This window comes from Ruditapes philippinarum, unplaced genomic scaffold (assembly GCF_026571515.1).
Source record: "Ruditapes philippinarum isolate M1 unplaced genomic scaffold, ASM2657151v2 ctg2939_1_1_1_1, whole genome shotgun sequence".
In the NCBI taxonomy this organism is placed as follows: domain Eukaryota; kingdom Metazoa; phylum Mollusca; class Bivalvia; order Venerida; family Veneridae; genus Ruditapes; species Ruditapes philippinarum.
The window spans coordinates 37,110-166,475 of record NW_026854246.1 but is presented as its reverse complement, the minus strand read 5'-3'; the positions used below and the strand labels follow the sequence as shown (position 1 = coordinate 166,475).

The 129,366-nt window shown below is 31.6% G+C and overlaps 2 protein-coding genes across 2 annotated transcripts; both read left to right on the top strand.

Moving 5' to 3' along the window:
• Positions 1-22,720: 22,720 nt before the first annotated feature.
• On the top strand, positions 22,721-44,665 carry LOC132739525 (peroxidase-like). The gene is made up of 18 exons (XM_060727238.1): positions 22,721-22,768; positions 26,902-27,114; positions 27,690-27,816; positions 28,088-28,181; positions 28,979-29,105; positions 29,509-29,688; positions 30,586-30,634; positions 31,307-31,413; positions 32,391-32,492; positions 38,582-38,689; positions 39,702-39,862; positions 40,035-40,189; positions 40,442-40,621; positions 42,421-42,560; positions 42,953-43,037; positions 43,570-43,739; positions 44,004-44,103; positions 44,433-44,665. The coding sequence occupies exons 1-18, from the start codon at positions 22,738-22,740 to the stop codon at positions 44,608-44,610; spliced, it is 2,307 nt and encodes a 768-aa protein (XP_060583221.1). The 5' UTR covers positions 22,721-22,737; the 3' UTR covers positions 44,611-44,665.
• A 9,160-nt stretch (positions 44,666-53,825) lies between these two features.
• LOC132739524 (eosinophil peroxidase-like) lies at positions 53,826-85,294 on the top strand. Its single transcript, XM_060727237.1, has 17 exons — positions 53,826-53,929; positions 59,288-59,511; positions 61,037-61,163; positions 61,849-61,942; positions 65,444-65,570; positions 66,029-66,217; positions 67,066-67,114; positions 67,766-67,872; positions 68,764-68,865; positions 75,417-75,524; positions 76,391-76,551; positions 77,809-77,963; positions 78,476-78,655; positions 83,193-83,332; positions 83,816-83,900; positions 84,694-84,863; positions 85,191-85,294. Exons 2-17 carry the CDS (start codon positions 59,289-59,291, stop codon positions 85,292-85,294), a joined length of 2,121 nt encoding a protein of 706 aa, XP_060583220.1. The 5' UTR covers positions 53,826-53,929; position 59,288.
• Positions 85,295-129,366: the final 44,072 nt, after the last annotated feature.

Genomic DNA, 129,366 nt, shown 5'->3' with positions numbered 1-129,366 from the left:
AAGTTCTCTAATCAACCTCAAATTCAACTCTCCCATTCTGCAATAAAACTCTGGTATATATACGCATAGACAAATCCATTTAGAAAGGGTCAACAGGTTATCCCATTATTTATACTCATTCCCTTAAAAGCGTCTCGATCATATAAAAACGTTTTCCTTACGTTATTATTCAAATAATGAGCGTCTAATAAATTCTTTTATAAAATCTATAATAAATGTTAATACCTATCGACGGATGACAACATGTTTAAATTATTCACAATCTGATATTAAATAAAACTAGATCTGTAAGTATCAAACACATTTACCTGATAAAATATAAAGCAAACTGTCGTTTGATAAATAAATTGCAGTATCAATGGCGATTATTCAACAAAGGGGAGTAACTATGTATAATCATTACAATTGAAACAAAGTGCAATGCCAAATAGTATTAAAAGTCCCTTTTGAAAAATTTTTGAGTTGTTTTTCTTTCAAAATTATTTAGTCTAATTTTATATCCGGGGCATACAATAAGTCAAAGAAATGGAAATAACAATGTGAAACCTCATTTATGAATATATCTGAGTAAAGGGCAGTATAGTGCATTAGAGCTATAACTCGCAAAAAAAATATTTTTAAATTAGAAAACTTTGCAATTTCTTTTCAAAATATTCTTTCTTGGTTCGTAGATTTAATTTGAAGTTGACACTTTAAAGTTCAACTCAACATGATACACAAAACATCTCTACCTTAACTCCTGAAAGTATAAATATTAAACATTCAATCGATTCTATCAACAGATAAGTCTATATGGATATCTCATTAATTATATCTTTCCTAAATAAATCATGTACACATTAAATACATAATTTAAATGTATTAACATCGTATTGAACCACCATATAATCATTTACTCATAAAACAATATACAATATATGCTTAATTTAAAAATATACATGTAGCTCCAAAAATATATAACAATGACATATTCACATAATATACCGGTTAAGGATCAGATAAATTATATCTCTGTCACCTACACTGTGATACAAACTGTATGCACTGCAATAACTGCAAATTACAAACATCAGTGCATAACAATGACAGACAGTGATTTCAAGAAATAACTGTAAGATAGGAGAGTATGCTGCCATCTTGAATTCAAACGCTCAAGAACAAATTTATCTTAATAACATTTAATATTAAGAGGATATTTTTTCGTTTGAGTGAAATATAAAATATATTTTCACGAAACATGATAAAATGCCACATATTTTCACGAGCCGGCACGGCGAGTGAAAATATGTGGCATTTTATCATGTTGAGTGAAAATATATACCATATTTCACGAAAAACGAAAAAATAGCCTTTTTATTTAATTTCATTATCAAAGAAAATGGTAACGAAACCCCTTGCTTGCTACCAACTGTAATTGTACAGCGCGCAGTAATTTATGCGTAAGCACGCGCTGTTTGGCGCTACATTGTGACGTCATGTAAACAACTCTTTAAACGTCTGTACAGCGTTAATTACTGCATAAAAGATGTTGGTGTTCGAATTAATTTTTTTAGTTAGACCATTTTCTTTCATTCTAGATAGTTTTCAAAACAAAATTCAAGAAAAAGTTGTTTTGTATGTATCAGATTTTTCAAACAAAATGGCGAAAAAAGTCCCTTGAAATAAATATGAGTTTTGACTCCGCCCACTTTCATATTTAAATCTCATATTTATTTTTTAAAAATATGAAATATATTTGACTGATATAGCACCATATTTCATGGCTAAAATTAAATAAATATATATATTACTTTTTATATAACCACAACTGTTTAAATTGAAAATAAGGCTTAATTTAGTTGACATTGAAACTTATAAAAACAAATATAACTACCATTTCCTCAATCCCTATCCTTATTAATCATCATATTCTTAATTAGTAAAATACATCAGTCTACAACATATCATAAATGACTGAAACATCTCATTTCACAAAGAATGGCCTCAGATGACCCTAACTTTTATGGATAAACTGATAGCTAGCTGGTCAAAGGAACATGATTATACAAATTTTGAGAATCAAACACGGTCGACAGAGTAGTCTTTCTTTATAAATAACAATACACCTTGAAACATCTCTTGGTAACAAACATATATTGTACAAATAGTCATTCCATATGTAAAAATACGTCTTTTTATGGACCTTACGTCGCATCAACACAGTAGAGATCATATGTCGAAGAAGTTTCGCTATACTCAACGAAACTTATAAGTTGGCCTAATTACTTTTGAATATGGATTTATTGCAATTATCCATTATTTATGAAATATGTTTACTACCTTATCAATTAAAATCTAGCTTCTGCGTTAGATCTCACAAACAAGACTAACAGTATAATGTAAAATTGGGTATTCTGCGTTCACATTCATTACTAGATGGAACAGTGTGAAAAATGTACTAAAATTGCAATGTTGAAAACAACTTGTCTAATATAATTTGTATTCACACTCCTCATGCAATACTTATTCCTACACTATCCATCTGTAAAAATGTGGCAAAAATATTTTTACAAAAATAAAGTTATTTCGAATGTTCGATGAGAAAAACTATATTTATGCTAACGTTTATTCTTCAGTGAGTTCAAATACCTTGTTTTGTTTAATTAAACAATAATTTTTAATAAACGTATCTTTTTTGAATCTATCTGTGTTGAATATTTTATGAAAATAACCGAACTGGATTATCAGATGCTAAATGCCTTTTGTCAAGTACACCCAAATGTATTGTTATCCCGCCTTTAATGGTTATAGACAGCGTGTTGCGAAATAATCGCATGGGCGTAATATCACCATGGTTTATACATCGTTTTTTTTTTTAAAAAACTTGCCTGTAACCTTGTTTATAAACAAAGCGCTTGGACGATCTGTATAAATCTTAAGCAAAGAACAATTATTCCTCTGCATGTATTTGTATATTTCCGACAGTATTTATTTTTTTTTCAGAATATATGTGTCAAACTGAGCAAAATCGCCAAATTTTGTATCTTTCGTAGGGCGTTTTGAAAAAAAACAACAAAAACTGCAAGGTTCTAAAGTATCAAATTCATGAAAATGAATGTCTTCGAACCTTGCTTTGAGTATTAAACTTTGTTTCTAGTCAATTGTTTAATTTCTAAATGGCTAGAACTGATATTCATATGTAGTTGAAAATGAACAATATCTCCGAAAACTAGGTCAAATAACCCGACAAATTTTCCCGAAAATGTATTGCAAATGTAAATCTTGCTATTCAAACCCATACACATCTATTTATTAAAAATAAAACTCTAATAACTTGTCCGATATTCTAATTTCACAAGTCAGTTATTTGTTGTACTCAACCTTCGCTATGAATGTGAATAACACGATTTAAAGCGGCTCGTACACTTCGGCCAGATAAATCCTGTTGGAGTGTGATCTAGGCAGTTCTTATTTAAGAGATTACTTACGTATGCGTCAATATATAACATTAACTCTTTTATATTAAAATGTCTCAACTCAAAACAATCATTTAAACAAAAAAGAAATTTCAAATTAACAATAGTTTTCTAAAGCATTACTGCATGACAGGTCTACGTTTCAGTGAATAGTCCAACTAATTTACTTTGCATAAGTATTGTGTTGAAAGGAGTGGCATTATCAGAAACAATGTTTGTTTGGTATGAAGCCCTTTTTCCTTTGTTATTTTTTTGCATTGGACCCTTCAACCATGACACAATGAAATAAAAGTAAAAATGAGTGTCTGGGTGCATACAATTTTTTTTTATGCGACGATAAAATATTGTTTTCCATTTTGCGTTCCTCTTTCTGCATGTCGCCCCTAGGGTACGACAAAATGAAGTGAGGAAATGGCAGAAATAGGCCATCATACTAAACCCGATTTTAGATTTATTGGTTAAATAAAACACTTTTCTTTTTAGTAAATTCATAATTTCTTTGGAAAACTAGTAAAATACCAACAACACACAAAACATTGAATTATAACCACATGTTGCAATTTTACATTAAACTCCATCTATTGTAAAATCCTGGATCCACATATGCAAACAATATCATTCCTTTAATTTAACAGTTATTTCTATATACAGGAACATATGGTGCTCTCTTTGTCTCTTAAACGGTATATCTTACACAAGTAAATCAATTTTGTATTATAAATGCTATGCAACATCTTTATAAAATGTATAATGCATATAAAACTTAAACGTTTTTAGTCTAATTTGATTAAATATCTAATAATCACAAGTCTTTTGAAATCACGGTAGGGAATCACGTGACTTTTACGGTAACGCATACAGACAATATAACATACGAACACCTCGCTTCACATATGTTTTTCAGGTAATTCTTTATTATATCCATTTTACTTACATACGAGACCTGTTGCAGCCTACACGGAATAAATTATTGTTGTCGCCAATACCTTATTTTCCATCCCTGTGCTTATAGATTTTACAAGCACTCAAAAATTCAACAAGAATTTTCAATGTGGACAATTTATAATAAAGAATTACATGAAAAACACATTTGAAGAGAGGTGTTTAGGCCGCCATATTGTCTGTACGCGTTACCGTAAAAGTCACGTGATTCCCTACCGTGTGTAATATCAATTGGTAATTTTGTAACAGGTCGACACATGTGTGCAGCCTAACCGAGACTTGAACATGGCACCCTCAGACGACTGTACCGCAGCTCTACCTACTAAGCTTCACATCTACTCTTCTAAATAGTTTAAATAGTTAACAGTTCTAAACTATGACAATTTTTGATCCCTGCTATATCAAAATTCATCCTCGAATTTCTCAGGGTTATATTTACAGAGCAATGTGAATTAAATACTGAGCTGTATGCAGTAACAGCCCCGTATTGGGTGACAAAGAGACTAAGATCGCAAACTATATACAAAGGTATGGCCCTCAAGTTTCAAAAGTGACAATTTTAAAGAATGGGCGATATGAATCGCTATACGTGCAAATATTGAAGACGATAAAAATGCAAATAATTTGTAAAAAAAAACACACACACGCACACGCACGCACGCACACACGCACGCACGCACGCACACACACACACACACACACACACAAAAACAACATTTTGGCCACGTGGAATAACGTGTAGACCATGGCTTTTTATGGAATGTACCGTGACCGTATCGGGAAAAAAGAATTAAATGTTGACATAGTAAACAGGAAATCAAGTAACCATATCACAGATAATTGGTTCAAAGACAGGTTTCGTAGTGATATTAGATTCGAAGAATTAGATGTAGACTTCCGATCATTTCAAATGTGCTCTAACAAAGAATACTCAAAATTTGTCACGTGGAATGCGCCAGGTATTATATCAAGTTCAAGTTATCTTAGTGATTTCCTTGAGAGAATTTTTATACATATAATCATGTGGATTATCTAAACATATGCTGTACTCATATGACCGGCAATTTTTAAACCATATAAACACTAACTTCCAAAGTGTAAAAGCAGACCCATACCCTTAGTATCATTGGAAATAGAAGAGTCGGAAAAGGTGGGGTTGCCATATTAATAAGACATCAAATGATAGGAAATCACATAATAATATTCAATCTAGATATGTTATATGTATAGAAGTTTTCCTGTCCCCGGTGAATATCTGTATATTTTTCAAATGTATCTCCCGTTTAAAAATCATTCTGTGGAGGAGTTTTAAAACAGTTTAGATGATGTAGAAAATGTTATATGCAGATTTATTGATGAAGGTACAATTTTAGTCATGGATGACTACAACACTGAACTCCCTACAAGACAAGTTCGATAAACGAGTAAACATGCTAGTTGATCTTATGATCCGAAGTCAGCTAATTGCCATTGAAGGATCGGAATTGAGCCCTGGACAATGTACAGTTTTGTATAATAGGGACTGATCACAGGGGCAGTCACAAGTTGAATTATAATGAATCATGATATATTTCCGACACCTCCCCCTTATTATAACAATCACTAATCTCTAGTCTATACAACAGTTATCGCCATGGCAACCTCACTATAGCCAGATGATATGGAAAAAGTTAGAAGCTATGGCCCTGTAGTCAAAAAAGCTTGACTCTATTGAAACAAAAATGTCTGCACTGTCACATAAACTGATTTTAATGGACACAGGTGTCTCATCTCTTGAGCATAAATCGTTTGATCTAAATATACAGGTCAAAAGCACTGAAACTACCAAACTTGAAATGAAATTAATTCTAAACAGGCTGCAATAGATAAAAATAAACTCTGATTATCAAAAGCTACAAAATGTCACCAAGGATTATCAACGTATTTCGGAGGAGCTGTTAGATTTACAGACGAGATCCATGAAGGATAACCTACTTTTTTATAACTTTAAAGAATGCAATACATTTGAGGAGAGTAAATGTGAGAATTGTTCATATAAAGTTTTCGAATATTGTGAGAATGACTTAAATATTGAGGGGGCTGCGTCATCAATCAAGATCAACAGAGGGCATCGTATCGGAAATTTGAGAGCAACAAAACCCGCCCGATAGTGGTAAACTTCAGTCACACTCTAGATAAATTGAATTGAAACATTAAGTTTTCTCAAGCAGTGAAACGACAGGAATAAAGGTATCTGATTAGTATCCTAAAGTAATCCAAGAACGTAGAACGAAACTTATTCCAGAACTTATAAAAGCAAAAAAATCAAAGTAAATATGGGGTTTTAGTATATGACAAGCTTTATATTGATGGAAAACGTTTTTTCGCTACAACCGACTAGGAACCTACCGAGTACTATTATGGAATATTCAAGGGCTAAAGAATAAGCTAGATAACCCAGATTTTTGAATTTTTTGAACTTTGTAAACTCCTATGACTCACTTCTTTTTACAGAAACACGGAACACAAAAATTGCTTATTTTAATTCAGAAGGGAAGGTTATGTCCCCGTCCAAAAACTAACAAAAGAGCAAAACGCTTAACTGGTGGCATCGTTATATATTATAAACATGAAAACGGGAACAAATAAAACTTGTTGATTTAAATCATAAAGGTATAATTTGGTTTAAATAAAATGCAGAATGATTTGACTCATTAAATGATATATATTTTTGTAATTGTTACATTCCTTCTGAAGAGTCGATAGTTTACAGAAATGTTTACCGTGTCTATTTGAATTCGATTTCTTTGAACAATTAAACTTTGATATACGTAAATATAGCTCTTTAGGTGATGTGTTCGTTACAGGTGACCTAAATGCAAGGACAGGTCAACTTGATGATTTTGTCAGGTGTATTAATCTTGACCGTTATGTAGATTTACCGTGCAGTAGTCATTTTTGTCTAGAGATACCTGGACGTAAATCTCGTGATAATCGTGTTAATTCTTTCGGTAAAAAATTGTTTTTTTTTTTTTTTTTTTTTTTTTTTTTTTTTTGAGGCCCCCAAACTGGTAACCCCGTTTATTTACCCCGTAATAGGTATGAGAGGGTCGGGGTCATCCCTCTGATACCTTAAATGATATCTACATAATATTTAAATCATCATCTATAACAATATTTTTATATAATTATAATTATACATTATATTCAAACATTCAATCAATTTCATATAATATGTATAACAATTATGTATGATAATGTATTATGCAACAGCTTCAAAACAAACAAAGAATATTGGTTTGGGGTAAATTGATTTAGTGTAGCCCTATTAGTTTATTAAAGTTCTTACAATTGCCATCCTTCATTTACATGTTTGGTCAAATTTTTGTATTTTTGTAAATATTCCACGCCAATTTAAGACTATTTTTAAAACCAGGTATTGTAGGTAACACGATTTTTCTCTTTGACAAATAAATATATCTTTTCAATTCTAAAAACAAAATATCATATTTAAAATCATTAACTTCAGAACCTAAAATAAATGATTTACAATTAAAATTATCATCCAAATTATCTATCTTGTCTTTCAGATATTGAAATAACAAAATTTACTTTCAATCCTGAAATTTCTGAAAACGTGTTTAATAACTTTAAAACAGTATTAAGGGAATTTTCTGATCCATCTAGCAAAAGTGAAGTATCATCAGCAAATTGTGTAATTTTATATTCCTCCCTATCTATAGTTATACCTTTAACATCTTTACATTGTCTTATTTTTATTGCTAAAATCTCTGCACATAAAATGAAGATATAAGGTGAAATAGGATCGCCTTGTCTACAACCTCGTTTAACTTTGAAAAACTTTGATAAAAATCCATTTAAAAATAACACAAGTTTCAGTATTATATAAAAATAAAGATATCCATTTTTTTAAACATAGGACCAAAATTGAAAAAGTTCTAGACATTTCTCTATAAATGTAAATGATAACGTATCAAATGCTTTTTCAAAATCTATCATCATTACTAAACCTGGTATATCATTATCCTCAGTTATATTTCATAATATCATTACAATAATCGAGTGTTTCTCACCAATATATCTATTTTTAAAAAATACAAGTCCTGTCTGATCCTTTGAAACTAAAATATCTAAAACAAGTTTAAGTCTATTTGCTATTGAACCTGAAGCTAATTTATAAACTACATTTAATAAAGTTATTGGTCTCCCCAATTTTTAAAAATTGTTTTGGTTTTTTTTTTTTTGGAATGCATGTTATTGTTCCTAGCTTTTTGATTTCTAGAAAAAGATATTAACAGTATAAGCAAAGTTTATAGCTTTTACAACAAAATGTCCAATTCTATTCCAAAATATTTTAAAAAAAATTTGCTGTAAATCCGTCACAACCTGGGCTTTTATCATTTTTCATGTTTTTTTAATGTAAAAGAAACTTCATCATATGAAAGTAGACCTTCAAGATTCAAATGCTTCATTTTGAGACAACTTGGTAAACATTACAATTTCTAATTCCATATCAATCTTAGATTTCTTCAGTTATATCAACATTTTTATATAAATTTTTCATAATAAACTACATGTCTTTGGTAAGAATATCTTTTTTTGATCATATATAAAGGATCCATCATCAAGTTCTAGAAAAGGAATAAATTTTATCTGAACAATGTGTTTTTTCTAAGTTTAAAAAATAACTAGAAGGCTTTTCTCCAGATTCAATCCATTGTGACCTTGACCTTATCATAGCACCTCTTATTTTCTATTTCTTAATTCAGTCAATTCATTCTGTTAGTGTAAAAGTTTGTCTTTATTTTCAATTGTCAGGTTTTGCTCTTTAAGATTAATTTCTTCAATTAACTTTTTTTCATAAGTGTTTCTTTCTTTGACCTTATAAGAGCTGTAAGATATAGTTTTACCTCTTATTTCCATCAAAAGAGTTTCTAAAAAAAGTTCATCATTTATAACAAAAATTTACATCTTTGTTTTTTGGATCTAAAACATAGTCTATATTGTATACTGGTAAAAAAATATTGTAATTTTACTTATCTATTTTTTTGTTTATTAATTATCAAGGAATTTCAATGTCATATAACAGAGCATTATTAAATTTCCATAAACCTTTTCCATGACTTACAGAACTAAAACAAAAAATCTAAATATATTATTGAATGATCAGATTTATAACTAATGTCAATATCACATTTTTCGTACATACTGATATTAAACTATTTGAATTAAGAAAAAAAATCTAGTCTACCTTGTTGTAAGGTAGGGTTGGTTCGTCTCCATGTATATTTTTTCATATTACCATGCAGTTCTCTAAAGGGATCAAATGAGGTCTTTTCTTCAATAATACTTATTAAAAAATTTCTTGCTTACATTATTGTTTTTTGATTTATAATTATAATAATCTAAGTCAGGATTTTGAACAAGGTTGTAATCTCCACAAAATAATTAGAGTCATTATCATGAAAAGAATCTAAAGTATCAAAAATGTTTTTAAAGAAACTAGGACTGTCTATGTTTGGTGCATAAAATATTAACTAATGTGAAATTTATAGAATCAAGCATTATTTGTAAAATTATGAAATTTCCTGAATCATCAGTTTTTTAACAGAATTAATTTTTATATCTAAACCTTTTCTGCATAAAATAGCCACACCTTTGGCATTAGACCTACCATGGCTGTAAAAAACGTAAACCATTCCATTCAAGAATAATTTTCTTTTCAATTTCTTTATAAAATGTGTTTCCTGTAGGCAGAGAATATCAGCTTTTTTTGACTGAAATAAATCTAAAACATCTTTCTCTTTATACTATCGTGTAAACCTCGACAATTGTAAGAGAAATATTAAGACTACTCATAACTAATATTTACAATAATACATTCAACACTATATTCTACAATATTACATAGCTACTTAAGTAAAGTAAATACAATATGTACATGGACCCCAGAGAAAACACTTCTAAATAACATATTGACCTCAAAAAATAATAAAAAAAATTGCTTGTATATAAAGAATGAAAATACACATTTTGCCAATAAACAAGTAAAAATTTACTTATTGAAGAAAAATTTTTTTGTAGAAGATGCATAATATGTTTATGTTTCATCTAATTATATCAAAAAATTGAAACATTCTTTTTTCATTGTTATTTTCTAAATGAATAACGTTTTCAATGAATGAAAATTATAAATTAGAGGATATCAAAGATTTTCTCATAAACGTGTGATTCATTCTCTTAGAGGAGTATAAAACAAACAATTTTCACTTGTTGTGGTTATTCACACAAGTAAACAAATGAAAAAACAGAAACAAAATATTTTATTCATAAACAATTTAACAAACTGAATTTTCTGTAAATTATATAAGAACAGAAAATATGTTTTATTTAGACTTTGTTATGCAAATAGATAAATAAAACAATTATAACATCATGTGATCATGGTAACATAAAGTGTAATATGAAAACTTAGAGTAAATAATAGACAAAAAATAATGTTATAAGCATAAGTCAATATTTCTCTATCATAGCAGTAATAGAATTACTACTGGCAACCTCACAGGATATTGTATACCATATTTTACCCAGTGAGTCTAACCATCCCACTGAAAGTAAAACTCCCTCCCGATAAAGGCGAAGGATAGATGTTAACCAGCAGCAAAACTAAATACTTACTGGACAGGTTTTTTTGTAGATAGAGAAATTGGAATTCTTTACAGTATTATTAAAAGTGATACATGAATACACACAAATATCATATGATTATGAATCAAATAAGATTTCTATTTTGAAAAGATGAAAATAAAAGTAAGTGTTTATTTCATCCATATTTCACTCACAAGTTTTATAAAAAATTGTTATCTTTATTTTAGGAAAATGATGTTATTATTGTAAACGGCCGACTTGAGAATGGAGATTTCACCTGTTACAATGCTATTAGAAATCAAAATGCTGCAAGTGTTGTTGATTATATTATAACAAATATTAGTAATGTTCCACTTATTACCCAGATGGTAATCAACAGTCTTACTGAATTCTCAGATCATTGTCCTATTGCGTTTTCACGAAATGTTGAAAATGATCTTTTCCATAAAACGATAACTTATCATATGATGAAATTATATGGGATAATACAGACAAAGAGGAGTAAGCAATGTTGTTGGGTAACCATAAATATGCATTTGATGATTTAATAAGTAAATTGAGCTCTGATGCTATTGGTATTGAAACCTATGTTAATCATTTTTCAAAAACTGTGTATGACATTTCATGTCATATAAGATGGTAGAACTTTTAGAGCTAACAAACCTAAACGAATAATAAAAAAGCGCCTTGGTTTAATTAAAATTGCAGGCGGGCAAAACAAGAAACGAGTATTTGATTTAAAAAATGATGATAATAATAAAAGTAACATTCTTCATAGTAGGAAAGAATATGCAAAAGTGAAAAGGAATGCTAAAAAAGAAAGGTCTAAACTCTGTAATATGAGTAAAATCAGTCCACGTAAGTTTTGGAAACATATAAATAAGTTCAATAAATATAATAAAGTAAATTCTAATACATTTGTAATGTGAGTCCTATGGACGTTAAAGAACATTTTATGAATATTTTAAATAAAGCTCATTGTGTGTTTATGCCTGAAAATATAAATTCTGATCAAAGTAACAACATAAATATTAAATTGTTAGACAGCCCATTTACAGCTGAGGAAATATCAAAAACTATTTCTTCACTGCATAGGTATAAAAGTTGTGATATAAATAATAATTATCTCAAAATCAGAAGCAAACTCCAGGAAATAATGTACCAAAATAAATTTATTGATTTATGTATGACACTTAAGTAAATTAAACTCAATATTACTTAATAATGGATTAATGTAAGAACTAACATTATAGAACATAATCCATGATAATCTATAAATGTCCAAAGTCAATATAACAAAAGGGCTTACATTAATCAGATTCCGCTATAATTTCAACAGCACATATAAACAAAATTGCCCTTGAATAACATAATACACAAACAACAAAAAACTGACCAACAGGTATATACAATGTACCTAAACAAAAAACATAAAATTAAGGGCGGGCGGGAGTGGCAAAATTAAACAATCCCTGAAAAACGTGTCATACAAATTGTACCAAAAACTAGTTGAGCAGCTTATTTATAATAACCGCGGATGAATACAAAAAAATCATTCAAACAAATCAAAACAAGTCACTTATTCTAAAAGGGAGATCATCAATCTTATCATCAAAATAGACTGTTCCAAAATATATAAGCCAGGTAACAGACGTAATAATAAAAAGCCCCTCTCGATATCGATAAATAAATATTTTATGTTTAACAAAAAATACTTCAAATAATCTCAAAATCAGAAGCAAACTCCAGGGAATGATGTACCAAAATATATTTTTTGATTTATGTATGACACTAAAGTAAATAAGACTCAATATTACTTAATAATGGATTAATGTAATAACTAGCATTATAGAACATAATTCATGATAATCTATAAATGTCCAAAGTCAATATAACAAAAGGGCTTACATTAATCAGATTCCGCCAAAACCCGTCAAATAAAACATAAAGCAAAAATACAAATCACTGACAAAATACATATCAATCAATGTTACAAATTAAACAAATCTAATAGTCATAGAAGAATGCAGCAAAATCATAACTATATCAATCTCAACAAGACTAGAGTAACTTCAAGAAAACCATTACCACAAGTCTTCTAACCTCAAAGAAGTGAGAATACCTCCTCCAAAAGGAAAAAAAACGTGTAAGACATAAAGATACTGTCAAACCACTAAAGGAATAAGAACAACTCCCTTTAAAGACTATGTATCAGAATCAAAATACTAGTAAAGCACCATGAACATTTTTGACAAAACTGCATTCATCGAATTAACAAACTTATATACAGACATAAACTAACATATAAACATGAATATTTACATATATAACATTCAGTGCTGAGCAAACAACATCTTACAGAACCACTTTACCTTTAATCAAATGCGATACAGTATTAATGAAAAACGACGTAATAAACGCGTGCCTTCTTAATTCAAATGAAGACCTTTGTCCTTAACAGCAAATAGTGAACCAACTGGTTTACCAAACTTGAAAAAAGGCCTAAATGTATTGACAATTCCTTTCTTTACATTGTCCTTCTAACAACTTATTGACTTGTTTAACTTTCGCACTTGTATCCAAATAATCACACGTGCGAGGCAAAATGGAAGAAAATACCATATGAGTGTGAGGATTAATACTCCTAATCAAAGTAATAAGATTATTGAAAAAGCTTATAATGTCATCAACTGAATAATTCTCCCTAGAATTAATGTCATTAGTGCCAACATGAATAATTGTGAAAGGTTTTGGCATTCTGTATCCTAGCTGAGAGACAAGCTATATTAATCCCAGGGAATGCAAACACCTTGGTATGCCAAATGCCGCTAACATCCTTGGCAATGGAATCAGAAATAATATGAACCATCAGGCCTGGAATGACAAGAAAAACAGATAACCAAATATGTAGGTTAAAACACTCACAATCAGGTATCCTAAATAAAAATTAAAACTAGAATCATTCTGTTTCTAATACAAACATCCTAGATAAAATATCAATTTTGTCATTTGAAAAGCCTTGAAAGCATCTGATTTCCAATTACCTTGTAGATGAATAAGCTCATGGGGGATATTTGACCTGTGTGCAAGAGTTGCAAAACCCCGTCTAAAAGAATGACTGGAAAATTTCTCACAATCCAAACCGATCATTTGAATACATTCCCTTAACCTTTTCTGAAACAACTAATATGTAACCACTGAACCATTTTGAACCAAATTTGATTTTCTTGCACTAAGAAAAAATGCAAAAGGAAATAAACACCAATAAACAACATTGTCTTTCACAGAAAAATATTTAAGTTTTTTGACGTCCATTTTGTTATAATGTGACATTGAATTATTCGCTTTGATTGGCTATTTAAAGGCAGGCGGTGTACAGGCAGAACTGTTTAAGTCTTGTCAAATGCACATATCGCCGTCCAGGAACGGCGATAATAACGGAGCTGCGCCAATGACCTGGATGACCCAGGCTTATAACCCAATTGTTTTAAAACGAAATGAGTAAAAAAGTGTTGTCTCGATAAACCATCCTCAAAACAATACTACTTTTCAAATTTCACAGTATTGTAGCTATTATAGCTTTTATAAATGTTTGTCGTCACTTTTCTTTCGAATTCGCTGTCACAAAACAATAAACAATTTACTACAGTCGATGCTAATTTTTCGTTTAAGTAAAGCTGTATTTAAAGCGGAGCATGCGCATAACAATGTTTGTAGACTGGTTATAATGTTTTTTGAGGCTGTAAATGAGATACATTAAACTTAATTTGATGAATGCCGCAAAAATGAATGCCGCCAGCAATCAACCTCAACACTGTCAGACTGTGGAGAGGTCTGATAATGACCTCTCCAATAAGTAATGTTTATTACAGTCTAATAAATATAGGTCATAGATCTCTTAAATCACGTATATCATTCGCAGTTGCTGTTGACCTTGACAACTAACTATTATACATTTATACAGTTCATTTTACTTTAATCGAATAAAGCGTGATGTTTTCTTAAGTAAATTCGGTAGTATCGGTCCGCTTTGTAACCAAAGTGGTAATGTTAGTCATCATATTAGGGGCATTAATATTATATTCCTGCAAGGTATTTCTTATTTGTATAAAGAAGGAAAAATTACATTAACATAATCATTTTGTTAATCGCAAAGCTTTATTTTTTAGTAAATAAAAATAATACAAATCTATAGTTTTAAACTGATCCAAACTAGAATTTATCACTTCATGTTTGCGCTCTTTATGTCAATGAAATATTGAACTTTTTTTTAAACAATTTGAATAAAGCCAGGTTTGTCTCAGAACCCTAGTTTTACTCGTCTTTAAGAACCAATACATTTATACAGTCCTCTTTATCTTTCATTGAAATTTCAATATTTGCACACGGATGTGTTGGTTCTGTTTCTTTTCCTGAAGTTAAATTTAGAGTAGGATGAAAGAATACGCTGTTCCTCCATAGAAATGTTTCGGTCCGATTTATCATCCTCTGTACTAGAATAAAATTTGTGATGTAATTTACCTTCAAAGCACATATCTTTGCAATATAAACTATCAAGTGTACACTCAACTTTACAAAATGTACTACATAACATCTAATAAGGAATTTCACATTTATACGCACTGAAAACTGAACCAAAATGATCTCGTAACTGAAATCACACATTTTTTATTATGCCTGACAAGAAGGTTTAGTCTAAAGTTCACTAGTGATTTTATCAGTATATTAGAGATATTCCTCTAGACATGTATTATATTGTCAAATGAAGGTTTAATAACCTATGAAATGCTATCAAAAATCAGGGAGCGTTTACATAATGGTCCAGATGTCCGCCTTTCAACCAAGGTTTAGTGGGCTTGAGCCCGTCAATGTTGAATGTTTATACAGATTCTTTGTGAATAATTTAATAATAAGTTGATTACCCTAAAATGAGTTCTATATTTGACAATTTTTCAATCACCTTTGCATTGTGGCACGTGGAACCATTTCATAGCATAATCAAAGCAGTGTGCAATGCAGGGACGTACACAAGTCATTGCAAAGAATTCGAAAGTACAAATTATTAGACTAAATTATAAAATAATCCTTTTGAATTTACTTACGATTGTTTTCCGAAAAACTTACCTCACAAAATGGCGGGCGTACACGTGTGTACATTCGGAATACTTCGTAATTGATCCATACATAGACGATTTGGACTGTCGATAAGCAGTTAGCAGTAGGCAGTGAGCAGCAGGCTGCCCAGTTAGCAGTAGGCAATGGGATGTAGACTGTCGTTTAAAGAATTCCATAGTTATATAAGTAGCTGTATCCGATTATATTTTTATGGATAACCATTATTTAATGTTTTAGACTACCTTCAAACGCTTCGATTTGTATAGATAATTTTAGTACAATTTAAGAAGAAATGGCACATCAATGATTGTCTACAATAACATCAATGACAAGACAAAACATAATAATAATGATAACATAATTAATTGAAAAATTAGGAAATATAAAGCTTTAATTTTTTTTATCAAAACAGAATTATAATTATTCTTAACGAAGGTTGTTATATTAAAAATAGCTGCAATACATGTTTTTCAAAACACTCCCATATGTTTAAATATGAAAGAATTCCACACAAAAGTTATACCATTAGGTGCGGAATTCATTTTAAAATAAAATGGTGTAAAGGTAAACTAATTTGGCGTAAATGTAAGACCTGTCGTGTGATTCTAACGGCACTACCCCCTTACTGTGTGATTTTTACGCCGCCGCCACACGCGTTGTAGTATTACCACGCATGTATATATAATATTATATATATTATTTCGCAACACGGGTCTGCTTTGCCGGTGAGGTAATAAACAAGCAAATAATGACTATGCGTATTAAAGTGAATTAAGACATTTTCTTTATTTAGATTCTAATCTGTCTATGTAAATGAGAAAAATAGTCAATCAATTATTTGGTCATATAAAGGATTTTGGAACCACAAGACTCGCCTGGACGGAACCTTTCACCCTTGGGTATGTATTTCCCATACCACTATCAAAAACCAATAATACACATATATTCCACTACGAAACATAAGGTACGGTATTCAACATTTTTATATCACGCTCAATGCTTTGCTCAAGGAAAGTATTTATATAACATGCAAACCTATGAAAGAAATCCTAAACGCGAACATCAACGACACAATTGCAAGTCACTCCTTAACTTGTTTATTTACTTTATGTGTGACGTTACTTAAATAGCTTTTATTTTTTGAAGAATCTTTTACCAATTGTATCTGAAGTGAACACATATTTCTTGCATACGATTCTTTGAATCTATCCTTGAGGAACAATTTAAACAATCAGCAATATGCTTGTTAAAACAAGTGTGCTCAAACCTGTTATTTTGTTGGATACAATAATTGTTTTGTAAGTGTATGAAGTTATATATCTCCTTGTAAATTATGACTTCTGAAACGGAATACTTCTAAATACATGTGTGAAATAAATATGTTTGTATATTGTATTTAAAAGCCATTAGCGCATAAACAAAATCATTGCTAAACGGCTAACTAAAAATTACACCTTCAAATAGCAACACAACAGTTTGTTTCCTTTTTTCATACAATATACCTAAGTGATATCTTATGCTGCCTAATAATATTACCGAGACAGCATAATTTTATTGCTTATAAATTCAATTAAAATATCGCATGAGCTATGGATTAATACCCTTTATTTCCCTAATATTCAGAGTGCTGACCGTTTTCGTATTGCATTCGTTGAATATCAAACCTGTCTAATCACTGGACACAATAAGCACCTTATGATGGAAATAATCATACTGATGCTATCTAAATTAACATATCCGCCTGAAATGACTAATTTTTTTTAAAAAGTAATTTTCAAAAACATCTCCAAAAGTTTTTTCAGACACAAAAATGAATAAGCAAAAAGTACGCGTGTGCATTTTGGGCGAACAATGTTTTTTGCTTTTTTGGGATTGCCATTTGTTTAGAACCTGTCTGCTTACATTGCATTTAACATTTTAACTTTCAAATGTAATTAAAGATAAATCAATATTTTATGACATAAAAGACATTCAGGAATTGAAATACATTCTCTTAAAACGTTGGTAGAAAATATTTGAATAGAATGGCTCACCCATTAAACACAAGCACAAATGTGACATGGAAAAACAGTTTTTACAATTACAAAATACAACGGATTACATGTACGAGGATTGATCAAAACGTTATTGGCCCGATGTACTTCTGGTAATCATAGAACCCAACTAATGGTCTTAACTTTTCACTATAATCGCTCTCTTCATCAAAGTTCTTTCCCAAATTGTGCTCCAACTTTAATAACCCTTCAAAATAGATCTCTCTATTTTATTCCTGAAAGAACTCATTGCCCGCCTCCATGACACCTTCATTGCTTCCAAAACATCTACCACGAAGCCTGGTTGTCATCTCAGAAACAGGTAGAAGTCAGAGGGGGCCAAGTCAGAACAATATGGGGAATGGGGAAGAATATCAAAGCCGCAGTCATTTGCAGCGGCCATCGTAACGTGGGATGTGTGAGCTGTGTCGTGCAGGAGCAGAACGCTTTGAGTCATTTTGCCCCTCCTTTAACTCGCGATTTCTTGACGCAGACGTCTCAATTCGTCTGCATAGTATGTACCGTTTATGGTACGACCTTGCTCAAGATAGTCGATCATGATTATCCCCTGTCTTTTCCAAAAAATTGAAGCCACCATCTTCTCTGCTGATGGCACCCTCTTGGATTTCTTTGGAGGGGATGAGCCTGGATCGAAGTGATGGACCCATGTTTCATCCTGAGTTACGATTCGGTAGATTATATCAGGTTAATTCTCGTAGCGAGACAAAGGATATCTTGAAATGTCAAGCCTGGTCCGTTTCTGGTCGTTAGTCAACTGTCTGGTGACCCATCTAAAACCTTCGAAAAGTCAGAATTTCTGAACTGAACAAAAGCTTATACCCACTTCCTTAGCAATGCTTCGCAGGTCTCGCCTTCTGTCGCACATGACCAGATCGTGCACAACTTCGGCAGTTTCATCGTTGTGGCCTTTTTTTACCGCCCAGGCCGCTCACTATCTCCCATGCTATCCCCGTCCCCTCTTAAATTCAGCGAAGCCCCCGGAAGCTCCTTGGTTTTCACCATTTAGAAATGTTAAATTTATGCATTTCCGTGCCCATTTGAGGTCTATAAAATTACAAATTTAAGTCAGAAGGAAAAAAATATTATCATTAATAACTTTCGATGTAATGATATGACTTCTGTTAATATGCAACGTTATATAAGGAAATACATTGTATAAACAGACTATATTGAGACATAAAAATAAAAGAATTCTGGGGCATACTGGGACTTTGAGGTAATACTTTAGGAGCGTCACTGAAAAAAAGAAAACAACAACAACAAACACAAGAAAAACGTTTTTACTGTTATATATGTACGTATTTTTCTTCTTGTGAATTTTGGCCAGTTAAAGGGATTTAGTATTTTGTATGGAAGCAAAATACTACCTTGTTTACATTTTGCTACATTTATGACAAATAATTTCACATAAAGCGCTACTTTCTTCATAAGTTACCAAAAGAATGCAATTTACACATTATTAATGCGACTTACAACCTATAACTATAAAGAGGTCAAAATATGCAAAAATAGCCTTTACTGCGTTAGTAGCATAGTAGAAATATAGTTGTTCATACTGAAAAATTCGGTCATTAATAGCACATAACATATATTTATAATTTTTACTAGAATTTTGAATCTTTTTAACTTTCCTAAAATCTTAATATTCTTTTCTCAGGTTTGATTTTATCGAAATATTTTTGGCTCATATGTAGCATGCAGCTTCAAAACTTGATCTCGATCATGTTTCTCCTTTTTAAAGGAGTATTAATATATTCATTTCTGAGGCATAATGTACCATTTTTCTCGACAGAAAAAAGCGTGGTTATAACTAGCGACGTCGTGCGATTTACCTATGATGATATTATATTATTTTTGTATGGATATGTTTATAATGACGTTGACAATGTTCAACACATATTTATTAAAGGTATTTAAATGTGTTTAACGTGAAGTGATATACAAATGCAAACGTTTAAACTAACACATAAATAAACAATGAAACTCTATAAAGTTTACCTGTTCCTGAGAACATTAGCTATTTGCTCCATGGGCGCCTCATCAGTGGCCAGCCAAAGAATTGGGCGGCGTCGCAGGTCTCCACAATTGTTTTTTTGTTAATCTCGCCACATACAGAAATTAATTCGTTCTGTATGTCGTGCGAAGAGTATATTTCGAGCGAGCATTACCGTGATCGAGGTGGCCCCGTAAAAAACGTATTATGCTTCAAATAGTTCTTTATTGATTAATACTCTTTACGTTATATTATTATTCGAACTTATTAGATCTACCTACATACTTCGAAGATCTATATTTATATTAGAATCAATGGGATAATTAGAGCTGGATTTATATAAATTTTGGAACCATGTCTTAAAACACTTCAAAACCAACCAAGCTTATACCCTTCAGTTTTCTCACCGTTTTTAGTATATTCAAATTTTCGTTTTCCTGGATCAATGTAACGCACGCACGTGCGTAGGTGCGTAACGCTAGCTACGCCCCTGGTATCGACGTAGCGTATGTAAATGTCAGTGTAGTGGCTAGAAGAGTACGGGCCGGAACTTTTTGATCATACCTCGTACATGTCATATGGCAAAATTATTGAAATTTCTTTAGATGACTTTAAAGCAACCAACATGACACACGGCAACATATCATTGCATTTGCAACGGGTGCCTTTAACACAACCAACATTTTGCATGACATCAAGTCTTTTCAACTTTATCAAAACAAAAATGTCAAAAATGTTATTGTAATTACTATTTTAGTATTAAAATAACCAAAATATTACATGACAACATATCATTACATGTGATACATGTGATGTCTTTAACACAACAAATGTGATATGCCATGTGACAACAAGTCGAAACAATACATGTCAACACATCACTGCAATTAGCATTATGTTACATGGTAACAAAATATACGACGCTTTCAATTTTTGGTCATTTTGCACAATGGATATATGATTATTTCGGACAAACGAGGTATGAGAAATATCTGAAAATTTGCATACATATCATAGGTCGCGACCTTCATTACATGGTACACAAATCTCTGAAAAAAGTATTTACAATCCATTCATACATATCGGAAAACTTCAGTGGAGTCCCTTTACCCAACCAATCTGTCACATGACTTTACATATAAGTGGCGGTATGGCAGAGTGGTTAACGCGTCGGACATGTAATCTAATGATCGCTAGCCGTATGGGTTCAAACCCCGTCAGGGGCAAGTCTTTGTTTCCTGGAGCAAGAAAATTTACTTTAATTGCTCAGTACTGGTTGGTTCCAGGAACGGATTCGAAAGTGTGTCTATAAGCTTATAGCTTCCTACACAATCGAACTAAAATAAATTCTGTATAAACCATGACTTTACATTATAACAAATACTATTGTAGCCTTTAACACAAGCAAATTGACCAATTGCAAAACACATTTTTTAGATAACTGAGGTCTTTACACATCTAAATTTTGAAATGGAAACAAATCATTTATCAAACCGGATTAATTTACATTAATTTTCAACATTTACATTTCAATTGTTATCGTTTTGTCTCTAAATTATGATTTTTACACTTTAAACTATACATTTAACACTTTGTTTGTAAAATATTTACTCAAATCTTTAAAATTTACTATAAATTATAACTAAAATTAAACTGAATTCAACTATAGAATTATTTCTTTAACAGTAAAATTTATACTATTTCTGCGAAGTGTGAAATTGTTCGCTTTAAAGTGTAAAAGTTACAGTTTAACATGTAAATTGCTTTGCATATTAAATCGATGACTTGTTATTGCCATCAGTAAAGCAAATAAGTTTCATATACATTATCTATTGTGTTATTCAGCTTATATTATTTTTCTGTAACAGTCGCAATGATGAAAAATTATAGTACTTTCAAAAACACTTAAAAGTTCCCTTAGTTACATAAACATACCAGCTAAATTGATTAAAATGATATTTTTTACTTACATATTTTCACTAGATTTAGCGCGATTCCTGGGTCATAACCATTCTACATGTTCAAGTATTACCTCAAACGAAGTAACGCTGTAAACCTCAAATGAAGTAATGCTATAACACTGACATAACACATACCAGTTAAATAACATTTTTTAAAATTATTTTCTTGTTATCATTTTTATGTTATTTTAAGTGTTATTTATTGTTGGTAAGTGACAATTTTACTGGCTATTGAAATTTAAAATTGTCATATTTTATGACAGTTTTTAAATCATGATAATTATGATAAATTCAAGAAAGTTTAAATTTCAAATCAGCTTTATACAAATACTGCACTTCCAAAAACAAACACCATACTATAAGTGAGCACACATTTATTACTATTCATAAGAATAAAAATCAATAAAAAGGGATAAACAATATGCAGGATATAATTTTTGGTTTGACCTCATCTATTTATTAAAACAAGAACTGTAAAATAAAGCATGTCTTCGCACATTGTGATCAACCCTCTTTAATATTATATATATAATAACCGATTTTCTCTGCGCACCAAGTTGTAACTACCAATGAAACGATTGGATAGTGAATTGTTGGAATGTAAGTTTGTTTCTTTTGATTTTTAGATCTCTTTTGTCTTAAAATTATGTCTTAATATGAGATACAATTGTTTGAAAATAAATTTAAAAAATGCAACTAAAAGTTTAATATATTTTAAAAAGACTTCCCTGTGATCGAAAGCAAAACACTTTTAGTATAAATCGCGTTATATTTCAAAGGCAAATTTAACAACAGATATAAAGAAAATTAAGGCAAATATTTTTTCTCTATATTCTTAATCAAAATTGTATTTGTCTCATACTTTATTTTCATCAGTTAAACTTGAAAAAACGTGACTAATGTTATATATTGTTCAAATTATATATGAGTTTTTTAAGGGATACTCGCGCAAATTAATGACAAAATTATTAAAATGATCTATTGTAATAAAATCTTGCTAAAATGACATTTTTAAAGTCCCAACATGAATGTGTGTATATAATCTATATATATTTTGGGTTTGAAGCGTAAATATATCTATATATGTTGAACGAAATTAAGACGCCGACAGAATCACCGAGTAGTTTTAAAACAAGGTGTTACATGAACAAACCCTGGATGTTACAATAACATAAATTGTGGATATTGTATGATTAAAACAAGTTAAATTCATTCATTTGACATGTTCCTTAACGTTTCCAGACTTCACTGTGACAATTATTGTCAAATCTTTACACTCTAACCTGAGCCAGGTGAACCATCATTTCATTCTTTTTAAGGAGAAAAGTGTTGTTCCTTCGAATTCCTAATGTTTTTATTTTGAGGACATTAACTGAATAATGAATGAAAAATTCAAAACAAAGAAGTTAATATATATTTTGCCTGTGTCTCCCTTTTATATCAATAAACTTTCGATGATGTTTTCAGATTATACTAGCGAATAAATTCTGATCTGACGAATATGAAATCATAACTCAAATGTAAACGATAATTCAGCTAAATAATAATAATAATAATAATAATAATATAAATAATAATAATAACAACTGAAATTATGATTATTATAATGATAATAAAAATAATAATTATCAAGAAGTAAATTTAATAGGATTTCGGAGGCTTAATGGCTTAATTAGCGCTTAAACATATGTTAGAGACAGGAATATTTAACTCGAGTTGTTTCCATCAATGCTGATGCAACATATGGCGATTGTTATTTGCGAGGATTGTTCTTTGCGTTACGCGAGTAAAACTCTCAAGTAACAGCTTTCTTAAGTAAGGCCTATGACAACTCTTCTAAATGATTGTCTCGCCCTTTTTTTGTTGTAAATGTGTAAATTTTCCTATACGCTGAAACCATGATATGCTAGAGAATTTTACTCGTAAAGGAGCCCTGTCATGTCTATGAAATGAACTCTCAGCGTTTGCATCACGTGATGTGCTTTTAGAAAAGAAAACCTTATCAAAGTTAATCTTATCATATAAGCTTCGTGTTTATTTCCAGTGTCCAAAACATCCAATACTTATTGTGCCACATATAGCCCCTTTTTAATTTTCGGGATCCCAGAAAACCTATTTCAAATGCACTCCATGTTGCATTGTTTTCATTTTCAAACTAAAAAAAACAAATCCATATCAAATGCAAATCGTTCTCCATAAAGCTTTGTTTTCATTTTCAGAGTCCGAAATATTCATATTGCACTTACAGTAACTTCAGAAGGTATATTGTTATCAAAGTACATTGATTCTGTTTTTTCATTATATATTTTTACAGCTGCTAGTAATGTACAAGTAAGAGCCTACTTTTTTAAAGATGCCAGCAGCAATAAATATACTGGTCAAATTTAGTCACTCACAACTTAACCTGTCTTTATACATGCAATGAGGAAAGTCAATAACATAGTTACAATTTTGCAAACGTTTCTGTTTTTAACATTCTATTTATAAATTCATACAAAGGTACTGTTTAATTAATTGAGTATGTCATTTTTGCTTTTCAAAATTGACAGTATATGTTGCGTAAATTGATTTAAAAGTTAAAAAAAACAACAACACACACGCAGACATTGTGTTTCTTTATTGACAGTATCTTTTTTGGTTAATCTCTTTAATTTCTATGTAAAGAACACACACAAACACGCACGCACGCAAACACGCGCGAGCACGCAATAATCTGATAGTAATATTTGATAGATGATCACGAAAAAGTACGGAAATGCAAATATTCTTTACAAACATACAAGAAATAAAAGTGTGATTGCTGAAATGCCAAAGTCTACAATATTGAATTTTAAGCAAATTCTTTCTTTTCTGCCTTGGTAACTTATCATATGATTCATTTTAGCCAATGCATTATGATAAAAAAAGGTCAAATTGCCCAAAGGAATCGTTGTACTGTAATATTTTCGTCTGAAACACAAAGTAAAAAAAGAAAATGATAAGAAAATTTTTAATTTAGAAAACAACTATCGACTTTGTAAAGCAGTTGACCCCTAGCCTGCTGGCTAGAGCCTGTAACACCAGTATACGGTCTCCTCAGACTGCACAGGTGTACCGTAGCAGTTCAATTGTTGTACATTTAAAATTTTGAAATTAAGATTCTTACTTTTTAAATTGACTCGGTGGAAATCCAATACACACATTCAGCAGGCTAAAGGTTAATCATCTAGATAATTGACAGGTATAAACAAGTAAATATGTTGTGTAGGAAGGAAGAGTATAATATAAATATAATCCCTAATTATCAACACCAGCTTAAAAACCTTGTAAAGAATACAGCAGCTGGTGTTGAATTCCTGGCTAGTCACCATATTGTTTGAATGGGAGTCGGAATTGTGGTTATTTTTTCAGTAATGCTTATAAAATACAATCGGAAAAATGAGTTCATTATCGCGTTCTGTCTATTATGTTAACGTGTAATTAAAAAATGAATATTTCCACACTAAGATAGTCTATATGGCTCCAACTCGACCGTTAAGTTAAACAATAATTTACCGCAATATGTAAGATATTAGCAATATTGTAATAGTCTTGGTGTTAAAACGAGTACCAATTAGGCTATGCACATGTTTGTTACAATAACATACATGTGACGTTTGTCAAAATTTGCATTTTATTTTAGACTTTGAGAGAATTCACTCAATTATCGCAAACATATATTGTGCACACTCTATATTGATTGAACAAGCATACACAAATTCATGAATATTGATAATAAGCATAAAAATATCTAATAACTACTTTTACGAAAGCTAAAATCTTATATGTTAACTGTCAATTTATTGTATTTGAGAACAGTTTGACTTCATGTAATATATACCGGGAAGAACTGAATATATATATAGGATTTCCATTTGTCATCTTAAAATTACAAACTGAAATCAGGGGAGAATCTCATTAACCATTCTAAAATTAGTAAAATAATCATTAACATAATATTTGAACATATACACGTCTTACTCAAGACATTTTGAAAACAAAGTTTCTAGTTAAACTTCTCGGATATTTGAGACCGACCTGTGAACCTTGCTTTCGCCCATTAGACAGTTTACAAGAGTTAACAATCTTTTAGAAATTCATTAATTCTCTAGTAAAAAGCTTATTTAACATAAGAATTAACTCTGATATAAATTGTACTTTATAAGTTCTGTCTCAAATAACAAGACCACCATAACACTCACGGTATTTGAAACTCATGTGCATGAAAATATCGACATACACCATGTAAAAGATCGCCGACATGTTCAATGTTCGTAATATTATATGATTATTGATATGTGCAATTGATTTAAATATCATGTTTCTCATACATACATATTTGCATATTAATTATTCACACATTAATGTGTACATGTGTACGTCAAGGTAAGGTACAAAACAGTTTTATTTAGACACATATCTTACAGTTTGTCCGAAATTGAACCATGTCCATTAAATGCTATGTCAATAGCAGTAAAAGTGTTTTTTCAGCAACGAATTTTGGACACATCACTGTTTGTATCAAATAACATGAGCTTTCATTTCTACTCCGAAATCAGCAAAGTATGAAATTAAAGCAAGTTTCATGAAATTTAATAAAAAGGTAATATGTTTTTGATTTATGTAGTAAAATATTTATAGAATCTAACGTTTCTCTTGTACTGCTAATATTTATTCATTTTATTCATATATTTTGTTTCTTCCGCATTTAAGAGTGCATTTAAGGATGAACATCAACATACTTATCTTGGTTTGCTTTGGATACATATTTGTTGTTGCCAACTGCGACGATGGAATAGAAGGAAACACTATAGACAACTTAAGTGATGAAGAAAAATATATAAACGATCTAGTACAAAAGGCCTTGGAGTTTGGTGTAATGGAATTTAAGAACGAAAATGCCTTAAACAGATTGAAAACGAAGGAAGGTGGGTTGTTATCAAATCATTGTATCAAATTAAAACGATTATTGTTTAGGATTTGGAAAGTTGTAAAAAAAGAAGAAAATAAAAGCGACACAGCCAAATTGCATAAAGAAATGCTATGAAAGTTTAGATCCTACACGAGTTCAAGACATCGGTGGTTCAACGCCGCTTGTATATACAATATGAATTATGTATGCCTGTGCCAATACTTGTCTCTTTGACAAGCTCCATCGACTAAGCCATACCATTGCGTATTGTCATTAAATAAAAACATAACAATATTAGAAGTGATTACAAAATGCCAACTTACATAGCGAGTATGTCAGCATTTTGTTTATTTGTTGATAATAAGTAACAAGGCGTAAAGACGAATAATCACACAGAATATAAGCATCATAAATGTACTATCATTGTGCAACTATTGCAATCTTAATTTCAAAGTAATATTAGTGAATGCATCATTTACCGTTTGGAACCAGCAACGCATATCCATTTAGAACCATCGTATGTTAGTATTTGTTTGATTGGGATAACCATAGTTTAATATTTTCCAACTTTGACAATCTTTCTGTATTTAGGAGTGGATACAAAAGCTGACTCTGCTGAAAATCAACTTTCCAAGTTTGGAGACCTTAATGAAGACAGCACGCAACTTGTCGATAACGCTAAAATTCAATTAGCAGCATTAAAGAAGCTGTTCATCACGTAATGTCTCTTTGTTAAGTGAGATCTACCATATACAAAAATCCATTATATATCAAATTATAATATATATTCCGTAAATTTTGTACCTGTTTATTTTTCTTGCTCCACGTCATCATTTCAGTTATAAACTTCCTATTCATTAAAACAGATTAATCTCTCTTACTTAAAGACTTATCCCTTCAATTAAAAACGAAACTAATCATTCTATTAAATAATAATCATTTTTTTGGTAAGACAGGATACTTCAACATAATGTGTTTATTTTATTCAGGGGACACATTAAACCGAACCAAATAAAGGCAAAAGGATTATACCTACAAATATGGAAGAAATGGTTGCAACATTATTGCCAAGAAAATAATACTGTATGTATAATAATAACAGACACACTAAACTAGTATAATATGCATGTGCGTTAATAGCATTTTATGATTAAATTCACCTATGCGTAAAATGTAAGAAATTCATCTTTTAAACAACAACAACAACAACAACAACCAGATCACCACCACCACCAACAACAACAACAACACGTTTTCATTTTAACGGTATTTAATTATGATGGCAGTTCATGCATATTTGCCTGATGTATTAAACAATCACATCACAAATGTACTAGTAAAATAATTATATATTTAATATATACAACTACATCGTAGATATAGACTATGCTCATCTTTGAATAAATTTTTTTTTTCGCGAAAATATATTTTAATCTAGCAATTGTTTTACTGGATATGTTAACATTTGAATAAGAGACTGCAAAATAAATATGTTGGGAATGCGCATTCCCTATAACTGGTTATTTAAAGTAAAGTCCTTTTTTTAGTAAGTTAGTTGTACATAAATGACACTTTGTATTTGTATTCTGTATACCTATAGAGTGTAGAAATCAACACTTGAAGTATCTTGTCCATGTACGTAAAATATGTTTATTTTACATTTAAGAAAGACCGTATGGCAATTACCAGAAATTTCAAATATCAAATAAGGCAAAATATAAATATATCTATAAGACAGTTTTGAAAGTAAGATCTTAACGAATACTGGATGTCAGTAATTTGAATATCAGGAGTTTAATATTACAAATTATTTGACACGAATCCTTCCTGTTATCAAAACTATATTGCATGCGATGCTTACACGTTTTTCTTTATTTAAGAAACAAATCTGCGATCCAAACGCATATTATAGGACTATAGATGGGACTTGTAACAATCTAGAGGAACCGACCTGGGGAGCTGTAATGTGCCCTCAGTCAAGGGAAATACCGCCTATGTATTCTGATGGTTTGCTGAGATTTTTATCTATCTTTCTTAACAGAAATTTACATATTATTAAACTCGTGAACTCGTGTGTGTGTTTAATTATAATTCAATCAAACAATAATCGTTTTACACGGTCAGAGAACATTTGGACTTTAGAATTAGAAAACAATATTAAAATCAGTATGAAACATTAATGTAAAGAAGTGTTCAATCCATAATTTTATCATATACTTGAAATTCAAGATCTAATAATATTAAAAACCGAATCAAAATATCTTTTTTTATAAACGAGATGAACTGGCAAAACGATAATTTATAATTTATATTACTTTTAATGTATCAGGATCTAAAGAATGATTTGGTTTGGGGGCTAATATTCTGAAATATTGTATTTAGCGGTTAGTTAAATGTTTGGTTTTTGTAGGTATTGACGCCCCAAGACGTTTTGGAGTATCAGGCGAAGAGCTGCCAAGTGCACGTGTCATCAGTAACGAACTACATAAAGCAGACGGACAATCGCCAAGAAATGATAAACTGACCATGATGGTAATGCAGTGGGGTCAGTTCATCGACCATGACATTGTTTCAACACCAGTAATGAAAGGTATACTTAAAAAAGCCACAATATTCGAGAAGTGAATCATTTCAAAGTTTTAATTAATTAAACTAAGCATGTCATTTATAGACAGGTTTTGATAAAACAAAAATCAAACAGGGCGCCCTTGTACATGTACTTAGCAAGCGATAAATAAATAACTTATCACTGTGAACGTGTATTTTGGTTGCTTATATAGGCTTTTACGCAATAGGGATTGTACATTTTTTTGTTAAGAAATAGAAATTATATACATAAACTCTGATAATTCAAAATAACATTTAACGCCTGTCATTACTTACGATTGTCTTGTGTTCTATATTTTACACGTTGCTGCATATATTGTTTCATTATATCTAACATGTCATTATCCTAAAGTTTAAACAAGTATCATTTTTTTCAGGATGACGTGAACAATAATAAAAAAAGATAATAATCATTATAATGACTGTCCTTGCGGGCTTTATTGTCATTGTATTTCATTGAACAGCTTCATTTATTGCTTTAGCCGCTGATTAGTTGCATTCACCAAACCTATAAAATTATGCGAAAATAGATGACTCTGACAGTTTAAGTAAATTGTACTGGCACACGTATTGTTCCTTTACAAATCTTATATTGAAATACAGACCGATATTTAAAAAAATACATCCGATTTTAATTATCTAATTATCGTACAAATAGCATAACAGTGACATCCTAGTCAGTCACAAACATTGAACAGACAAGACATAAGTCTTTGTCTTAGTTCCATAACAACAGCACACTGATCAGCCAAACATATACATAAAGACCATCTATGACGTGTTCACGTCGTATTTATTAGATTGATAGCGTAGGCAAAAACTTAATTCTATTTGTAAACATATATAATTAGTAACATATTGTTAAACATTTTTAAAACAGGCGCAATGGGAGCTAATATTGAATGTTGTGGTGAAGGAAACGAAAATAGGTTAGTTCCCCTTAGTTTTACTTGTCCATGGTCCGTTATTCTTTAGAAATGCCATTATTTCAATTTCTAAAAAGACTTTATTTTTTGGTACCCTGTTATGAATTTCAAAAAATGCATATTGGCCAATGACCTGAACCATCTTTTGCTTAGGTTGCTTTTTTGGCAATTAGTACAGATGTATTGATTAAGTATTTTATATAGAAGTCAAAATACTACTTTATTTTCATTTTGATCCATTTATGACAAATACATTTACTTTTACTTTCAACTTCATATTTTCATGCATGTGATAAGCATCTAACTAATTCTAAACCCATTATTTAGACGTTTTATGCCCTTTCTAAGGAAGGAAAAATATTAGACTCTCAGGCATAATGTGCCTTTAATGTATTTTTAATATACATGTATATCTTGCAACGATTAATACAGGTTTATTGTAAAAAATGCATACATATGCAATTAATTTAACATTATTGAGTATATGATTGGTAATGTAATTTATGCCAAAATATGATGGTGTCATTTTAAATAATGCTTCCAAGGGCGAAGACGTTTAGAACGAACATTTGACGTTCATTATATATTTTAACTGTAATAGCAGGAAATGAACGCTATTTTACATACATAGCATCAAACATGAACTATCGCAGTATTTCCATGTATTTAAAACAGGACAGAGTGCTTTTCCATCCGTATACCGGCTGACGATCCATTCTTTAGTAGGACTTGCATGGGTTTGGTGCGATCAGCTCCAGCGCCAGAACATAATTGTGAACCTGGTATGTAATATTGAAAAAAAAACAACAATGATGCTTATATCTTCAAGACATTTAGCACAAATTTAAAAATGCATGATTTGACATTGCTCCAAAAGATTTGAACTCCTATGTGAAATATTTAGCTGAAAATAAATGAATTTTTCTTGAAACAGAGAGTAACGATACATTATAATATTTATCATAGGAGTAAATAGATAATGTTGGATTTCATTTGAGACGGGTTGGGGAAGAAAATGACTCATGCAGACTAGGGCAAATAGGGAAATTTAATAATTGTATTTAAAGTTACTTTTCAACGATTAACATAATATGTGTTATACTTACGCTTAGGCAATATAAATTATAAGACTATAATAGTTTTTCCATATACAAGTGTTTTACCCCACTTATTGGTATGATAACTTATAGTATTAAGAAAGATTTGAATCATTGTTTCGGCGCCCTAAACCTGGTTATCAAGTTACATAGCATCAGGGACTCCACTTATGTTTATAGACATGATGAGGCTGGTGATAATTTTGCAAGATTAATATTCCATTTAATATAGTTCTAGACTAAGAAATTGTGTCTAAAGTTTCAAATCATAAGCTCGCTCCGTAATTTCAAGTCAGAATAATTATTATAATTATGAAAACTGGCCCAAAATTGAAAAACTTTTCACTTAAATCGGGCTAAGAATAGCACAAAAATACTACATGTATTTTCAATTTATTTCTTTGTATATTTCCTAATTGTCTTTGCATATGTTTTAAATGTCCCAGTTGATCTATTTGAGAATTTCAAATTTAATATCTTTAGACTTTTAGAGACCTCAGTCCAGTTCCTTTAAACGGTACATAAAAAAAAATTAGATAATGAGCCTTCTTCTATGTTTTTATTCCATATTGACAGAGGCAAGAGTAAACAGCTTAATGAAATATAATTCTCCACAATAAAATTCTTGTTCTGCCGCTTTTATTTACTTTTTCCTTTTTAAGGATCACGGGAACAAATGAACCAAGTGACGTCATATATAGATGCATCGGCGATTTATGGTTCAACTGAAAACCAAACAATTTCATTGCGAGCATTCAAAGGAGGTAAGCATGTACTTTAAACTTAGAAGTTTATTACTAGAAGTTATAAATAGTGAAAGAAAATAAGAACAACAACAATCCTAAATAATAATAGAAATAATAATAATAATAATAATAAAAATAAAATAAAAAATAATAATAATAATAATAATAATAATAATAATATAATATGATAATAATGATGATGATGATGATAATAATAATAATAATAATAATAATAATAATAATAATAATAATAATAATAATAATAATAATAATTATAATAATGATAATGATAATGATATAATAATGATGATAAATATGATGATGATGATGATAATGATAATAATGATAATAATGATAATGTTAATGATAATAATAATAATAATAATAATAATAATAATAATAATAATAATAATAATAATAATAATAATAATAATAATAATAATATAATAATAATAATAATAATAATAATGATAATGATAATAATAATAATAATAATAATAATAATAATAATAATAATAATAATAATAATAACAACAAAAACAGTGACCGTAACAAAAGAAATACTCCTTGCTCACGTCTGGCAATTTGCCCATGTCCAGAGTTTGTTCTAGTACATGTACTAAATTATATTAAGTTCGGTAAATAACTATCCAGTATATATAAGGAGAGCCCGGGGCTCTACTTGAGCGGATGCTCATACATTTAAGGATGAAAAGCTTTAACCGGCGAAATGTACTACAAATTATACAAATAAATAGTGACATGTAGGTATAAATAGATAATGTTGTTTGTGCAAAACTTTCTCCGCTTCTTGAAATACAGTATAGTCTGATTTTGGTTTATACAGAATTTATTTTAGTTCGATTGTGTAGGAGGCTATAAGCTTATAGACACACTTTCGAATCCGTTCCTTGAACCAACCAACCAATACTGAGCAATAGGTGTAAAGTTTCTAGCTCAAGAAAACAACGACTTGCCCCTGACGGGGTTTGAACCCATGCGGCTAGCGATCATTAGATTACTAGTCCGACGCGTTAACCACTCGGCCATGCCGCCACTGAGTCTGATTTTATTGACCTCTCAATTATGAATACATTATAGCACCCATATAAATATTCGATCCCACTTCGGTTCAGTCCGTGTAGTTTACGAGAAATAATATGGTGTACATGTATCACTAAGGTTTAGAATGTAACACCCCGCATAAAATAAAGTTGCAGTTACATCGCAAGAGCACAATTGGTTAAGTGACTGCCTGATATGTGAGAGGTCTGTGGTTCGATCCCTATTGTTGCCATTGTTTTAGACCTACTCTTTCTTTATTTTTGCAGCATACTAATATGGAAATTGCCGAGTGTACACGGATATAATGCAGCAAAGAAAAAACTGTTTTGTCTCTATTTGTATTGTGTTTAACGGCATTGAAATGACATCTATTGATTTTAATCCGAATAAATTGATAAGCCATGTATTTGAATAGAGTAAAGACTTTATACTAAAATAAGAGCCGAACATATTTAAACAAAACGAACAACATAAAAAACAATAATTTATTATTATAAATAAGAAAAAAATGGACCTACGCAGTCTACATCAGGGCACTAACATTATAAAACCCGTAGTTTACTCTATTGTGCTATAAAACTCTGTAAAATTACATTGTTCTTGACAAACACAAACTAAATTAAATCATATATTACAACGAACATCTCACCGAACTTAACGAAAAACTATCGAAGATTAATATATTGTGTACATTGACCGTATAATCAGTTAGCATTTGACAGGTTAATAAACTCAAACAATAATGCTACACAAAATTTCTTCCGTACAAAAAATTAAAATTAAAAGAAAGTTTTCATAAAAATTAATGTAATTTCTTTGTTTGTGTTGAAATAGATAGTCTTTAAGATAATATTCGAAAGTATTTTTTCACACAGATACCAAAAACTGTCGTTTTTAATCTTTTTTATATTTGAACTGCGTTTATCGAAATATCTGAATACAATTACTGTAGTCTAGTGTTAAAATATTATTTGTTTAAATCATTCCACCACTGTCGCTCCGCTACCCTTCGCTAGCTCTTCAAAGCGAAGAGTTACGGATTTGATTTTAATGAGATTGCGTTTAAACATAAACAATTATCAAACAAATCATACGAGATAAAATTGTTAGTATTGGTTCAATGATTGTCAATGAATTCCTGTGTTGTTATGATTGCTAGCGTAATTGATACAACATAAATCAAGTTTTGATAATGGTATCGTCCAACAATATTGACCTGGCACTTCATTTAACTTTCGTACAAGTCATTGGATAATCAGTGGTATCTAACGAATATATCTTTAAACTTCACATGTCAGCGAGGTGTGGTGTATTTATTGGTATAGATAACGGACTAGTGATCCATACCTAACCAACACCAAGTCATCAAAATACGAGTTTTTTTAATTTTATTTTGGAATTTATTTTACAAGAATTAATTTGAACTCGTTTTACTACATCTGGTTGAAGAATACCTTTAATTTGTGGGTTTTTTTGTACAGTTAGATGTTTTATTTCATTAAAAATCTTTAATAAAAAGTACAGCGCGTTAATAATACACATTAGAAATACTACACAGATTAAATACACACACAAAAATCAAAACAGTTTGCTCTATATTTCAAAGAGATTGCAATTTTAACGTTACAAAAAGTAAATAAATAAAAAAAAATAGATAAAAAATGAAAGTGGCTGAACCAGGATTCGAACCTACCTGTTTACGTCTTTATTCTTGATGCGCAATACATTAAGTTTACAGACAACGCTGATGGGGATTCTTAACAAACTGGTTATATACATTCATACCGATTTACATTTTAGTAGATGGTACGTTTACGGAATTTAACGGCTGTAGGATCAAATGAAAGAGTGTCAGGAATGGTTTATCGTAACTAAACCGAACACCCCCCCTCCCCCTGTTTTATTCACTTTGTGAGAGATATGTCTGCAAATTTAGAACATTTTTGCAAGTAAACATAGATTTTAAGTACCGTAAATGGTATCAGGTACTCACATAATGACATTTTTTTCACTCGGTAACATTTTAGCTGTATAAATACGGTCTAAATTTTCAGGACGAGCTGTGTTATAATCTTGTAAATTTTACTTTATCATGCCCCCGAAGGATGGCATATTAACATCGAACCGCCAGTCTGTCTGTCTGTCTGTCTGTCACTCAGTCTGACAGTCTGTCCGTCCGGCTTTATACATCTAGACAGTGGTGGTCTTTTCCGCTCTGAAACTTCAGTATGCATAAAAGGATTTTAATTGTTCTTCATATATGAAATAACCATAGATGTATAGTGTGTCGCGAACAAAATTCGGGTTCCTACGACTAAGGTAAAGGTCACTGTGGAGGTTGAAACTTTGTCATTTTTTATGTTATATAAATATAGAAGGTGGTGGTCGTGTCCGCTCTGAAACTTCAGTATGCATGAAAGGATTTTAATTTTTCTTCATATATGAAATAACCATAGATGTATAGTGTGTCGCGAACAAGACTCGGGGGTTCCAACGACTAAGGTCAATGTAACTGGGGGGTTCAAACTCTGTCATTTTTTTATGTTTTTAAAATATAGAAGGTGTTGGTTGTGTCCGCTCTGAAACTTCGGTATTCATGAAAGGATTTTAATTTTTCTTTCACATATGAAATAACCATAGATGTATGGAGTGTCGCGAACAAGACTCTGGTTCCTACGACTAAGGCCAAGGTCACTGTGGGGTTGAAACTTTGTCATTTTTATGTTATATAAATATAGAAGGTGGTGGTCGTGTCCGCTCTGAAACTTCAGTATGCATGGGAGGATTGTAATTTTTCTTTCACATATGAAATAACCATAGATGTATGGTGTGTCGCGAACAAACTTCGGGTTTCTACCACTAAGGTCAAGGTCACTGTGATGGTACAAACTTTGTCAATTTGGATGTTAATATACATATAGGCAGAGATGGTCGTGCCTGCTCTGAAACTAATATGCATGAAAGGATTATATTTTTTTATTTCACATATGAAATTATCATAAATGTATGATGTGTTGCCCTTAAGACCCGTGTTCCTTCGCCTTAGTTCAAGGTCACTGCTGGGGTTTAAACTTTTTAATATTTATGTTATATACATATAAATGGTGGTTGTTGTGTCCGCTCTGTCACTTCCATATACATGAAAGTTTAAATTTCTATTTAAAAATATAATGTCACCATAGGTGGACTATGTGTTGTGAACAAGACCCACGTTTCTTTGTCTAGCTTAAAGATCACTGCTGGGGTTCGAACTTTGTCAATTTTTACCACACGCTTAACATGTAATAGGTGTTTATAACTAGAATCCTTCGGGGGCATTTGTCACGTTCTGTGACAGCTCTTGTTTTTGATTATAACAACTATTGCGCATATGATATCAAATTAAACGTAATATAATAATGCATATTCTTATTTCGGTTTTCTTATTTATTTCCCTGTACACCTGAATATTTTTATCAAACTATTGTTATCATTATTTACATCAACGTGTCAAACATAAATTGTTACTTAGATTTAATTTAATTTACAGTTGCTTTAAGGTTAATATAAAAGCACGGGTAATGATAAAGTTGATAATTTTAACAATATCAAGGAATATAAGAGTCCTTAGGAAATAAGTATATGCATCAGATCTTTTGTAACAGACGCAAAACAAACAAGATGGCGACAATGATAAGATGGGTTCTGCACATTGCCCAGTTGGGGTGAACATTTGAGTCAAGTTCGAAGAAAATCCATCCATTAGTATAGAATTTATAGAGCTGTCACGACATACTGTCTAGTATTGATTGTATGTAAATTTAAAGACTTAAAAAGGGGCATTACTTTGTCAAAATGCAATACAGAGTTATGAAACTTGACCTGCATATCTTACTTGCGACACTTTGTATATATTTGATGTTTCAAATGATTATCTGTTCTAGTTTTAGAAATATTCAAGTACATGTTAAAATTTCAGAACATTTTCTAAGACAATTTTTGACCTTCAAGTCTGACCTTGACCTTAGGCCGGCACAAACGTAACATAGATTCTGCTCATAACATGGTTGAGGTGAACATTTGAGTAAAGTTTGAAGAAAATTCTTCCATTAGTATAGGATTTATAGAGCGGACACAACATATTGTCTAAAATTTGACTGTATGTAAATTTGAAGACTTAAAAAGGAGCATGACTTTGTCAAAATGCAATACCGGGTTATGAAACTTGACCTGCATATCTTAATTGTGACACTTCATATATATTTTAAGTTTAAAGCAAATACCTTTTCTAGTTTCAGAATTATTTAAATACCTGTTTAAATATAAGAATATTTTCTAAGTCAATGTTTGACCTTCAAGTGTGACCTTAAGCCGGCAAAAGGGTAACATTGGTTCTGCACATAACCTTGTGAAGGTGAACATTTGAGCCAAGATATTGCGACCTGGACCTGGACCTTGAGCTGACACATGGGCAACATTGTTGAGGTGAACATTTGAGCCAAGTTTGAAGAAAATCCTTCAATTGGTATATGATATATAGAAGCGGACACAATAATGGAGACGGACGGATGGACCGACGGACCGACCGACTGACCGACCGACCGACGCGACAAAGCGAATCCATTATAGCCCCCTCCCACATTTTGTGGTGGGGTTATAATAATAGACATTAAATATGTTTATATTTTAGTCGTGCTGTTAGTGAATAATGAAAATTAATATGTACTTGCTAAAATTTAGTACTATATGATCCAGACTTACCCGGAATTTGTTTATAATTCTGATAAATTTCATGTTTTCTTCATTTATTTCATACTTGAAGTTCATGATGTTTCATCTATATAATTTCAAAATAGTATTGATTTAATGGTATGTGTAACAGTTGAGAAAAATGTGCAGGTCTCAGGCCGCCTAACATAACCAATAGAAAGGCCACTGATGAGCAGCTTAAAGAACGTGATCTGCGTTGAAATTTGAAATCTATAGTGATAAAGTAATGGATTTTGTCACTAAGTTTATTCCGGGTATTTCTGGATCACCCTCATGTATTTAAATCTGAATAGGATTACTGAAGTTTTACGAAGATAATGAAAAGCGAAGTGAACAACTACCACCAGCTCCTAGTGATAAGTGTACTATCGAGGCTCCAGAGGATCACTGTACTATGGCAGGTAATGTGATTCGATATATACGTAAATGACTATCCATGTATATAGGAGAATGAATCTTAGTTTTCTGGAAATGAAAGCCTATAGAGGGTATGAGATGAAAAATATACACTATATCTACGAGATTAATCCTGATTTGATCATTTTCATAGTAATAGCAAAACTAACTGTCTTATATTTGTCGATTCTTTTCATAAAACAATTTGTTCTTTAAATCGGTTAATTTTTAAGCTTACGCTTAAACTTGGTATTTTAAAACGTAAAATACATACACTCTTCATGCAAAACTTAAAGAAACATTTCTATAGTTCACTGGGTGAACATGAATGATTGTGATGATATCGTTATAGAATAATGCAAAAAAATCCGGAATGTCTCTCACAAATATAAATAAATTTATTTTAAAGATGAAAGTAAGTTGTTGAGTAAGAAAACATGACTTATGTAATGAACGATAGATTCAATATTGAGTTGATAATAAAAGCTAATATCACAATATAATGTTGATGCGCTAAAACTGTCCGTGTTGATTATGAAAGAAATTAGTAGCCATTTTTGTTAATCTTTGTCTGTATCAACAAAAATATTTATATTGTTATATATTGAAACTTTACTTAATATAAATCGTATTCAAACAAAAACAAATGCGGACAATTATCTATATAATATTCTCCTAGCACCAAAAGTTCACATGTGTTTGATTTTATTACATTTTAAGTTAACGTATGGCATTTCGAGAACGTAATCCATTGCATCTGTGCGGTTTCTGTAATCGTGCTGTTGAACTTAGGCATTGCAATGTCATGTTCTCGCTCGACTCTTATCAACGAACAGGGCAATACAATTGAAGACATTTGGTTATTCTGCTCTTTTTCCGGCATTTTAACAGATGTTCTTATCAAGTTAACTTAATATCATAGTCGTTTATTATATTATAAATATATTCGCGTATGATGTAAAGAGTGAATCTTTATATATATTTGCCGTTTTGTATTTTCATGGCTGTTTCTTGTAGGAGATAAACGTGTGAACGTAGTACCAAGTCTTGGCTGGAGTCACACATGCTTTATGAGAGAACATAACCGAATTGCACAAGAACTTGGTCGTATAAACCCTGACTGGGATGACGAGACGATATTCCAACAAACCAGGCGCATAATGGCGGCAATAATACAGGTATATTTTATATTTCTACTGATACATATATCAGATGTAGGTAAGGTCATTTCTGATCATATTGTGCGGATACATTGAATTTTTTTCTTAGTTTCTCATGAAAATGATTCATCATATTCAATATTATCATCATAAACATCGTTGTCCTAACTATAATTTTTATTGCGTTTAGATAATAAACTACAAAGAATACCTTCCTGCAATATTAAACAAAGATACCATGGACAAGTATAAGCTTAATCTGTTTGAAACGACGGACCATTCTGATCTTTACAGAGCAGATGTTAATCCGTCAATCATTAACGCTTTTGCTGCAGCAGCGTTTAGGTGAGTATATAAATCATAAAATCTGACGTTTTAGTTGAATAATAGGACAAAACAAATATCTCGAAGTAGATAGCGTTTAGCAATAACTTCACATACATGCCATTCGCATTATCATTTACAAACATGGTTGATTCATTTCAATTAGTCTACATTGTTTTAATAGTTCTAATAACGTAGATAAAAACATTATTATACCGATTGAAAATAGGCTAACTCCTTTCAGAAAGTAAATGAATGAAATATTTGTAACAGGTTCGGACACTCACAAATAGCAGACTATCAGGCTTTAATGAGCAAGCAATATCAATTTACCAAGAAGAAACCGATAGAAACAACATATCATCGGCCACACATGATTCAGGTTGACGGTGCTGCAGGGCTTGATGGGATCGCTAGATGGCTCGTAGATGATCCAACACCTCTTGCTGACGGGTATTTTTTTATCATTTTATCTTTCTTCTGCTGATCAAAACCGAGAACGGTGACCCCAGTTATTTTTTCGCTTAAAATGTTTCTGTTATCATATTCAGTCTAACAACATGCCAAGTTTAAAGAAATTCTATTGAACAGTTTTAATTTTGCCTATATGTCTATATGAAAACTCCCGAAAACGTCTTTAATGTTAGAAGATATACATATATATGTCAATATATTGCAATGGTATTACATGAAGCGATATTTCCTGACATAATGTTCCAGTCGGATTCCTTTTCTTAAGGCTCACAGTGTTTGAACTACAGTAAAATCTGAATGAGCAGTTACATCTGAATCGCATACAATCTGTCAATAACAGTCAGCTCAAGTCCGCCCGTACATTTTCCTTCTTTAATTACCTTGTTTATAAACACTATATATGATAGAAGCCGATAAATTTTCTCCATATCTTCCTGCCAATGAGCGCGCAAACATACTTCTAAAATATGTTTGCGTCAAATCATAATCAGACTATCATTTTGAAGATTTCGTCGAGTGTTGATGAATTGACATGCTGCTGGCCTGAAATATAAGATTGTGTGTTATATATCATAATAGCATACATTAAAGTGTGGTTTTCATGTTAACAAGAGCTTCCTTAAAAATATACATGTATATAAAGTAGAATAACAACAAAGTTTGAAATCTAAATGAAAGTTAAAACAAACTTAGCACAAAAATGAATTCTATGCATCGTAAATTGAAACCTTTGTATCATTGTTACAGATTGATTAAGCTTAAAGACTTCAAATTATAAAACGGAATAACAATTATTCATGTATTAACCCAAAATTAAGTAGTGTAATTAACATTAAAAGTAATATTCATACAGATACAAAAACAAAACAAACAAAGAAATAATAATAATTTTGTTTTCATTTATATTTTTTTGATGCCCAAGAGGTAGCTCCGTTTATTTCCCCCGTAATAGGTAAAATAGGGTCGGGGATCCATCCACTATTTTCACCTTACATTTTATTGCAATGTTTTGAAAAAACATAAGGGCATTTATATCATACATAATTTTATAATATATACAATACATAGAAGATAAAGGTTCTCTTGGGATTCAGAGTATTTCATTTCCACAAAAACTGGATATAGTATAATATAATCAAACTGTTATATATAAGTATTTAATTTAAAAAAAATGTACTACCTATTTGCTATCATATCAACTAATGAGTACATAGAATTTTTAACTTTTATATAACTAACTATTGAAGATGATAGCTTTAAACTTGAGACGAGGCCTTGTATTGATGGTATTGTCTCCATCCTGTTGCACAAGAATATGTATCTTTTTAATTCTAGACAAAAAATATCAAATTGACATTGGTCTTTTTGATACCCTAAAATGAATGTCTTACAATCAACCCTTCAATCAACATTATGTTTTTTTAACAGTTGTTGCACATCTAAAATTAAAGTTTTTATAACAGAACAATTCTAGAATAAAGGAGATAATGTCTCTTTTTCTTCTTTGCAAAAAGTGCATTAATCAGATTGTGTCAATTTAATTTTAAATATTTAATGCATGTACTATTAAACAATAATAATAATAATAATAATAATAATAATAATAATAATAATAATAATAATAATGATATATTAATAATAATAATAACAGTAAATTGAACGCTTTAAAGAAGCATTTTAAACGTTTTGATTAAGTACTTAAATATAGTAAAAAAGATTTCTAGAAATACACAGCACAGTCACATTTTCATTGGTGCTTGTTTATTTTATTCACACAGCATTTTTGGAGACGGGGTAAGAAATCTTTTATTCAAGGACAAAAAAGGAAAAAGTCTAGACCTGCCGGCACTTAATATACAACGTGGTCGAGATCATGGATTACCAGGATACAATCAGTGGAGAATACATTGTAACCTTGGTAAGATATGTTATATTTCTTTGCACAAGAATCACAATATATTTCTTATGTGACAAAATGATCTGTTGTAATTTTACTGACCAATTCTATGGCCCAATACTACACGTTTGTAATTTCGCTTTTCATTTAAATTTATGCCGTTTACATAAATTATATCAACGAGTGCTGTTAAATTTTAAAGTTTTTTGAACGGAACGCTGGCTATGTCGTAAATACGTAATACAGATTATTTGCAAAATGACACTCTCTTAGAAATTCGGGATATATCATGCAATTGTTTATACAGGAGCATATAACTTGTCAGACTTTTATTCACTAATGATATTAACTCCATTCAGTTTTTGTTATATTTGTAAATAGTATGTTATAATGACGATACTGTTTTATTGCAGTTAAAGCTGATATGACAAATGATGGATCGTTTATATTACCTGATCATAACGAGAAACAAAAAATCAAGATACAGAATGTCTATAGGTAAATATATGACATCACACAGCAAGTTTAGTATATTCTCCTTTGTACATTTAAGCCAAGCCACCCATAGGTACATTGAAAGCTACTATATCATTTCTCCAACAAATAAAAAAATGGTATAAGAAAAAGCACTATGTCACATCAGAGACAGATCATTAAATATCTAAAAATAATTGTTAAACCTGCGACCAGATTGTGCAGTTATCGCAGCTGCATGAGTACCATTTGTTTCCATTGCAATTTAATCAGTATAGTTCTTATATAGGATAAAACGTTCAAATCTCGAACACCTTACCAGTGCCTTTGTATTATGAAACAAATCAAAATTTGATCTCTAATTACAATTATGCTAGCGTTAAATGTCTGATGTAAAATTGCTTGAACTCCACTTGAACACCATAATATATCAAAATGCAGAAGCTATTTTTTTAATAAAAACCCATTCCTCATAAAGTGTCGATACTTTTATGTCAATACTAAACAAGTATATTTCACGTGTCTGAAAAATGCTGCCGCATTTGTTCTTTTACAGTCACGTCGATGACATAGATTTGTTCGCCGGCGCAATGACAGAAACTTTACTGCCTGACAGCTCCGTAGGACCAACATTTGCTTGTTTGTTAGGGAAACAATTTAAAAAGTTGAGAATAGGTGACCGTTATTGGCACGAGACAAACAATCCAATCATAAGGTTTACCAATGGTACGTTTTCCAACAAGTTAACTTTGTACACTTCATAAGACTTGTTAATTATAGGTTTATTTCCTGTCACAAAATTTGCTTTCATTATAATGGATATGTTAAAGGAAGAAAAATACAAATATGTATATTATGATCTTAGTTATTTGGATGCTCATTTTATGACTAAATGTTATAAAAAGCAAGAACTTTTTATAGATATCCAATGAATTGAGTATTTGTATGTCAGTCTCAATTTTAGATATGGTTTATACATTTATTATTCAGATCAGCTCACTGAGCTTCGTAAGGTATCATTTGCCCGAGTACTTTGTGATAACTTTGACTTTAGCCAAATCCAACCTGATGTGTTCCATGTGCCCGGAACGTGAGTGCAGCTGTATTTATTGAATCTTTAATTTTCCATCTAGACATCTTCTTTTACCTAATTTATTTATGCTTGAAACCGTAAAGCAACGTACTTATCTCCCGATAGTAAATGAAGAAGAAAAGATTCAAGTGAACTAGACTAGTTGTAGTTAATGCTATAAATAACGACAAATATCAAATTGTTTTTGAACTAAGAATGTCATCATATCAAAGCTTGGCTTGACCTACCCTTAACCCTAAAAAAAGATTTTTAACCTCAGTGAAGCTCTATTAAATGAGTATTGTATTGATATAGCATATCGTTCATATTTTTGTGTTTTCTTTTAGAGAAAATGAAAGAGTGGACTGTGGTCAGATTCCAGGGATGAACTTAGGAAAATGGGCCTCGTCCCAGTTTCTTTCCGATGGCCGGCCAAATTTTACAGTTTCCTCAAGGAAAAAGCGTAATCAGCAGTGGGTGCGTGAAGAACGGAGAAAGCGTGAAGATAGACGTGATCGAGATTAATTGATGTTATGTTAGCAAACTAATAAAACGTGAAAGTAACGATTACTGTATTTAATTTGTGTTGTTTTTTTCCATTAAAATCCATATTTTCAAATTCTTTACAAATGTCAAATATGTAGTGTATTTGGAACGAGTTAGATGTTTAACACCTGAAGGAAATAGCACTGAATGTGCAGTAAATGAGTCGTTTAGGTGGCACAAATCAAGCTAAGAAGTATTTTGACTTCCATACAAAATTCTAATTCACTATAATTATAGCAAATGCTAACAGAACAACTGAAGCAAAAGGTAGTTCATATATATGGCAAATGAGTAGAATTTTGTAACAAGATACCAAACTAAATGTTTAATTGAACGCATGACTGAGACATAACTGACACTTAAGAAACAAAACAACGACTAACACCAGCCTCAATATTATCAAAAGCTTAGTCATATAAAAAGATATTACAAAACAAAACAAGAGCTTTTACCCAAGGTTGAAATGTCAGAAATAAACATAAACAAGGTAGTGTGAGTGACAGATATATCCCATTCCGAAACGGACGTGAAAATAATAATGTTACCCTGGACTGACCTTGTCTTTGAAGGTTAAATTCCTGTTTGAAAATCATCAACATTCGCTTGAATTTGTTTCATTGATGATCTGCCTTGTTCGTCTTTTCATAGTAAAAACAGTATTCCCCCTAGATCATTGCAAACTGTTTGCAAAGTGACAAAATGAAAGAAACGAACATAAACATTTCAAATTGTTTAATTTGTTGTAAGCGACTTTGGATGCCGGCTGACCTCAAAGAACGGGCAAAGAATAGAAACTAATTGCGCCAAGTTATAAACGTTGCGACATCAAAATTACAATATATACACAAACTAATAGCATTAATACTATTATAAACCTAAACTTTGAGATACTAACAATCGTTCCTCCATATTGTCTTTGAAATAACCGTCTTTAGCGTTTTCACTGGACCAACGACCGTGTCTTTTAAACATTCGGTCTTTAATGCCGCGGTTAGCTGCGGCTGAAGCCCCGCCTGAGCGCAGGGAATGTAAACAGAACTTGGAAACATCTTTGGCATGTGGAGCTAAAGCTTTATGAAATAAATCTCTTAAAGTAGAATAAGAAATGTGTTTATCAACAAGTTTAGGTTTATGCCCTATTAAAGTTGCACTCAAACCACAGAAAATAAAAGAACTTGAATCAGTGGAAAAATTAGCCCATAAAAAATATTTTTCCAAATTTTCAACTGGACACAACTTTGTACCAGTTCTTGCTATAACAAGCCAAGCACCGTCACTATAACGGTCAGTTTTGCTTGATTCTATTAAAATATCCATATGAGTATTATGTAAAACAACGTCATTATAATGAAAATTTAACAGTTCCGAACTCCTTAAAAAACCGGAGAACGATAAAAGTAATGCACAAATAGTTCTCTGTGTAAAAACATTTCCTTCTTCGAACGAACTGTGATACATAGACTGTAATAATTCAACTGTAATTGGTTCTTTTTTATTAACAGGTTTAGCTAAAATACGTTTAGCTGCCTCTAATAATTATGTTAAGTACAATTTTAGAATTAGTTGGAGAACAAAGGTTATATATAAAAATCTGGAAACAAAGTGATCCCTCGGAAGCATTAATCACAACAAAATTACACGAGAATTGCAGACTCGGTTTGATTGAGTCTGTACATGAGGGATAATGAAAACGTGCAACATCCCTCACGCCCCCTAGCACCGGCTTGAGCGGTACTCAATTCTCAACACTTAATAGTGCTGGCATCAATGATCCCGAAGGACCAGAAAAATATAACAACACTGAAGTGAAGTACGGGGCAACTTTTTACAGCTGCCACACGGCACTTGACACCTGCTGTTGTGAAGTATAAAAATCTGGAAACAAAGTGATCCCTCGGAAGCATTAATCACAACAAAATTACAAGAGAATTGCAGACTCGGTTTGATTGAGTCTGTACATGAGGGATAATGAAAACGTGCAACATCCCTCACGCCCCCTAGCACCGGCTTGAGCGGTACTCAATTCTCAACACTCAATAGTGCTGGCATCAATGATCCCGAAGGACCAGAAAAATATAACAACACTGAAGTGAAGTACGGGGCAACTTTTTACAGCTGCCACACAGCACTTGACACCTGCTGTTGTGAAGTATAAAAATCTGGAAACAAAGTGATCCCTCGGAAGCATTAATCACAACAAAATTACAAGAGAATTGCAGACTCGGTTTGATTGAGTCTGTACATGAGGGATAATGAATACGTGCAACATCCCTCACGCCCCCTAGCACCGGCTTGAGCGGTACTCAATTCTCAACACTCAATAGTGCTGGCATCAATGATCCCGAAGGACCAGAAAAATATAACAACACTGAAGTGAAGTACGGGGCAACTTTTTACAGCTGCCACACAGCACTTGACACCTGCTGTTGTGAAGTATAAAAATCTGGAAACAAAGTGATCCCTCGGAAGCATTAATCACAACAAAATTACAAGAGAATTGCAGACTCGGTTTGATTGAGTCTGTACATGAGGGATAATGAATACGTGCAACATCCCTCACGCCCCCTAGCACCGGCTTGAGCGGTACTCAATTCTCAACACTTAATAGTGCTGGCATCAATGATCCCGAAGGACCAGAAAAATATAACAACACTGAAGTGAAGTACGGGGCAACTTTTTACAGCTGCCACACAGCACTTGACACCTGCTGTTGTGAAGTATAAAAATCTGGAAACAAAGTGATCCCTCGGAAGCATTAATCACAACAAAATTACACGAGAATTGCAGACTCGGTTTGATTGAGTCTGTACATGAGGGATAATGAAAACGTGCAACATCCCTCACGCCCCCTAGCACCGGCTTGAGCGGTACTCAATTCTCAACACTCAATAGTGCTGGCATCAATGATCCCGAAGGACCAGAAAAATATAACAACACTGAAGTGAAGTACGAAGTATGTCATGAAACCACTTAATGCTGTAAAATGCCGTTATTATAGGCCTACAAGAATTAGCAGTTTGTATCAATGACGTAAGATATAAAGCCACCGGAAAATCCCTTGCGGGCAAAATGTCCCCACTACCAAGACCGTTAGCTAAAGCCCAAACCCTCCATCTGTTGAAAGCATTTGTATAGTTTTTGCGCGTGCTGTCAGCTCTAGACTGGAGGAGTATATCCGGCAGTAGAGTCACTTTGTCCACCAGGATCTCCGGCAGGTTATCTATCTCGTCACGATGGCTCTGGAAAAATAAATGTATAATCATACTTTTAAATTACATGAAAACTTGATTGCGTGTAAAATTCGTAATATATAAGATTTAGAAAACATCTCCTGAAACTTATTCTTAAGTGACGCAAATTTACCATTCTTAAAATACCAAAACAATAATACGAGAAACGAAAGTGTCTGTCTATATGTATAAACGTCTTAATTACAAAAAATTATCAAAAAACATAACGAACCAAAATATTCTTAACATATGTATGTAACGATAAGATAAATACCAATAAAATGCTAAACTTTATAAAAATTAAAGTCGTGTATGTTAAGTCTTAAAGGAAACATTTACACAGCTAATTAATCTTAAAATTAATGGCTGTTTTATAACCCTCTTTAAAAAACTTTTTCTCATGGTTGCTAACCCCAAAATTAAAACCCCTATTTTCATAGTTGCTAAACCCTTTAAATTTAAGCTATTTCCCCTTTGGCTGGAAAGGGCCTCATTATGCTAAAACTCAGGGGCCCCCAAAGGCAAAATTTTTAAGCTATTTCTCTTTGGCTGCTTAGCCAAATTAAAACTTTTTCTTTTGGGGCTGCTAAGACCCTCTTTAAGCTAGTATCATGTCTTAAGCCTAAAATTAAATATTACCGTTAGCAATTTTTCTTTGGTTTTCTTTTGCCTCGTCAAAATATTCTTAGGGCCTTCCCTATGTTATAACAATATTCTATGGCTCCCTAAGCTTTTTTAAAAAATCTAAGGGTTTTTTTCCCAAAACTTTAATTTATGTCAAAAGGGGTTTTAGAATTAGTGTGATTTTGGGGTCCGGCGTGACGTTAGACGCTTGTTAACTCTAAAAAACAATTAACACTTTAGAAAACAATTTTTAGAGCAAGCATATCGAAAGATAAATCTTGATTGCCAAAAATACCCCTTCCGTTCGAACATTTTGTGTAAAATTGCTTTTCACGAGGTAACATAATAAAATCTACTACTTCTTTACAAAATCTACCATCGGGACATAAAATAGGCCAAAAAGCCGCTGAGTTTAGGAACAACAAGAATTCCTTGTGCTCTGTCTTGTTTCATTTTACGTAGGACCTTTATCACAATAGATATTGGCGGTACAAAAAGTCCAAATCTCCCTGACCATTCTTCTGAAAAAGAATCGACTCCTGAACAATTTTCGTTCCAAAAATGTGACCAAAATACTGGCAAATTAGCGTTACGATTAGAGGCGAACCAGTCTACATCTAATAGTCCCCACTTTGACTGTAAAGTATGTAAAACAGTGAAATTGATTCCCCAATCATCATAATCGATAATTTTTGATATGTAATCGCTTTTCTGATTCTGAGACCTCGGAATCCATTCTTCATCTGTAGAAATCGAATTTTGTAAACAATCTGTATATACTAACAGCAACTTGCTGTAAATCACGTACCATCGACCCTTTTGGTATTATTTTACTGACTGCTTGATTGTCTGTAAACCATTTAATACGGTTGCCTCTAAGCAAATGTACTATAGATTTTAAAACCCTGAAAACTGCGGTTAATTCTCTCCAAGTAGAGGAAAGTAGCATTTCCTCGGGAGTACCGTAAGTAACGCTTTTAATAGTTGTTACTTCGTAACCACCGTAAGCGTAACTGCTTGAGTCAGAATATACTATTTTAGAGTATGAGGGGTTAATATACATGTCCCTAGCGCTTAAACTAAGTATTTCGTTTCGCCAAAACTCTAATTGTTCTCTACTTTCATGAGAAACTCGGACATAATAATTCCAGTGAGGAGCAACTAATATATCCATACTAATATATTTAGTCATGATAAGGGAAATATTTCCGAATACGATAGACATTGATATGATTTGACCTACGAAACTAGCTAATAAACGTACACAAACACGACTGTGTTTCTTTATAGCACTTTCGATCATTTCAAGTGTGTTTAAACACTTTGAAATTCTCGCTTCCGGTACGGAAATTATACCAGATTCAGAATTTAAGCTTAAACCTAAAAAATCCATGATACGCGTAGGTTCCAAGATACATTTCTCTAATTTGGGAACAAAACCTGAAGAAATCAGATCTTGCTTTATCTCTGCAGCTACGGTGCTTATTTTATCATGGGTTTCGTCTGTAGCGAAACCATCATCAAGAAAACATAAAGTCTTTTTGCCCTCGCCCCGCCATTTTACAATTAAAGGGCGAAACACCTTACTGAAAACATATGCGCTCGTAGATAAGCCAAAAGGGAGAACTAAAAACTTATAAAAAGTTGAAGCGCCTTGTAAATTTGTCCAGGAAAACCCCAAAAATGTAGTATGTGGCGGGAAAATCTCAATAAAATGATAGGCGGAATGAATATCAAATTTTATCATCCATGAACCTTTTTTGAGAAATTCAAGAGCTATTTTGACATCGTCATATTTAAAATACTGTTTCCATAAATGCTTGTTAACTGCACGTAAATCTAGAATAAGCCTACGTTTGTCATTCGAACGAACAGAAACAGTCAAAGGATTTACAATAAATGGTATTTCTTCGCAAATTTCTATCAAGCCCCTGTCTAACAATTCTTGAATAGATTGAATAACAAAATCTTTGTTTTCTAAAGCAGACTTATTATTGGGCAAATGGCATGATTCGGGTTTAGAGAAAAAAGGAATTTTATAACCCTGCAAAATCGTATCAATAACAAAATTAATTGTTGTAATCGATTTCCAAAAATTTAAATTTTGTCTTAATCTACCCCTAACAATTATTTCTTTCTGACCAGACTCATATTCAAAATAATCCTCTGTTAAAAACTTAATTTTATCTGTCATTAAATTTTCAGAGTCATTACATAAATACTCATCTTCTAAATCAACTGTATCCGAAATGTTACTTCTTGATTGGCTTGAAGCTGGTTGCTGAACTGTCTGCGACAAGAGGGCATGAGCGCCGGAAGTGGTCGAAAGATCCACACATGAAACAGGAACCGTAGGCGGTAGATCGTTGTTGATATGGGCTGGAGCCTCGAAAAAAGCCAGTGCTTCGTGCTTGTGAGATCGGAAATGGTGCTGTTGATGCTGCTGTGCTTGGGAAGCGAAAAGTAGGAGGAATAGAAGGCGCAGTAACCGTAGCAGATGGTTGTCTGCGTGTCGTCTGAGAGCGTTTGGCTGACTTAGACTTTCGACGTTTAGCTGCTTGATTTTCAGCCCTTCGGAGCTTTGCTTCATCGTCGGAATCACTGGCGAGAGGGTTTGATGTATAACAATCAACAGTATCCCACCCGAATTCGGACTGGTCAGCGACTTGAATTAGTTTCTGTCTGCGAGAGACTAAATCTACTGATTCTTCCGGGATTTCGCTGCAGTACTCGTACTTTTTGTTTTTGAGAGCCCAGTCCAATTGATTTAAATGTTCTAGTATATCACGGTTAAATTCATGCTGAATTTTATTACCTTTTCTCTTCCAGTCAAAGTCCAAATCTGCTTTTAACTTTTTAACTTCCTTCCATACAGAAATATTATTACCCCGTACTTCTTCACGTAAAGAATTAACATCGTCGTTGTGCCTTTGTAACTGCTGTGTTATTTGCAATAACTGCTGTTGGATTAAATCTGAAGTACTGTTAGAATTTTCTTCACTCATTATCGTCGGCTGTCCTAGCACTGAATGACCACGTTGTACATTATACCCTAGAAACTCGTGCGCTACACAGCGCCACCTATTGCAAACAATTACAACGAAATAGGGGGAAATAATTATCTTCTAATTCACTGCGTTCAAACGCAGAAAATTATATATATTTCGGCTATCTTACATCGTTTTGATGCTAAGAAATTAACCACTCAGGCTCAGATAATGCTTCTAATTACATTTGAACTTATCTATATTAGTTTAGGTTTTCGCTTTCTTTTGTTGTACTACGAGTTTTGTACAAATTAAAACACATTTAAGCAAATGTCTCCTTTCGATACATGAAAATATATAGATATATTTGATATAAATGTATATCGAATACAGCCATTTGCTTATCTCGTATATATGTTAATCGAAAGATAAAAATATAAACTAGAAACTATTCCTACCTGAAAGCTTAGAACTTATATATTTATATAACATCTGTTTTTTGTGAAACGACTTTTGTTGATGATGATGATGATTATAACGGTGTTCTTTATAATTATGATAAAAATTATAATTATTATCGTTACAATGATGGCTGGTTAGTATATATCAGATACTTATATAAATTGTTGAATTTTGAATTTAATAATGCAATTTTAACTATATTTTACCGGTTGAAAGAGGGCAGGTTTGCGTGTAGCATGCCATTTCAAATACTAGCTGAACTCTACTTTTGCTATCCCTCCACTTAACTAAACAGTTACAAAAAATATCTTTGTAATTTAATAATCAATAAAAAAATGCAATTGACTGGAATTAGTGTTAGGGAATAATCGGTTGCTGTTATATCTTAGCATTGCTAGTTTAAATCATTATATCTAAAGAAATGTTCACTATAAAATAGAGAAAAACAGAATCCCTTAATGAAAAAAATCAAAAAATCTACAAAACAACAATTTTTCTTCAAATTTATCTAACAGGCCATATTTAAACATGAAAAAACGCGATTTAGGGTAATTTCAAGTATTTTCATCATTTTCTGTTAACCCATTACGTTATATACACGCCTTTTAACGTCTTTTTCACACACCCCCCCCATTTTTGTTGTCTCAAATGGTGAAAAAATGCCTTATTTAGGCCCCCAACACTTGTTTTTGTTTGAGAAATGTTGTTAAAAAAGTGACCTCGTTTTCGGCGCGGCCCCCAAACCAAAAGATACATCAGGGGGTTGCCAGAAGGGGGATGTGTCGCCAAGAAAATTTTGGACTTGTGAGAGGCTATAAATGGCCCCAGATTGATCTTAAGGTAACGTGTAACCAACGTTGAAAAGCATTTGACTCTATCTCAATCCATTGAGAAGTTGCAGCACTTTGAAATCAATTTTGATGGAAAAATCAACGTAAAATAGTGATTTTTGGCAATTTTGAGATGTCCCCTCGTTGCCATGGTAACAGAAAATTTAAGCCTGAGCATGTTGTTGCAAGGGCAATGGTCCAGTCAACATTTGTGCCAAGTTTGATAAGTGTTGAAGCAGTTTTTATAGTATTATAGCAATTTGAACTTGTAACGGGAGACTTTTCAATGAAAACAGCCATTTTTCACAAAATGCTCATGAAGTAATGGGTTAAGAAAGCCAAACACGACAGAATTGTAAAATGTTGCAGGCTCGGTTTGCTTGAGCCTGTTCAAGGACGGTGCTGGAAAGTGCCAGTTACCGTCCACGGCCCCTAGCACGGCTTAAGCAGAATTCAACATTTAAACGCAACATAGTGAAATTTTGAATTAAGACACATTTAGAACCTTCAATGTGACACAGTAGTGTCATTCCATGAAAATCGGCGTATGGTCCTCAAGTAAAAAATGCTTTTGTCCTAAACGAGAAAACAAAATGGGCGAAATATATAAAATGGAATGTTGAAAGGGGGTCTGATGTTATGAAGCATGCATATCACAGACAAGACGTCAAAAGACAAATTTAAAAAGCAGGCAACATATCCTAATAGTGATTATACAGTATTCATGTACGAAAACTGGAACCACCCAAATTGAAAAAGGTCAAATACAAGAAACTAAAAATACCATCTAAAATGTATACACATAGTGTAGTGCTGGACGATTCTTAAGTCGTTGCGACCTCTAGCAAATATTCATATCGAACTTGTATGTAATTATATGTAATCAGATTCAATTGTTTTGTTTTTTTAACCAATGTTGTATCGTGATCATGAAGTTTTATGATGCTAAAGTCACTGCTTTATAAGAGAAACATTTGGCCGTTTTAAGGATTATTTGCACATGTTACATTGTATCGAACGTGTTTGACGTACTTAGGGGATTATTTCGCTGATTCTGGCTTTCTAACTCTACGTAGATATACATAATTACATAAACACAAGCATACGCTCCAGGCATAGATACATAAACGTTAGGGACTTTACAGTAAACCTGTAGAAAGCAAAGGTAAATCTACTTTTATGTATTTCATCAAAACTTTCAAAAATTGAAATTTCGTGAAATTTTAACCATAAAAAAGTTTTACATTCATTATTGTTATATATTAATCATATTCTATATGTTATTGAAATTAGGTCTGTCCAATAAGTCATGGACAAAAGCGTGTAAATATAAAATATTAAACGGACCTTTAAAAAGTAAATTAACTGATGTTAAATACACCATTTCAAAACTCCAGCATGGTATCATTTAATTGGGATTACACAAAACAAATTTTGAGACTACATGGTTAAAGTGACATTATGCCCATCCAAGGGTATGATTGAGTGAACATACGAATGTCAAAACAAATTTTCATGTTGCCATATATCCTTTTAATATAAAAATTTATTTCACATAAACAATAACCAACGCACGGATCCAAAGGAATTTTTGGTAAATATCCAGTAACATTCAGTTCATAAAAAGAGTGGGACAGTCTTTTTATATTTTAGGCAGATTTAAATTTTATTCTAAACATTTTTCAATATGAACTGTGGGTCAATCACCATTGTAACAGTCAATCTTTTGAAATATATAGTCAGTTCAGCTGAACTTAACTATAAAATATGAGCATAATGCCACTTTAAGCAATGCAGCTTACGCTTCGTCATAATTACTTTTCTGATTTATTTGTCTCAATGTTGTTCTTTTTTCATAAAGGTCAAACTTCACAATTTTTATAGTACATGACTGTGTACTTAAAAGGAAGATTTGTAAACATGTACGTCTTGCGGTATCTTAGTATTTTTTTCCCCATAAAATGTCAGACATAGGTAAATATAACGTCATAACTCTGTTTTATAGAATTATGTTTAAGGCTTGTTATATGGCGATTCTTGGCGTGGGCCTCAAACGCACACTTCAAATCTGTATTAATGCTTTGATGTGTAGCGTATGAATATTTTTTTGAACTAATGTTTCTTATTCTACTTCAAGTTGATGGAGATACACTTGGGCAAAATTATTTTAGGCTTAGACGTTATATATTTTTGATTTACTGCAACTGTCATGACTTTGCTGGACAGCTCTCGTATGTTAATTCAAAATGGTACAAAGTCATATTGCTACCACACTGACATCCCCCCCCCCAAACAAAAAACAAGAAAAAAAAAACAAAAGCAGCAACAACAAAAACAACAACATGCAAAACATACATACTCAATATGAGAATGATACCTATAATGAAGCATCTTGTAGCTATGTTTTAGTGTTTGTTTTAAATTTCATTAAAATAGTCATTTAAACCAATTGTTTAAGTTTGCAGATGAACTGACATTTTCCGAGGTCATTAAAACAATAAAACAATGTTTCTTCTGACAGAAAAGTAACTAACATATATGTGTTCGTATTAATAAACAATAAAGACATATAAAGCGATATTACCCCACTATAATTTCATATAAAGCTGTCATAAAACATAAATAAGAATTGGAAGACCGAAACCCATGGTTACAAATATATTTAGATTGCTCACACTTAAAGTTATTACCCCAGAAAATGCAGTTTGGGAGTTTCATCAAAAATAAAATTTCACCACAGACTCGTATATTTATATAGAAGTAGATAATAAGTACATGACTGTCTGACGAAATGAAATCTTAGTAAAGTATTTGAAATGTTAATCCTGCTGTAATTTTAAACCTAAACCGTTTCAACGTTTATATTGTAAAAATTGACATGAATTATCAACACATCCGTTAACTTGTTGCAAATAGATCAGTTTGTTGCGGGAAGAATAATTGTGCGCTTGGTAAGTTTTGATATCCTGCAATCGATTCCTGCACGTATCATGTATATCAAAGTAAATTATATATGAAAAAAGAGACACATAAGAAGAACATATTTTGGAAATCCGATTTTAAACTGACATTTATTTAGTAAGGTTACCTGTACCAAGCTATCCTACTTGCTACATGTTAACGGATGCGATAATAGGGGTGTTTATATCGGTGTCAAGTGAACTACAAGTAAATGGTTTCCTGCGGTGAACATTTTAATGATATATTTTAACTATTTTCAACATTATTTGGGGGGGGGGGATATATAACCGTTTGCATCAGGGATAAAGTTGAATAAATTTAACGATCACTATGGAAGAAGGTCTTTGGAAACTGGTGACCGTTGAAGACCGGAGAAGGTCGAGCATAAAACAATTATTTCTTTTTAAGAAAATGATTAAATAGGCCTTCATTTTATGAATAATTCCGAGCAAAAAATAAATAAAGTAAACACACAAGTTTACGCAGAAAATATCTCTATTTATTATGGCTGATGCCACTACGAATATTTTAATTTTGTAGATTTTCAGTATAAACAATTTATTGTTTGTAAAGTTTTAGAAAGATATTAAAGAAACATTGATAATTTTCAAACATACTGTCCTAGGATGATAATTTGGTCTTAACGGTACATGGGAAAGTCCAAAAACGGGGTTATCTGGATTATTATCCGATATCGTAAAAGTAAACACATATACTTTACAGTACCGTTTATATATTACCGTTATGGCTCTGCCGGTAGATCGAAGTTATTGTAACTTTTAATATTTTGAACTCATAGGTTCGAACCCAATGTAGTGCCATTTTATTACCACAGTTTTTTCTTCTTGCTCTGTTTTTTATCATTATTATTTATTTATTTTTTCGTTTTCCGTTTTGATTTCTTCTTATAATATATATTTCATAGTATATATTTTTTTATTTCTATTCTATTTTCTTTTTGTATTTTTTGATCGCAGAGTAATAAAATATTCGATCTCATATTCATGTATGTATATGAATTTTTTTTTGAACCATTGACTGTTCTGAGGTAAAAACAATATGTCTTACCAGTAGTCGAACTTCTGCCTGTACGGGTAAAAGACATTACCGACACGGTTGCTCTACCTACTGCGCTAACACGTCATATGATTATGTAGTTTTATTTTCATTTTTATAGGTTGTGACATTGATCTGCCTAACCTATTTTTCGCATTGTTATTGGTCTTTGTTATGTAAACAAAGGTTCAAGTTATCATCCTAGGACAGTATCATTCAAGTTTTTTCCAACTTTAACGGTAAAATAACTATAGAAAATTAGAAATAAACACCGATAAACACTTTCAGAACTAGCAGACGACTGGGGCTATTCGTATCAGTAGAATTTCGAGTAAAGATAAAGGATTGCGTATCTCACTGTATAAATCGTATGTAAAATGGTCTGACATATGGTAGGTTTAACAGTTAATTAAAATACTTTGAAGTCCAAAGATGTGTTGAATTTTATACAGTGACGAAGCTAAGATCCAAAGCTTTCTATTGGTGTAATACATTTTAAAATCGGACATTTAATCACAACAAACTAGCGGTTTAAAAACAGCTTATTTTGTATTGTTTTAGCATAAGCGATATCGATTTTACTCGAAGATAAGGGAAGCAACTCGCATTTTTTCACTCGATATACCTCGGTTATTTACGTAGATCATATTGAAAGTGTTTACAGGTAAATCCGTAACGTACCGGCAAACGGTATTTAGCTAGGTTTTCGAAAAGGTCAATTAACCAATCATGTACGGTTTACAGATCACATGCTCCTCCATGTACCGAAAACAGGTCACGTGCTCCTCCATGCCTCAAAAGTTAAACGCGTACCAATACCCTGCGGTCTCCAGACCGCAGGGAATAACAACTGTTTGGTTACAGCTATCTCTCATGGAAACTGCAAATTTTACTTCTATGCATATTTAATAACTATTAACACATAGCTTTACGTTTATGTTTTAGACCCGTTTCGTGTTGGGGAGTAGCTTTACTACAATGTATACGGTCATCAAGGAAAACACTGAATCAAATAAGCTAGGAGACGTATACAGGAGCACTGAATGTTTACAATAGGCAGCGATGGAAAACGTTAACATACAAATAATTGCAATGTTTCTTTTTTAACTTTAGCTCTAATTAAAGTTCATCAGTTTGTTTCATTTATAATTATCTTTAATCTGGCAAATGTAAAGAAAATGAAGCGTTTCTTCTCAGCAGAATACTGACTTACATTAGTATATCAGAAAAATAATGAAACATTAATACTTAAGCACTTGCATCAAATATACTGTGAATCAAATATAAATCATCATGAATATAAAAATGATTTTTGAAATTGTGTCGTGCACAACATTGAAACCATACATCATTTTGTTTTAGATTTAATGTTTTTCTTTGTCTTGGTAATTGGTCAAACGATTAATTAATTCATGCCTGCCGTTGAATCATTTCACCAATGTTTAATCTGATAGAAGGATTCATTGTGCGCAATCTAAGATGTAAGTCAGAATTCTGCTAAGAAGAAACACTTTGAATTGCTTTTACATTTGCCAGATGAACATTAGAGCTAAAGTTAAAACAAAACGCTGCACTAGTTTAAATGTGCTCCCAGATACGACTCCCAGTCTGTTCTGTTTATTGTTTTCCTTCATATACATTGCAGTAATAATGCCAAGTTTAGTTTTGCCTGAAAAAATCATTTTCCTTTAAAATGCACATGTTAAGAAGATATACTTTGACATTAGTAAAAAAGAAAAGAATTGCATACTCTTTATGAGGCAATTAATCACCAAGATATTTGACAGACGTAGGTAATTTATTCGTTGTCCATGTAGAGAAATAGGTTGCATAGATAATCTCTAATTATCAACGGAAGCTTACAAATCATGTAAAGAATACGACAGATGGTGTTGAACCTTAATATGCTCTGAATTCGAATGATAAAAATACACCACATTGTTTCTATGTGTGCGGGTATTGGTACGTTTCTTGGACTCAGTACTCATGTCTGTCTGAGTGTCTATCTATAATGTTAACATGCATTTGCAAAATAGATCCAATTAGATTTTGCTATTCTTTTAAATATTGAACAGACGTTTTCACAATTCAAAACATATTGTCAATCAAAATTATAACAGGTTTGATGTTGAAGAGGAAGACCAACTACATTATTATTATTGTATGTAATGGTTGCAATTACATTTGTTGGATGAATGTCAAAATATGCATTTTTATCTAAGACAAAAGAATAACTTAAGTGTCTATACTAACCTATAAGAAAAAAAACATGCGCAATAGAAAACCCGATTTAAATTATAAAATAGTGTGATATTATTTGAAACTTTTCTGTGAAAAAAAAACTTTAAATGTACTTTGATTTTTTTTCTTGTATATTTTGTATAACAATGTATACAGAATGGCAACATATGTAATTCTTTTTATGAAAATGCCTCATGTGCATGTCTGTTCGGCACCATTAATATGTTTCGATTTTGCTATAAATGTTTTCTCTATTTGTGTCAAGAATGCATCTCAGGATGAACATCAAAATACTAATCCTGGTTTGCTTTGGGTACCTGTTTGTTGTTGCCAAATGTGACGATGAAAATAATGGAAACAGTGACAGTAATGAAAACAACGTAATAAGTGAAAAGAAAGATATAAACGACCAAGTGCAAATGGCATTGGAAATGGGTAAAATGGAAGTAAAGGCAGAATCAGCACTCAACAAATTGAAAATGAAAAAAGGTGGGCTACGGTTTATAACATGATAAGAAATCATTACTGTCATTGATCAGGATTGAGATTTTGCAAAGTTTTAATTAAATTCTCACCGCTAGTTGTTTTCTTCCTAAAGAATTACTAAAATGTCCAATAAGAAGCCTAAATATTAAATGCATCGGATGGTAGTTCCATGGCTAGTTTCCTATAATCTGCATTCAGCAGTTATACATTTACTGTTATTTATCTTTAACTCTGCATAGGCTTTGAGCCATTGTAAATATTTACAAAATATACCAAACTTTATATCACATACTAACCCTTTCATCCTTGAGGGTACAAATTGTGTTAGATATATTGCCGTGAATCAAATCTAAAAATGCAAATCCTTTTCTTTCGCAAGCACTGCTTATACGACGAACCATAGGTGAACGTCGCGTGGCCATGACTTACACTATAACCCCGTTCCCCCTCTACAACCCAAAACCCTTTAACATCATCCAAACATCATAAGTATTGACAAAAATAAATTTTATGAAAAGAAATTTTTATGACTCTAAAAAATATAAAGGTATTTTACTCGACTTTCATTTTGCTTTGAAATATCACTAGCATCTCAATTATCAGCGCATATATTCATCAATATTTCTATCCTGGTGTCAAATCTTAGATAAATAAATACTTTTAAGGAAACAACACTGACACCTTCGCTGATTATACGTAGCAAGTAATATTCAAGCCCAAACTGTCAACAAATGAAACTCAGAAGAGATCTGATTGCACTGTTTCGGTATAACTCTCACGAGTAAAACACACTAAATTCACAGTGAATGAATATTTCTTTGTATTGCGTATTTAAATATGATAAAATTAAATTATTAGTTATAATTCTTTAATCAAAGCATCATATGAAACTCTAACGCACCTTTTTTCCGATATTTCAAATTCTCAATCCAAAATGAAAGTAAAATGGCACAGCAGATTTGTTTCCCTTTTCCTTTTGTATGGAGTATTTTCATTGGTCAGAGGTTTTCATGTGACCAATGAAAATACTCCATTTGAAAACAATCTGCTGCGCCATTTTACATTCATTATGCTAGTGATATTTCTATGCAAAATGACCTTTATAATTTTTTAGAGTCATAATTTTTTCCATAAAATTTATTTTTCTCAATACTTATGATGTTTGGATGATGTTTAAGGGTTTTGGGTTGTAGAGGGGGAATGGGGGTATAGTGTAAGTCATGGCCACGCGACGTTCACCTATGCGACGAACTTAATAATGGTCTCGTTGGGAAAACGTCACAAGATAAATAATTATGTTAGGAAACTTAATGATGTACAAAATATTTGTCACAATTATGTAACAAAATCTGCATTTAAACTAACCAGCAACATAATGCTTTTATCTTTGGCAATTGATAAACAACAGCAATGCATATATAATGTAAAACCATTCAAAACGCACCACCCTAATGTTCATATTGGAATAGAAATAAAGATTTACTCACGTTTAATTATTGTTAATCAATGACAATGTCTCTATATTCAGGCGTTGATACAAATGCAGACTCGGCTCAAGATAGGCTTGCCCAGTTTGGAGAACTCGATGAAGACGGTATCAGGCTGGTAGATGATGCTAAAATTCAATTAGCAGCTTTAAAGAAGCTATCTACAATGTAATGAACATTTGTCCTTTTATTAGGTTTCTCTTTATACTGAATATTTATGTATAGACCGTTTAAATTCCCGGATTCTTTGTCTCTTTTTGTTTCAAATGTTTACTTGGAAATGATTGACATTTAGTTGAGCTTTTAAAAGTCATATCATATTTAAATTAAACTAAAAATGACTTAAAAGCCAATTTTCAGATTACCTATACTTATTACCTTTTTCGGAAATCAAGAGTGTTTCTTTAATTGAATAATATATTCATATTGAATAAGACAGATAAAGTGATACGTAAATATTTATATTTCAAGATCATACTGTCAATTTCGTATTTGGTTCCGAAGTGATAATATTTTTACCTATCTTTTAACACTCATACATAGTTAAATTTCTTTGTAGCCAAAAATGAAGTGTCAAATACAAATTTTTAAGATAACAAAAATTATTTGAGAAAAAAAACCCATAAAACTCGGTGATTTTTCTAATGTTTATTAATTTAAACAGAAGTCTCATATTATTAAATGCAACCAATAAAACCTATAAACCTCATCCAAATGATTTTGGAAGAATCGCACTTTTATCGGTGCTAAAAAACCGTAACTATTAACACAAAACGTCATGAACATAGAAAACGGCACCTGCAACAGTTATCTCATTGAACATCTTCTTTAAAGCAAGTGTCTTTACTTTCAGGGAAGACATAAAGCCATACAAAATAAAAGCAAACCGAAAATATCTGCAGATATGGAAAAGAAGGTTCCACCAGTATTGTCCAGCCATTTATAATGTATGTATAACGTTACCTCACGATATACGAGGGCTGTTCGAAAAGAATTGCTTATTGTCCTCTATCGCGTGATCCACGTGGGACACGATAAAAACCAATGCATTCTTGTATAGGGTAATTCAATACCTACACATCGGTGTATAAATGAACGTTAGACTACGTGTAAGACATACAATTTGCCATTTAAATACACGCAGTCATTGACCACTGTAGTAAAAATGGTTGGTAGAAGCGTCGACAAAAAAGATGAAATACGGGCTTACATCAAAGCTCGCTCAAAACTGGGTTGCTTTTTGAAGCAGTTGACGACTGAACTCTCTACTGCTTATGGGCCTTCTTGTGTGTCTTATGACACAGTTAGGCGATGAAAAAAGAAATTTGAGTCTGATGTAGAGTGCATCAAAATGCACCAAAATCAGGTAGGCCAAAATTTGCATCTCGTAACTAAATCGTATCCAAAATAAAGGATATCATTGAAGAAGATGCCAGATTTACACTTCGTGATATTGCATGAAAGGTAGGCATATCACTATCAACGGTTCACTTTATTTTGAAGAAGCATTTGAAAGCCAGAAAGATTTCTGCTAGATGGGTACCACATCTGTTGACCGATGAGCAAAAGAGGCAACGGGTTAAGGTGACCAAAACGCTGCTTCAAATGTTTCCAAAATATATCAAGAAACAGTTTGCCAATGTCGTCACAGGTGATGAAACTTGGGTCCATTATTTTGAGCCCGTCAGAAAAGTTAGCAACAAAAGCTGGGTCACTAAACACAACAAACGCTCAATAATTGCCAAACGGTCTTTGAGTGCAAAGAAGGTTTTGTATGCAATTTTCGTCTCTAGTGAAGGAGTCGCAATAAAAGTACCGGTGAAAAACGGCAAAAGTATCACTGGGAAGTACTACAAAGACGTAGTACTTAAGAAAATGAAAAAGTAACGACGCCCTGTCACTGGTTTTAAGCATATCCGTTTACTACATGACAATGCCCCCTGCTCATACCACCGCAATAGTTTCGGCGTTTTTGAAAAAAGGAAAAGTAACTGTTTTGCCTCACCCCCGTATTCTCCAGACCTTGCCCCATGTGATTTCTTTTTGTTTCCGAAATTGAAATCCTTCCTTGCTGGGCTGAAATACAAGTCCCGTCAGGCACTTGGATCTGCCATTCATCAGTACCTTATTACTGTGCCAAAATCAGCGTACCGTGACGCCTTCAAAATGTGGATACATCGGCTGAAACTTTGCATTTCTAGCCACGGGGAGTACTTCAAGGGCATGAAATGAACACTTTTGAGCTTACTTGAAATTTGAAGTCTCCAGATAGAAATTAGCAATACATTTCCAACATCCGTCGTATTTATAGTAACTAAATGATTCTAGATTTTAGTATATTTAACCTTACCACTCGCCCAATTATTAGTTATCCACCTTTTCTATGAATTAACGATACCTTAAATGATACCAATAGTACTTCAATAATGACAGTTATACCGTATGTTATAAACGTTAGCTCACAATATATCATTATTAGCTCAGTATTGGTATATACTTTATATACAAATAGCTCGCAAACGTTTGAAATATTTATTATCCCCCGCCGAAAAGGCAGCGGGGGATATAGAAACAGTCGCCGTCCGTCCGTCCGTCCTTCCTTCCTTCCGTCTGTCCTTCCGTCCAACATCTTTGTCCGGAGTATATCTCAAAAAGTATTTGAGGTTTGAACTTAAAACTTCATACGTAGATAGATTATATTGAAGACGAGTGCAATGCACAAGAATGATAACTCTACCCAGCATAACTTTTGAGTTATTGCCCTTTGTTATTTTTCAAAATTAATTTTTGCCAGAGCATAACTCAAAAAGCCTTTGAGATATCAACAAGAAACTTCATAGGTGCATAGAGCTAACTCAAGAGGTGTGCAGTGCACAAGAATGATAACTCTACCTTTCATAATTTTTGAGTTATTGCCCTTTGTTATTTTTCATTCCTAATTTTTCACCTGAGTGGAGCATAACTCAGAAGTGTTTGAGATGTCAACATGAAATGTCATAGGTGGATAGATGTTATTGAGGAGGAATGCTGTGCACAAGAATGATAACTCTTCCCTATATAATTTTTGAGTTATTGCCATTTGTTCTTTTTCATACTCTTTTTTTTCCGAAGCTTATCTCAAAAAGTATTTGAGGTATCAACTGGAAACTTCATAGACGGATGGATCTCATTGAGGAGGAGTGCAGTGCACAAGAATGATAACTCTACCCTGCATAATTTTTGAGTTATTGCTCTTTGTTATTCTTCAAAATTATTTTTTGTCCAGAGCATTACTCAAAATGCCTTTGAGATATCAACATGAAACTTCATATGTGCATAGATCTAACTCAGGAGGTGTGCAGTGCACAAGGATGATAACTCTACCTTTTATAATTTTTGAGTTATTGCGCTTTGTCATTTTTCATACTTAATTTTTCACCTGAGTGGAGCATAACTCAGAAGTGTTTGAGATGTCAACATGAAATGTCATAGGTGGATAGATCTTATTGAGGAGGAATGCTGTGCACAAGAATGATAACTCTTCCCTATATAATTTTTGAGTTATTGCCATTTGTTCTTTTTCATACTATTTTGTCCGGAGCTTATCTCAAAAAGATTTTGAGGTATCAACTTGAAACTTTATAGGTGGATAGATTTTACTGAGGATGGGTGCATCACACAAGAATGATAACCTACCCTGCATTATTTTTCAGTTATTGCCCTTCGTTATTTTCAGCCATCAGTATTCACATAGGTTTCAAGTCTGTAATCATTTCAGCAATCAGTTTCTGTATTTTTTCTATTTCATTACCAAAAGACCTCTTAAAATGGAATTATTCTTCTCTACTACATATACATTCTTCCAATGAGCAAACACACTCGGCGGGGGATGGTCATGTTGACATGGCTCTTGTTATCAATTGATATATCTATGCATGTTATTACGAAAGCCTTTCTAAAATAACTATATGACAACAATACCTATGTTTACCTTTTAATACTTATACCAATAAACAAACACATCACAATTTAATCAGAGAAATGTGAATATATTTGCTATATTGATTTTGGAAAGTAATACTAAGTGTGATATAAACAAGTAGGTTTCAAGGGCAAGTATGATTATTCAATGCATTTTAAGGTCCACTCATTCACTACATATATGATAAAGAAATTAGGGTAATAAAGCTTCTTAATTTAATTTGTATGATAGCAAATAAGATATTGTTGTTATATCATCTTTACATTTCTGATAAAAATTATCTAAATGGGCAATAAAGTGTTGCAAACATGCTGTAAACTGATAATTTAAACAAATTGAAATCAAAGTCTTTGTTTATTGTAAACACATTTTTATTGAGTAATATTTATCGAAGAGGAAAACTTTATTTCACGCACACAAACATGTTTTCATGCTCGTAATAGGCTGATTACTATCCAATTTAAATATGATTTCTATTTCTTTTTAGGGTAAAACCTGCGATCCTAAGGCGTATTATAGGACTATAGATGGAACATGTAATAATCTACAGAAACCGACTTGGGGAGCTGTTAAATGCCCTCAGTTAAGAGAAATACCGCCCATGTATTCTGATGGTCTGTATATATTTTCTTCACAACATTGTATTGTAACGAAGTCAAGAACAATTATTTTAACTAAATTGTGCTCAAAACAAAGAAAACCTTTGTTTCTCGTACGTATGTTTGTGGGTAAATGCAATATGAATTTCAATCACGGATCGTACTTTGAGAGACATATTTCAAATTCATTAGGACACATTGGTCCAAAGATTAATCAAATCTTTATTATCATTATAAGATAATTTTTTTAAATTATAACTGGTTGCATAAATATTATACCTGTACAATTAATTTTAAATAGGAAACTAAAATTCTTACTTTATTACTTGTGCTATAGTAACATAACACTCGCTTTAATGAAAAAAAGTTTAATACTTTAGATAATTCGGGAAATGAAACAATTTATTTCGCACTCTCCTACACATTCTTATTGTAAAGCATTACTATTTGTTTAGAAAATGTTTGAATGTTTGTTTCTACAGGTATAGATGCCCCCAGAACTCTGGGGCTCTCAGGTGAGGAACTACCAAGTGCTCGTGTCATCAGTAACGAGCTTCATAAAGCGGATGGACTGGCACCAAGAAATGATAAACTCACAATGATGGTAATGCAGTGGGGTCAGTTCCTCGACCATGACGTTGTAGCAACACCGGTTCTTAAAGGTATATCAAAAACAGCATAATATTAAAGTTATGCCTTTTATACATAGAATAAGCAGATCTAAACATGACAGGTTTTATAAATGCTTAACATAAATTATTCAAGCTGTTCTATAAGCACAAACAAAACAAACGTAAAGGATTATTTCTCATTAATTAAATATATTTTCAATTATTTGTCAATACATAAAGGGACAAACGTTACCCCATTGATTGTTAATTATGTTTAGGATGCAGTAATAAAAGCTGCATAATTCAAAATAACTTTGACAGACTGAAGTAATATTTCTTGATACCTAATATATATTTTAGGCTTGACATTTAAGTAATCTGATTTGTACCAGGGGGCGTAGAAACCCCAGAAAGAACGAGCATCTGAATACAATATTTCTTTCGTTATCCTTTTCTCTGCAGTCACAATAAGTAAACCCCAGCAGAAATGAGCCAATCAATGGGCATGCTCTGGAGTGCGGTAACTAATAGCTGCATTCCAGTTATTCACTGTGCATGTATATGTATACGATTTAACTCTGACACATTTTCAACAGAAAGGTCCCCAATCTATGATACAATATGTTATTGTATGTTTTGTTTATCAGTTCACCTTCCTCTGAGAGAACCCTTACTCTAGTGGTATAGTGACTTCTCAATCAGCTGCATACTTTACACTCTCTTCAATTTTGGACTGGTATCCTTCAAACGTTTTATGGCAAAGTGATAGACCAGTTTTATGCTATAAGTATGTATTGACGATTATATGAAATAATGATAATTATAAAATTTATAATCGCCTAGTCAACTTAATGTCATAAAATGATAAAATACGAATTGTGATACTATTTTCAATACAGGCGCAATGGGAGCTAATATAGAATGTTGTGGTGAAGGAAACGAAAATAGGTTAGTTCCCTTTATTATTCTTTTTCTTTAAGCGTATTTTTTTCATGCGTTATATTACATATTTCATTTCAAGGTATATTGAAGAATTAAAGAAACAAAGGTCAATTGGAGAATCTTGAATTCTAGGTATATTGTCTTGTGTAATTGATTGAAAGCTATCTATCTATTGTAAAATGTAACTACTGACAAAACCAGGATATATCTAAATATCTCTTACATTCATGTGCGGGTGAGTTATTCTCATGCCGTAAGTGTGAGGACAAAGTTTATGAATCTACTCTGTATTAATTATTTGTTTTTAAAGTAGGCTATATTTAACTGCTCAATAGCTCACTCAAATGACGCATGCTTTAAGTTTTCATGCATGTGTTTTAAGATCATTTTATAGGTATGTTAAATTATTTAGTTCTTCAAGGGTTCATGCTATCCGCAAAGTACATTATTATTCCGCCATTTATGTGAGCTATTAAATCAACGAATCAAGAAGCAGTATGAATTTTCTCGTACACGTGGACGTCTATTTGATATTAAAGGTACGGACACAACTGTAATATATCGAAGGAGTATGCAGTCATTATAAACGTATACCATTTACGCTATATGAAATATATCATTTTAAACGTAATTGTTTTTTTCTTTTCATTAAAAAAGGACCGAATGTTTCCCTATCCGCATACCGGACGATGATCCATTCTTCAACAGGACTTGCATGGGTATGGTGCGATCAGCTCCAGTGCCGGACCATGATTGTGAACCAGGTATGTAATGTTTGGTATTAAACAAACCTTTTCTTCTGCAGGTTATTTGCCTATGGTAAAACCAACTTAAAAAGTAAGCTGACAATAAAGAAAATAGTCTTGAAATATAAACTTAAATACTGCATGTAAAAGTACATTTAAAGGGACTCCACTGAGTTTTTTTTTGACATGATGGGACTTAAAAATATTTTTTCCAGATAAATGTACCATTTGATGTTTGATTAGACCACTAATCTTTCTGCAAAATTTCAGATCATTCGCCCACTTCTTTTTTTCATAATAAGGATACAAATTGTAAAAAAATGATCCAAAATGAAAAGTGTTTAAACGCTTTTAACTCAAATCGGGCTAAGAAAAAAATAAAAATACGATTTTCAATTTATTTCAAAGTATATTTCTTAACTATCTTTGCATATAGTTCTGTTCAAAGTGTCCCAGCTCATTTATGTTAGAAATTCAAATGTTATGTTTTTAGGCTTTTAAACCTCAGTGGAATCCCTTAAACATTGGCATAAATAACCAAAGTCATATTCATCTTGATGGGGGTGTTGGTTTATTTAAATAAGGGACCCATTTGTCCATTGACACATTTTATACTTTGGTGAATGGCGATATAGAACGTAGGGTACGTTTGTGTTATAGTTTGGGGTTCAACTGTTGGATCAAACATTCGATGATTCATTTGATATAGGGTAAGGGCAGTTATTAAACAGTATTAAACCTGTCAATGTACATCATATGCTTGTGAGTGTCAGAAATAATAAATTGCTGCCACTGATACTAAAAATTAGTTGCATGATTAGAAGAGGGATATGCGTGTTAAAAGTTTGATACAACAATAAATGATAAAGCATTACAATGAACATTCTCTTATTTTCTTTTTCTGATTAGGTTTTCGGGAGCAGATGAATCAGGTGACGTCATATATAGATGCATCGGCGATATATGGTTCAACTGAAAACCAAACTATCCCATTACGAACATTTAAAGGAGGTAATCGTTTCAAATAATTGGGTTATAAAACTGTTAATTACAAATATGAAGAAATAAAAAACCATACAGTCTTTTTCAGTATAAACTAGTGTTAATGACAAATTCGACAAATGTAAATGTCATGTATTATTATAGGTGAAAGCATAAAACTTTAGATAAAGAAATATAGCCGTACTCGACTGTTTTAGGATGTATTTTTATTAAAGGATACTACTTATTTTCCTTATCATTTTAAACAGTTTCTAGGCAACGATCGGATAGCAAACAAACAAAGTATTGTTAAGTAAATCGTTCCATATAAAATTAAATCAAAAATAATTAAGATGGAAAATGAAATTTGCCGTCGATTTAATACATATACAATAAGGAAACCCCTCGATCCCTGGATCTACTGGTCCGCTCTCTGTATGTAAATTAGTAAAGTGGACTATTTATTTTCCCGGCGATCTTCTGTTTTTAGAAATGAATGTCATTGGAGCACTTGAAATACCTCTCGGGACGCATTTTATAAAGTAGCGTAACAGTGATATAATGCACTTTTCCAAGATATGATTACAGAAACAACATAGAATTGTTTTTCCAAGAAAAAGTAAAAGCTGAAGGCCGCTTTGATACATGTGTATTAGTCACATACTATTGTATAATGCGCACAATAATATTTTCTGTCTACATGTAATAACCAGCTGATGTTATTTTGTCCATTTAAAAGATCTGAAAACAACGCAGATTAGGTATCAGGTTATGTTTATTGTACATTGTATGGCATGAAGATAAAAGTCAACACAACGTTAACTTTAAGCAGTATTTGTAAACATTTATTTTGTAAAAAAAAATCTGGAAACAGAGTGATCCCTCCGAAGCATTAATCACAACAAAATTACATGAAAATTACAGACCAGGTTTGATCGAGTCTGTACATGAGGGATAATGAATAAGTGCAACATCCCTCATGTTTCCTGGTATCGGCTTGAGCGGTACTCAAGAGCGATATTCAACTCTCAACAATAGCAATAGTGCTGGCATAAGTGATCCCGAAGGACCAGAAAAATATAACAACACTGAAGTGAAGTGCGCGGCAATTTAGTTGCTCAACTGTTTAATAAAGGTATTCATTCTATCTACATGAATATTCATCCCGTTAACATCTGCTACTAATCAAACACGCTTATCTTGACAATCAAAGCAGAAATTATCGTTCCTGTTATTCTTTCCAATCCTATATGTATTTCTGGCACAGCCAGTGATTCTCGCGTGATAACAAAACTCCCTTGCAACATATGCATACATGCTACAAATGATCCCTTTTAAAATTTTTTAAATTATGTGAAATTTAAAAATTTTTTAATTGGGAAAAAATTGAATTTAAACATAGTTTTTAAATGAAGGCGCAAAAATTGGGGTTTTAAAAGTAAAACTAAAACCCTTTCAAAACAACCCCTTTTACAAACCTTATACTTAGGAAAAGGCCCGCGTGAAAGGTCATAATTTTCCTTATTTAAAGGGGGTAAGGGCCCCCAATTTTTTTTTTTCCCCCCCCTTCCAAAGGCCCAAAAAAAAAAATTAAAATTAAAAAACCCCTTAAAAATTAAATTTTTGAATTTTTCTGAATTTTTACACCCGAAAAACAAGGGGTTTTTTGGCTAAACCCAAAAGCAAAAGGCCTTTTTAAAATTTTCTGTTTCCGAACCCGATGAAAATTGGCAAAGAGGGCCTTACCTTTATAATCCAACTCATATATACCGCATGGATTTTTCGTGCTCACAAATATATTGTTATTCAAATCTACTTCAACGCTATTGTACTGTTCAATATTCTTATCAAAGCAGCGCGATATAATCTTTCCGCATCTTTCAACAGTAAAAAGTCCTCGATTTTGGTCAATTATGTATATCAACCCATTCAATTCATTTATCGCAATGCCTTTTGGGGATGAAACTGCATGGCCGAGATTAAGACGAATGCTTGTAACGCCATCTATTGATACAATTCGTACTTCTGTTCTATACCTATAAAGGCATAACAGATAAATATGTGATTCATAGCTATCTATGGCCTTGCAAACACAATCAGTTTTGAAATGTCTTTTTATTGTAAGTGTCTGACCAACACTGATAATAAGCAATGCGTCGTACGCCAACCCTGTAATTGCTGCAGCAATCGAATTGGAAATAACTGTAATACCATGAGGTGGATCTTCTAATTTCAAGTGCCGTATATCTCCATTTTCAAAAGAAACCATTTTCAGTTCCATGTTACTGAAGTCTGAGACAAGTATCCTTCCATCCGGCATACATGCTATGCTGTTAATCTCACAGACTCGTATATCATCTGGGATGCGTATAATTTGCTCCTTAGACAAGACCAGTTGTGTTCTTGGTGGATGAGCATATGACTGATTGTTATAATGAGCTTCTTCAGATTCGCTTGTTCGACTTTTCGCCGAGTACTGTCTGTCATCTGGATTAATTACCTGTATTACGCTAGCTTCTTTGGTTGTCAGTGGCACTGTTGACACAACCTTTTCTGTGTCGCAGGAATCACATTCATCATAATCATTATCATCAGATTCTAGAACGTTTTTATCCGGCTCTAAATTATCATTGTCGGCAGCATCTTTAGGTGTTGTGTTGCTATTTGAATACAGTTTGCTCATTTCCTCTGTATGTTTTATCCATTGTTTCAGTCTATGTTCTTCCCCTCTGCTTTCATGGCTTTTTATTATCGATATCAATTTTGATTCATCTGGTCTTTTCTTAGATAAAATTGGCCTTTTCTTTTTAATTGGGACTGATTGCTTTTCTCGCTTTCTGTCATGTTTCTTTCTATATGTCTGATTTTGCTCTGAAAGTTTTGTTTTAGCTTCATACATAGCCGTATATGTTGTCCGTTTATTTCTGGTTTGTTCCGATATTGGAACTCTTGAAGTGCTTTTAGATTGTTCGTTTTTCTCATCAGTCACTCCATATGTATCGATTTGATTTAACCCAGATTTCGTGTTTGAACGATAGTCATTTCCTGAATACATACCTTGTTTTTTCAGACCATAAGCACTGTTAGCTCTATTGCACGTGTCTGTGCTTTCCGTCGCTGTTCTTTCAGGTGGCGCTGATTGTAGACGCAATATCCTAATTTCGCCTAGATCGTCACTTCCATCATTCGTCATATAGTATTCCGTTGTAAGACCATAGGTCTTCACCCGATGCTTTGGAGACATTCCTGTTACGTGCCCGGTAACGGGTTTACCAATAAAATTTACAGTTTTAGCTTCTGAAAGTGAAGTGTTTGCGTTGTTTTTATTTTGTTTTTCAGATTGTATTTCTTTTTCTTTCTCAGCATCATACTCTTCCTGCATCAACATGTCAAGTGTTTGAATTTCCATACCTTCATTGTTGTACTGATTGAAAATTTCCATCGTTGTGTCTGTCTCAAAAGGATGTAAAACGATATCTCCTATTACTCTTTTGTTAATGACATCACTTGTAATGACTCTAGATTTGGCACATGCATTCGTGTCTTCATTTTCGTTTATAAAACATTCCCTTACTTTATTTTCTATGTTATTATCTTTTATCTTGCCATTTCCCGTAGCTTGTTTAACCCCTGTTTTGTCTTCTGGTACGAATATTTCGCGCCAATCAAGTAGTCCTGCTATTTTATCCTTCGCATGTTTTAACATGTGTTCATTCTTTTTTATCGCTATGAAAGTGTATACTTCGCTGTCACTCTCCTTAGCATTTTTGATTTCAGCTAAACTTATTGAAATGTTTTCATATAGTTCATTACATTTTGTTTTTAGTCTGCCAATATTTTCCATTTTGACAGCTGCTTGATCCAGTTTTTTCTTTCTTTCAAATTGTCTTTTACTTTGTCGTTTTAATTTAAGACGAATTTCACATTCCTTAACCATTCCAGTGACCTTGACTTTAGCAATTTCGAATTCGTGTTCTAGAATTTCTACCATTCCACTCTTATATATATCATGCGCGACCTCATCAATAGGTTGAATAATGCACTTGTTATGCCTTGCATTCAAACAAAATTCACAGCAAAGGTCACCGTGACTGACGCAGAAATTTTCTATAATCATCTCCGGATGATTATTACATCTGTGAAGTTTTTCACTGACTTCATGTGAATATAATTTTGTTACTCTGACTGCACCTTTTCTTGCTGAATAAGTTTGTTTGGCATTTTTGTCAGTTGGTGCTCTAACAGTCCGTCCATTCCCGCTTATTTGTTCCTGATTCCAGCAATGTGATTCATGAGTGTCATCTAACCGTTTTGAATCCGTTGCAGACAAATATGTGGAATTAGAAGAAACTGGATCTTTGGCATACGGATATTCTATGTTGACTGGTGGTTTGTAGGAGGTATTTTCTTTTTTGACTGGCAGATCCTTACATCCGAACCGATTCTGGTCTGGTTTCTTAATATTTGCGTCCGGATCATTTAGGAAGCGGATATGCTGTTCAAATTTATTGTTTAATGCTTCATTTCCACACTTTAGACCATGGCCTTTAGCACATGTTAAGCATAAATATGATTGACATTTTGTGCAAAAATTATCTCCATCCTTAAAATACCCATTATTGTAACAGGGTATACAAAACCGTTCGTCCGTATACATTTTTGTACCAGGATTTAAAATTCAACTCGATTCAACACAAATAACTTCCAATACAGAATTTGATACATTTTATTATGATCGATTCAGTATCGGTGTAAAAATTCTTTATGATAATTTAAATAATAAATTTCCAGTAGGTATAGCTTCACATAATTTCAACGACTGGCGCTTTTAATCATTTTATATTTGTACTGCGTTAAACAAAGTGTTAAGCTAAAATATCTTAATATAACTAGTCTAGCGTTGAAAAGTGAACAATTAATCAAACCGACCGTACAAGATAAAATTGTTCATATTGTTTCAATATTGTCAATAAATCTCCTTTACAAAGTACGCTAGTGTATTGATTGCGAGCGTAATCGATACATGTAGAGCTAAAAAGTTGATAAGTTGATAATAAATTAGGCAGTTTTCAAATTTTGGTAATACCGCTATGTACACACGGCGATCTGTGCCTTTTCTTAAATAAGGAGTAAATACATGCGATTGAGTTGAATTTAAACATGTATACTTCCAGATTTATTTGAAAAATTAATCGTTTGGAAGATTTTTGAAAATATTGTAAGAGTTTTTTTTATTACATATAAATATTTACATAATGATGCGTTGCACATTTTGTATTCAGACTTAAATCACAAGACCTTCTCCACCATTATAAACGGTGTAAGAGCAGAACATTGTTATTAATAACATTTAAAGGAAATTTATGTTTAAATACATGTACGTCAGGTTATTATCAGCAATATTTTGTCTTTTTAAATCACGATCTTACTTTCATATAATTATGTTTTACATGTATAAACACACGCGAATTTAGTAGCTTGTGGTCTAAATGCTTGAAAGGGAAGTTTAAAAGGCGGAAATTCGAATGTCTAAAATAGATAACAGTTTATTAAATGGAAACTAAAATTATTTAGATACTAACTATATATAAAACTGACAAAATTTCGGAATAGCTTTGAAAAATAACGAAATTGATGTTCATTGATTACATTATTTTCGTATGACTGTTCTTGTTAAAGAAAATTATTGGAACAGAAAAAAATATGTTGACGTATAAAGTTCACGTAATGGTACCTACTTTTTCCATATTATAAACTGTAAAGATAGACTTAATAAAAGATCATACAAATGTAAATCAAAATAGCTACGTGTTGGTTAATGAATAAAACATTATTATAGACTTGACCATGGTATTTTCGTTTTTTAAATTCAGTTCGTATGTTCTGATTTTCATCGCTTCCGATAAAACCTCTTCTAGCTTCACACGCACTCACACAACAGCAATAATTAAGATAATAATAATAATAATAATAATAATAATAATAATAATAATAATAATAATAATAACAACAGAAATAATAATTATAATAATAATGATAATAATTTTTATAATAATAATAATAATAATAATAATAATAATAATAATAAAAATATTAATAATAATAATAATAATAATAATAATAATAATAACACAAAAATAATCATTATAATAATAATGATAATAAAAAAATAATTATAATATATTTTTTTAATTTTTCATAATAATAATAATAATTATAAAAGTAATAATAATAATAATAATAATAATAACAATAATAATAAATTAAAAATAGAAAAAATAATTATAATAATAATAATAATAATAACAACAATAATAATCATTATTATCACAATAATAATATTAATAATAAAAGTAATAATAATAATAATAATAATAATTATAAAAATAATAATAATTATATTGATAGTAATAATGATGATAATAATAATAATAATAATAATGAGCCAAAATCAAAACCATGACGTTTGAGGATTAAAGATTGACCTCTGCAGTGCGGTCAAAACACTTTAAAATTCAATCACTTCTCAGCAGCTGTAATATGTACACATTTGTACAATGAAGATATCTTAATTTTTATAGGTTTACTCAAGACCTTTGAAGATAATGAAACACACAGTGAACAACTACCATTGGCTCCCAGTGACAAGTGCAATATCGAAGCGCCAAAAGATCATTGTGCTCTTGCGGGTAAATACGTCAAGTTAAACTATATTGAATGACTACATAGAAATATTTATTATATACTTATAAATGAAATTTAGAGAAATATTTATGAAATAAAAAAGGTATTTTCATTCATGTTTACTGAAAAATTCATTTTCACTGCAGTGAAATATATTATCCGTTTTTTCACTTGCCGGACTACTTTCTTTTACTTCTTTGTCAGTACACGAAATTGAATGGGAAGTGTAGCAAATTGTTATGTCAAAAAATAAACAAATGTATGTAATAAACAGGAGATTCATGTTTTTTTTTTATTATAAATACATGCTTTCCCCCTCCCCCCTTTCCTCTTGTGGCATAGAAATTATGATATTTCCGACGTGGCTACCACCACTCATGAAATATTTATTTTCATACCATTCGATGAAAATAAATCATGTATTTGTCATGTATTTAGAGAAAAACTTGAATATCCTCTATATAGGAGTATAAATTTAAATTAGAAATAAGAGTATCCAGAGATAATTCGCTGATCTAAAATGTGTTAGTTTTTATAAGAATATTTATTTACAACAAAACGTAGCTTTCTTGAAACTATGAGCATGTCTACCTTGTTAAAACAGGTATGTGCTTGAAACTCTGAAAAACTTTTAACAGGAATTATTTGGAAACATCGACAGAGATGTTAACGCTTTAAATCGTTGTTCTTTAAAAGAATATTTCATAAAAAGAGTTTATAACACTAAATGTTTTGATCGACAATGTATTGAATGTATATAATGGTATCATATTCAGATGTGCAAGAATTTGTCCTAATAATTTAAAAGAATAAGAAATAGATAACGCCTAATCAACCAATAAAATATTTTCCAAAGCGTTTAAATTAACAGGAGATAAACGGGTAAATGTTGTACCAAGTCTTGGCTGGAGTCACACGTGCTTTATGAGAGAACACAACAGAATTGCACGAGAATTTGCTCGTATAAACCCTGACTGGGATGACGAGACAATATTCAAACAAACCAGGCGCATAATGGCAGCCACAATCCAGGTATATCTTATAACCCAGCTGATATCGAATGTTATTTATTTTTTAAATTTAGAATTTGTTTTCAGTCGTTGATATTTAATGACACTCGTTTTTTAATAATCTATCAAAATGAAAAAATTAAGGATAACGTATAAGATATATTAAGGTAGTACAACCCTAAAGGACACTATAAGGAACTGTAAAATTGACAACATAGGATAGTTATATGCCTTAAATCTCACCTGTATGCAAAATTTAAACAAAATTTACCGTGTGGTTTATGAGTTATGGACATTTTTATGAACAAAAACCTTGCCATTAGAAGAGACTTTTTCAGAAATGAGGGAACTCTAAATAAATTATAATATCATAATTATGAAAAATGTTTTCCTATTGCTCATTGTAAAGAAACAATTAATGACATTCAGGTAACAAATTAAATGAGCAAATTGATTGTTTCTAAACGAAATATTTTTAATATGTATAAAAATGTAACCCTACCCCACCCACTTTAAACACTTATTTGACCATTTCCCTATGTAAAAAGCCTTTTTTTTTTCAAATATCCTTGAAATTTACCACAATGAGGGGCTATTTTCAAAGTTTGCCTAAATTTTCTTAAATGTATATTGGTTGGTCTTGCAAAATATAAAATACTTTTACCGTGTAGTTTTCATTTAATTATTTAATTAAGCTTGGAAAATATCTGGTATCATATTTGCTATTAAAATGGGCATTATTTAGCAAAAAAATACCTACAATAATTATATAATTAAAATTAAACACTTTTTTCTTCCATTAGGGATCTAAGAGATTCATAAAAAATGTTAAAAAGAAAAAAAAAGAGAAAAAAAAAGTTGCCCCTTCTGGGGTTTGAACCCACGTCCCCTCAGTTTCTTTACACTTGACAGTGATTCTAGCCTATTTGAATACTCTTCAAAGTGGAGATAGTGCATTAGGGGTGTACTACCTTAAGAGAAACTTGCAGGTTAAAGTTTTGTCACAGTAGGTTTTTATTAAAAGAAATTGTAAGACACTGCGATAAAAAAAAACGTATAACGTATAAGCAACTTGAAAAATAATATTTGATAAACATTATTTTGAAAATGTTTAATTTCCAAAGCTCTTGCTCCGGAAAGAAAGCACAATTTACTATTCGGAAAAAAAATAGTTCTGTCAATATGTATAATATACTTTTATGTATCATACGATCATCCTCAACATTATAAACAACAACATCGTCCTCGTTACTATTATACGTTTAATGATTATGTTTAGATAATAAACTACAACGAATATCTCCCTGCAATATTAAACCAAGATACTATGGACAAATATAAGCTGAATCTGTTTAAGAAGTTTGCACATCGGAATCACTACAGATCAAAAGTCAACCCGACAATCTTTAACTCATTTGCAGTGGCAGCATTCAGGTACTTGTTTAACAATTGATCACGTTCTGTTGCATGATGCGACATATCATATACCTCTAACTGATCATCAAAAGTTACTAGTCATTCAATATATCAATCAATCAATATATCAAAGTCAATGTTATATTCTATTCTTCAAGCACTTTGCTATGTAATCTATGTAGTATAATATTGATTTCTAACAAAGAGAACTAATGCCAGTATACAAGTATTTCATCCGAATTGTAATAAAATGTAGCTGTTACATGTATTTATACATACAAAGTCTGATATTGAACGTGTTCTACATAGAAAGTAATGTTTGTTAGAAAACTATATAATGCATTCCATACATCTAATTGTAGTATTTTTGTGATGAATTTGCACACGCGCTTCCTTCTTTTATGTTTGACGACAAACATCATTATTTTAGTCAAGGTTTGATATATTCGGTATATGTATTATCAAACACTCTACTGATAAAAACATACATCTTTTCAAAGTCTTTTTAATAAACGTAATATTTGTGACAGGTTCGGACACTCACAAATAGCGGATTATCAGGCTTTTATGAGCAAACAGTATCAGTTTACGGAGAAGAATCCGATAGAGACAACATACCATCGGCAACACATGATTCAGTATAATGACGGGGCAGGGCTTGATGGGATCGCTAGATGGCTCGTAGATGATCCAACACCTCTTGCTGACGGGTATTTCTTATATTTTATCATTTGTCTACTAACGATATCAATTTTTAATCATTTAACTCTATATTCTATAATAGTGTTCCTGTTTATGTAATAAAATATCAATGAAGAGTAAATATCTGCAAAGGTATAAGGGGAATCTGCAACAAATAATAATATCTTTAAAACTTTATCGATAAGAGTAAATTACCTCATTCGGCTGTCGTCACCGTTTATCATAAAGAAGATATTTGTTTCACCGCGTTGGAAGATATGCCGAGACATTGCAAATTGCCAGCAGCAATATTCATCGACTCTCATTAATTCTAATTTGAATGCTTCCATTAAGGTTTTTCCCTTGAAGCTGATTGGTCTCACATATATTCTGCTAAAGAATGAGCCACTGTATGAAGTGAGACGGCAGCAAGCAAATTGTTCTTTATCTTCCATTGCAATGAATGTTAATTTAAAAGTACTGCTACCAGACTCCTATAAATAAAGTTTGCGTTGGTCTAAAATTATACGGTCGGATAGCAGACAAAGCTTTTCAGTGGAATTCTACAAATTAGATAATTTCTTGGCAAATTTTGCCGTGCGTGTTGTGGCATTTATGCAGTTCACAAATTTAATCCCACTTTCCATGAACATATTTAACAGCATGCAGTTGTCTGAAATATAAGATTGTTAATGTGTGTAAATAGTGCTTTATAAAAAAATATAGTTAAGAATACCAATGTAGCTGTCCGACGGGTATATCTAGTAACGCAGGAATGTTTAATTAACGCAAAAGTATCTATGCAAAGACATGGCCAAAACGTGTAACACGGTAAGTTAACGAACCAAACTGTTTTATAGTAAATCAAATTATTAATAGAAAAAATACATAAGCGCATACGGCTGCTACGACATTATATTTAAACCAGCATAACAAATACATGTACTGCCTGGAATATGTTTATTTTTCTAAGTTTATTCGTGAGAATGACGTCCTGGCTACCGTTTTGAAGGAAACTTGTTTCTACTTTTTATGAAGTAACCGGCGTTTTTCGATGCATCATTCACAAATTCCACGTAACCTCGTACAAATGTTCTCAGTCACATTTTTTCTGTAATGTAAGTGTATACGACACCAGTAGTTTTGAAAATGTATAAGCTCACCGAGTATCAAAAATTGTAAAGTAGTATATATGTAGTCAGGTCGTAATTCTCACGAATGATCTTGAAAAAATAAACTGTCATGGAGATATCTTTGATCAGGTATAAAATATTATGTCTCAGCAAACGCATTCGCCAATATTTTAAATTCAGTTTGAAATAATTAACTGTGGTGCTCGTTTTGACCATAGCATTACTTTTGCACAATTCCTGGTTACTGTATATTACGGTGCTGTCTCAAATCGATCGGAGTATAAATTAGATAAAATACGATAGAATTAGAAATAAAAGATTAATATAAGTTGTATGTTTAAACCTGTGTGTATGTGTTAAAAGTCTCAATCAAAACATGCGACAAGTACATACCAAGTTCAGCTTGCATTTTCGTGCCGTCTGTCCATGATCTGCACTGTACACGCAGCCTGTACATTTTTTGACATGTTCTCTTTAATGATGAATAGTTTTGTTAAGATTGAAGGTCGGATAACTCCATTTGATATTATTTAATATATTTAGTAAATATGTGTTAGGTTTCAGACACACACGCTCGAGATAAAGTGATAAACATTTAGAAACAAAACACGAAATAGAAAACAGAAATAAATATCACAAATGCTACGATAAATACTTATGCAGGCGTCACACTGTCCCGAATTTGCCATCAGATGGACACACGAATAAGGAAATCTTCAAATTCGGATCTGATCGTAATAACATCGTGCCATTCGTGAGGGCATCTTTTGCCATCGTATGATCCCCGGCTGAATATTACAAGCTCCGGCAGCAAACTTCGTAAGCGGTTTCCAAAATCTTGGCATGCCAAAAAATTGCACGAAGACATTGCGAAGGTTCATTTTCGTGTTGGAATTCGTATGTCAATTTTGCCATTCGTAAAGGCCGTCGTAAAGCCATCTTGTCAAATCGTGTAGTCTTTGTCGTTTCTTTTCGTGTGATCATCGGTGCAATCTGACATTTTTAGGCCTCAAGAAGACAATTTACGAGGTAAACACGAAGATTCCCGATTGTCTTAATGAAGGGAACACGACTACGTGAAGCCCCCGCAATACCGTCGTGTCACAATCGTATTTTGGTACGAAGTCATCGAGATGGGACCACGATGAGGACGAAGAAAGCAATTTTTAGTGGCTCAAGCGTTGGCATGTTTATCATAGTGGACATATAAACGGTTAGACCATCTTCCGCATCTGACACTCTTGCACATTCTCCTTCAGAGACATCAAAAACTTCCATTATTTGCAATTAATTTACAATTATTTTCAGTTTATTTCCTGCAGAATTACATGCTTTGATATGAGTCAACCGAGAAAAAATAAGGCAGCAGCATTGCTACTTCTTAGACACTTAGAAAAACATTATGAGGCCCACAGGCCCACTTTGGGGGAGGTATGAAAAAGTTTTATCAAATAATGATAAACAAGATCAACAAGGAAAGGCAACGTTCAATGAACGCAACACCCCACACAACCAAGCAACAAGAACCAAGTTAAACACAAAAGTACCCTCCAGAAAAACGGACAGGGCGGCAAGGTAGGGCACGATAGGCTTATCACTTAAATGATACATAAGACGAAATAATGGTTAAACGACAAGGAAATCAAAGAAAAACAAATCAATGATTGATATTATTAAATAAATAAAACTAAGGGGCGCAAAGGGGAAAAATACTTAAACCAAAGAAGAAAAACAACAAGGGATGCCGACAAAAGTGTCCAAGCTAAAACAGAATGAAATAACCAAAATATGAAAAACAAGATCAACAAGGAAAGGCGGCGTTCCCAATTGAAACGCAACCCCCATAATGAACCCAGCAACAAGAACCAATTTGGCAAAGGAGCCCAAAGGCGGGACCCCCAAACATAAAAAGGAAACAGGGAACGACACGTTAATTCAATAAATGATAAATAATTAAAGACATGCATCCTGAGGAACAAAGAGGGGCGCCGCCTTGGACCGATCAGCAGCAAATAGGCACTGCTGGGGGAGTTTAAAAACCGGTTAAATAGTGGCACTAAACCTCACTCTTAGCCCACCAAATGTTCCCCTATAAACGAGACAGTGTAAATAAAATGAATCCCCGCCAAGTAAAATTTTTAATAAACAGTTGTTATTGTTTCAAAAGGTAAAATAAGTAAAACACCGAGATGTTTTGTAGATACATATAAAAGGAATACCCATATGAAAACCATAACAAAAAGTATTCAATAATTTTTTAAAGGAAAGACAGAGTAACAAAAAATCACCTAACAAAGGCCCGACGAAGCAAGGCAGAAGACGAACATTAAGGCAAATTCAGTCCCAAAGGGGAATAAGAACTGTCTATCATAGAGTATCCCACTTGGTTCCGTCAGATGTAATCAAAAAAGAGGAAAAGGACCAATTGTTTAAAGTGTTCAACACTTAGCATGCGTAATAATTCTAAAAAATATAGTCAAAACCTCTTTTGGTTTTAAACGTTTAATAAATTTTAGTTAAAGGCAACAATGACCAAAGATCTTGCGAAGTTTGCAAATAACATCTCCATTAAAATCTTTTTTTGAATCATTACTTTTAAATTTTTTGAGAAATTAAATCATAGTTAAATTGTTAAATTTTTGTAAAATATCTTACGTAATTTATAATAGCGGTAGCCCTGTTTGGAGAAGCCCTTGCTAGTAATGAAAAATTATTGGCTTTGTTAAAAACCTTCAACGTTTGCTAAAAGCTCTAGCGAAATCTAATTTATTGAGAATACCATATACCCCGTCAGGATGTTGCATGAAGTTTCGTCTCCAATCTAAATGTTGGATAGTTTAAATAAACCAAATCAAAAGTATCATTTTATCATAAGATTTTTTGTGTGGATAGAAATTGTTTTTTTGATACTAATATGAAGAACCAAAATAAAAATCAAACGTAGTTGAAAATTGCTCCCAATAATATCTGCAAACTGAGAAATTTGCCGCGGTTGGTCGTTGGTTGTATACCACCCGGAGGTGAAGGTACTTGACGCCCTTCGTAACCACGGTACGAAAAAGGCAATCGTAACTCAAAAAACGACGTCGGTACCTTATCCTGTGCCTTTCGGCAGTGTCCTGCTGGTAAACTACCAATGTACAAATTGGCCATCTTTGAGGTGACTTTCGTGTGTGTATCGGATGTGATTATCGCGTGAAACCTTCGGTTGGAATCGGTGTGGGCTCGGAATGCGAATCGCGTGACCCTTCTGTAGGAATTGTACTTGTTTCGGGTCGACCAATTTCGGGGCTATCTTCGCACAAAATTAAAAATTTCATATTCGTATGCCCATCTGGTGTCAATTTCGGGACAGTGTGACGCCTGCATTATGGTTTCTTAAATTCATTAACTGACATCTTCTCTTTCTTTTAGATATATTTTATTGTTGCAGTATTTTCGGGGACGGTGTTAGAAATCTTTTATTCAAGGACAAAAAAGGAATCAGTTTAGATCTACCGGCACTTAATATACAACGTGGTCGAGATCATGGGATACCCGGATATAACCACTGGAGAATACATTGTCGCCTCGGTAAGATTACAATTCTTCGTACTAGTATAATATAAACAATATCGTATTATAAAGGATAAACATAAGTAAATTTGATAAAAAAAACAACAAAAAAACAACAAAAAACAGACATATATATGTCATATACAACAAAGCAATGACTGGTAATACCGTCCAAGGATTCATTATTTTTATAATATGACTCAGTGCGCAACGTTAAAACAGCTTTAGGCATTGACGTTCCCGTACTTTTATTATCAAAACATAATAGCACTGGCACGTGGAAGCTTAAGCAATGATTTCTATACAAAATACGAAAATTACCGATATAGACGTATACTGTAATGCATTTTTTTTTCAAATGCATTAAAAGAAGATCTCGTCCTTACTAGGTCACTAACCCCGGGGTCTCGGTCTTTGCAGATGTTAAGTTAACAAAATAGCTAACTTTCTTGCAAATTGATTTTATCAATTAACAAAACATTGTAATAATTTCTATTTAAGACAAAGCTAACATGACATACGATGGATCGTTTATATTACCTGACCATAACGAAGACCAAAGACTCAAGCTACAAAACGTCTATAGGTAAAGTTATCATTTCATCATTTTAAGGTGAGCGGTGGCCTAGTGGTTAAGGTGTCTGCCTCTCAACCCAGGGAACAATGGTTCGAGCCCATATTTGGCTACCAACATGTTTTTTCATACGACAGCAGTACTGGTTGGTCCCAGGAAGCGGCCTCAAAAGTGATTAATATCAGTTGCAAGAAATTGTTTCGCAATCTAGCTTAAATAAATTTATTTTTAAAACCAAAAATTTTCTTTTAAAATTTTAATGGTGTACCAAAATTATTTTTAAAGGAAACTAAAAAATTTAAAACCTAGGGCCAAATCGCCCAAAAAGGGTTAATAAATGGAATATAAAACACCCCTAAAAAAATTTTTTTATATTTTTTGTTTTTTCAAAAGCTACTATACTAAGTCTATGTCACTTGACAGTCATAACAGTGGCATATAAGGCTAAGAAATAAAGCCAAAGGTAAGGCAAGAATGGATGTATTTTTACCAAGTCAAAAGCTTTTAAATATGAAGAATGAACGCTCCGCTGATATAGATAATGATATACAGCCTATCGCAGAAGAGTACGATCTAAAAATGTTGTCATACACAAACTGGTATAATTTTCTTATTCATACTTTGTTTTTGTCAGTGGTAAGTAGGTCGAGTTGTAAATCAAAAGATCTTAAGCACATTAACAAACCTATTCTTTGAATGGTATGAACCATTTCTCATACATCATTGATACTTATGTTGTCATTATACATGTATATTTATTCTTAGTTCTAACACTCATATTAATATATTTCCCTGCCTCTTACAGTCACGTCGATGACATAGATTTGTTCGCCGGCGCAATGACAGAAACTTTACTGCCTGACAGCTCTGTAGGACCAACATTTGCTTGTTTGTTAGGAAAACAATTTAAAAGGTTGAGATTAGGTGACAGGTACTGGCACGAGACACAAGATCCAGTCATAAGGTTTACAAAAGGTAACTGCGCTTAAGTTTAATTTCTAAGCCGTTCAACCATATAAACATGTACATCGCGATCGTACGAACAAAAGTTTTTTACCATGGGTATGTAGTTTTAACATCTACCGGAGAATTTGTTTTCAATGAATGCTTTCTACTTCTACCTTTAAAAATGCATTTTTTTCATATAAGTACTCTGTTCTACATGATATATTATAATTTTATAATTTCATTTTATTAAATTTAAAAACAAAGATACTGTTTTATTTAAAACCCACATTCCTCCATGTATGTGTTATTATGTATTATATAGATATATAAGAGTACAGTATATGTTATAATTAGGTCAGCTAGCGGAGCTACGTAACATATCGTTGGCACGTGTGTTGTGTGATAACTTTGATGTTAGCCAAGTTCAGCCTGATGTATTCCGTGTACCCGGGGCGTGAGTAGAAATATATATCTATTGAGTTTAGTATCAATACACTACTTAATGTTTTATCATCTTACTAAAAAATTGTTAAGCAGCACGCCTCCAGATTCATGTTAATTTTTTCTTGGAAATGTATTTGAAAGTAAAATATTGTGAGGTGAACATATAAAGTAATTTGCATATATAATAGCAATCGGCACTTACAATCCAAGAAAATTATCAAAAGTGGTCCACTTATGCAAAACAGCCCTTACTGCGTTAGTAACGCAGTAGAAATATGGTGATAAAATACTGCAAAATCAGTCTTAAACCGCATGTAACATGAAAAATATAACTTGGATCTTCAAATTTTTTTACCTTTCTTAAGATTTTAGTACATTTTTCTCAATATTTATTTTCTTGGAATATTTTGTCTCATCTGATGACGTGCAGCTTTAATCTTTTATGGCTTGTTTTTGAAACATTATTATCACATATAAATGTTGTTTTTTTCAATATGTGACATTCATTGTTTTTACATCATGTCGTTTGCAAGGTGAAAGTAGGCACTTACACAAAATACATACCGCAGTGCTAACATAAGAACAAAAGTAGCTGTTAGAATGTGTTAAATTTCCTACTAATAGTATATATTTTTGTAAACTGTATTATCCCGAGCCACTTTGCAAGGGTTATATATCGAGCAAACGTATTTTAAAGACTTTTTTATGTGTAACGAAATAATATACTGTAATATGGCGTTTTTGATTGAAATAAAATATTCATTAAGTATTTTCTGCAGCAATTATGTACAAAGAAAAGCAAATTTTTAAGTAAAATAACTATTCAGATTAAAATCAAACGAGCAGTAAAGTATGCTTCGTCGCATGATGATACTGATACAACTATGAAAAAGGAAGCATATACTTACTAACATTATTGAGTACTTTTATAACAATGTGCTTAGTATAGAGATTAACTCGAAATTAATATTCGAAAGCCGCTTGTGAATCCGTAAAATACCAGAATATGACTTAACAGTATTCATTATTTCATCAATTTGCAACTGGAACATTTCCTATCTAAATCGTTTTCCTATTTGCTTGTGTGATTTTTTCGTGTTGAAATTGGTAGTAGATAGAGCGGTGATAGGGATGATTGAATTTAGAAAATATGGCACTTGCGAATAGTTGCCCATGACGTGCTTCCCTACATCGGTACGGCACCGAGCAGTATATTGAGAGGATCTAAAGTTTGCTTTGATCTACGCACAGAGTACATTATATAGGAGAGAGGCGGATAGATGAGCATCGATAGGCGAGCGAGGAGATAAGCTTGCCACACACACTGGATGAGAATAGCTTAGTGTAGGAGATGACGCGAGCACGACTGTCTTTGAGTCTACATAGAATGTGAATGTTTACACGGTGATATTTAATATAAAGAAAACACGCTCGCTCACACTCGCTCTCTCTCAGGTGGTATCGCTCACTCTCACTCTACCAGAACACGTCACACACCCCACTCTTCTCGCGCATAATAAATTGGAAAATAATCTTGGAAATTATGTTTTGAACAAAATAAATGAATTAAAAATAAAAAACAACCCTTCCCTCCCAGAAAACTCTGCATGTGTTAATTCTGTTCATGAGGATGAACGAAAAGTTAGTGCAACATATCTAACGCACCCCTAGCACAAGCTTATGCGGTATTCAGTCCTTAACAATAAAGGTATCAGAATCAAAGTATACTTCGGTTTATTGTATGTTAGTTGGTAAGTACCGACATCATCATAATGTGATATCAAACATTATGCTACACAGATTTGTGTTACCAAAAAAAAAAAAAATACAGTTTATTTCTATGTGGATAACATTCATTGACAATTTTGCTAATATATTAACTAAGTAGGTAATCCTGTCTCTTTCTTTCTTATTTTATTTAGCAAGTCATATTAATGTTAAAATATGCAGATGTCGTTTGATTTAATAGAAAAGTATACATTAAATAATATTATTAAAAATAGTACTGCAAAAAGTAATCTAGTGATACCTGATGAATTATTGCTCTTTGTATGAAAGACCTGATTTAACCTTTTATCAAAACATAAGCATTCTTATTCGCTCAAAAAACAAAACAAAAACAAAACAAACTTATTGCGACATCGTTGTAAAGAACAGTTAAAAGTACAGGAAATGAATATCTTATGTAATACAGAACCTAACAACAGCCACCACTTTACAACAGCCAGTTTAAGATTGTCCGGATGCTGTCAGTTGTAAGGTGGTTGCACTATACATGGAAAAGCATAAGAGTTGATAATTTTATACCCGGTTATGTAAACATTGTTTTGCGATGATTTAGAAATGATAAATACAAAGCTTTTGCGTTATATAATGTCAACAAAGCACATGAAACATAGAAGATAAAACAAATTTATCACTACAACAAATACGATTTCCTTATCTTACATAAAATAGCGGAAGCATACATACTTTAATTATTTCTCGTGACATTTTTATTACAATTATATTATACAATCGGAGACAATTTGTCCAGATAGAGATAATATCATATTTTATTATTGTTTTCTATCAATATGACGACCTTTAGTGTAATAGACTGGGTTTTATTACAATAACAGTTTGTCTGCCTGTGCCCACATTGATAACATTGCAATCGGGATCTTCTGGACTTATCTATATAGTTTTTTTATTTTGTATAAAGAGACACAAAAAAACAACGTATGAATTCATGGCGGAAGACGGTTTACTAGCTCACTATTTAAGACAAGAAGGCCACAATGATCCTTACATCGCTCACCTGGTTATTAAGGCTTTTACTGATAGAAAAATTAATATTCACTATATAAATACGAAGCAGATATAAAGTCTTAATTTTAAACTGATATCACAATGTTTATATCTCTATCTGTAATAATACACATTCCTAGGGGAAATCAATATTTACTATAGAAGGTACTGGTTGCTATACAAAATAAATGGTTGCTATTAATGTAAGTGGTAGCTATGGAAGTCAATGTTAGATTCACTGATTGCTGTTGAAAGTCAATGGTTGCTAAAGAAGTCATCAGTTGATAAACAAAGAAGACAATGTTTGCTTTGGAAAGTCTATAGTTGCTTAGTAGAGTAAGTGTTTCCTATTTAAGACATTGGTTGCTGGTCATATAGGGCTACCGAAATTGACTGGGTGCTATTAAAAGCCAATAATTGATTTCGGGAGACATTAGTTGCTTCGAAGTACACATATTGCTAAGTAAAGTCAATGGTTTTTATAAAAGTCATTGGATACTATAGAATGTCAATGGTTGCCGTGGAAGTCACTAGTTGTTATGGAAAGCCGATGAATGGTATGAAAGTCACTGTTTGTTATGGAAATCACCAATTGCTATGGATAGTCAAAATTTGCTATCGAATTCGTTGGATGTTATGGAATGTAGAAGAATGCTATGAAAGTCACTGGTTACTCAGAGAATACAGTGGTTTCTATCGAAAATACTGTTTGCTATTAAAGTCACTTGTGGCTATATTAAGTCAATGGTTGTAATGGAAGTCCCTGACTGCTATGGAAGTCACCGGTTGTCACTGGTTTCTAAGAAAAGTAAAATGTTGCTTTTTAGAATTTACACTTTTCTTACAGGAAATAAACAAACTGCCGAAAATATGCAAAACGCTACTGAATAAGCTTGAACATCATTCGAACAATAATATCTAAGCTTCGTAGGTTTGCACATATTCTGTTTTCTTCCATTGAAACTGAATGGTTGTTATTCCCCAAAGTTGTGAGAGTCACATTGATATACTGCCAATCGTTAAACGACACTTTATATCAGTCATCAACTTAGATTTGTAAATTCCTGTTGGAATTGATTTTTTCCAGGCTGATAAATTGGTCTCGCATATTTTGAATTAATGGATGAGGTGCTTTTTTACAGGAAGAATACGCCAATAGTATGCAATGTTATATGTAATTCTAATGAATGCTATGAAAGAGATTACTTTTTATTTGCTTAAAATTGAATTATTTTGCCTGAACTTATGATGGAAAAGTTTCGTAATAACATTATACTTTAGCAGTTCAAAGTATAATGATAATGCATTAGTAGAGTTGTGTAACCACGTGTAAGAAATTGTAAGCAAGTATTGCATTTTTTCCGAAAAATCTTAACAAAATTCTCTCAAGGAAATGTCAATTCTTTTTGTCGAGCCTGCTTGCGGTGAGCTCGACATAGTTGTATAGATTGCGGTTAGGTGTATGTGCTTATGTGCGTCCGTTCGTCCGGATTATGCTTGTCCGGGGCATAACTCTGTTATTAGTTGACAAATTCAAATGACTTAGCACAAATGTTCACAATAATGAAATGGCGAATCGCTCGCAAGAACCGTGTTGCTTGATCGAAGATCAAGGTCATAGTTAAAGGTCAAATGCAATTTAATGATCTCAGACAGCTTGTCCGCGCCATAACTCTGCCTCTTGCTGGTGGAATGTCGAATAACCTGGCACAAATGTTCAGCATCATAAGATGGTGTGTCGCGCGCAAGAACCGTGTGACTAGGTCAAAGGACAAGATCTTACTTTAAGGTTAAATACAGAAAAAAAATGTCTAAAAAAAGGTTGTTTGCACCATAACCTTATAGATAGCTGATGAAATTTCAAATCACCTTTCACAAATGTTTAACATCATGAGGCGGCCTGTCGCCATCAAGAATCGTATGACTAACTCCAAGCTCAAGGTCATACTTCACGGTCTGCTGGCTTGACATGTTGCTTTTGGTCATCTAGTTTTATATATAGATTAACATTTTATTAACATATTCATTTCATTTGAATTCAATTAGACTATAAGTTAATGTGAGAACATAACGGGTTATAGGTGATAAGTATGTTATTTCTCCCATTTAAATAAACCACGATTGCAAAATAACAAAACGAACTCGAAAACTCACGGATCATATGCCTTGATATGTCATATTCATATTGCAATTTAATATAACATTGATTATGGGACAGTGTATGAAACGGTACTTGATACTTGTTAAAGATTGGCTTTCGTATTTGATATCAACACTATCATTTGTTCAATAAACAATTTTTAAGTAAATGATGATTACTCTAATAACAAATGACATTATTACTGTCAAGGATCTTTCATCAGGTATATCAAATTGGAATGGGACAGTATTATTGCACTCTAGACATTGTATGATCGGATAGTATACTCTTACACTAGTGATCGCAACATGTCATACTTCGTCATATAATATTTGATTAGTAAGAATAAAGAAATACAAGAACATTTACTTATTAATATTGTTTATTGAAGGCTGAAATGTTTTTTTCTAATTACCTTAATATGAAAACATAGGCAATATAACTTGATTTACACGCTTAAGGAAAGGTGTTCGTAAAAGCATCCAAACTTTTGTTATGAAAATAGTTGATTGCTACATCGTAGTAAAGAATAGCAAAATTTCAATGATAACCATACACAAACGTTTTAAAGACCAAACAATTTTATAGATGATAAGACATTATCATGATTAAATAAATCAGGGTTATGTAAGCACTATTTTGCGACCGTTATTTTTATGATTTTCCAATACTCATTGCAGTAACTCATTAGAACTTTAATTAATTCCTTGGCAAAAATGTAGATAATATCAACGTTCTATTCCGACGGTACATGTTATATTTTGATATATAATGTTAGGAAAGCGCATGAAAAACAGATGATAAAAGAAAGTTATCACTACAGCAAATATGATGTCCTTATCAAACATGAAATAGCGAAGGAATATTATACTTTTATTATTTCTCCAGCCAATTTTATTACAATTTTATGACATAGTCCACGCAATTTGTCTTGATAGGGATGCTATCGTGCTTTGTGTTGTCTATCAAAATGACGACATTCTTCTATAATACTGTCGGTGTTTGTAATAAAAAACAAAAGAAACACATACACACAAAAAACAAAGCTATATGGGATAATTTTTTTTAGAAATTTATAAATGAAAAATTATGTTGTTTTTATACTCATATGAATATTTCTAAAAAAAGCTGTAATAATTTCTGTTGTTTAACACACATAAAAATGCACGTAAACAGAATAAAATGTTTTGAAACAAAATATGAGGCTGCTACGAAAGTAAACCAACAAATACCAGTAGATTCATGATGTCTCTCTCCCAGATTTTTCACGTCAACTCTAAGCGAGTTTGCTTAGCTTGCATGCATATTCAAAATATGTTATACAACAGGAAATACCAATTTTCATTGAACGGTTGAAGTAAAAAACATAATGTATACATCAACAATAATCTAGGTGATGATAAAATAATTTTATGTGTTACAACAATAACATAACCACTAACAAATGCGGTTAAATTTAATTATACAAAATTAGAGAACAAAAAATCGAAGTTGTATTTTTGAATTAACCTCTGTAACATGCTTCTGCATGATGAGAAATAAAAGAAAAAACAAGTGCAGACAGTTTTGTTGAGATATTGCTACGCCTTAAGTGATGTTCCTTGACACTCATTAGTTTTCATTTGAAAGTTTCCAATAGGAATGCTTTTCCTCAAATTGTGTCAAATAGTACTCTTCAATTTTGATTTGGTCTTTGAGCTATAACGTTTGAAATGAAGAATCTAAAAATATTCTGGTGACAATGAAAGCTGTGACCAAGCAAAACTCGAACAGATTAAGAAACAATAAATATACCAAATTTTCTTTGATGGACTAACTTAAGCAAATCGTATGCGGTAAAATAGATTTATGTTTTTTTTTCAGAAGGAGTACATGTTTTATTTTTACTATTGTTACTTATTTATATGTGACTCATAAATTAGGTAAGATTGCATTTTCTATCTTGCGCTAGATGAAAGTGCATTAACATTCATTATTAAAGTAATCATTAAATTATACGATATGTGTTCTGTAATTAAATTGCACGATTTCATCAAGATATAATTGAAATATTGTGGGTGAAAGGCTAATTAATTGCTTGGTAGAGCAGCAACACTTTAATCATATTCCTGCCAAGATTGAATGTAAATATTCCTTTGCGAAATCAATCATAGAAATTAATTTCTAAAATTATGCTTGCAAACCCTGAGATAAAAGAGATAAATCAGTTAGATAAATAAAATTTCTTTTTATAATATGGAAAGTAAAAATGAATTATTATATATCTATTATAACTATTTCTACTTAGATACACACGAGCAATTAAGTTTGACTGTTGCTGGCAAATATCTGAAAAAGGAAAAACACATTATATGCGTGGACAATCTTGTGATACTGTGTATTAACCCATCTCGACTTATTGTTTCAGACGATAATTATCGGGGAAAGCTTTAAGTTATAATAAGTTATCCCCTGCAATTATATACGAGGATTGATTGATACATTCGCGGAATTACTCTATAACTCATTGTTTCATTTAAATATGGAAACGAAACGTTTAACTATTCCATGATAAACATATATTATCGGCTTTATATCAAGCAAAATATGGCGATGCTTCATCACACAATTTTTGTACATTTAGCATTAAACAAGATCATATATCACTAATTGCCGCACGTCACACAAAAACATCACGTCACAAGAAATGACGTTAGGTCTGTTAAGCGTCAAAGTCAAGCGTACCGTTCACTTTTCCCACGTAATCACCATTAGTAACTTAACATTTCCTATATGTCTGCAAACCCACTGGTCGAATGTAGCCAGAAACTGGTCACTGTCGAAAGACATTACAGCACAGCTAGCATTATTTTTGTTTTTCATGGATGTCTCGAAGTGCTGACCTCTGGTCAAATGTAGCCAGAAACTAGTCACTGTCGAAAGACATTACAGAACAGCTAGCATTATTTTTGTTTTTCATGGATGTCTCGAAGTGCTGACCTCTGGTCGAATGTAGCCAGAAACTAGTCACTGTCGAAAGACATTACAGAACAGCTAGCATTATTTTTGTTTTTCATGGATGTCTCGAAGTGCTGACCTCTTAACTGGGAATTAAGTTCTTGAAAGAAACAGTCCGGCATTGTACGGTGGGTGAGGGAGGAGCTCGAACCCGAGCAATTTGATGTCCAATTGTGCATAATACGTCCGGTAGGCGGGGACGTTTGAGTGCTCGTGCTTGGCGTTTTCAATTCAGACGACTGATACGTGGATTCCGGATTCATGTTTCATTATCCTATGTAAGAAATCATCGCCGTCAGATTCGTATAATACAGTAATCACGATAGTACAATCCCATTCAACCCTTCCTAAGGCAATGTTGTTTACATTGGTTGCTATTGAGACGGAAAACTTGGTACCGGTTTGAGTGATATTCATACTAATTATGCAGAGAAGATTAAAGGCTTTTATGTATTTATATGTAATTTCATGATTTACTGTATTGAAATGTAAAATCAAGAAGTGATATCCGCAAATTTGTCAAACAACCCTCGCACTTAAAAATTACTGGTGTAAACGAACAAATTGAAAATAAAATATACACAACTTTTGAACGCTCACAAATATCAGCCTGGAAATCAGTGGAATAAACCGCTACAATTCGGGGTTATTCATATTGCAAAGAAAATGATTAATGCAGTATTCTATGTTTTCTTACAATAATATTTGTTTTAGATTTTTTTCTCAAAGTACTGAGGATCACAATGATAATCTTCCAATCTCCGAATCTCGGACTTCACTTTATTTTCTTTATATCATTTTTCTTATTCAGAATTACAGATTTCTCTCTAAAAATGGAGTTCTGTTCTATTTCCTACAAAAGGAGTTGGTCTAGTTTATTTTGTGCAAATCTAAAAAATGCAATGGAAGTAAATGCACTACTTAATTTAAAATTGAATTAGTCAGTCTGAGAGGAGTTTGATTGAAAAATATTCGTAATCAGATTATCTTTTGGCTGTTCATTCCAACATATCTCAGTGAAAGTGCATTTATAGAACTCAAGTATCATTATTAAGTTACTGCATATCGAGTAGTGTATATTTGTGAGGTTCATATAAGGAAAATATTCTTTAAATTTATGTCCAGATGACCCTCTTCATCAATTAACGATTTGATAAAAAGAAAACAGCTTCGTGATTTTAATAATTTTATATGAAAGCTGATTCACTTAAATGTAGTCCATTTAATCACATAATTTGATGGCGATGACACAGTTTTAACATTAGTGTTTATTTCATTTGAATAAACCATATTTTTATAAATATTGATAATATTATAACCCTATGCATTGGTATAATTATCATGATTTTACATATTGAAATTGAATATTTCATTGAGTATTGCACAATCTATTAAAAGGGAATATATGCCAAGAAGTGACTTTCATTATGTTACATGAATCGAGCTTGAATAGTTATATTATAATAATGTAACATAAAAACTTCTACGGACTATTTCTTCATTAAATTACAACGGATGTATTAATAAAAAGTAATGATATTTAAATCAAAAATGGGGAATGTACTTTTTGCAGTACGGATATTGTATAATTTGATAACATTTCGCCTTAAGTGCATACATTCATACTGCGACATATGTTAACGTAATATGTAGTTAATAATTATTATATTTGGAATATTAAGGAAAAGAAGTAATGTAAGAGAACTGGAAAAAATTGTCTAGTATAACCAATACAATATCATAAAATCGATATTTTTACGCACTTTATGGATGGCTAAACTGGTTTGAAATAAATAAAATAAATGCATTTCTTCTTCCAACGCTCGTCTAAGAATAAACTAAATAATCACGGTGGTGATGAAAATATCAAATTGTAATTACATTAATAGTGATACACTCCAATGCGACCATAGGGTCCAAGAAAAGAATATATTATGTGATAAAGAACAAAACAATTTAGTAGATGGTGAAACATCGGAATCATCAAGTATATACACGATTATAATGCATTTTTTGTTACCGTTTTTATTGGCGAATATTTATTAATAATGCAAAGGTAACGTAATCTAAAAGAAAATATAAATAAGCAACAACAAAATAAATAAAAATAAATAAATAAAGATACATGAATATATAAAAAAAAATAAATAAATAAAGATAAATAAATAAATAAATAAATTAAAATAATAAATAAATAAATAAAAATATCGATACCTTGGAACTCTAGTTATTCCCCTGAATATGTAAAAATTCTATTCTGACGGCAATATATTTGTTATAAAATCTTAACAAACCAAATTGAAAACAGAAGATGAAAGGGTTTAATCAAAACAACAAATATGATATCCTTATCTTAGTGCTCGCCAAATTTTTTAAGCCAATCACCGACGAGGATTTTTCAAATTTTCAGGTTACAAATCTTAATAGAACAGATTTTATATAAACTGGACGTTTTATATTACAAAACGCAAGTGGGCGGAGCACTAAGCCGGTTAGAGTGCATATTGGATGTTCTTCGTAAATAAGAAAGCTACAGTCGCTTCGCAAGCTCCGCTCCTTTTTAGCTTTCTTATTTACGCACTCTATTTATGCACTCTAACCTATACGTACATGAAATAGCGAAATAATATATACTTTTATTTTTTCTCTTGATGATATTATTGTTTCAATAACATTATACTATTGGAGACAATTTGTCCAGATAAAGGTGATATCATATTATATTAGTGTTTTCTATCAATATGATGACCTTTCGTGTAATAATCCGACTGCTTTTTACTATTTCCACATTGATTCTTTTTCAGTAGAGAGAAAAAAGAGAACAATAACAACAACAACAACAACAAAAAGGATTTTATGTATCTCTTTATACTTTCCTTAAAACATTTTGTAATTTTCTAAAAGGAAAACAGTATCTGTTTGTAGAACTTCTACAAACATATATTTTATAAAAAATGACTTTTTATCTGAGCAGTAAATATATACTTCGACACTTAGTTTTTTTAATTGAAATAGCTTTATGCATATGAAAGCGTTATATAATTATTCTGCCTTTTTTGATAAATTGCAGAAGTCAGATATTACGATCAAAGTCAGCTAATACGATCACCCACCATAAGCCGTCTGACGCTCAATAGTCTGCCTATCCTTCAGGGATAGCATCCAATTTTGTTCAGTTAATAGCTTTGGGGTTTAAAAGACCCCGCCACAGAATGATATATTAAAATGTTGATACAAGAGTTTACAATTGGCAAGGAATATTGCCAAGTAAACCGCTTCTACCTTTTTTTAATTAAAGCCCTAAGATCAAAATTGAATTAGCAACCTGTAAATTTTATAGTAACTATTGCTATGCCTTAGCAACCAATGACTTCCAAAGGAACCACTTGCTCCTCCAGCTGCCAGATTTTCCCATAGAACCCATCTATGTTCCATATAATTCAGTGGCTTCTGCAGCAATCCTTGACTTTCCTTAGCAACCATAATTTTCAATAGCAGCTCTTAGTGCCCATCATAGCAATAATTGACTTTCCGTTATAACCGGTCACTCTCCCTAGCATCCAGGCACTTTCCCTAGCATCCAGTGACTTCCATATAAATTACATGCTTCCATGCAATCTTTTAATTCTCCAAAGCAGCCAGTAATTATTTTACTTGACTTTGCATCATCTTATTTGTCTTTATAAAACGGGATTCAAAGAATTTTTCGACTGCGTACACATTTTTATTTGTCAATAAATTTTCCGATCAGTTAATTATGACCGAGCAACCAACTTTTATATTGAATGCTACAGATATAATTTTTAAGTAATTGAACTATGATATCAATTTACCTAGACCTTTTTGCCAGCTTTATATGCACATTTTGTAAAATAATGATAGGAATGTACTTGACGTCTACCAACATCAATAGTAACACAACAGCGTTTCAGGTTAACCATACATTACTGTTGAAAGAAGAGATATCAAAGTAATATTATCGAATAAGCCCTGTCAAAAATGCGACTGTTTTGCTGATAAAAAAATCTAATCTAATTGTTGACAGTTTGTTGAAATATTGCTATGCTTTAAGTGATATTCCTGACACTCATCAATTCAAAGTTGAAAGTTTCCAATAAGACCACTTTTCCTCACATCATGAAAGTTGAGTCTTATCGAGTATGAATACAAGTTTAAGTTTTTTTTGGTTTGAATTGAAAACCTTAATTGATTTTGGTGAGAATGACATTTATCAAGAAAATAGAACTCCAACGTATTTAGAATCAGATCTTAATTGGTGGAGAAGAATTAAGCAAATCGTATATAGTAAAGAGCTGTTGATATGATATACAAAGTCGTTATCTTATTTTATTTTTCAAGTATCATTATGGTTTATCCAACTAAGTCGCTGAATATTTACTACATTATAGGAACGCCCAATGGCCTTTATATTATATTATACGCATCTCATAAATTGACTGAAATGATTTGTTGTATTTCATGTATGAAATCCAAGTAAAGTATACAAAATAATAGCATATGCTGGGTGTTAATATGTTAATCAAACAAAATGCATAGTTTTATCAATTTGAAGATAGAAGTAGTGTGGGTAAAAACTTATGAATTGCAAAACTTTAATAAAATCCCTGCAAATATTGAATATTTATATTCTATTGCGAAATATATACAAATATTATATAAAATTTATCATATGACCATGTTTGCGAACCAGGAGATGAAAATAAATCCATTGGGCACATATGATTTCTTAAGCAAACGCATATTTATCTGTTATTAGGTTTTCTTAAAGGGACTCCACTGAGGTTTTTTTGACGATGTCGGGACTGGAAATATTTTTTTGAGATTATTACTTCATTTGATGTAGATCTATCCTAATAACTTAAGTGTAAAATTTCATATCATTAGCTAGCTCCATTTTTCCAGAATACTTATTTAAATAGTGAAAAATGACCCAAATTTGAAAAGCGTTTAAACGCTTTTCACTCAAATCAGAGTGAGAGTAGCACAAACATATGATTTTCAATGCATTTCTTGTATATTTCCTAGTAATATTTTATTTATATTTTGTTTAAAGTGCTCGTGTGTATCTATGTGAAAAATTAAAATGTTATGTTTTAGGCTTATAAACCTCAGTGGAGTTCCTTAAAATTAACCCTGGCAACAATATGAGAATTTTGCTGAGCATGGAAAAAGGATAAAAACATTTGATTTTGGAATGTGTGCTGTGCATTAACCCTATTTGACCCATTTTGTTTTGATTCATATCAATACCTAAAGATATTAAAAATTATAGTTAATTCTTTGACACAGTTAATTTACTGTCGCCGGACTTTACTTGGTGGCTGTGTCCTATGAAGGTAACTTTGCCTTGTTGACCATTTGTTCTCATATTGAACCGCCAACAATATACAACAATTCAACAAAGACAATATATCAATATTCATGACATATGTCCCTAGATATTTTGCTTTAATGTTCAATTCGATAAAAGTTTATTTACTTGCAAAACAGAGCAAATAGCACAAAGTAATCGTGTACATTACCTCAAAAGACTCTATTTACAGTTGTCAAGATGAAATGTAACTGTCCATGCAAATAAATTTAGATGGACTGAGGTAATAAGACAAAAACAAAATATCTTTATTTTTATGTATGGATTATAAATCTGTTTTACTGCCACCACAAGTCATAGAAATATTTAACTTACTAAATAAACTAAAAACTTGTTGCGATTTTAATATGAATTCAAAGGAAAAACACAACAAATTGGCTATTTAAGATTTTTTTCCGCGAAATTGATGAATACTCGTATGAATGAACAAAGAAGGAATGGTTGAATATAATTAAATATATGAGTGGGTGCATCCATTGCAGCAATCAGCATATCTGCTTTATTGAATTAATCAAGAAAATGTTCTTGAAAATTACATTTGCCTATTGGCGACATTTGTCGTCTGGATTTACCCTTTAATGAGATGTCAAATCTCAGGGGTTTTGTATTTATTTACAAAATCACTTGCAAGAGATCTTTCTTAAATGGTAATGTTGTCATTGCATATAAAAAGCAGAAATAGAATTAATTCTGTAACAAATATACGGATATCGATATTATCGCAGTAACTACAATAAAAACAATATACCAAAGTCATAAATGCGAACAAGAAAGGCTAAATAGTATTATGAATTATCTACTAAAGGAGACTTCATAATTGCAAATACCAATTCATTGTTCCGATTTCTGGTCAACTGTTTGATGATATTTTTCAATAAAAATGCTTAGCCAAATAGATCATTTTTTACCTTTCTTATTATAAGGGTTCAACTAATAAATATAACCATATAAAGCACTGTAACAGTTTGAATATAATGGAACGGTATTGTCTATACCAGTAGGACTGCATTTTTTGAAGATAAATAAAATGTCCTGTGTTTTCTAACAATGATACTAAAGGGTTTTTGTCCTCAAAATGCTGATATTTTTTGTTGATATACTGCCGTTCTTCAAACTAAATTTAATATTAGACATCCATATTGATTTAAAATAAGCTTGTATAGTCTTTTCTTTTTCTCCAGACTGACAGATTGGTCTCGAAGATTTTGAATTAAAGAATAAGTTTTTCCATCTGTACAGATATACTAAAAAGGCCAATTGTGTCGTCTGTGCAATTCTAATGAATGTGATGGAATTGATAGGCTGATTTTATTTAATTGAATTTGATTTTTCCGTCTGAGTTTATGATGGAAAATCTTCGTTAATCAGATTCTATTTTGGCAGATTCTATACAGTATATCATCATGGTGGTGTATCTTTATATTTGTGTTAGCATACAATGACGTTACAGCAACTAGTGTTATGTTTTATGTTTGTTAGAAGTATACATTATCCTACCTTCAATATGATATGCCCAGATGACCTTTTTGTTTACGTACGGAAGATCATTTCACGTGTATATAAATATAAAAATGTATCTTCAAAGCAACATGTCTCCTGAAGATAACAGAAAAACTGCCAACCTACTGACATGTCAAAATCCTTCTAAAACAACATCATGTAATTGAAAGAAATCGAAATGACACTCCAAAGGGGGCGTCCGTGGCCGAGTGGTTCAGGTTGTTGACTTCAAACCACTTGCCCCTCACCACTGTGGGTTCGAATCCTGACAGGGACTTTGGATTCCTTCATGTGAGGAAGCTATCCAGCTAGCCTACGGAACGTCGGTGGTTCTACTCAGCTGCCCGTTCGTGCTTAAAATAATGCACGGAGGGGCACCTGGGGTCTTCCTCCAACGTCACCAAACGACCTATACTGTGTCGGTGTGATGTAAAACCCAATGAAAACGAAACAAAGACACTCCAAAGTGTTCATAATTAATATTGCTCTGAAAACGGGAAAACACTTCTTTTATTAAACTACGGAATTCTTTCCCTTAGGTTTGTTCCTAGTATTATGTGCTTGTACAGGGAATATCGCGATCTGTGATCCGGAACGCATGGAAAATCGGGATATATATATATATATATATATCTATACATTATGTATATTTGAAGTCATTTCTGGAAATAAAAATATAATTTATTAATAACAATATCATATAATTATAAGATTACCAACTTTTCGATTTTAGCTTTAGCTAGAAATATGATTAGGGCCTACGCAATAACGAAAAATGATATACGACCCCGGGCATACCGGATACTGGGATTGTTTTCGGACCGATGTAATGACACGTTACCCTGATTCATAAATTATCTTCTATTTATGTCGGATACTGCGTTAGTAACGTAGTGGATTATGCAAAGGAAAAACACGCTTTAATCCAGTGATTTTTTTCACTCGTTTTTACAACTACTGTTCGTTTATTTTTCCAAAATGATTCAAACAGACGACTACGATTTTTGACATCTACGTACACATGTAAGGATGCCAAAACATATTGTTATCAGTTAATAATCTAGATTATATCACATTTACCTGTTTTAAATCAAAAGCTACACCTATAAAAATTAGAATATGTACACCATTTTAAATGCAGATTTGACCTTTGATATTTGACTTCAAATGACTTAAAACCTTATTTAATAGTGTTTTTAAGCTCAATAGAATAACTATGATAGTGATTAATGAGCATCCGTTACGTTTCGCTTACTGTTAATATATCAAATAAAATTAATAGCGTTTTAGATTTTAAAAAAATATAGATTTCATACTTCCAAGGGTTTCACCAATGACATAATTATGCTAGGTGAAAATAACAATTATATGCATGGAATATCAGTTTTCTAAATGGTCTAAATGGTCTAAGTAAAAAATGAATATAAAGTTAGAAATGAAGTATTTTAAGTGTAAACAAAAACATCAGTATAACACAGACAATGACGTTGAATGTTTACATTACACTATAATAGAAGGTAAAACGTAATATACTTTGAATTAACCTTCGTCAATTTTTACAGCTTTACTAGAAGGTAAATAAATAAAAGTTTAAAAACAAGATTTATTGAGATATTACTACGTCAAATGTGATTTTCCTGACACTATCAATTTTAGGTAGGCTTGTGTTTCATCAAAGCCCTGGTAGATAGGTGCCAAGGCTGAAGTAAATGTTTTGACTTTTTGTTTTTAATGAAAAACGAAAATTCATTCTGGTAAGAATGAAAGTGCGGAACAAGAACAAGTATCTCGAAAAGATTTAGAAAGAAGAAATACATGCAGGAATTTTTGTTTTGGAAAATATAGGTTAAGAAAATTGTATGCAGTAAGACTGTTTTGTATGATATATAAACTTGTTTTTTTATTATAATTTACACATGGTTTCAAATACGATCGATCACATGGGTCTATGTTACTATACATTCTATAAAACGCTGAATATGTATATCTTTTCTCCACTGCAAACAACTCCATTTTGTTTTATAATGCACACATTTTCTATATACATGTTTAAATATATGACCCATAAATTAAGTTATGTAATTATAGTTTATATCGTGCGCTTGATGAAAAGCTTACTAGCATTTATGTAAATTGTGATCTTGAAATTGATAATACGTTTTTAATGTAATATACAATCTAATTGAACAGTTTCATCAAGATATAATTGAAATATTGCGGGTGAAAGGCTAATGAATTACTTGGCTGAGCAGAAAACTTTAATCAAATCCCTGCCAAGATTAAATGTAAATATTCTATTGCGAAATTAATCACAGAAATTTAGCTCTATATTAAATGAGATAAACGATATAAATCTTTTTGACAAATATTATTCATTTTTTAGCTGATAAGTGTTACAATATAAAGTTAAAATATTAAGTTCGATTCATTCAATTTACATAATTATGCATTAAAATGTCTGATAGACATAATATACGTATACCTCACAAGTTTAATTTAAACCTTGAATATTTCCTTAGTATGCAGTGAATGTCAAAGTAAAAAATATTGTCCATGCAACCAAATAAGTTTTTAAGCAAACTTGTATGCCCTCACCTGCTTTTTGTTGGAAGTAACATCTCGATGCCTTATTAGTGACCAAAAGTTCGGCATTTGTTCGAGGTTATGTTCTGTACCTTCATAATCTTTGTTGCCAAGAACGAAAGTAAAATCTACTTATTTAATTTTTTAGCCATATTACCAGTTCTATAGGCAACGTATTTAAAATGGTTTACGTGCAGAAATATGTTTATACACATATATGTTGATTATCTTAAACTATAGTAAACAAGATCAACAAGGAAAGGTGGCGTTCAATGAACGCAACGCTTGTTTTTCGTTATCAAATATATTGTCAAATGTTGCAATTTAACTGACCTTTAAATACACTTAGACGGACTGACTAAAATTTGAAAAATACAAATAAAACAATAATATATGACAAATGAACATATGCTAATATAAATCAAAAGTGAAGCATAATAAAACAAAAAAGTGTTACAGTAGATGATTGTACAAAACACTGGAAATAAGTTCAAGCATTTATATGTATAAGTTTCATTTGAATATTTTTAGAAATGAAAATATTTTATCCCCAGAGTCTGTTTCTTCCAAGAAAACTGAAGGGTTGTTTTTCTCCAAAAGTGCTGAGAGTTTCAAATATGAGCACTGCCAATCTTAAAATGACAACAATTTATATCAGACATAAACTTTGATTTAAAATGTTCTGTTCGAATTGTTTTCGTTATTTACAGACTGACAGATTGGTCTCGTATATTTTGAATTAAGGAATGAGGTAGTTTATCTATACAGAGAGAAGTAGGCCAATTGTATGTTATGTGCAATTCTTATGAATGTTATAGAGGTGATTACTTTATTTGCTGAAAATTGAATTATTTTGTCTGAGCTTATGATGGAAAATCTTTGTGATCAGATTATCTTTTGACAGTTTCTCTCCAGTACATCGTAATAACGGCGCATTAGTTTGTAGTTTTATTTTACCATTCCTATAGTACTGTAAAGAAAACATATAATTTTATGTATGTTTTAGATCTTATGTCCAGAAGCATGTTTTGATCATCTACTGATTTATGTATGGAAGACAGTTCCACTGAAAGTAAAAAAGACTAAAATTTCGTTTTAGCACATAATTGGACAATTGTGACATAGTTTTGAAATTATGCCATTTTTATAATAATAATAATAATCTGTACAATAAACGATAAATGAGCAATTGATGATTAATCAATATAATGTATTATATTGCAAAGTACTCTTCCTTAATAGAATTTTGCACATGTAAGAAAACAGAATGATATATAAACAGATTGAGAAGGTATTTTTGCATTAAACATACTGTATGATTCAATAGCATTCCTAAGATGTTACAAAAAGCTTTTAGTCGGCATTTCTAGACATTCAAGATAAACCATATGCTTATGTTTTTCTGACTGTTGAGTATTTCGAGTGTATTATAATTTTTAATACTTTAATAACTAAAAATATCTTATTGTTATTTTTTCATTCTTCTTACTTTTAAGTATTACTATGTTAATTTATGTTCACAATAAGATATGAAATAAAAAATTCAATATTCAATAAAAATAAGATCAGTTAAAATAAGTGAAAAAGATGCGATGCAAACAGATACGTTACAGTGCTTAGTTGTATAAATTTAGCAAACAAAAATGATGTAAAAATAAAAGAAGTAACATAAAATAAGAAATTAAAACAAAATACACAAGCAGAGATGCAATGAGAAAAGACGTACGAAAGACCGGTAGGGCCATTTCAACTTCATGAATTCTCGATTTCATCTTCATGAATTCACAATTTTAACTTCCTAAATTCCCGTTTTCAACATACAGAATTCACGAATTCCCGATTTCAGCTTCATGAATTCCCGATTTCAACTTCATGAATTCACCATTTCAACTTCACGAATTCACGATTTCAACTTCATGAATTCACGATTTCAACTTCACGAATTCAACTTTGTGAATTCACGATTTCAACTTCACGAATTCACGATTTCAACTTCACGAATTCACGACTTCAACTTCATGAATTCACGATTTCAACTTCGCGAATTCACGATTTCAACTTCACGAATTCGCGATTTCAATGTCAAGAAGTTTAAATCGTGAATTCGTGAAGTTGAAATCGTGAATTCATGAAGTTGAAATCGTGAATTCGTGAAGTTGAAATCATGAATTCGTGAAGCTGAAATCGTGATTACGTGAAGTTGAAATCGTGAGTTCATGAAGTTGAATTCATGAAGTTGAAAACGTGAATTCATGAACTTGAAATCGTGAATCCATGAAGTTGAAATCGTGAATTCGTGAAGTTGAAATCGGGAATTCATGAAGATGAAATCGGGAATTCATGAAGTTGAAATGTCCCTAGCGGGCTTTTGTAAAGATGTGAGAAGTGCTTAGTCGTATCAAAAGATAACTAAAAAAAAAACAACAACAACAACAACAAAATACAAAATAAACGTAAACATAAATATTGAGTCAATTACCCAATGTCTGATAAACTTTTTTCAGACTTGCATATCAAATAGTTTATATTATGCTTTTAAATAAGTTGTCACTTTTCTTTATCAAACAAGACGCATTTGCTTAAAATATTTGAAATATTGGATATCATTGGGCCAATGATATGGCTTCGCAGATTTTCTTGATAATAATGATAATACGAAGAATATTCTTCTTCGTTCACCTTTATGTAAAAGTGATGTGTCCTGTGATGTATCAATAAAACCCCTCAAAGTTATATTGATTAACTATGAATTGTTTAAAGTCACTCAATGAAACTCATTAATTTTATACTTGAAATTCATTTTGTAGTTCATTTTCTCTAGACATATCTGGTCTTCCTGCTCTTGAACACAGAAATGTATCTGTAACTAAGTAAAGCGGACTTAATGTATGTTATGAATGCGATTTCAGTTATAGCATTACTTAAATGGTTTATAAAGAGTCTAGATTCTCTTTTAGCGAGTTGTAGGTATGGTGTTAGTGTTTCTTTATTATACACAAGAATGGTGTATGAGATAATTAATTGTGCATATGATAAAATGCTTCCGAATGGATGCGAATAAAGGGCAAAATCAGTGCTTTTAGGCATTACATTTAAATGTTGTCCCGTGAAGTCATAAACAATGTTCCCGTTTATCTGAATAAATAAATAGCACATTGTATCCACATCATCAAAATACATAATTTGCATGGAGAAAATGCCAAACAGTCTGTTAGATAATTACATACAAAACGAGCAAGCAATGACCACCAAGATCAATATACAAATACATGTTTTGAAATAAATTCAACATGTGTTAGCGATACTTTAAGTGATACTCCGCTTTATTGTATTTATAAAATTATCTGGCATTTATCTTTTATTAATCGTTAAACGAATTCTCAGAATACTTAAAGCATTAAACAGCAAGGTATCATTGTTGCCGCCGTATCAAAGGTAAGTGAAAAAATAAACTATTGTTATTATACTTTAAAGGTAGCACTGTTCGCTGTTAGAGAATTTTCAATCTTCCGCTCTATTTCTGTGTGATATTCTCTCTTAGGAGTAAAAGATACAAGACAGTTAATTACACAATAATTTTTTTATTGTCTTTCATAAACATTACATTTCTCAAGAGATTGTATGGTTTAAAATGTATACAATTATCTTCGGGAGAGAAATCAATTGTTTGAGACTAAACGTAACACAACTTTAAACAAATTTAACGAATAATGATCCTGTTTATGTGCTTTTAAATATTAATCCTGATTTATAAGCCACCTTAGTTTTGATCCAGTTATTAAAGTAACTCGTATTTTTATAATCCAACAATGAGCTTGTTTCGTTGCAAATTTAGTTTTATGTTACATTTTGAAGTTTGTAGCAACATTTATTAGCCTGATATGATTGATATAAATGATATATATTATACAGTGGCAGGATATTACAAACATTTGATAATTATTTAAAGTTTAGGTTGTGTACAGGTATGGCATTTAGAAATAGCGTTGCTCTCATGTTAATCATTTCGTTTCATTTTGAAGCATTTCGTGTTATATCGTCACTGAAATAAATAAACCTGCACCTAAATAATGTTGAGCGATAATACAAGAACATTAATTGTATAATTAGTATTAAAAATACATGTCGTATTGAAGATGCAGATAAATGACGAATTTTGACATGTTTAACTCATATACTGTTCCTTGATAAAGTGAAATTATAAACAACAACAAGACATTGTTTGGCATGAACACATATTTCCGAGTTTTCAGTTTAAGATTGTCTGCAGTTCTATATTTTTCGCTGTTGCGCCATTTTATTATTAAGAAAGGAAACAAAAACTTTAAACAAGTACCAATAATTAATTGACATACTGCCAATATATAAGCGTTAATTTACGTCATAAATGTATCAAATATCATTTGAAAGATAAAACAGAAGTGTACTTCTCATCGTTTGATAGATTACTCTTCTAGATTTTGAAGTTTATGTGTGATCTGATATGAAATTTAAAAAGTATGCAAAAACAAATTGAAATAGTTTCTCTCGTAATGAATACAGCGGAAGAGATTTTATACATAATTTATATTAATAATCAATAGGGTTGGTCTAGTGTTTAATTGTAAATTCTGATTAAAGTCCAAGCTTGCAATGTCAAAAGCTTCTAAAATATGACTAACTCTTGGCAGCTTCCCTATATGGAGTATCTTCATATATGGACTGTTTCTGTTATAACATCAAAATATATAAACATCCTACATTTCTTAACAGACGACATTTTTGACGGTAAAGTAATATAATGTTAATAATTAGGTGTTTTCATAATGGCCTTGTTATTTGGCTGAAGACTATAATATTAGCCTGAGGTCAAAGACCGAAAGCTAATATGACAGTCTAAAGCCCAATAACAAAGCCATTATGAAATCACTTGATTATTACAATTTTATCATTAAACTACACATAACTTAAAAAAGTTAAAAACAAAAAGTAAATAATGTAAATTTTCGTGAGATATTGCATATGAGGTTCTTGTTTTAAAAATGTCTCTGGAACCTTCCTGGCAGCAATTCAATACGGCGACTTTTTCAATGAAACAAAAGAAGATTCATAACGGCCGAGTTGGAGTGTCAATAAAAATTCTCCACTCTCATAATAATCGAGTTTTTTCATAAAGGTCGTATTTTTGCATAATGGCTTTGTTTTATGTTCATAATGTCGTGTCGAACTTTATATTAGCCTTCCATTAGAAGTGAAAACCTGCCTAATATTGAAAATATATCTTGAAAAATGAAACACTTTAAGATGTATGTGTTTCTAAACGAATCTATCGTGTTTCATTTAGTCAACTTAATTTACTCTAAGTATTTTTTTAAATAAAATCGTAATTTACGTTCGGGTAGACGAGTTTTCTACAAAAAGGGTATGAGTGGGAGCATTCAGCAGGTGCGAGATGACTTAATATCCTACCATTGATATTTTTTTATAACATTTGAAGGTTCACATATGTATGAGGTGCATTCTATAATTATCCCTGTTCTTCATTGTCACAAATAACATTGTAACTTAGATATGATAAAATATTTCGTACATAATAAAAATGGAATTAAAAAAAATGTAATATTGTATACTTGGAATACAATTAATGTAGTAACCTGTACAAACCGTTTGAATCAATATGAACAAACTATAATATGTACATAGGTCTATCAAATCAAATCGATTGTTCAATTCTTGACAAATATTATACAAATATAGGACGCATCATACTTATTTAGACTTTTAATCTGTAAGAAAAATATTTTCTTGATTCAAACAGCTCAGAAATTTTCCAAATACTTTTATGGTTAAAGAAAACCTTGATGTATTTTAAATTTAAGTCATTATTTGCTACAAATAAACAGGAAATGGCTTTCATTTTTATTGTTTCTGACAGATTCTCATATTTCGCACACATTGAACGATTGAAATTATTTATAATTATCTAAATAATACACATAGTATTTATGTATTCGCGAAATGAATACTATTAATTGGCGACAAACAGAAACACGTTGCATTGACAGAAAATGAATCAATGCAAAAGATAGTAGTTTTTTTCTAACCTTTTGGGAAATTATCGAAGACAAATTGGTATATTTGATATTTCTTATAAACACATCTTGGCAATTACATTAGCCTACAGGCGACATGTCCGTCTAGAAATGGCGGTTATTTGGCATTATGTAATTTTGTGGAAATCAATGAAGTCAACATTGTAATTATTATGTTATGTTATTATCCAATTGGAACGATTAAACTGTTGAAGGTCATCATGCCTATCATGTGCAAAAATCGCAAGAATCGGCTAAATTTGCATAATTCATGATTCATAAATGTATTCATTGATTCATTAATATTTTATGAAAATAAACGAGTTAAATTTGCTTTAAACATTTAAAGTGCCGTATTGCTGAATGTGAGCTTATTATTTAAACGACAAGTAAATAATCAGTTAAACATTTATATTATATTTCTATCTTAACACGAAATTAGTGTTTGTATTTTTGCTTCTAAATGTTACGCCTGTGTGTACAAACCATGCCTTACAACTTGGACAACGTTACAACGTTACTTAGAAAATTACGAATTTGTAATTTTCGAGAACATTTAACCGGACTAATCATTTACACAGTACATGTCAAATAAACATGTCAATTATAAGGCATCAAAGTTGCCCGGTCAGTTAAGAGTGAAATACAATGACAAAACATAGTTAGATAATTTTGTATCTCTTCACCTGTTTTAATTATTTTTTTGTGATGAAAGCGAAATAATCTTAGTATATGTAGTAACAAAGTTTAGATCAATGGTACATTATTTTTTTATGAACAAGTTAACCAATTTAAACAATCTTTGATAAAATTTATCTTATATTGTTTCTCTTTAAATTATTAGTACCAGGGGTGATGAAATTATTTTTGATTGTTATTATGTTACACATCTCGGACCGTATTTACAACTTGTATCAGATTACGTTTATATAGATATACTCGTATGTAAATTCATGTTTTCTAGTCTATTTTTGTTAACTTAATGTCCTTAAATTGGTGGTTGTGTAAATATTGATATCTTATCTAACGTTGCATAATTATTATTTCCCTCATCAATCACTATTCACTGTTTATCATTTTTAACAATTGATAATTAACTTATCTCAGAGCGAAATAGAGAGCTATGCAGATAGTGCACATTTAACACTAGGTTCATTTCGTGAAGACACATACATAAAGTGTTTCTTTGCATGATCATACTCACAATGGACTATGTCATTAAGAACCAATCATAGCATCCTCGGCTATTATCTATAATAACCTCGGAAACAATACGGATTGAAAGTAGTTCTACAACGTGGTTTCAGATGTAAACAGAAACAGAGATAATGTTAACCGAATGTATATATTTGACATTCAAAAGAAAAGTAATGTCAGTTTCGGTACACTTATGATTGAAAATATGTATGACAACAATTGTTATTTAAACATTCTAAATGTTAACAGGTTGGTTTTTTGTTCTTTCGTTTTCTACAACTATAATAATAAATATAGAAATAATGAATTGTTTGCTTTGTATCTATGAATTCACAACATTTACTACTTATATTGGGAATAAACTTGTCAACAACTCTCAGCATGAAATTACTATTCTTTACATGTTTAGTTTCTTAGCGTAGGTTAGACCGAAATACAAAATATATAAAAGGGGAGCGGTGGCCTAGTGGTTAAGGTGTCTGCCTCTCAACCCAGAGATCATGGGTTCGATTCCTACTCGGGTCACGACCATGCTTCTCCATATGACACCAGTACTGGTTGGTTCCAGGAAGCGGACTCGAAAGTGATTAATATAAATTGCAAGAACTTGTTTCGCAATCGAGCTTAAGGTAGCTCGCTACTTTCTGACCGAAATTTGACAAAATCTCAGATCTTGTTGATTTTTGGTAAGCAAATATGTAGATATGTATGCTTTACTTCTATAGTTTTTTTTATAAATAAACAGCGTTACTATGACGTCAAAGCGCCCTTTATCGGTGGCGGTGAAATTGCGTCTTTTTATCAGTAAACCGGTCTGTTCTTGTCAATTTTCATCCGATTTACTTTATTTAAATTTTATAATGTTCAGTAAATGTATGTCTTTGTAATGATGTATTTCTTTAAGATTTGCTTAAAAGTCTGCGATTCTACGTCATTTTTCCCTACGTTTTGACGTCCATATCTGATGCGAATATCGTGCGATATCGCAATAAAGATTGTGAAATAAAAAAAATCAACACGGTGAATTTTGCTATAATTTTTCGAGCATGTAGTGAGAAAGTGAAGGAAAATATTTATGCGATAAAAATATAGGGTCAACGCGTAAGATATTTTGCTATTACTGTTTGAAAGTAAAATTAAGGGTGAGTAAAACGTTATATATTTTTTGACGTCAGTATTTGTTGAGCTTCGTAGAACTAACATTTACCAGCTTACAACACATGTACCATTGTATTCGGTAATTAATAATTATGATAGGGCTACTTTGAAATTTATGAGTATCTTCTTATTGAAATGTATGCCCAAGATTAGCATATTTATTTTTTAACCCGACTGTGACTTTTATTTTTAATTTTCTAATTTAGTAAATGAGGCGTGATTTGTATTGTTATTTCGGAAAAATTTGGCACTGCTTTAAATTTCATTACCGGAAAAAATAAAATGACACTTGGAAAAACAAGATTCGAACATTCAAGATTTAGGTATGTATAAGTTTTACTTCCGCAGCATTATTTGTGAAGGAAAAGCAAAAGCGGTGGTATGATGTCAACGCGCCCCCTATCGGTAGTGACGGAATTGCGACTTTTTTTTTTATAAAACAGCCTGTTTTTCTTCAATTCTAATCCGATTTTCTCCGTTTAAATCTTATAATATTCAGAAGATGTATGTCTTTACATTGATGTCTTTCTTTTAACTTTGTTAAATTTATGCGATTCTGCAGCTAATATTCCACCGTTTTGACATATAAATCTGTTCAAAATATCGAACAATATCAACACGATGAATTTTGTTATAATTTTTTAGCATGTAGAGAAGTCGTGGTTATATTGGTTTATTCAATAAAAATATAGGGCCAACTCATAAAATATTTTGCTATTACTGTTTGAATATAAAATAAAGAATGGGTAAAACCTTATGATTTTGGTGACGTCAAATATTTTTCTAAAGAAAAATGTCACGACTTTTTCGATAAAAAGCATAATTCCAGGAATGAAACATGTTCTTCTTTTAAAAGTAATAATACTGTCAGCTGCCTGCATTTCGATGAACATTTTGAAATTTTATACATGTACAACAGAACAGGGTATGACGGTCTGCAAATCATGTTAGTATTAATATTTGAAAAACTGCAGCCAATGGATATGAATATCTCGAGGAAGACAATTCAGAATATTGAAATATATAACTGAAAAGACCACCTAGGTGGAAATAATACAAAAATAAATCTTACAAAGAATGTCAGAAAAAAGAATGAAAAGGCTGTCGCAGTCGCAGTGTTAGCATGCTATGTGTATCTCGGTACTACATAAATTTCCATGTTATCATATGTAACAATTTCGAAAAGTATAAATCAATTAGTAGGAAAATTCTGAAAATGTCATTTTTGGAATGGATATGATTGTATCTTTGTTATAAGAAAAGTAAAAAAAATATAAAGCTAACATTTACGTTTGAAAAAATGTATGATCAACTGGAACTAACAACGATTTGAACGTTGGTAGTTTTAATCATATAAATCTAGCAGACATTTAATTTAAAACTTTTCTACACATATTTATCCTAGCAATCAGTTCGTAGCTGATTACCAGTAAATTATTATTCTGCACTGAGAAGGGGACTCAGATTTAAAGCAGGAATCACGCTCTCATGCACTGGTTTAAATTTCTCACTTATTTCACATAATTACAGATATCATTATTATTATTATTTATTTTAAACTCGCTAACTCGCGGTATGCGTTTACCAGCGCATCGCTGTTTGAGGCATTCATTTCTCGATTCAAGGCAAAAGATGTTGATTTACTGGAGCATTTTACATATGTAATTCAGATTGCCTTGTATTGAAGAGGATCATCTAGGATCCTCAATTTGTGTGATTTTTTCCTGCACATAATACGGTGCTAAAGAGCCTATGAAAATAATCACTTTATTGTTTACATAAACACCTTATTGTGTGTGTTTTTTTTTCTGCTAAAAGCAAAATGTATACAAAAAATTGAAAACGATAGCGTCAGCATTATATACCGCTCATATTTAATGGTAACATTAGTTGCACAAGTTATTTAATATAATTATATTTTGTATTTAATTGAAATATACAGTATAAATTCTACAGAGAAATGCCTTTTTGTTGCTTAGAGTTGTTGTTCTACAGAGGATAAATTAAGTGGAATCTTTAGATAAAAAATAATATTTTAAGGGTCGCTCTGTGTACGTTATACTGTAATAAAAAGGTCGGTAAGTAAATCCGAGTAGCGTAATGGTTATATATAGTGTTTCGTATTCCAGTCTGCAGTTGCGAATATTGCACAACCTTGAAAATGGTAAGCAAAATTAAATGTTTTTGTATATTCTTAACATATCTTAAATACTATTTCTGAATTTTATTAATCACTTTTTTCGGCACATTTGTATGTATATCTATTTAGATTGCATTTTTAATATGTGTTTTGATGCCGGGGCTCGTCTGTCTGTATGTGATTTTATGAAAGTGTTTAAAAAGTGAAGTTACGTAAAATAAATATTCTATCGGGAATCAGCTAAGCGACTAAATGTTCTTACTTCTGTCATACAGAAATATGCGCTTCTTACTTTTTTCGCTGAAATAAGTTATTTCATGTAATTATATAACACTTTTTACTCTTTTATTACAATCACCAAATTGTAAAAAATAAAACTGAAATATGTATGAGGCTGCGTCCAGCAAATTGGAAACGTGTTAATAAAATGCCTTGTCGGATTAAACATTGTAAATTTGCTCATCTAACATATGCATATCAATAAGAAAATAATCAGCAATTTACAAAAAAAAATATTTCATCAAGTCCCTGTATGATTTTAAATGTTCGACGTAATAATATTGTTTTCTGGTATATTCTTTGAACTCCAACGTCTATTGACGTCATCAAAATCATTGCGTTTTACTCACCCTTTATTTTATTTTCAAACAGTTATAGCAAAATATCTTACGCGTTGACCCTATATTTTTATTGCATAAATATTTTCCTTTACGATTTCACTTCATGCTTAAAAAATTAAAGCAAAATTCACCGTGCCGATTTTTTTTTATTTTACAATTGTTATGGCGATGACGTGCGATATTTTCAACAAATTTATTCGTCAAAACAGAGGGAAATTAGACATAAAATCGCAGTATATTTAGCAAAGTTAAAAGAAAGACATCAATGTAAAGGCATACATTTACTGAACATTATAAAAATCAAATGAAGAAAATCGGACGAGAATTGATAGAAACAGGCCTTTTTATCGATATAAATGTCGCAATTCCTACGCCGCCGATAGAGGGCGCTTTGACGTCATAGTAACGCTTTTTTTTTTACAAAATAAAGCTGGGGAAGTAAAGCTTACATACATACATATTTGCATACCAAAAATCATCAAGATCTGAGATGTTGTCAAATTTCGGTCGGAAAGTAGCGAGCTACCTTAAATAAAATATGTTTAAACCAAACAATACCGAAATACCGCATCCGTTTTATGTATTCATACTATTGTGTTCGATGTCCTTATCCGAAGACTGACGGAAAGGGCCAACACATTGTGATTGATAAAGAATATATAAATCAATTATTATCTTTAAAATTAGGTTGAAATATGCAAAGATCAGGCTCAACGAAATGCTGAAGACGATAGATAAGATCAAACCTTTTTGTAAACTAAGTCTTACTTTTCATCACACATTACTCTAGTATGTCTTTATATAAATGACAAAAATAAAGTAACCCTATTTTTAACTAGTTTTATTTACTGTTATTTACGGAAAAAACATAGGATAATACAACAGTGTCAAATATGTAAAACACGAAAACGTCAGATAAATTAAACGTCAGTTTTCAAATTACAAACGAACAAATCTAATTTAAAAAAAATCTATTGATCTAAAACTTAAGGGGAAAGAAACCCGAAACGGTGACAGCAAAGAAAAACGATGCATTATACCAATTATTCACGAACAATTTTGTTTCATGTTCCCTAGGGATAAAAATAAAAATCTGATACATTGCAACAAGACATGAATTATTCCGATACAAATACAAAATTGCTATAGAAAAAGATTGAAATGATGCACTGATTACCGGTTGAGACCGAAATATGTAGCTCGAGTGTAACGAGGCACTTCCTAGTTTCCGCTTAACAGTTGCCCACGAGCTAGATATTCTCGCGAAATCGCGAAAATTAAAACAGTACTTATTTAGTTTTTTTTTCTTATAGCACCGTATACATTTACAGTATCATTCATAATGGCAAAATGACGTCGTGGTAAGAACACAAAAAAGGTGCAAGAAAATGATGTCATTTAGAGCACTTGATCTGTCTTACACATAGGGAAGGGAGTGTAAGACATGTTTTACTATATGTAACATGCAAGAAAATTGTATATTCATTCGCAAATAATTGCAAGGAAAATGTTGCATTTTGATAATGCATGGAGGAGCCCAAATGAAATTTGAAAATAAATAGATACCGCACTGATGTTAATTGGTTTCGAATGGAATAAATGGGAAATTTGAATGTTTACAGCTTATAACAAAAGCTTTCATATCCCTAGTGGAAATAACAGATGCAGAATCGGTTTCACCAATATTTCATTAAACACTACTTGGAAATTACATGCAGTGCCTGAAAAGTGCTTTTCGTTTTTATTTTCTCGTAGCACATACCGTTACGAGTAAACTAATACGGGGAAGTCAAAGGCCAGGACTGCGAAACTGGTCGGGCTTATCATTGCTCGGCTTTAGACTACACGTGTATATTTGAAAGAAAATCAAATAAAAACAATTACAGAATATAAATAATTCTATACTTAATGTTACGACGTTGGTAAAACGTCATAATACTCATAATAAACATTTCAATATGCAAAAACTTAAGGCGGTGAATTAACTTATAGTTAAGTATTCCACGTATAAGGGCATATACCACTCTAGGTGGTGAACAATTTTTAACCGACTTCACCGTTCATAGGCTTTGTCTATTTTCATATCATTTTAATGATTTGTAAGATAACATATGTATCGATATGCATATATTTGTTAACTTCACACGTTAGTTAAAGTGACATTATGCCCATCCAAGGGTATATAGTGAGTGAACGGGTGAAAATCAAAATAAGTTTTCATTTTGTCATAATTCCATTTAATTTAATAATTAAGTTAATAAATAAACGATAAATAACGCACAGATCCAAACGAAATTTCTGTAAATATCCATAAGAATTTACCTATAACGCTTAGTTTATAAAAAGAGTGGGGCAGTCTTTTAAAATTTTAGGCAGATATATAATTTTATCCTAAGCATTTTCGAATATCAATTGTTGGTCAAACACCATATTGACAGTCAATGTTTTAAAATATAAAGTCAATTCAGCTCAACTTGACTATGAAAATATGAGCATAATGTCACTGGTGGTTGATCGGTATAGATGCTGGGCTATTTATCGTAAGATCTCTGGTCCGATTAAAAAAACAATACCACTCTATTAAGATACACATTTTTTTAAAATATTTACTTGCAGGAATTAATCTAAAATCGTTTAACTACATCTATGTATATGGTAACTTTTATGAAGTGTTTTTGTTTTACATAATTATATTTTTTATTTCATAAAATTATCTTTAATAAACACAACATCGCCTTTACAATACACACAAATCGACTGGCAGTGTCTGTCGTATTGTCTTTACTGGCGGTTTTAGGAGAATGGCAATTTTAAAATTTAAATAAAGAACTGCGTTAAGATAGATTCTAAATTAAGACTATACAACAACTAATTATATACATTCATATCGATTGAAAAATAGATCGTTATGGTTAACGGAAATTATCGACTATACGGTCAAATGCAAGAGTACCAGGTCAATATTGTTAGACAATACCATCACATTGATCATGCATTTTATATTATGTTTTTATTACAGCAATATACTTTAAATACGGGTTGTTCTATCTTAAACTGTTCAATAATGATAGGCATTTATATTTACAATTTAAAAAAAATATTTTGGCTTTTTAAAAATTGCATACGTAATACTTCCTAGCTGTAAAATCTTGTTCAGTTATTGCCGCGGTTTAAGGTGTTGGATCTGCACATTTATTGTTAACTGAAATATACAATTTAAGAGCTTAACATATCTCGATGTCAAGATGAATAAATGAATGAATAAATGATTGAATGAATGAATGAATGAATGAATGAATGTCGCAATATAGATTGTTTTATAAACTACATGTACTTCAATTTGTTCAGATTTAGTTTCTGTCGAAAGTATATTGATTTATCTTATGCTTGAAATAACGCATGTTTCAGTCTGTTGTTGTTGTTGCTTTCTGTTTCAGAAGGCCACACTGTAAATAGGATATATTTGATTGCAGTTGTATATTCCTTATTTGTTACCTTCTCTTTAAAAAATATTATTATTATTATTATTATTATTATTATTATTATTATTAACTATACGGATAAATCAGTGTACAGAAATATTGTGACTTAAGCTTCATTTGACGTGGCAAAAATCATGAAGCCTAAATTCAATTTACTTTCACAATTATTATTTAATCCTATTTTCGTTCTCCATAACTTTGTTAACACTGTGGCGGATTACATTCTGTTTTACTGGTTTCAGAAACATAAATAAAAACGGTATGTTTATATGACAACGGTGTAATAGAGCAGGAACTTCCCCAACATTGCAAAGCAAAGAAACAGAAAAATTCGTCGAATTAAACATTTCTCATACCTATAAAGAAGAATTTTTCGTAGAAACATATTTGTTGAATTGCTTTTGCTACTGAACTACAGAGAAGAGATTCAGCATATCATTAAAGGGCAACTACAGTCATTAATTATTCACAAGACAATCTTAAGTTACATATCCCTAGGTTAGAAATAAAACAACAACATATAGTTGATGCAATGCTAATTAATATTGACTAAGTTCTGCCAAAAATCTTAAGAATAATTTCATAGAAGTACATAACAGATAGAACTTTCACAAACATTTCGGACAAGTCTTTGTATTCATGAAATAAAGATTGCGTCATTTAAGTTATTTTATCCTTGCAAAATGTGCATACAACTTTAATTATGAATCTTAACTTTTGTTGCTTACAGATAATATCAAAATGTGACACTAGTTTAATTAAAACTGTAAACTTTTTTAGTGTCATTTTAGAGTTCTAAAACTTCAATAAGTTTTCTGTTTTCAATTTCTTATTTAGTTATGCACTACCCATGTAATCTAACCGTATACTTAGAATAGTGAGAAGATGAATTTTAAATTTTCTAATGTGAATTGGCCTCACCGTAATTAAATTAAGATACAAACAAATTACCGACCCATTGTTTATTAATGTTCCTAATTTAAAACATGTTTTATTTCAATTCAAATCTACAAACCAAATTGAACTTTAAAAGTCAATATTTTAAACACTCATACTACTTTCTCCGAAATAAAGAAAAATATTATAAATTGTGTAAAATCAAAATAAAAAGACCATTTATGTAATATGAAAATTAACATTTCAGTTTTATTAATGTAACAAAATGTTACAGACGGCATTGTATCGTTTGGTTTGTTAAGAATTGTTGGCAACAAAACTAGGTATTCTTTTCGATGTTACTACAAACAATGTAGTGTCTTCTTCTCATTCATCATTCAAATTACCCCATTCCGCTAGGAATAAGAAATGTAAGAATGTAATTTACACATTCGTCTTACATAAATATTACTGTAAATGATGATTAATAGTTTCCATTACAAATCTCTAGAGATGACAAGATTATGGCTGCCACATGCGTACACTTAACTGAAAATATCTGGATACAGTCGTTCATAAGGTTTTGTTTACCATTTTACAATATAAATTGACTGATTCCTTTAAAAAGCAAATTTTATGTCTTAGGTATATACAAAGAACTTTGTTCCGGCGCGTCCCGTCCCATCTCAAGGACTGGTAGAAATTATAAATTTAACATTGGCAGATCAATTTATTTATCAGAATGCAACCGTCTTTGTCAAGTTTCATAACAGTTACTCAAGTTTAATGGCTTGACCCTACTAAATTTTAAGACATACCGCATGCTTAGTGTTCAACCCATTTACAGTTGGACGCTACGCCTTCCTCTTTTGATTACATCTGGCGGACCAAGTGGGAGACTCTATGATGGGCAGTTCTTAAAGCCCTTTTGGACTGAATTGCCTCATTGTTCGTCTTCTGTCTTGCCTCGTCGGGCTCTTGTAGGTGATCTTCCTGTTGCTCTGTCTTCCTTTAAGACATTGCGTACTTTTGTTAAGGTCATTGGGTTTTGTTTTGTATGTTTCTACATGAGCATTTCGATGTTTTACTTATTTCACCTTTTGTAACCATAACAGCTGTTAGAATTTCACTTGGCGGGGATTCATTTTATTTAAACTGTCTCGTTAATAGGAACATGGTGGGGCTAAGAGTGAGATATGGTGCACCAGTTTTCTGTTTAAACTCCCCAGCAGTCATTATTATGCTGCTGACCGTTCCAAGGCGGCGCCCTTGGATGTATGTTTTTGTTGTTTCATACTGTTTTGGTGACAGTTTTGTGTCCCTTATTGTTTTCTTGTCTACGGTAAGTATCTTTCCCTTTGCTCCTAGTTTTTATTTCTTTTATTTACCCCCGTCTCTTCCCCGGGTCTCCTGTCCCATTCCCCTGTGCGCTTTGACTTTATGGGCCTATTAATCAATCATTAATTTGTTTTCTTTGAGTTCCTTATCAGTTATTAATTATTTCTTCTTATGTATGTTTTTAGTGATTAACCTGCCAATGTTCTTCCTTGTGCCCTGTCCTGTTTTTGTTTGGGGTCCTCCTGGGCTCCTTGCCACTGGCTCTTGTTGCTGGATCGTGTGGGGGCTGCGTTCATTGAACGCCGCCTTTCCTTGTTTATCATATTTTGACATAATTATTTTCCCTTTTTACTTAAAAAATGTAGCATAGCTTTATTATTTATGTATAAATAGTCTCCATACTAAAACACAAAAATCCTTTGGAATGTTCCGTCTTGTCGACCAGACTTACCTTAAGTCATCAATGACCTTGGCCTTCTTAGTCAAATTATTGGAATTCGCATTTTTTGCGCTGTTATTTCATGATTTGATTATCTTCATAATAGTATTTAGACACAACATCCTTTTGGACATGTCATTTTTGAAGAACAAACTAACTTTGATCTTGACTCTTAAATGACCTTGACGGTGTATATGTAATTATTGAATTTTCACTTTCTGTTGTTGTGATTGTCTTAAAACTTTGTTATAAATATATGGAAAATATTCATATTTGGACAAACATGACATGATCAATACAATACAAAATTACAATGTATCACTGCATGTGTCGGTGTCCGTGCGTGCGTGCTTGCACACGCGCGCGCGTGTGTTTGACAAGTTTGGTAATTGTGACAGCTTAAGATTGACTTGTTTATCTTCTGTAACTTAGAAAATATCCCATAATTATATTAACGTACATAGCTTTGTTATCTATGAATAAATTGTCCTTGTATCATAGTTTGGTGGCCTTTCTGTTGAAAATGTGTCAGAGTTAAATCGTATACATATACATGCACAGAGCGTTAACTGGAGTGCAGGTATTAGTTACCCGCACTACAGAGCATGCCCATTGATTGGATCATTTTTGCTGGTGTTTACTTATTGTGACGGAAGAAAAAGGGAAAGCGACAGAAATATCATATTCAGATGCTCGTTCAGTGGTTACTCTTTCCCGGGGTATCATATTGTGACAACAGGGAACGTGTTTTTATGTTTGACTATGATACAAATGAGAAAGAACATCAAAATACTCGGCAATCTGATTAATACTCGGGGGCTACGCCCCCTCGTACAAATCAGATAGCCTCGTGTTTCGATGCTCTTTCTATTACTTATACTTGAACCCAACAATCCCTTCAAATTGATGATACTTACAGACATACACTGAATCATTAATGACCTTTACTTTAAATGTCAAGTTATCTGGCCATAGCTTTATAACTTTTATTTATTCTCACCTCAGAAACCGGAAAAGACATAAACGCATTAACTTGAACTTGAAATATTAATCCCTTTTTTTAAAAAAAAAATAGTTTTTAAAGCCTACTTTTTTATTTTGTTATAAGAATTACGGTTAGCAAATGATAATAATCTAACAAGGCACTTGTTAATTACTTGTTTTTATTATTGGTACAACATAGTAAAATAAAGGTCTAATTCTAATCTGGATCCAGACCGCTTATGTTTCAAATAATTACAGTGGCATTTTGGGTTATGAATCAATTTTAGTGTTAGCTTTTGTTTTATACATAATCAGTTGCCTAAACCTAATTTTGATACACGGTCTTTTTTTCATAACATGTTAGGAATAAGTCATTTTCTCTAGATTTCTACAAGGAACTTTAATTTATTCGTAAATATTATTGTTGACTGTGATATTATGCTTCCAATATAGAAAATAATGATAAAATAGATGGTTCAATCTTCAATTAAAACAAAGTTAATCTGAACGAAAGACAAGTAAATCTTTATATATACGGAAATATATTGTGCGAGTAAGTGTTTCTTGCCTGTAATTGTAAGCCAAAAGTGCTATTCATTTGAATAAGAAAGCGTCTTTCTATTTAATTTTAAACGGACAAAATTCATTCAAAAACGTTTACCGGAAATGATATTAAACTGGTAACGGCACAATTTTTCTTTTGTCGAATGAAAAAGGTTACTGTATTAAAATGAATGTTGATGAAATATCATTAATTTGTCTCGGAGGGGTCTTTCGATTGCTTTCTACGCCATTAGGCATCCTTGTTCGAAACGTTGCGGTTTCGTTGCTATTGACCATTCAGAAGACTCCTTACACAATACCGAACAGCTGATTTACAATGGCTAAGAAAGGAATCGAAAGACCGTTGAGAGGTTTGAAATTCAAATTTCGCGTGTATCAAATGCTTCTGGCGGTTGTGAATGGTCCCATTTAATGTATTTAGTGATATTATTTAGTAAATTCAAATAATTTTGACCCGTACTGGGCTTACAAACATGTACGAGTATTAGTCTATGCTTACGTACCGAATCGTTTGGCCACTTTTTTGTCTACCTGGGAGTTTTAGCACGAATTCGCTCGTTTGCTGATAGATATTTCATGAACGGAAAGGTCTTTAGACCTCGGGTCGGTCTCATTTAGAAGCTTAATACAAACGTAAAATAGTGATAAAAGTTTCTTTTAATCATCTGGACAATTGTTTTCACAACGTCCCGGGAAATGAATTCCTTGCTCGTAGACTCGAATCCGGAGTTTCCGGCCTTCTCTTAACTTATAGTATATTTTATACTCAAGATGAACACAGAGGTTTTTTATCAATGTGGTAATATTTTCTTTACCAACACATTTGTAAGTACGTATCATGGTATTTTATTGTTGCAACATTTTTTCGTTGTTTATTTTCTTGTTTGTTTGTTTCATTTAACGCCTCATTTTCTTGAAAATGCAAACACGTTTATACAAAGACTTTGTGATTTTAAGTAGTGATGAGACTTGTTCTACGAAATTAATTACATCGTATGATTTTTTATGTCTAGCACAGACCAACTCAGAAATTATGTTATTAATTTTCAGCTGCAAAACAGTTCCCTAGTGATGTTGATCTTAATTGGATAAGACAATATATCAATTCGTTAATAGATTTTGTAACGTGATTCACTTTTTATTGCCGTTATAATTGATTTACTTGGGCTATGAATAGACAATCTACATATATAGATTCCGGACAGACTGCACTTTCTCAGAGAAATAGAAGTCTTGATTATTAAATAACAGATAATGATTCTTTATGTTCAAGTAATTATGTGCGAAGACCGGCATCAAATATTAACTTTATGTTGAAAATTTTGTTCTAAAACACACTGAAATTTAAATTTCTCGTTACACATGTATATCGATTGCCAAACACTTTATATTAACAGTAGGGAATCATTTAATTGTTTAATGTTTCATTAAATTGATGCCGCTGATCGTATAATTTAGAAAAATCACGTTCCCGTTTGACCTAAGTCTAAGGAAAGGCATTTCCTAATTTCAAAATATGACAAAGTATAAGGGACTTTATGTATAGCTTTATTCTGTTTATGTACGAACACAATGAATCAACACTAAATGACAGAACTGATATACTCAAGAATTTAACATATTCTTAAACATAGTAAAATCAAGTACTAAGCCTAGTTTACAACTATTTCTTTGAGAATATTGGATGATTGACATGCATTGACTGTTTTTACTAAACTATCAAGGTAAACATAGTTTTCTGCTTGTGATAAAATGGACAAGTAATAGAAAAGGATAATATTTTCATATCTGTACCATGCTGCACATACTTATTATCAAAACACTTCTATAATCATTTTTTTTTCAATTTTAATTACAATATAATAACTTCAGCTAAACAATGATTATTACTTTCTTTTAAACACATAAAAATAGCAAATGTTATAAAATATTGTGTCTTGTATAATTTACAATTTTTAAAGCATTTAATTGGTACGTATACACTTTCGTTAAATAACGAAAGCTATGAATGGTTTGTTTAATGTAACATTATTCTTAAAACTCTCAATGGGTTGCTTTTTTGCTGTTGTGTCTATCACAGCATTGTATTTTTAACTACGCGAACTTGTTTTTAGTTTCCAACTACAAAAACTACAAAACATTTCCGCGCCGATGTTTTCTTCTAATTGGATACAGCAATAAAACAATCCGTTAATGGAATTGTTGCGTAATTCAGCTATTTTCTTCACAAATCATTAATGCATCAAGGTTGTTCCACACTGTCTTTTGATTTTCCTCAGTGAAATGTGTACATTTAAAACCAGACACAATAAACACTAAAAACTATTTCCCCCTCTACATTTTATTTCTCTCGTTATCGCTTGTGAGGTATGAAATTGTGAGAAACGGTCATAAAATATGATTACTATTAAGTTAAAATTTTACATATTATTCCATCATTTCATTTTGTATATTATACTTTTGATATACTTGTAACTATAAAATGTCAAATATTTAATCATGATTTCTAACGATTACGAGAGTCACGTATGTTTAGAATTTTTGTTACACTAAATAAAGTTTTATGAACAGTTTATTTATTGCGTACCTTCTTTTTCAATAGTTTATTTTCTATTTTTCGTTCTATTTCTTTGTAATTTTCCTCAAAGGAGAAGAATATACGTGACGGTAAGGTATTGTCTTTCATAAACATTTCTGTGAAGTGCAAAATTATCGTTTACATAACGATTCTCAGGAGTTGACATGGTCTATAATGTATACAACTATCAACGAGACAGTTATAAATTGTGTGAAAGAACAATTTATGTGAATGAAAACAAAAACGCACAATTTGAAATAAATCCAATGAAATCAAGGAATAATGTTTCTGTTTTTATCTTCGTATAGTCTAACATTGAATCTTTTGTTCACAGCATTAATTTAAGAAGAAAACCAGTTTGTAAAATTTTCATTTTAGGCGCAATAAGTTGAATGATAATTTATAATAGTTAAACTCTTTGAAATCTAGGATACTAAATTTTTAGTGAACGTAAAGTCCAAAATTTCTTTGCAGAAAAGTTTTTCAAGGTATAAACGTGAAAAAATAGCACAGGTTGCGTACATTCTCGATATAGTTATCTACATGTACCTGTAATTCGAAATGTTCAAGTTATGATGTTCGATACAATCATGTTTGAAATACGAATAAACTAAGTAACGCTGAAATACCCCTGAAAACAAACAACACGTTTTCACAAAAACTGGTGTTAAGATGAGGATCAATACTCATATTTAAAAATAACTATACATTATCTGCTTATGACAATTAAATGTTAAATACATACTTTAAAGACGACACGTGTGAGACAATGTGCCCAATTGGTAGACAATAATCACAATTACTTTTCAACAAATGAAGCAAAATGCTTTTACATGTTGATCGCGATTGGTCCGCATTTTGATCGGTTATATCTATTAATTGTAGAGTTATCATCAATCATATCCTACATCTAACTGGTTTCATGATAATTTTTTAAATGATATTTTTTTTGCTCCACTTCAAACTAAATATGAACATTTTATTATCGAAAACGTGTCAATTGCAAACATACACAGTGCTGGAACTGAAGTGCAGGTATTTGGTACCTGCACTCACTGTCTGTCAAGAGCATGCATATTGATTGGCTCATTTTCTCATGGGTTAATTTGGAGGAATTAAAAAAAAAATCTTCCATAAATTAAAGAATCAGAGATATAATTATTGGCAAACTTTCCGACGTTGTTTTTTCTTTTGTTCATTTTCTTAGAATAGTCATTATATTTGGCATACATGTAAGCCATTTTGTCATGTCAGGGGAAATAGGAAAGAATGTTTGTAATAGAATACTAAACGTAAAACATAGTTTTTATGAGCCTGACGTAACGAAGAATATGTGATGTGTTTAAAACGTGATAAGCAATCTTTTAGAATGTATTTCTATTAAAATATTAACAAATACAATATTGAACTTTAAAAAAGGTATTAGGTTAAATATATACGGTATTTAAGTTTAAGCTAAAGTATTCAGTTAATATTACTGGACAATTATTATTTAATGTTTGTGCACTACATAATGCATGTTTTTACTCATAAAGTCCGACCCACCTTTCAAAGCATTTTATGAACTGTCGAGGGAAAGATATTGCAACATTTAATGTAACTTTTTTATTCCTTTGTTCATTTGTCAAACAAAACACTGGACAACTAATTAAGTTAAACTCTAAAACTATGAGGATTTAGTGAAAAATGGTTGAAAATCAATAAATAAATTTTCGATAAATAGATCAGCTTTAAATTAAACATATTTATTTACTAGCACTGTTTATTGGTTAACAGGATGTCACTTTGTATTCAAGAAATTGAAATGCCTTCCTAAATTATGTAATATTATATACCTACAAATAAGTCTTACCTTCAGCACTTTCACTTTACACTTAATACGAATCTACAAATTTGAAAGGTCAATAATTATATTAAATTGAAGTAATCATTTTACAGAACATGGAAATATTAAAAAGCTTGCAAAATATATAGAAATAAAGAATGCGCCATAATTATTTAAACTTCTTCATTTCAATGTTTGTTTTGTTTTTGTTTTTAAATATAAAAAGAATATTGTCATGATTCAAACAGTTCACTTACTTTGCAAACTACTTACTGCTTATTTTGGAATTCATTGTTGACTTAAGTCAATGACGTGTTTTATTTGCTTCAAATGGCACTCACCCCAATAGGCAAATTTAAATATTCAGCGCAAATTAATTTACAATAACTAAAATGATACACACAGTATTTATGTATTCGTTTAAGAAATGTTATAAATTGGCGCCAATTAGAAACACTTGAGATTGAACGTAAAAGAATGAATGCAAATTCAATAGTTTTTTTCTATCCTTTTGGGAAATTATCGAAGACAGATCGGTTGTATCGATATTTCTCATAAATACATCTTGGCTTTTACATTAGCCTACAGGCGACAGTTACCGGCTTGAAATAGCTTTGTATGGCATTATGCAATATGTAATGTAATTAAGCGAAAGGTGTTCCAGTTTTATCCAGTTGATTAAAGCATTTTTATATAGCCATTAAGTAATTGGAAGAAAACATGTTGTTGCTGTCTTTATTTTCTGAACGTTTTCAAGAATTTGTTTTTTCGTAATTGTTTATTTCATTACTTTATTCATTCATAGGACGTAAAATTAAGTGAGCAATCTTTGCTTTAAACGATTACAGTGAATTATTTCTTTTAATCTTAATAGCTTTTTAAATGTGAAATATAAATAAATCATCAAATAAAACGATATTTAAATACGACTCAATTGTTTGCATCATGTAATTTGGAAAACACGGCGGCAATAGAGGGGACTTTCATTAATTAACGTATAGCACAACAGAAAATATAACACTATACCGTGTTCATTTAAATTACACAGTTAATGGAAATGATTTTTAAAAAGTTGAGAAATAATTTATTTGTATGCAACAGGCTACATAAAAAGAAAGATATTCGACAGCGACGCAATATATTGTACCAAATGCTAAAATAGAAAAAAAATACATTTGAGAACAACTACTTTTGTTGTATTGCCGTCTCTGTCCTTGCTGACATTCACCGTGAAAATGACCTCCTCTCCATTCATGTTCCAACCCGGCTTTGCATGCGGTATAACGATCGTGGTGTTGGTTTTCTTTTTCATTTACTCTTCTTCGACATAAATATTTTTGTTTTGTCTTTGAGCTGAGCGATCTCATTTCTCAAGCTATCATTTTCATTTATTAGGTCATCTATGTGATCGTTCTTAATTGATTATATCAGCTGCATTTTATCACTTTTGAAATATGTGTACGTTTCAATTCTTCATAATTGTCATGCAGTTCCTGGAATCCCTCGATAAGTTTGTCCATTTTCTCTAATTTTGAAGAATCGGTCCTAATTTTTTCTTTCAGCAAGTTATTTTCACGGGACATGGTTACCTGAAGTTGATTGTTTTCTGATTTCTTGAGGGAAACCTATTCTTCAGTTTTTTATTAAAAACCTTAAGTTTTTGATTTTTAGAAATAAGGGCCACATTCTGTGATTCCAAACAATTAATGGTTTTATTCGTTGAATGAGTTAAAGATTTCAACTTTTGAAATTCTACTATTGAAGCATGACTAACAGAGTTGTTTGTTTAGTTGTTCTGAAAGAAAGCATCGTTTTCATTATAGAATAGTAATGTGCATTTTGCTGTCTTGCGTCTGATAAAAATTGTCATGCGTTCTTGATCACAATGTTATGACAGATTTGACTTGACTACTAGACGCCGGCAAACTGGTGCAAAATGTCCAATTCTGTTGCATTTGTTGCATCTAGCCATTTTTGCAAAACACTTCTCCTGTATGTGGTAATGATAAAGTCCACATTATCTATGTGATTAATAACTTTAAATGGTATTCCATTTGTTAAAGCCATCGTCGATTTTCTTGGGGAATCACGCTTGCTAAATTAAGAGGTTGGGAAAGACGCTGATTTCCGCCACGTATTTTGCGCTAATTTTGAGTCCTAATAGAGAGGAGTTCATCTCAACACAATGTTCCGTTTTATAATTTAATGTTTCTTTCTCAGTGGAATACCACAAATAATATATAAAATATGCACAGGTAATCCTGACATTAACAAATAGATATTAAAACAATATCAAGTATTTCTAGTGGAAAGCCACAATGTTATCACTTGGAAATCCAAAATCTAACTGTCCAAATTTTCTATCATTACAATATTTCTAAACATGGTTTCGTTTTAAACTGACCAATAAAATTTTAACATCTATGTTTCTTAAATAACAAAATGACCAATCAGGTTTCAATACAAAATAATGTAACATAGCAACATAGAATTTATAAAAAACAATCATCACCTGGACATTTTATCAGTCATAAGATTTAACAACTTAATAAGTACAGACACCTTAATTGACCTTATCACGTAAATATAATAAAACTTTTAGCACAATTGATTGGACAAAGAGGAAAAGCCACACTTAATCTTCCGGTGACATAATTATTAATTTGACATCTATTATAAAAACATATAATATTTTTAACTTAACATATTTGAAATTTCACACATTGTTTTTAGAATATTGCCTTTTTAGAAAATGACTTAATTTATAAGTTTTTGTGTTTAAAAGAAAATAGCATGCACATTTATTAATTTTTCTGTAAAAGAATTTCATCCTTTTTCGGCTGCAGAACAAAATTATAAACGAACAAATCTATTTAAGAACATTTCATATTAATCTAAAATGTAAGGTTAAAGAAACCCGAAACTGTGTCGGCAAGAATAACATCAATTATTCACGAACAAATATTTCGTTACATGTTCCCTAGGGATATAAATAGAAATGTGATACAATGTTATTCCAGATATTTTTACATAGACGTCTGATATACAAAATGTGTAAGCTTTATATAGTTTCAACATAACTATTGGGTGTAAAACTTTGTGAAAGCTGATTACTTATACCAATACAAATGCAAACTTGTTATTCAATAATCTTTATATACAATTGTATATTTTATTGAAAAAAATTGAATAACACATGTTATTGTTTGCCTTGTATAAAGTTATGTTCACCTAGTAAAAAAAGAAATATATCTCTATAGCCCGACACTCGGAAAATGTTTATATGCCCCTAATTTTGTACTTAAAATGGGTATCTCTTTTTTGTATTTGATTACTTGACATGATTTTTCGTAGAATTATTATATCATAATGTTTTGAATTTAACGCAAACTTCAGTAGGTTATATACTATC

Coding starts and splice junctions, on each gene's coding strand:
- LOC132739525 (XM_060727238.1), top strand. CDS start 22,738: ATGAAACGATTGGATAGTGAATTGTTGGAAT. Junction 40,190..40,441: donor TTTGCTGCAGCAGCGTTTAG/GTGAGTATATAA, acceptor TATTTGTAACAG/GTTCGGACACTCACAAATAG. Junction 44,104..44,432: donor GTGTTCCATGTGCCCGGAAC/GTGAGTGCAGCT, acceptor GTTTTCTTTTAG/AGAAAATGAAAGAGTGGACT.
- LOC132739524 (XM_060727237.1), top strand. CDS start 59,289: ATGCATCTCAGGATGAACATCAAAATACTAATCCTGGTTTGCTTTGGG. Junction 59,512..61,036: donor CAAATTGAAAATGAAAAAAG/GTGGGCTACGGT, acceptor CTCTATATTCAG/GCGTTGATACAAATGCAGAC. Junction 65,571..66,028: donor ACCGCCCATGTATTCTGATG/GTCTGTATATAT, acceptor TTTGAATGTTTG/TTTCTACAGGTATAGATGCC.